The following is a 144,179-nucleotide window of genomic DNA, read 5'->3' on the forward strand; positions in this document are numbered from 1 at the left end:
TTTAATCTCCTTATGATAGGTATATATATTTGTATCAAAATTTGAAAGAACTATGGAAAAAATTGTTCATAAGGGCTACTAACCGTGCAGGCAGGTAGGGCACAGTTAAGCTGAATGCTCCTGACGCGTGCCTTAATGCATTTTATGACATTCAGCCCCAGACACGGTGACTTCTTCCACTTGCCATTGGACATCAACCAACCTAGCCAGTCAAAGCTGGATTATTTCATCGCAGCCAGTGAACCAGTAAAATGTTATACAGAATAACTGGGGATTTATTTATTCTCTCTGCTTGAATGCTTTGCTGTTAATAGCTGCAGCTGTCACAGATAGGCGTATAAATGGGCTTGGAAGTTCAGGGGCCTGCACGCTGCAATGCCTCGCGTAAGTGGGCACACGGGAACGTGAGCTGTGATCTGCTCCTGCTCATACAAACTGCAGGCAGAAAAACTTGTAAAAAATATTTTTCTCTTTTATTTCCTTTGGTGGTTTGTTAGAGTTATCCTGAGATGCCAAAGAGAACAAGGTGATGCGGGCAGCAGCAAAACAAGAGCACAGTGCAGGGGAACCTAGCCAGTGGTAAGAACAGGTGGATTTCCAAACAGTTCAGTGCCTGGTCTGCTCCATGACCTCCTAAGTCCAGGTGATCTTGCTGTTTGCACATGATACATTCTTTTTTTTAGGTGGAATGACTGCAGTTTGTGACACAAGTTTCCTGTACAGGTGACCCCGAGTAACTACAGTGTGCACGTACCACTTTGGCTGTAATCCCGCCTGAAGTACCTCAGCTATCCTTAATGGCTGTGCTGGGATTGCTTATTGGAGCCATTCCACAGTACAGAAAAAAAATGTATGGTTTGTGGGGCCAAAAGACTAAGGTGTTTAAAATAAAACTTCAAAGGCCTATGGCTGATTTCTGTGTTTAACTACCTGGTAACAAAGAATGCAAACAGCTGGCCTATTCATTAAAAAATGTGCACCTTCCTGCAAGCACTTGAACATTCAAATCCGTTCTGGTGAGTTATCTGAGAAGCACCTGCCCTCAGGGGAGGACCCTGTGCTTCGGAGTGCCACTGGATCCGGGTGTCCAGGCTCTGGGGCAAGGTGAGGTGTTGTGTTAGATCCCGTTGATCAGTTCTCAGTAGCTCCTTGCTAGAGAGTTATGTGGTCTCAGCAAGGCCACCTGGTCTTCTCTTCGTGCTCTGTAAGCAGCTACTGGGCTAACTCAGGATCGTGCTGCTCCTACGCTCTGCTACAAAACGCTCTTTTCCTGCCAGGAAGTGTGTTGCAGGTAGGACCGTGGTGACTTAATTGTGGGAAGAGTCAAGGACGACCGAAGTGTAACATGCCCTCTCATGGAGCTACGGCAGGCCTGGCTGAGCTAAGTGGACAAGCAAGCAAACAAAACCAGACCGTACAATGAACTACAGGGCTTCCATGGAGACCCGTCAGCAAATCCCCATAAAGCATTTGAGGATGATGGACAGCCCTGCACCTTACAGCTCCCTTCTCTGTGGGTCGCTGAGCCTTCTGCTGCTGGAAACGCAGATGTTTCCAGTGTCCTCTATTAAAGATGAAGAAAGACCGTGCTGTTTACCAGGACCTTGGGTGCAGGGTCAACCTACCCTACACCATTTGAATAAAAACAACTGTCCGGGTTTATTCTTGGCCAATTTAGGGTAATTTCAGTAGGTACTGCTTAACACTTGAGGAGTAGTTTCAACATTTTTTCCACTATCTGCTGTACTTTGAAAGCATGCACTTCATCAGGATAGATCAGTTAAAACGTGGTGACTTGGGTAACAGAATTTATTGAAATACTGTGATTGTAAGGGATTAAGGAGGCTGGCAGCTATGAGAGATGTCAGAAAATACCTGGATTTTAGAATACTTCAGCAAATATTTTATCAAGACTTTCAGTGCATATGTCACAAGCAAACACATAATTGCCCTACCCGTTAAGTCACGAGTGGTGTTTAGCGAAGCAGAATTGTGTGAGACCAAAGGCAGATCTTGCCCAGGAAAACCAGATTGCTTTCATGTCTGCAAAGAACAGAAATTTAAGTGTGGAAAGCTACCCGAGCCAGAAAAGGAAGCCGCCAAGATATCTATAGATGACTACACAGACCTTGCCAAATCATTAACAGACATTGGCAGGGATAGGAAATGTGAAATTGTTTTTGCATGGTGGGATTTGGTCGAGGGGGAGCAACGTAAGGCAAATTGGCCTTGAGGTTTACAAGCATGCCTTCTGTACTAGCTTAAAGGAAACTGAAATAACGGAGGAAACTGAGGCAAGGACACCACACTCAGGCCTCAGCTTGTATTAGGGGCTGCTCTTTTATCCCTTGCAGAGCCCGATACTAGCACACTGCACAGGCAGAAACCCTGTCTGGAGCGCTGTAGCTGATAAGTGTGTATGCTCAGAGGCTTGGTTTTTCTTCCCAGCTTCCTGGAAAACAGCTTCACAGCTGAGTGCTAGCCTGTCCTGCACTGCTCTTCTCACATGCCTGGGGTGCTTGGTTTAGTCATTTGTTGTATAAATGCAACTTCTGTTGGTCTAGTAACTATCTGCTGAGCCACTGTGTTTTGTAAACCTCTAGCTGGGTTTTCTAGGCATGCTTTATTTAAGAAACTTTCTCACTGAGCTGGCAGTGAAAAAAGAGCTAAAGCTTCTAAGAAAATTAGTTTTCCTCTTTTTTTCTTTTTTCCTCTTACCCATTAGTTTTTGCTGCTGCTGTTATTTTTGCTTTTGGGACAAGTCATATAACTTTGCACTGGGAAGTGTTGACTACTTTTAGAGGGGAGGGATTCTGACTCCCTTTCTGGCTCAGCTAGCATTTATTATGGTGCTTTTCAGTCTTGTACCCTGGACAAGTGCTGAAATCCTGAACACTGAACTGGTTGCAGGTCTCCTGTTACTGCTGCCAGCGCACCCGAAGTGCCAGGCCACTGCACCTTACTCAGGTTAGTACGGGATGCAGTGGGTGAGACAACACGAATTTCCTTTGAGTCAGACTCCTGAAAAAAGCGATTATTTGACTTGCTCTGACACATTAAGTCCTATCAGCTGGTCATCTCAACTACCTGGGCCCTGCCAGCTGCAGGGGATTCATGATAGTCTGGATGGACTGTTCCTTCCCAGCTGCAACGTAGCAGTTAGTTGGACTAAAGCAATTAAACACTAAGCTTCACAGCTTTTAAGGTACATTTTCCATTTTCAGCAAGATGTGCCCTAAAAAGCTGATCTCTAACATCTCATCTGTAGGTCATCATAGTATAACCCCAGTTGTGTTTCTGAAGTGCAAAGTTTTCCACCTGCAGCTTTACATGGGTAGCGTGCAGGAAGGTGACCGACCCCCTGAGCAGACAGCCCATTAGCACAGGATGCCTCAGTTTTAATAGATCAAAAATAGCTCTTGAAAGTTGTAGTGAAGGATCTTGCTCTGATGCCCCCTCAAGCATCAGATGTTACTTGGGCAACGGCCCAACTCCTATATATTTCAGGCCCTCTACCTTGTGGGAACCAATTAGGGATCAATAATGCACTCTTAAAGGGAGTGCTCACTTTAAATAGATCTTCACTTGTTGGGTTGCAACTTCAGCATAACAGCCACTAGGATGTTGTACGTATCTGACTCTTCTGCATCTCCACCACTCCACCTCCCGTAAGCTTCTCTCTTCCCAATCCCTCCCCTCCAGATAATGGGTGCATACTTGCCCTTCAAGGATTATTTTGGTTGCTTTTAGGTGACTTAGGCGTACAACAGCGCTGTTCCCCAAAGGAGATGGCAGACGTGCTGCATCAGCTTCATCAGTTCTTTTGTTCTGCTGATTCATCCTGCAATGCCCGATGCAGTGTCAGGACGCTCCAACATCCAGGTATTACTGGGCAGGCAAGCAGCAGGACCCCAGCCTTGCCGAAACTGCGATACCTTGTCTGTGCTCCTTCCGAGCTGAAAACCTAGCTCCTTGATGGGAACCATCATTTGGAACTCCTTTAGGGAACAATAAACTGACCTCTGCTATCCTTTGTACAATTCTTAGGCTGGGGAGGTAAGAGACTAAACTGTAAGGCTATCAAGCATGTTTAATAAAAATACTTCCAGCTCTGACATCGCTGGAGTTACCTGCAAGCTGTGCGGACTGTTGCTGAGTACTGCAGATAATCGGCATGCTTGTCCTAATTACCCTTTGCTAGCAGTACTCTCCCTGGACCTAACAGAGATATTAATAGCAATTCATCTCACAGAAGCCAGTGCTAATCTTAACTTGCTTTAGTGGTGAGCTTTGCCTCTGCATGAATGTACCCTTACTGGGCTTTTCATAGTAAACACAATTCTGGGAAAAGCTTCCCTATGCCCTCTGCTGGTTTTCCAAGGTACACATTTTCATCTTGGAGTTGAAACTCTTCCGATAATGGAGCAGTATGTGCCCCCACATCTCCATTTTCTTCTGATCAAGCTGCAGTAGGAAGTATAGGGCAGGAGTCACAGGTGTATGCTGTACAAATTGTCTCTGTCCCTGTGACTTGACAAATTACTACCATTTTTCACGTTGCATTTCTTCCTGAACTAGACTGAGGATGTTCAGACAATCCCTGTTTTTTGAGAAGCAGCAGGCTCCTTTCAGTGAGTCTACAGTGGTTTCATATGCAGTTTCATAGTAGTTTCTATGATTCATTTGGTTGCCCTTTCCTGTCCAGGAGGGCAGCAAACTCCATGCACCTTCACCTGGAACCTTATTGGACTCAAAGCCACTTGCTGCTCCTAGTCAGTTACCTCGTTGCATTTCTGCCAAGCTTCTTAACACCTACCTCTACGGCCTTAGCAACTATACTAGGTTATGCTCAAGGCTTTTCCAGGATAATTGTGCTATCCTTAATATAAATTCCAGATACTCCAGAAGCGTTTTCCAGCAGCTACAGTCTGAATGCTGCTCTGGTGCTGCTCACCATCGACTAATGCTGGTATTCAAAGCCTGTTCAGGAGGCTTCAAGTTAATGGCACTTCATTTTACTCTCTGTGTAGGGACAACCTAACCTGTCCATAGACATAAGACCCTTTGATAGTAACCTACAACTTTGAAGGAAAATATACAAGCAGTGTCAAGAGCCAGATGCTGATGCCTGAACAACTTAAGTAGGAAATACCCTCAGTGCCAGAAATCCGTACCATAACAGCACGTTGAGATACAGAGTAGAGCCAAGTCATGGGTATAATAAAGGAGCTGATGCCTTAAGAGCCATCCAGCTTGAGTCACATAGGAGTAAGATCCAGTCTCAGCTAACTTTGAAGTGAAGTCCAATAACCCAGAGTATGAGAAACATATTTCTGACAAGAGCAAACCCTCTAATATAAATTTAATTGTGAGCTAGATGTCACAATGGATACATAATGGCAAACTCTGCCTTGTCATGAAAAAGGAGGATGAGAAAGAAGGTGTTAATTAATGAATCCAACTTTAGTTAGGATTTTGGATGTGAAGACAGCTTATCTTTTTTTTTTTTTTTTTTAAATTATCTCTGCTTCAGTTTCCCTTCACTCATCTGTACATTTTAAGGTATTAGTCAGTTTAGAAAATGCTGTGTCAAATCTGTATCTTGCAAGAGGAATGGCAGAAAATTTCTGAGGCAACAGAACTTACTAAACAAACAAAAATCCATACAACAAAAGTACATAACACTCATCCATTGTGAAATGATTTCTTTCCTATGAGTCTATACCAAGTCCATACTAAGTATATACTTCAGAAGTGCTGCTATGCTGACAGTATTACTTTTTTTGCACTTACTTCTTACTTAGTGGATTATTTTAAGAGGTCAATGTTATTATTCCAATGTTATTGACAAAGTTCTTATAAATTTCCCCTGCTATTTCCAGTCATACAATGGACACAACATTAAAGGAAAGGAAGAAAATTTACAAAAATCATGCTAATCAAACCCACTACTAGGGAGTCCAGAGTAATCCTAAAACGTGGAAATGCGACTTGACCGTAATCAGCTGCAGCTACCTCCATGACTAGCAGGCAGGCAAGCAGCAATTTTCCTGTGGACTGTGTCCTGTTGACACTGTAAATCCAGCATAGTACAGCTCAAGAGCACAACGAGCTAGGCGACACATTTTGTCTAATTGTCTAACTCTTTACGTGAAGGTCAGAAGAACTGGTAACGCCATGGAAGCTTTTAACATCTACAACACCAGGACCAACACCAGCACTGGTGCCTGAGCTCTTTAACAAGCAAGTTTTCTCTATGTCTGCCTGTAACAGTTTGCTCAAGTGGGAGAACATGCTTTTGGCAGGAAGGACACTCTATTCCAGCTATACATGTCTCAGGTGACTCTCCTTCAGCAAGACCATAAAACACAAGTTCTCAACGGGAATAACAAAAGCTGACATCAACGGTTACTTCAGAGTTTTAATCAGGAGTTTTTTAACAAATAATCAGAAGTTTAGATGGACATTCACCTGTATGTTATGTTAATTTTGAGCAGTTTTAAGTAATGAAAATTCATGAAATGTAGTGCAGTTGGTTTATGTTGAAAGTCATTAACCCAGCCCTGACCTGGAGCATTAAGCAAGTACAGTCAACTTCAAGGGACAAAATACATCCTGGAGTTGTTTCCCATTAGTGCATTTCTTCAAACAGTTACACTTAACCTTCCCAGAATCTCTGCTTTCAAATTTCCACCTCAACAGTGCCAGCTAGAAGTCCAGAATACCCAGCTAACTTATGTCTGGCACCACGAGTAAACACCTCCAATACTCTATCTCCAGTTTAGATCTAATCTAAGCTAAGGTCGAGGATCTTCTCTTGGCCTCAGCTGATTTGCAGAATTGGGAACTGAAGATATTCAGACAAATGGCAATGACAACTGCCCCACAGAAAGGTATTGCACAAGGATGAGCAGTAAGACTATGCATCCTTACTCATGGCTGTGATTACTTCGCCGCATATTCCATTTAAGTTATTTTCATTTTTAAGTTAGGCCAACCATCATTTCAGTGGAAGAGACAAAGCTCCCTGCAAGACATCTTCTCACAGACAGGGCGGCACACCAGCATACATACCACCATTTGTTAGGTACCAAATCCATTTTAATAACACAACCCACGAGCCAGAAACCATTAAATCCCTCTTTCCAAAACCAGTTGCACGCAGCTCTCCGGGGTACTCAAAATCTGACTTGTGGCCGGAAATACTTCTGCTTTGTAGCATTGTTACTCATTCCCGTCTTGAGCATCCACTTCGACTTCATCCTCTGCAGGTACTGCATATCACGCTGCTGAGCAAAGACTGCCCCTTCAGAGAGAACGGAGGAAGGGAAAGAGGGATAAATGTTTGTGGGATCACTACTAAATTGCAAAACTGTGGGTCTAAATCAGCAATTAGCTGTATATTTTCTCTTCATACTAGCAAGCTTCTTTTCACTTTTCTCTTGGGAAAGGACAGTTTCCTCTGAACACCCACAACTGTGGTGAAGGGAAAAAGTTATTCCAGTGCGTGGTTCCTTTATTTCAAAAGTGGATGTAGAACACATCACTACTCCCCAACTCAAAAAGTGCTCCACCTGTCAAAGAATGCTTTATGCTACATATTAAATATCAGGAGTAGTGGCTTTGACAGGCAGAGGTGTGATTATTACCCTAGAAACACCAAAATATCAGGAATTCACCAAATATCACAAACGTGCTGGTGAACTGAAGGGCTAGCACAGAAGCTGCAATGGATTTTAGACAAAACGCACTTCCTTTTCTGCTTGGACAGCAGGAATGAAAGGGAATTGAGTGGAAAACAAACTAAAACCCCACAAACATGAAACAAACCCGACTCACGTAACTGTACGGTGATGGTATCCTAGAACCTTACCATCTGCCAAAACCTCAAATTGGCACCTACCTGTCTGACTTGTCCAGCCCAAAGCTTTGTACTGCTGCAACACCCGACCCACTGCTTTCTTATTTTTGGCAACAGCCACCGTTCTTGACAGACCAAACCGTTGCTTGTAGTATCTCATTAAAGAACGATGACCCACTCTGGCACCTGTTCAGAGGAGGAGACATCTTACTATGCATAATAATGCAGTTTCTGAAATATGGTAATCGAGCACATTGTGAAAACTGTGGAAAGGTAAAGTGCCAAGAAATGTTTTTAAAAGGCTAAGGCATTACAAAGAAAAAAAAAACTTTAAGACTATTACAAATTGAATGCAATTACTTAAGATTTGGTGTAATGCACTTTACCTTAAGAAAAAACACCAAACCACCTCCAAACTCTGAAGAACACTCTTCAAGAGGGCCTTAGCTCAGGTAACAAACAGGTAGTTAGCAGAAAGATTTAATTTGGGGAATAATCATAAAGGGAATGCTGTTTCAAGTAGCCACTGAAGACAACGGTGACATTCAGGAAGATCTTTCTGTAACTGCATAGCTTGCCACACTTTTCAGAATGAAAGGGCTGTGGTCCCCTCATATAAAAACACCAGAACAACAACAAAATTATGTGTAGGAGTGCCAAATTCTCAAATACTCTTACAAGGCAAGAGTAGGGTTGTTTAAAGAAATTTATTTCAATGAAGAAGTTTATGAAATCTATTACCAGTGTACCAGATACCACTCTGCAAAAAAAACTACACTAGGTAACCTAAGTTACAATGTCTCCATGTTGCACTAAAGCAAGATAAGGAAACTCTTGCAGTGTATCATGTGAATCACATGTTAATGAACAGGTCAAATAGCCAAAGGAACCCTGTGCCCCAAACCATATTTATATTAATGCTGAAGTTATATTTAAGAAATAAATGTGAAGAAAAAAAAAAAAAGAAAGAAAAAAAGGCTTCCAAGTTTGTTTAAGCTAATTATTTTCTGTGAAATGACAGACAAGTCTTTAAATTTTGTAGTGAGAATCATGGAGAGGGAAGACAAAACCCCAAATACACTTAATGCAAAATTACTTGCTCCCTTGCCAAAGGAAAATACTTATCACAATGACTTCAAGTAACAGCTACGCCTATGAGAAACCCAGAGGAAGTACATCTTAACACAGATCGCGTGCCTACCTGAAGGAAGGATCAGCTCCATGGTGTCATCATCATATTCCAAGTCCTTCTCTGCTGGGAGCTCTCCGGACACCTCCCCATCTTGCCCTTCCTTGTGATCAGGGTAACTGCTCCTAGAGAGGAGAAGCAGTGTACGTTTTACATGGGGCGAGCAGCCACAGCTATCCAGACCCATCCCACAGAAGAACCTGCGTACAGCTACAGCAACCCACAACCATCATCATGTTTCACCTACACCGGTTTAAGAGTTCTTCCCAGAAACACCTTTCCCTGAACAGCGGCTGAAGACAAGAACCACCCTTCCTCCAAGTTCTATAACCCAGTGCGGTTCTGCTGCTGCGCTCTTAACAGGTATTTATTTATTGTGAAAAGCCACCACCATCATGGTGTTATGCTAACCTAGAAAGGTGGCAAAACAGCTACACAAAATAAGCATCAAAACAGAAACAGGACCGAATTTTAAAAACTAGTAAGAGATTGTGATGTGATGTAACGTTCAACTGTTCTTTTGTCTGCCCTCAGCTGTGCTCCACTGAAAGAAAAGTGTCCTCACCTAAAATCATAGAAGTCTGCAAATTCCAATGCTGCATCTCCATCTGTGAAGAGTTTACAGTGGCTTTTGTCGTTCATGTGAGCCTGTACTGCTTCTGTGGAGTAGAAGGACTTCCCCCTTTCATTACACCAGATGCAGATCTTCCCAACACCAATTTTCTCTCCTGCAGATAAAATCGACACTTTTATTGGTCCCTACTCAATAATTAACATTTCAGTGATGTGGCCTTCCCAGCTTGAAGGCAGAGAGACTGAGGAAGAACTTTGAGTCCTTCATATCCAGTAACACCCTGCTGTTGCTATGCCTTGATCATACGGCTCTACCGGGGACAAAGTCTGTGCACTTAAAGAATTCATGTGACTAGGTATGGATCATTACATATACTCAGTAAAACATTCCAAGCTTCTGTTACAACTTTCTATCTGATACTCCCGTAGTATTTTATGTTCCTCACTATCACATTAGACAACACACTAGATGTTCTTTGCCTAGCTTTTAGCTGTCTCACCTGCTCTGTCAACAGATGAGGGAAGCACTGATGACTCATTAGGTATTCAGAACCTCCCCCAGTGTAAGATGGCTCAAAGGCACACTACAGCAGTTGAGTTTTGTCCTAAATTTTGTGTTAGCTGAAAAAATCTCTCAGCATTAAAAAAACACGCAAGATCTACAGGGTATGTGGCCACGTGTTTGTTCAGTAGGGTTTCCCTTCACTCTCCCTAGAAAACCCACAGTCCTCACCATGATCAAAATACTGAACTAGACAGCTTCCAGATCTTACACATACACAAAAAAACTCACCACCACCAAAAAAAATAAACAAACAAAAAACAAAACAAAACAAAAAAAATAAGTTGTATCTAAGTGAAAATAAGCACTAACAGTCTATAATTATCCAGGTGAAAATCAAGAGATTACAGGCATACCCAAGTACTTAATTAGTCCCCTGAGATCCACAAGGTACTCTATGTCTGGAATGAAGAAACTGTGAACTTTTGTCATATGGGCCACATTCTTCATGAGGGATCTTGAATGGTGGGAACAGAACAAGCAGTCTGTGACTGGTATGGCCCCGACAGCAGGAGCACTTTCAGCTTCTGCCTGCTCCTCCTCTTCTTCTCCCACGCTTTCCATCTCTTCATCAGAGCCAAGGTCTTCATCAGAATCCATATCTTCCCAGCCTTTTCAATGGAAAATTAAGAAAGATTTATTTACTTGATTATTTCTTCTAGTTCCCAATTAAGTTAAAAAACAGTTTTCAGAAAATATTGCATTATCTATTCTTACAGCTAAGTGCCACATGCTTATTTCCAGGTGCAAGGTTTTATCATTTCCAGTAAAACAACTTTTTTTTTGTAAAACACACAGCAAAGCTCAAGACTGGTCATAAAAAAAGCTGGCAGGTCTCATTTTTTCCCTCTCCATTTTCTCAACTATTAACACTTAATTGCAGTTTCAAAACCTTTAATTTAATTCGCTACAGCACAAGAACACATGCATGCTTCATTAAAAACAACACAATTCCGTCAGAAAAATGGAAACACTCATTTCCAGCAGTGACTTAGCAGTGAGGGAAAACACACTCCTGTTCACACATACTTCTTCAACCAAGGAGAAGAACAAGCCAGTTCTTGCAGTTACCCAAGATTTACTAACAATTTTACATGCTTGCAAGATTACTGCAGCTCTCAATGCAGACTACAAGCTACAGAGGATTCCCCACAGGTACTGACTATGGGCTTCAGGATTCATCAGGGAGGGCTTTAACTCCACAGGGAAATGCTGTTTATTAAATTTATTTTGAACTTTTGTAAATGCACAGAGCCACTACCAAATACGATAGATGTTTAAAACCAACAGACTACATACACTTCATCTACATCTTTAATCAGCTGTCAGATGCACTGTTAGCTAATTATAATTTGAAAAAAAAAAAAAAAAAAAAAAAGGCTTGTGAACCAGGAATCTGGTTATATGGGTAGAGGGATCTAGAAATGGTTTCCAAAGGGGGCAGATGCGGGACAGAGAGCATTTCCCAGTTCCCTGCTCCCACCGCCATGGCACGGTGTTTGAGAACAGGCAAAGGGACACTCCCCAGTGCTGCAGGATGCTAATTAAAGATCTTTGCTACAGGATATAGTTTAACAATTTTAATGAGACTGACTTAGCAGGACGTGTAGGGAACATGCCTGGGCACATACTTAAAAGGCAAATTAACACTGGGAAACCCACCAAGATTTAGCATCACAATTTATGACAAATACATTAATACAAAACTAGTGCAAGCTGCCTTCTTCTTTAGGTGCTAAGCTCCACGTTCAGCAGCATTCGTTCCTTCTCCTGTAGAACAGTCCTATTCCATGCACAGATTCCCCAGAGACTGCAACTGACACTTCACCAGCACAAAAATGCTGTAACAGATGCAGTAACATGCCGCAATGGTTTCAGTACTGAGGCTGGAATAGTATGTTCCCATTTCATTCGCTCCTGGCCCCCCTGCTGCCGTTTAATCACCCCATTCCAATGCTCTACTAGATGCCTTTGTGGCCTGCGCTGTAAGCCACAGCACTGAAAATGTCTGGTTTACAACTAACCCCTCCTGGGAGTCCCAAAGCTCTGATTATTTCATTTGTCCACTTCCCAGGCCAGCCCCAGCAAAGAGCTGTATCCACACAAGTGGCGAGGGTGGCGCAGCAGGAACAGGCAGGCAGGGCAGCACCTCTTTAACTATTTTTACTATAGATGCCAATGTGCTGAGGAATTATGCCACAGAGTGGTGGTCTAAAGAGCAAACTCACACATCTAGTCTTGATTGGCAATTAAAAACAAAAGCCCCACTCCCATCTCTTCTCAACAGATCAGTAAAGTGAACCATGGTACAAATAACCCTGATTGATTTTTGTTCATTTCATTTACTTTTCAGAAGTAGTTTCAGGGTAACCTTCTGTGCTGGCCCGAGAATTCCCCTAGGACTTTACGCTGGAAACAGTGCTCACAGCAGTGCTTATATCCAGCCCTCACACGTCTTAGTATCTTGCACAGCTGCCTGATCAGACACTGTAACATGGAGGCCCTAACTGCGAGCATGGACCAGCCTTAAATCCTCTGTTCAGATGGAAACTAAATCAACAGGAAGACCTTATGTAATTAAAAAAGCTGCACTAAAGAAAATAAAAAGGAGGCTTTCATACAAAACCAACTACACAGCTTATGCCCAGCTACCTGTCATCATCATATTTACTGCCTTACCTTCTTCCGTATCCTCCTCTTCCTCTGCCTGTTGCTTGGCCAGCTTCTTCGCTTGTTGTTCAAACCACTGCAGACGTGGAGGTTTTTCAGATCGTTCTCTACTCTGCGACTGACTGGTGCTTTCCATAGAAACGGGAGAGCCGCTTGCATTACTAGGGGGCAGAGGTGTCTTCTTTGGTGATGAAGATGGCTGAGCTCTGATGGCTTGCTGTATAGCTGCGTTCATTTCATCTTTGTTCACGCTCTCCAGGGCAAGCCCCTTTTCCAGGTTCTTTTCATTCAGTATTTTCACCTTCTCGCTGACAGCTTGAACAGCCTTCTTCTCCAACTCCAGGTGCTTCTTGGACTTCAGGTGATTCTCATAGGCGTTGAAGGTGGAGAACCTCTTGCTGCAAACCGTGCAGTAGGTGGCAGTGACTTTGTTCTTCTCCTCTGCTACTGCTCTCTGCGCGAGGACCCTCTCCTGGAAGTTCTCGGCGGTGACGGGCGGCATGTCGGCCACCTTGCGCTTCAGATTGTACCTGTGCCAGTCGGTTTTGTAGTGGGCACGCTGGATGTCAGCATCCTTGAAAGCCACGCGGCAAGTGATGCACGTGTAGGTTGCCATTGCTAGAAAGCGGGGAATAAATAAGTCACGCTAATAAACAACCAAAACAAAACAAACCAAACCCATCCTGACAGCACCCATGTCAGGCAGCATAGCAGCTGCAGTTCAGGCACAAAACAATGTTTGTGAGATACCAGCGTCAGCAAACGGCACGTTACCGACTGGGAGGATCACAATACAGAATCCCGGAATGGCTGGGGTTGGACAGGACCTTAAAGCCCACCTAACTGCACCCCCAAAGGCTGAGATGTGGCTGTGAGCAATGACGGGCACCACAGCAGCACCTCCGCGTCCCGGCTCCCAGGGCTCAGGCACAGACCGAGGGGGGGCTCCCCGCCTCAGTAACAGCCCTTCAGGAGCCCTGCTCCCTTTCCCCACAGACCAGAAGCCAGAGGCTCCCACCAGGCCCCGGCCTGACGCCCTCCTTCCCCAACGAGGTCGGTCCCGGTGCCGGTTGCGGCCTCGCTGCGCCACCAGGAAGGGCCGGGCCCTGTCGCCGCCTTCCTTCCGCGGGCGGGGAACGATCGGTCCCCGCCATGCCGCCCCCTGCCGCCGCGGCGGGCCCGGCCCGGGGGCTGCTGAGCAGGACCCTCACCCGCCCGCCTCGGGAACAAAACGTGGGGGGAGATACGGTGAAAGATAAAAACTAACACGTATTTTATTAAATGATTTTTTACAAACAATCGATATAGTAATTCCATGTTTACAAAATAGTAATCAAGCTAGGTAAAGTGCTGCGAAATTGTTTAAATAAAGACATTTTGTAATTTTCCAGTTTCTGGTTACCTGTCGGGGCGTTACGGGCTGTTACATTGCACTTGGACTACAGTGAGGTTGTTCTGAACGCTTAGATGAACAGTCTGGAAAAGTGCCAAACAAACAGAGAGCAAGTGAAACAAGCACTGTCTTGTATCCTGTTACTTGGGGTTAGCATTATTTCCCCTCCTCCTCTGTGTAGAATGATTTTGTTTTCAAGAATAAGACTCATGGTAAATGTCTAGCACATGCACAAGGAGAAGTGCTCTGCATTGAAAAGTGCTTTTATTCTGGACCTAATGCATGTAAGGCCACCAATTCAGTATTGGTTACTCAGATGTAATAGCGCACAGGGAAATTTTGTGAGTACGAAGGAGTGAGCTGCATCCCACAGACACTGCCCTAACACACGTAGCTTTCTCCAGGTGCAGGTACATGAAGAAGCCACTGAAAGGCAAGGAGGAACGTGAACCACACGACTGGAGGCAGAGGATGCAGAGCTGCACGCACGTAGGCAGCTCCTGCATGGCACAGATCCCACGAGATCACACTTGGCATTACCTCCTGGTCACCTGCTCACACGTCCGTGCTCTGCAATTCACAGCCTCCACACTGATTGTGCTGGTTTTTGTCTGTAAATTGTCCGAAAGCAGGCCTCCTATGTAACAAAATTATGTTCCAAAGCCATGGCCTGTCACGTACTCACTTGCCCTTTTTCCTGCCTTACTTTTTTTAATTTTGGAATATGATGACAACACTTGGTTGCAAAGACTGTGTGGACGATTGGCAGATTACATGACAAGAATTTGTATGTAACAGCTATGTCATGGCTGCTGCTAGAATACAGCAAAATGAAGGTTTCTCATATGATTTCCAACTAAACATGGTGTGGAAGGGATCTCATGAAGGAGAAATGTTTTCTTTGTGTTTTGCTTTCCAACTATTGGCAGTGAAATGTATTGTGTCTGAGCAAAGGGTTTCTTACTTGCACTTGCTTAGGAGGGAAGGGGTAACTTTCCACAAAAACTACGCATCTTTCCACTACCTTAGGAGGAATACTAAGTGGTAGAGAATTACCTCCTTCCACAGTATTTAGGGGCTTGAATAAAAAAAAATACCATGTAATCAACTACCATGAGAACAGACAAAATTCAAGACAGTCAAATAAGTAATTATGTCCCTAAGCTTTAATGATTTGCTTTCTTGAGTTTTGTTTTTTTTTAAATGGAAAGTAAAAGCAAGAGAGACACATACTTTATTGAAGAAAAATGGATCTGTTTATCTATGTCGAAACCAGAAAATGGATCATTTACAAAAAGTCTGAGAAACTCCTCCAACTGCTTATCCTTCTTGATCTAATTATTCTAGAAGAGCGCCCCTGTGTTAAGTACTTTTATAATCACAGCATTCTTCATAAAACAACAATAAAGTGCACGCTGTTGCGATGCCACCACTGACAGCTAGTTCGCATGTCTTGTCCACCCGCTTCAGCAAAACTCGCTAAGCGCTGCTGCCTCTCCAGTTCTCTCTGTCCTGGCGCCTGTTGCATCTTCTGGCACCAGCGAGTGCCCTTGTTCGGGAAGCACGCTTGGCCTAGGTACTCTGCAAAGTCCCGTCAGCAACCTGGAAGTTGTACTCTTCTCAATATATAGATTGTCCTATACATGCAGCAGGGAGACAATGTTTTTAACTCGTCTGAGAAACTTAAATGGCCTTTCAACTTATTCATTTCTCAGCAAAAGCCTCTTTTGTTTTTGTTTTTCCAAATGAGAAAGACAGACTTAGGGAAGTTGAAAATGAAACTTAACAACTAACAGTGTGAAAGCGACATGGCCACATTTTTAAAATGATTTCCAGTATCTTGTTTTTAATGTTAAGATGTTACCATTTCAAAAGCTGCATCTTCTGGGATCTACATCCGGCATCTGCTTATTTCAAAATGGATTGGATAATGAAGGCACAGGCTCACTTTTTTACTGGTAAAGGACAGCAAACACGATCAATATGCATTACTGACACAAAAGCACAAGCAACGATAAAGCCAGTGTCAAAAATTATCAGCATCTTTTCTTTAGCTACAATCTGTTTGGCCATCTGCCTACTTTGTCACCTCAGGAAAAAAGAGTTAAACACAGGTTTACCTACACATACATGTTAGTGAACATTTTTTCACTCCGTTGCTGTACTTTCTGAGGGTCCTGGATGACAGTATTCACCTCTTAAAATGCCAGCAAATGGAAAATCACTTTAGTAGTAGTAGCAGCTGACATGGTCCCTCGACTCTGCTAACTGTTTACATCACATTAGAAAAACTAGCTTTACTTCTTCCTACTTCTTTGATTACTATTGCTTGGTATTACAATTTGATTATATTAAAGGTGAACAAAAAAGCCCTACGAAAAATCAAACAAGTAACCTGCTTAAGATCCCATGCCATTCACTGAGCACACATGGGGTTTAAAATGGCAAATAATTTAAACAAGTTCATTTTTATTTTACTAGTTTAGGTGCCGAGAAGATTCTGAGTGACTTCTATAGCGAATGACCGCACTGAATACTTTAAGTGTATTAAGAGATCCAGCTTGCAACACAACTTTTGTTGCAAGTGATGGCAGCTGTTCCAGGGAAAAAAAAAAAAAAAAAGAACAGAAGAAAACAAAACAAAACAAACAAACAAAGAAAAACCCACACAGAATCTTGAATTACAGAAGTGGCAGCTAAAGAAGCCCTTCTCTTTGCCTCTAACTCTTATATCTTCCCTAATCCAAACAATAACTACCCCACCTGCTCCCCAAAAGGCTGTTCAGTTTAAATATTAACTCTTAAATATAAAAATGCGTTGGCTGACTTTACACAGGCAATACTGCCAAGGACCAGACTCTATCAAGGAACACAGCAGGTGGCCAGTCAAATAGCGTGCCACGTTACAACTCTACAAGCCTAAAACAGCAAAAAACGTGGAAATGCATCACCATATCCAAAATAATTCAAAGATTTTAAGTGTTAAATCAAGTCCACTGATGACAGTGTTGCACACAGTTAAACTAGAGTTCTGCTGGTTACCGTGTTCATAAATAGTAGATGCACTATACCTAATAATAACTGCAGGGCTCCAGACTTCTCAGTATGACTGACGGAGGCGAGACTTAGTTAATCTCACTGCAATCCTCTGATAACTCATCCTCGCAGTGTGAATCATTAAGATTGCCGGCCAAGGTTGGCAACTGAGAATAAATAAGTTGCCGATGTTGAAACTTTGGCTAAGGACCCCAAAATGTATGTTTGGCAAAAAGATGAAAAAAAAACCTCTTCCCCAAACCTTTTGAACAACTGACCTCCAACACTCATCTGCAACCAAACAGTGGATAGATAATTCATTTCCATGCTATAACATTGAGGTTTAACTACCAGAAACATTAAACTATCAGTATCAGCTGATATTTATCCAGTTAATTCACTCTGCATAAGGGAAATTATTACAACACATCTAAAGTGATAGTTAAAGCTTACAGCTCAGAATTTTCCTTTTTTTGCATTTGATTTTGTGTTTCATTTCTTCTGTGTCACCAACTGCAATTCCCAGGTTAATGATTTCCAAGCAGATTTGAAAGGAAGCCTGAAGACTTCTTTTTCTCCTGGGATTCTGCTTCTTGGCCTTGTGAAAGTCCCAATTCTTTCTCAATCTGCTCAAGCTCAGACTGGTCAAGCAGTTCAAAATCATCGGCTTCCTCTGTGTCTGTCTCTTCACTCAAACTGGGCACTGCATGCGAAGAAGCTTGCTGTACAGACTGCAACTGGTCTTTGATGGCAGCAGACACTGCAGCTGCGATGACATCCCCAGCAATTCCACTCATTAAATTAAAGGTTTGGTCACTGGTCAAAGGCAAGGAGAGCCCTGCAGTGGATGGTCTCTCTTTACTCTGTCTGGAAGAATGATCCACCTTGAAATATGTTTGTTCTTTTTTTCTTTTTTGCTGGATGGGCATACCGATGCTTGAGTCATCATCATCATTTGTTCCTGCACCATTTTCTAAGGAAGGGAATTCTGCAAGATCTCTAGCAAAAGCTTCCTCATGATCACTAGGTCGGTCAAAATCTATTACACAGGATTAACAGAAGGAAACAGCGTTAGCAAACAAGAAACGCTTCCCCAAAAAAGCAGCCAAGTGTAAAAATGCAATTAGTAAATTTTCCTTTGAATACATTTACTATTCTGTAGTCTTCTGTAATCCTAATGCAGAAGAGCATTATCTTACATTTAAAATAAAATAAAAATCTAGTACTTCAAATCAACTGTTATCAACCTGACTTTGAATTTGGGTTCATAGTGTGTGTGAAAATCATTCCAGTCCCAAAAAAGAGAAGTAAGACAAGCATTCAGTTACATTACATTTTCCATTTCAGTGACTCCACATTAAAACTTTCTACCTAAAGTCAATTTGCAGTATTTATGTAGAGATTTGGAAAAAGTGTTTGAGAACGACTCTTTTCAATAATATTTGAAGAAAAAAGGTGGTATTTAGCTATATAAAAAACAACCCATGCCAACTCTTCAGCACAGCCAGTTCTAAATACACCAATCAACTAAAGTGCTAAAATTTATAATGTGAGAAGTCTTTAAACTCCTTTTCTTCACTATATATAGATATATTACAAATACGTGTATATGAAGGTATTACAGAATTTTAATAAGCTTTTAAAAAGTTTAATAAACTTCTAATAACACATTTAAATAAAGATATAAAAACAATGTAAAGACTTAATTCATAAACTTTTGCTTTCGCATTCAGTGCTTGTACTAAATAGAAGCAAGAAAATGGGAACTCTACAGATTACTGGTATACATGTAGTTTCATGTTTCAAAAGGATAAAAAGCAGAATGTAAACAAATAAAAGACTTGATTTTAATGACTGTTTTAATAATATGTTATTAGAAATGAGGAAAACATATTGATTACAATACACGGCCTGTGGAATATGCCTTAATGAGCATAAGGAAATACTTTGGTCTAGTAGACAGTATATGAATGTAAAAATAAAACATAATCAATTTGAACTTACTTTCTATGAAAACAAGCAATATGAGCTTTCATAAGGGCTAAGGAAATGAATCCTAAAAATGTCTGACACATCAATTTCATCATTTTTCCCATTTTCTTTGGGAAAAAATAGGCTGGAAAGGTGAGGAAGAAGGGTTATGTTGTCTGCAGAGTGGTGGCTCAAATGCACAGAGCTTTGACAGGAGATAAGACAGTCCTCGGGTGCATCCCATCTGGTCTTGTACTTGTGTGCATGTCCAATTTGCTGAAGGGCTCATAGGGGAGAAGAGTGGATGTTTATTTTTAACTTAACAAGGCCTTTAATAGAATTTCACACATTATCCTTACAGCCTAATTGGTGAGTGAACTGGGTTGGCGAACTGCTTGGTGTGTGGAAAATTGGCTTGACCACCAGCTCAAGGGGCGGTGATAAGTGCTACAACATCCAACTGGGTGGTGGTGTCTCTCAAAAGTACAGACACCAATGCTGTTCAGTGTTTTTATTAATGATGTGATGACTTAATGTAGCGCACTCTCAGCAAGTTCACGGACAGCAAGGAGCCACTGTGGGGCAGGTGCATTTAATATTCTGGAGGTCAGGGCCCACAGAGGGACCTTGACAAGCTGGAGAAATGAATGGGCAGGAAGGGGATGTCATGAAGTCCATTAAAAGCAAATGTGAAATGCTGCATCTTTGATGGAATAACCCATGCAGCAGAACTAGCTGGAAATGAGACAGAAAGTGGCTTTGAAGACATTCCAATTTATCATTCCTTGATCATACGATACTATTTACAGCTTGAAATATTAAAAAAATATTTTAAATTATTAACTTGGCATTTATAATGTTGATAAGTATTACCACCCTACTAGCCATTTTCATTGAATATCTTCCTTGAATAGAACTGCAAGACCAGAAGAGAAATAAACCCACACATAAGATTGCACCAAACTACTGCTGTTCTTAATATTTATTTGGGCAAAGTACTCACTTAAACTTTGGTCTGTAAAAAGTACGAATTTCAGGATCTAGTCAAGATCAAGACAAGTGCTTGAGAATCTCTTCCTAAGTCTTAGTTTTCATGTTTCATTCAGGTTCATGGCTGGATACTACAATGCTGATGAAGTCATCCAGAGCCTAAAAATACTTTCTTTAATTGGCTGTTTAGCAATTCAAAGTATTCACTTCTTCTTCCTCAGCTTTTATTCATATTGTTTACACCGAAAAGCATTGATATGAACTTGTTTGCCTAAGAGGTCTGATGGAAGAGAGAGCTAAGTCTGGCATATATCCAGATGTGTCTGTTTTACTCACCACTAATTATGTATTTAGACACTTAGTTCACTACTTCATTATTTTTAAGATGAAGACAACTCTCATAGAAGATGTATCCAAAACAAAATAAGCACTGGAACTAATTCTAGATTCACTGTAGGAAAGAACAAACAAAACCAAAGCCAAACCCCACTTATGTCCTCAAATTCTCTAATAGTTTTCAGATAACTTACACGAGTGCAATTCATTGATGAAATAGATGAAGCCACTACATACCTTCAGATGTGTCTGTCTGTGGAGAATACCCCTCGGATAAGTTAAAGGTCCCATTATCGGTCCAAGATACTTCTGATACATCTGTGTCAGACACTGACAGCTCTTTGGCAACAACTGCAGGACTAACCTACATACAAAGAAGTCCCATACATAGCATTCTTATACTCAAAAAATTCACACAACAGGAAGCCAATGCTTAGATACTGGAAAAGAGCTCTCTTGCATGTCACAGCACTATACATTGTCTCCTATTTAAGCTTTAATTGTAGAAATGTGAAAATAACAGTATAGAATACTTAGAAGTGAAGCATCTCTCTTCTTAATTGAAGACGGTTTTAAGCTAAAGAAGTCAGAAAATTCAAATTATTCATTGTATAGGACTTAAGTAATATCCTAGTGTAACAAAAGCAGAATAGGTTTGCAAATACAAACTACGCATAAATATAAAGAAATTGTAAAAAGTTGCATTGAAACAAAATAATTATCCATAAGGCAATCAATAAATAGCTAAATCAAAAAATCATTATCCTTTATGAATTTATCCAATAACATCTGTAACAAGTTTTTATCTCCCATGACATTTTATTATTATATTTTTCTTGCATAATACAATAACACCTTCAAAGCAATCACTGTTGAAGTCAGGTTCTACACACAACTGATCTAATGCTTAAGAACTTAAGAAGACTGATCTGCTTAAGAACTTCTACAAATCCAAATTATTATTTTTTTAATCAACTGATGTTCCAATTATAAAGGAAAAATCCTTTGCCATATAGTTACTTAGAATATTAAACGAGAAAGGAGGCGTTAAATTATTCTCATATATACCTGGAAAGATATCTGTAGATAAAATACTGATTTACACTATCATTGAATATGATCTGACAAGTAATTAAAGAAGTATCTGATGAACAATGTAGGTCTTCTATGAAGATTTCCCTTTTATAATTTAATTTGATAAAAATTACCAGCAATTTTACTTTTGAAAATGAAACAAAAAAAAAAAGTGCCTTTTCTAAGAAATTCTGGTTTAATCATTCTACAGCCAATATAAACTAAACACATTTTTAGTTTAGTAGGCCAAAGAAACCATTATCTTGAAGGCCAGAAGTCACAAGCGCACCAAATTAATTAGTATAGGTTTAAAGATGGAGACTACAAATCACTTTTAAGACATACTTAGTTCAGGAACAGAGCCTCCTAGAGAGGTTAAAGTCTTCCACAGAAAACTCTCCATTATCTATATAGAGTTTAAAAAGAAGATAGGGCTGACTGAAAAAAGTCACCTTAGGACACAGGGCTGATATGTCTAATTCACTGTCATCTTCTGTGGGTTTTGTTTTTGCTGTTTCTGAAAGACAAAAAAATATTTTTTATCCTACTCGTGACAATGGACTTCCAAGTTCTGCGTGTGTGCTATCACACAGCTCGAGTACAGCAAACTGTCACCTGTTGACATTGTCTGTCATTTATGTAATTATGCTACCAAGGTGAGAAGAAAAGGCTAATCAAAAGGCTAGATATTTATCAAAAATATATTATGCAGCAGCCAAAGCAGGAGAGAGAATGTTGCTTTGAAATGCATTCCAACATATTTATTTACCTGTTTTGTACTTCCTTCTGAAGCCTCTGTTGCTCACACTAATATAACGTGCCCTGGCAATGTATCTTTTAAATATAAACTTTTAAATAAATATATACCTTTTTAATATAATCTTTTAAACTATGCTGCCGGTACAAGGCATAATTGCAACATACTGTTAAAACATAGTTATTCCAACACATTACTTTTATATGAGAACATACAGTTTTCTGGATAATTGTGTTTAGTCTTAATTCACAAAACTTTCCTTTGCACCCAGCTATACTACTTTTGTAACATTTATATGCAAATATGCATATAAAGCATCTCTGAAGTCTTGCAGGATGTTGCTCCTAACAATGAACAGAAAAGTAATTTTCACCTTATCACCTCTCTCTCTCTCTCAGAACAGTCTCGTGAATATTTTAAACTAAGGCCAGTAGCGCTGGAAAGCACAGTGACATTCTTCTTGGTTGCCAGTTTTTACAAGTTGTTGCTTCCTCTGTGGTGCAAGTACAAGGGTCTGTGAACTCAAGAGCAGACCCAAGTGGTGAAGCAAGTTAAGGAGCTTGCCTGGGTTAAGTTAAATTGGAGGGTGACAGGCAGGAAAGCATGACTTACCTGGACCATTTTCCCAGAACTGGCTTATGAAATTTATGAAACAATAGTCTGATCTCTCTCTCTCTGACAGGTTCACTTAAAACTAGAATAAGGTCGAATAGTGCATGAAAAAAAAAAACGACTAATGCATTGATTTATTTTAATTTCTAACAACTACTGTACCATACGCAAGAGATACAAAAAGGCAGATGGTTCCACTCACTGCGTGCAGGAACAGCACACTGTACTGTGAACTGCTATGAGGAATGCCCATTTTAAGATAGGAAATCTACTGATGTGAATCTAACTAAAAAAGGTTAGGCTACCTGCAAATAATCTATGTACAACTACAATTTGGTTTTACTGACCAAAACTAGCACACACAAAAAGGAAACCACAGACAACTTCATTCACATTTTTCTTAAAACAGCTTTATTACTTAAAATCTAGAACTATCTGATGTTATAAAAAATTCATGTGAGATAGGTGAGATTTTGTTTTAAACCCTTGTCTATCTAAAAACTTTCATTAATTTGTAGTTACTATCCTACTACAATTCTTAAATGTTTACTGAGTATTTGGGGAAGAAAACATCTCTTTTTTTCCTTGTTGCTGTTGGGAACAAAACAAGGCAGATTTAGATGCTAGAACAGAATTCAGGCTCTTATTGAAAATTTTGTGATTTACTACTTTTGTATCCTTGAGTGGTTCTCTATCCTGGATGAGTTTGCCTTATCTAAAGAGAAATAAGCATTTCATACTGTACATTAAGTAGCATTTTCTTTTCTATAAAGAGAACCATCGATCTTGTCTTGTTTTCTCCCATGAAATTTTTTTTTTTTTTTTTTTTTTTAACTATACCCAGATGTTTGACATACCGGCATACAGATGTTCTGAGTACAGATCATAAAGCTTATAATGGTAGCCAGGTTCAAAGCACAAAATACCTTTACATTTGATGTCAGAAGACAAGCCCAACTGTGTGCAGGGTGAATAAAAAGGTCTTTGCATACAGAAATATATTATTTGGTACTACACTTAGTTACTCACCAGATCTCTCTTTTTTCTTCTGGTTAATGTATTCCACTATTCCAAAATCTAGTTTCATCAGAACAGACTTGATTTTGTTGCACAATTTCTGTCCAAATTCATTGCACTTGAGGAAGGGACATAAAAAGGCACACAATACTGTGATAAAAATAAAGACAGAAAATTTATTGAAATATTGCTTTATAAGAAGTTAATAAATAAAAATTAATGCGTTAAGATAATTACTAATTTTACATAACACAATTAATTTTGCATAAAAGACACGGTGAAATCCCCATATCTGATGAACTGCTAACGTCAAAGCCATTTTCTAGGAGCTATTTCTACTCATCACAAAACAACACCATTGCATTCATAGCAAATTACACTTTTCTTAGTTCCAGTAAGGAACAATTTATGATCACTGTAATATTTATCATTATCTTGACTTAGTCTGATTTTGACATCTTTACCTGATATACATAGCTATACAACATTATGCCAAAATCAACAAACTGAAAATACTTGTAAGCTGACTTCCAAAGGACAAATAACATGTTAGAACCTACGTGTATGTGTATATATGTGTATACACACACACACACACATATATAAATACTACTCCCTATATATACTAATGACCACATAATGAACAAACCATGTACATAAATCATGAATAAAGAGAGACTCTACTTACACAGGACATAGGAGAGGACAACTCCAGGAATGTAACTTCCCAAGACAGTGAAAAATGTACATATACTGCAGACGAGTAGGCAAAACTGACAAAGACATTAAAATTGGCCATTAATTCAATTTTTATAAATATTTATATCATTTTGCAAAAGAATAATTCTCCAGAATGTTTGATTCTATATGTAACATAGAATGCAGTGGAAAATAATATATATGTATATATTTAATTAGAAAATTCTTTAATGCTTCTTGTAAATAAGCACCAATTGTGCATTTTGGCTCATCAGGATGTACTTTCTTTTCTTTTATAAAAATAAGCTATTTTTGTTCTTTTGTTACTGTAAAGGTTTAACAAGTTCACAGTTACCACTAAAATTGCTAGAAATTACTTTGCCTTCATTACACAAAAAGAGCTTAGCACTTAATCTGCAGGAAACAAAACAAATCACTAACTGCAATTTTACAAAATGCGTACCTGCTGCATGCTTTCAAAAACCAAGAAACCCTTCCTGTGAGTAGTACAGTTGTATTATTTTCTCTCTCAAATGAGAGTAAGCATTCTCTTGATGGCTGTTGGACACTCCATATCCCCATTAGGACAAGACTGAGCTGAATTTTAAACATAAAACCTGATATTCAACCTCTTCTGTGACTGAGACGTAAAGTGCATCTTTCTGAAATGCACAATGCTGAATACAGACCCGATCTGTTCAAAGTTTACAACGATTTTGCACACAGCACCTGTGTCTATTTTGCTCAAAATTAGAAAGCAGTCACACATGTCAGAGAATGAGTTCAGGAAAAAGAAAGGAAAATGTTGTGAAAATAAGCTTTTCTAATTCAGGATTAGATATATCTTAAAGATACAGTTACTTCGTCATGTTACTACAGGACAAAATTATAGTACAGTGTATACTGACAACACATTTCCTTACCTCAGTACATACCAACTTCTTTTAATCATAACTTTATTATCTAAGCCACATCATCACTTTCTGTGTAATTCATACATCTTTGAAATGTATTTGATCCTGTTGCTTGATCTGTACTTTCACTCTAAACTCCTAATATTTGCATGCACTACTACATAATTCTATTTTGCTAATTCTGAACGGTTGGAATTCATGAAGGATTTTGTAGCAAAGTTAATTGTGATCAAAAGAGGGAAAGATAATATTCTTATTTTACATTTTTATATTTGGCAATACGAAAGTAAAAATTAAATTTACATTTTCCAGTACTATTGCCATTACATACTGCTACATGATTTACATTTTTCTTTAAAAAAGAAAGCTGTCTCATGTTGGGCTACAACTACATAATCATCTTCTTCCTATTAGGAAAGAATAAGCCTTATTCTTGCTTGCCTCTTCATGAAATGGGGTTCTCCAGCTCAGTCTTTCCAAACTTAGAAGAAAAAAAAAAAAGCAAAAAACAACTAGAGTTGTATAGAAGAAAAAATTATCAGAATAAAATATGAAGAATTCTCTTCTATCACATAATGCATATAATACAGCTATTTCTGAAAACTACAATTATTTGGAAAAAACAGAGGCATGTTTAAGAGCTTTTTGTTTGTTTGTTTTTGTTTTGCAAGTTATTATTAAATCATGATGTTTTAAATTGCCTTTCCATGGAATGACTGGTGAGGTTTCAGCAGCTAAAAAACGAGGAACTATATTGCAATAAACTTTACTGTGGGCACTTTTTCTTGCTGTTTACCTACCAGTGATCTGCACAGGTAGCACTTAGCAGAAATTCATGACTGAATATGTGTGTTTTGCTTTTCATTGTTTTTTCTTTTTTTTTTCCACTTCTGTATCAAATGGTATCAAATTATTACTCTTACTTGGCAGTGCTTACCTTGCCAGGGTTTTGTTCCTTGAAGTGGGACATTTCTTGAAGAAATACAAATAAATTCATCAGTGTTTCTGAAATGCACTGATTTATTCTGAGTCTGTAGTCTTGCCTGGAACTGATGACTTCCCAGCTAAGTAAAACAAACACAAACACCCAACAACTTTGGTTGTAGCTCATATTAAAGTTAGAACTGGTTGAAAACATTTGAAGCCTTATCAGCTTCTAAGCCAACCATGCTATACATGTATTTTATATATTTTTTTCTTTACATGTTGTAAAAGGTATAAGAATTCACAAGCATTCTGGATTTTCTGTTGAAAGTCAGGGTTGCTTTTGTCCACCCTTTCTATTCTCAGTGCACCACACTGGGAGTTGCAATACACACCTCCCTAGCAAGAGCAACAGGGTTACTTACACAGCACAACGAGATAAAGGTTGAAAGAAAATGGGCTGGAACTCGAAGGAAAGTTACACATATAATTGCACAGACTACAAGAGATATATTGATTAATCCAAAAAAGATAATCTTCTGATTTGCTTTTCTTAGCAGGGCTGTGGTTATTTGCTACTACTTTTCACCCAGTTTTGTCAGCGTGCAGGACATACTAACCTGGCACTCACAGAAAGAACAGTTATTAAAAGGGTCAAGCGGCCTGAATTAGCAGCAGCTTTGATCAATGAATCATAATAGCACATAAAATAACGTAGTCCATGCATGGGCTACATTACAATGAGTTTATTACACTGTAATGTCAAATGTAAAGAAAGGTTTTGGATTACATTATTACCCCAGATTTCCTGTCATAGATTAATAACGAAACTAATTAATAACGAAACTATGCAAATGGTAGCTAACTATATGTAGAAATGTGTATTTCATTTTTTTCCTAACAAAAAAAAAACAAATTGCCATTTATACATTTACAGTCGATAACCCCAAAGTTATACCACTTCTATTCTGTAAAATGACAAAAGAAAAAAAAAAATGAAATTCCTCTGAATTTCAAATCCAATGTCTCAGCAAAAGGTCAGTTCTCCTTGAAACCTGTAACTATCATTTCAGCCAAAATCTGGAAAACTTATCTTTTTTTCTCTGCCTCTATTTAACTTCGCCAACAACTTGCATGCAAGCTGTGTACAGCAACCTCGCCACAAGGTGGTGATACAGCAACAGCAGCGTCCGAGTGAGGTTTAGAAGCCATTTTATACGGAACTTGAATAGCATTAAAGTGAGGGGAGGCAATATTCAAACTGTCACAATGCATAGAGAAGCACAGAACACAAAAAAAAAAAAAGAAAAAGGATGAAGGCATAAGCTACAATAATAATGCAGACTATTTTCATGTACATCAATGAGAAGGAGATACTACAAGGCACAGAGTATTAAATAATGATATGTCAAACAAGCAAATTATGCAGAAAAACAACAAGCATGGGGAAAGTTCTTTGGAGTTGCTTCTCTTGGTTGTTAATAGTACTTTCTTCTGCCAAATTGAAAGGATAATGAAGCTGCAGTGCTCAGATATAGTGTATTGCTAGATGTTTTGATTCTGTGGTCTGTGTGTTAACAAAGGAGAAACCAAGCTGGAGGACTGGACTGTACAGGTGAAGCTGGCTTCAAAGCATTACAAACCCACTATTAAGCTTGCCTCGCAAAAGAATACTTGGCAGTTTCTTGTAGCATTAAGCCACAAGAAACCACGATGCATCGTTGTCAGCTCTGCTACAGCCGCACTTTTATGTTATGAGGAACACCAGTGACAGTTTTAGGTCTTGCTCTGATCGTAGGCAACTAGAAATGTAAGAAACTTGGCTTGTGAATCCTCAGTGCAACAGCCAGATGCACACGCAGCTTCTTGTTGCTTGCATCTCCCACCAGCTGTAAGCCCTGGTAACTTCTGTCCCTCTCGTCCCTTTTCCCCAGAGCTCACTTGAGTGGCAGTGTGATGTAGAGGGCTGGAACAAGGGGGCAGCAGCAGAGATCTTGGTGAAGGGGGAGCAAGAGAGAAAGAAGGGGGTACAGTGTACACTCGTATGTATGCAAAGGTAGAGAAGTTATTGCATGCTCTTTTGGAAACAGATAGAGATTAAACTTGCATTAGATCAAATGGGCACTTAACAAAGCACACTCCAGAAAATCATGTTTTCAGTCATCAAATTTAAAGACAAAAACTAAAAAGATCCATGAAGTGTTGCAGACGTGTAACGTGAAATGCAAGACCGTGACATCAGTCAATCAAGAACATAAAGTACTTCAGCACGATGTTACTTACACTACCTTAATAAATTACTCAAACGTGAACCCTATCCTTCCTGCCAAAATAGATTTTCGAACTCCTCAAAGGGACACCTAAGTAAGTAGCCAACGGGACACAGATGTCAGTAGCCAACTCTGAACACCTTCAAAGTTTTCTGTGTACCCTTTAGAGACAGTAACATTTTATACTCTCATTACTTATACTGAGTTTTAAATGAAGTACTACACTTCCATGTTTAAGCTACTGCCAATAAAATTAAGATATTCAGAGAGAAAATTGATTACTCACATCCTTCTGACTAACTACTACATCATTTCTAAAACTGAGCAAATATGTAAACTGTTACCTAGTAGCTGTAAAAAAAACACACCTCTCTCCCCAGATGCTTCAACTCATCACAGTCACAAACGCTGGCCAGAAGAGTCACTAGCATTACATTCTCTAAAAATGACTGATGGTGTCATGCTCTCATTTTGTATCTAGACATCTGTTCAAGTAAAGCCCCATCACATTTCTCTCAGAAAGGTCAGTAGCTCTCATGTTACTGGTTTAAAGATCTCTCCGTGATGAGCTGGATTTTTTTAAATTATGTGTACATGGTTTTATATGTATCTTCACGTATATACACTACTCAGAACTGCACCAGGCACAAGTAGACATGATGTGGCAACTGAAGGATTGCACCTACATAAACAGAGGAGGCAATAATTATAGAGCTTCTAAACCTGCTTGATTTCCCAGCTGTAAACACACACGCTGCAAACCTGTGCAGAGTCTGTAATTTTAAGTGGAACTTAGAATCTATTTGTCAAGGTGGAAGAGCTCGATCTTAAATTACCAAAAATATATAGATCAAAATATAGGCAATGTGGCTATTTTGTATTTGGCATTAAAAAAAAAAAATCTAGAGCTTATAGAAATCTAATTCCAAGCAGTGTTTATTATCATTTCAGAGGATAAACATCTGATAAAATGACACAGCTGTAAGGGACATGATATCTAAGGACAAACCTCGCAGGCAATCAGGAGTTAAGTATAAAGCTTGAACAAATGAAATTGAGTATGTAAAGTACTATCAAAACCGAAACACAAAGTTTCACTTTTTCAGAGTTTCCACAATTTTCTCCTGAGAGGAAAGGAAGTTCCACAGTGCAAAAGGGAATGATTATAATGATGCAGTTACCCTTCTTTGAAGCAAACATTTTATACCTGTGCCAAAAATATATTTTAAAGATCATCTTTGAAATTATTAAGGTACAGAGTAATGGATATAAAGCAGTATTTAGATTTTAAAAAAAAGTTTGTGAATGATACCTAAATGTGCCCCTCCCACCCCTGTAATTTAAATTTCAGGTGACCACATACTCAAAATGAAAAGAACCATCCCTCTCTCTCCAAAATCTATAATAGTGTAAAAAGCACAAATTTACCATTAAGTGTAATTAAGAACAAATGACAAGATCTCTAAAATCTACCACTGAACTGTGTGGTAGAAAATAATGTAATATTGATTAGCCTTACTGTAATACAATATCCCAAATTTGTGAATGCTGTATGTACTATGTGGAAAGACATAGTAGCAAAAACCACTGAGCTCACAGCATAGTGTCTTAATAACCTATGTCTAATTTAAAAGGCAAATATGCAGAATTCTGTTTTATCCTGTGCCACTTCTGGATCCTATACAATACCTAAGTGTATGAAAGTAATTATTTTTGTGTCATGTGGTTATGAATAAAGTCAACAAAACTTGCAATTTAAATGAATCACTGGGGCACCATGTAGAATTCTACTTTCTTCAAAGAACTCCATGAAAGGATTACACATGTAATTGAAAGAATGGGGAACACAACAAGCAGCAAGGAATATACTGTTCTCAGACTTCAATGAGGATCTTCATCTAAACACTTTGTAACATAAAGTCCATTACACTTTTCTTAGAGAAATCTCTCCATCTTGTAGATAACCCATACACACTTTATTTCCCACTGCTAATCTCTCTAAGTGCTGCACAGGCTCAGTGTAATATTGGGGCAAACATATCTTTTAACCAAGCACACTCAACATCCTTTCAATGCTAAAGCTTCAGCACACTTGGTGTCTCTAAAATACACAAAGTTAATAAAACAGATTCTCCTTTTACACTGAAGCTGGAGAATGTGTTTGTCAGCCTTAGAAAGTAACTAACATGTTCCAGTCAAAAAATCTCTGTTGATTATCATCTCTCTTGTAGTTTAAATACATTATTTCTAAGACCTAAATGAATTATATAAATAATATGCAACGCGGCTGCTCAAACATTAAACTATTTTCCTTCTGATTTCATCTGTCTTCTTCGGACACTTCAGATTTGTGCTTTTTACTGTTACTTTTTTTTTTTTCAAAGGGAAGATATGCAATTAGCAGCTAGAAAATGGTCTTCTTACACTGCTTTCAGTAACATGTGTCCCTTTTTATTTCTTGACCATTAATATTTTTGGTAATATTACTGTACAATAAATATGTTTAAACGATCAGCATTTAACAAGGCTAGATGTGTTTTTTCTCAGTGGTCTGCACAGCAGACTGCTCAACACATGACTATCAACACAATAAAATATAAGCAACCTTTCATCCCTAACTATATATGCTTCCTGCACAGTGTATTACACTAAAGTCATCATGGTATTTTATTCTCTTCAACTGGTATGTGAACAACTCGTCACTGCTGTGCTGCTAAACTGTATCAATCATATAAACGAAGACCCTTTCCCCCCCTTATATGGCTAGTTCAGAAAAACTTGTCTTAAAAAAAAACTCAAGTGTTCACTCCAGGGACTTCAACTAGAGTTGAGAAACACTCAAGTGTTCTCCAGAGCGATAGGCGAACTCATCTTGTCCTATAGGCTGCCTGAGGTAAAAACAAAAACAAATGACTACTAGGATTTTATTCTGGGGAGGATGCATTTCTCTCTTATACTCAAGTATAACATCAGAGGTGTTAGGAAGTCTTGTCAAGGAGCTATATTCTTTTTAACGATTGGATGCAACCGGTTAACTTGTGTTTTTCCCCAAGGTAACTGTAGTACACAAGTTCTTCAATGCAGCATACATGTATTCTACTATGTGTCGCTTTTAGCTGAGTGCCCTGCTAAATAAACAGAAATGCACTCCTACTAAAATTTGGGGTGTTCCACTGTCCTGCTTCTCTACACAGACTTTTCTAAGCTAGCTGACAGGTCATCTCTCACAGGAAATACTTCCTTTGGTCCACACTACTCTCATCCAGCTCTCCTGAGAAGAATGCCACCTACTCCAGTTTGAGGTCATCCAAAATGTGAAATGTGATCTGACAGTCAAGTGCTTAGTCCAAAGTCATGATTTACTACATCAGCATAGATTCCTTAAACGCATCTTTGCATGAAAATGAGTCTAAATTTTAGTGTCGCACCAATACTTTTATAGACTTGTTTTCTAAATAGAAAACTCTACAATGTAATTACTATTCTATATGGGCTGTTTTACTTTTACTAAAACATCAGAAGTGCTAGGATCTTCCAGATCAGCATTTGTGACAGAAGCTGGTCATGCAGAAGAGACATTTCTATCACACTACTTTTGTTTAGAAAAGTGAAGAAGTTATGCTTCTGTCAACAGAAGCATAAAGTTGTTTAAAATAACTCTGCCCATATGCTGGAAGCTTTTACATTTTTTTTCCCCTCAAGGACAACACTTTTAACCCTTTCTCACAAACTCAACTCATTTTCTTCTTCAGCCTCCACATTCTTCAGCTGGGATACTTCTAGTTCAAGGCCTCTCAAAGTCAAACAGCTAGGAAAGATGAGCTGAGCATTCCTTGAGTTGCAGAGCAGCTGCACAAAAAAGGAAAATTGCATTTTCAAGTGCCAAACAAAGAATACTTTTAACCTGCAAGAACACCATAACTTTTTGGGGGATATTACAGTTTTAACTCTTTCTGTGAAGAATGTCATTCTGATTGTTTTCAGTGGGTTTCAATGCATACAGTATGAACTGGTGACCATTTACATTATTGCATTACTGCAACTTCCTGGCATGAGCTTGCCATCCATTGCCTACGTCTGTGCATTGAATTCGGTCATAAAAGGAAATCAAAGGCTTCCCACTTCATTAAATAACATTAGCAGCAGAAACAAGTATTCTTACGTTATTACAAATCAGTAATGAAATAACATGCAGACGACTTTAAACTGGATCTCAATTTTTCTAAGTCTAAGCATGTATTGGTTGAGGTCATGGACTGAGATTATAATTCTAAAATAACTGTTTTAAAATATAGTTAAAAATGACAGCTACCTCTCATTTTTATCCAAGTCAGAAAAGGTTCCTGGCTAACAGTTCAGTGCATCATCCTCTTCAATAAGGAGCACATGATAGCAATTAGAACAACAAAGACATTGTTCTAATACAGTTAGTTACACTTCAGTACCTCTTTTAAGCGCATACAGCCATGGGCTTCTACCACTTCAGAACTGAGCATTCACAGAAACTTTAATACATTCTTGACCATCATTAAGATTCCTCATGAATTGTCTTTTTTTTTTTTTTTTTAAATAAATTATGCTATCCTACACCAACTATTGTGTATAACTGGGAAAACATTGTCTTTATGTCCTTACTTCAATCCTTGACCTCTGACCACATCTTTTCTCGCTGTTCTTTATCTGCCTGGGATCATATGACAAAACAGTACAGAAGATACGAGTGGGTACCTGATCTTCACAACTCTTAAGCCTTTTTACTATCCTTACTATGAAGTATTTGTGCTATGTTCCTTTGGTTATTATATATTTAGATTCACAGTATGAATAACAAACTATTGACCAATGCCACAGCTTTAATGATGATGTTATAATGTTGAAATACACATCAGTGACATAGTATTATATATTTTCAAGCATGGGAGAGGAGAGGAAATATGAAGTATTTGGTTTTATCTGAGGAGTACAAGGATTGCAGCATACTGAAACCAATCAGCAAGCAAAGCTGATTCATAGAATATCCTGAGTTGGAAGGGACCCTTAAGGATCATCAAGTCCAACTCTTGACACCGCACAGGTCTACCCGAGTTCAGACCATGTGACTAAGTGCACAGTCCAATCTCTTCTTAAATTCAGACAGGCTCGGTGCAGTGACCACTTCCCTGGGGAGCCTGTTCCAGTGTGCAACCACCCTCTCTGTGAAGAACCCCCTCCCGATGTCAAGAATGTTTGTTGACAAAGATGTTTGTTGGCAAACAAACCAAAGATGTTTGTTGGCAAACACTAAAAAAAACTACCTGTTCTTATCTGGATATCTATAACTTCTACCAAAATTTTAAAAGTATATAAAACAATAGCTCTTTCATTCTCCATGCCCTCAAAATTACCCCATTATCTGTGCATTTACATTAATATATCTTCTTTTGGAACCCTAAGATGCACTGCTGTAGTACAGTTCCCATACTGCTCCAGTACAGCTCCCATAGTTCCTCCTCCTATTCCTTCCTGTTTAACTTGGACCAAAATGTTCTGACCTCTACAAAATCTCATTAGAACATCTGTAAACATGATCCTGAGCTACATCCTACTTGTTATCACAAAGACAAAAAAAAAAGACAAATTAATTCCAGAAAAATTAGAACCTTTTGATTAGACTATTTTCTCAATCCATATTTGTCAATAGCAAAGGATGAGGAACTATGGTTAATTCAAAGGTAGTTTCAGACATGATAAATGGGGAGAGCAGGCTTTATTATCATGATTTTTCAGGTCACTGCTTTAGAAATGTTTGTCCTTTTTCAGCTTTGATTCATAAAATAAGAAGTTCTTAATGGTTTTGGGCCTAGTATTATCTCATTTTTTACTGCCAAAACCTGTTACAGAGAAATAATTGTGAACAAAGGAAGTTATGTATGACAAAGTGTGTATGCTTTGCATAGAAATTGCCTCCATTTGCATACTGATAAACACTTAAAAAAAAAATCAAAATTATGATTTTGTTTTTCTCAGTTGATAAGATCTCCAATCTTGTATTTGATTCCTCTTTTTCAATATGTCATACATATTGCTGTTTTCCTGTACTGAAAAATACACAGTTTAACAAACTGGAGATCCGGCTAAACAGTTTTTAATGAATAGCAATTAACACTTCCGTGGCTATCACATAATTAGTAAACATTTCATTAAAAGGAAAAAAGAAGTGCTACCTTGTGCTACAATTACTTTGTATCTATGTCATATATAGGGCACAACGTAGATCCCTTCAAACGGAAATGCGTAGGTGACCCCACCCTTGCGAAGACCCAATTATGCTACTGGGGATCCATTCACCCACATTCATCCAGTTAGGTGACAATGCTCTTCTATCTGATCTACAACAGACACCAGAAATATTTTTTTCTGTATTTCACCCATCCTGCACCAACGCATACATATTGGAAAAACATCCACAATGTTCAAATTTAAATATAAAAAGAAGAAATCAAGTCCCAAGACATAATGGAATGCTCACTTTTAATTCTTACAATTTCTTCTATTTGCCTATATGTACTACTTTCTTTTAAATTAACCTCTAAAAAAGTCTACTTCCACATACAGGACTTTTTTTTTTCCTTCTTCCCCCAGTATCAAGCATTTATTAATGCTGTTTTGGAGTCAACATTTTAATTAGCATCAAGATAGTGAAAATCTTAACTATGGAAAGACAGTTTGGACTTTAAGAAATCTAAATTATAAACTCTGTCATAGCAAAACACCAATAACATCTGCTTTTAAAATATCTATTTTAAAATCTACTTAGCTAAATTTAATTAGCACATTTATTTCCACAGGAACATACTAGATCACATTTGAGAAAACCATATTTGTTAAATTGCTGTGAAGTTTTAGGTCCAACTACTTTCTTCTTGTCCTGGCTGTTGGTTTTATTAAGATAAAAATTAAACTTCAAAACAACAGGCATACCACAAAGGGACACAGTGCCCTATCTCCTACTAATGAGTTATGGTTCTGTCAGTATGCGGCTCCATATGAACTATTTGCCTCTCTGACATTTTGAGGCTTGTAAGCTGTCCCATGGCTGGGACAAAGTAGAAATCACCCAGTATTTTGTTCCATTTGGATTTAGCTTAAGAATTATACAAGACCTGTGCAATTTAACCTCTATGTATATGTTAAGATTCAATTATTCTCTTCTAAGAAGCCTTAGATTAGCATTAGAGGCAAAGCTCTCAAGAACTAGATGATCTGTTATAACAAATAGCAAACTGATCTTAGAACTAGTATGAAAACTTAGGACATCATACAGATTAATTACAGGAACCCTTGGTTTATTTTATGTTGTACAAAAAGGCCATCAGAATCAATTTACAGTACCTTTCATCTTGTCCCAGATCCTCACTGTCTGGCATTTCAGACGTAAAAAGAAATTACGTCTCCCACTCTCTACCAATTTAGATAATCCAGGCAAAGATCTTCTAGTCTGTTTTGTGTTTTAGAAGCACCACACCAGGAACCTGTTCTGTTTGCAGTGGAGAAAAGCTCCTCGCTCAGAGAGCAAATGTTTACAACACATCCTAAGTGTCTGCTTGTCTTGAATGAAGTTCGGAGTGTTCTGCGTTGATTGGCCAATGCTATAAATAAACAAGTCGTGACTCACCTCGCACACTATGACAGGGTGTTTAGTAGCAAGCACAGCCAAGAGCACAACATTTTTTTTTTCTTTGGGTCATGTGAGAGAGAATCATCACCCGGTTATTACATCTTATTTTTCTGCTTCCACTGGAATTCTTCCTCAGTGTCTCCCATTTGCTCAGGTGCAAGCGAGCATAAACCAAAACGATATGAAGCTAAACAGCACAGAGCTTTTAAAGTAACACATTTAGAAAACATAAGAGTGAAGAGCTTACTGTAACTGTAAAAATTTCTATTTTTACTTCCCACAAAGTGCCAGTCACGACCTGTCAGAACAAGCAAAATTTTTCTCCGCTGACTAAATTCACAGCCGAAATAAAAACTTAGCAATTCTTTTAAAATAAGGATTAGGAAGAGAAGTTCTTATTACTGATTAATTGCATTATTTTTAAGTTCTGATTCCAAACTTGTCTGCCACAAGCAGTCTCAGCTGTCATAGGTATAGTGGCAAATTATACTGGCAGTCCTCTCAGAAATGAAAGTATGCCGACAGGTGGAGGCTTTCTGCCAAAATACTTCCAAACTCTTTGTGAACAACCTAAGGTGAACTGACAAAATCACTTTCCTCATATCACTTTTTTCTGCATGCATGACAGGGATTCTGTCACTCCAGCTACACCAGATATGTTTCTATTAATTTTCAACACCCCTGCCACCTTATCTGTGCTGATGAAGCTTTGTAGTGCAGTCCAAGACTCTACGGGTCACGTATTTATGTTGTTCAGCACTGCTCCTTTGCACAGCATCTTTCTTCCATTAAACAGCCTGACCTGTTCTTTGTATAGTTTCAAACAACTATCCCATCCAAAGACCCTCACATGGATTTTTTTTTCTCTATAAGGGAGTCCACACCAAGACTTAGGCTTAGATCTGCCTGTCCAGCACGTAAGAATTGTCCTGTGAATGTCAAATCTTAAAGATAAAAAAAAATAAAGCTGGAACAAAGGCATGGCAGATTACAAATAACCACCCTGTATCCTCAATTTGGTAAGCTGTACTTGATGCATTGTGGGTCATACAGCTGGATGCTGCTTAATTTTCAAAACCACAAGCGACCATATCCTTTCTTCTTATTTCTATATAAAATGCGTCAAAACATAAAGTAAGATCTAAATAAAAATTGCAAAAATTCCCCAAACAGCATAATCAGAGATCTATTAATTTAAATTGTATGATTTATATTTACTTCGCAAGTATCTGAATTAATGACGTGATCTCAGTAAATGGGGAGTAAACAAAACAGAAAAGGAACACTGGGTGTCTGAAGAACAACTTACTTTACTATTAGCATTTACTGTTACTTTACTATGTAGCATTCTCATCAGTTCTTTTCTTAATCCCATCCAGTCTTCCTTTCCTCAACCTTTTGTATGACATGTTGTTCTTGTAATGGTTTAGTCCTACTGGACTTTAAACAGAAAAGAGGGAGACTAAAAACAGGAATAAAATCCTACTTATAAATTATTGCATGTATATATATACACGTATATATACATACATACATGTATATATATTGAAAACATTAATGATTTATTGTTTCATATATAAATAGAAGCCATGTCCTACTCAGAGACATTCCACGGCAAACTATGCCTGCTTATTTGAATATTCTTTTATTTTTTCATCTGAGTAGCTGAAATAATTAGAGTTGTGTTAGTAATTAGTTCCTTCTAGATTACCCTGAAACAATAGAACTGCTTAACTCTAAACGTTCCTTAGCAAAATTTTTATCTGTAAGTTTCATTTTTAGATCATAATTCTTAAGTCTAACAAGTATGAAAAGAATAAAAACAAATAACTGAAATCTCTAAACATGCAAAAGCAACATTCAAAATGTAAATGTAGCATCAAAAATGAAAGCAAAACTAAGCCTTCTGTAAAATTTTAATTTCTCTTGTTTCTTCATATGCATTACAATACAGTTTAACATAGCCACCTGCATTTTATTGTGGCACCAGACCCTTTTTAATGTATTTGATGGCCACATGTGTAACCTGAAGAGACTTCAGATTGTGTCTATCCCTGCGTATCAGTATTAGACCTTGCTATAATCCCTACTCTTCTAGTACTTTTTTCTAGTTCTCTTCATTCCCTTGTCATGCTTCGATAAAAATTACTATTTTTACAGAACCTTATCAGCGCTCATCACTGCAACAGAAAAATGTTTCACAATTTACAATTCCTGAGAACTCTTCCCCTATCCGGGAGAATATTATCACTCTATTTATTGGTAGATTTGGTTCCAAACTGTCTACCAAATGAGTATCTAACTGAAATGTCAAGGACCTACTACTTTGAAAGCAGAGCATTTATAAAGTACTCATGGACTACTCTACTGATTTCAGTGCTCATCATCTTTGCAAAACAGTATGAGTAAGTAGTTAACAGTATTGTAATGACAGTATTTTGCCTAGTATCTTAAAGACAACCATCTAGAAAATTCATCATATTATTTATTTATTTGTAAGTCTTACATCTTCCATACACAAGGGAATGAGAGCTTGTATTGACCAAACTGGATTTTTCCAGCAGTATGGCTCCAGGATACTTCACAGATGGATGAAATAGAATGACTTCAAATACACATGGGTGGGACATGTGCAGCAGGTGAACAAGATTACTGTACTGAATCAGGCCAAAGTGTATCTGGCACCTCCAACAGTGTCCAGAAGCACAGCCTAGGAAAAAATGCATTGCTACCTTCTCCAAATGTTCTTCCAGTGTCTAACTGGTGGCTCATGGGTTTCCAGAGCCAGCAGTGAGGTCTGTATTTTTAGCTCTCCTCAGTGGATTTTCATTCTGTGATAACATTTCATAACATCTTGCAGGAAGGACATCTGCAGATTAACTATATGCTTTTTGAAAAAAAATCACCTGATTTTGGCTCCTCTAATCTAGCCACTTCCAGCTTCGGCTGATTTCTAGGAACCAGCTGGAACTGGACCAGATAGATGACGGCTCTGTCACATTAGATTTTCACACTATTACTTTTACAGACCCTTACGATATTTTTTTTGATGGAACTGCAGAATTGTGAGGTGGAGCTGCCTAGAAAAGAGCTGGTATTAGAACTGTTAAAAATCTGTTTTAAACTTTTTCAACATGGAAAACTCAAAGTAACAAGGAATAACAGAACCTAGGAGGGAAATGCTGTTTCCCTATCTGTATTTTCACTATTCTTTTCCTAACTCTTCTCATGTATACTGTAACCAACTTAAGATGGAAAAGACCAGAAACATACATTGTTATTCCAGGTGAGGGCATGACATCTATTTACACCTCATTGTTAGGATATTTTTATTCTGTCTCTGTACCTTTCTTAGCAATTCTAATTTGTTTTTGGCAATTGCTAATTACTACACTGACATTTTTGTGGGACAATTCATTATGATCAAAGCATCTAATTTCTGAATGAGAACAGTCAGTTCAAAACTAGTAACTTTACGCAGAGCTTCAGAACTAGTTTTTCTCTTATGGCAGCCTTTTGGACTTTATTGGTCAGCTCTTCTTATAAATGTGCTGTTTTAAAACTTTAAAGAACAGAGTTGTGAAGCATGGTTCCCCTTTTCTCAGAAAAAGGTTGCCTCTCCCCAAAAGTATTCTCTTTAACCAGCAGTTTATTTTTTCGTTGTTGTTTCCTTCCATATTCCACCAGTTTGCCCAGTACAGACTACATCACCAGCCCACACCTGCCTAAGTGACCCCTATAACCTTTTTTTTTTTTTTAATAATTGTGTATTACAACTAATGTCTTGGTTATACAGTATACCATAAAGCTTGTAGTATTTCATCTTTGAATTCCTGTAGAGCCCTAACACTATTTGTTATTATTCTGTTTATCACCCTCTTCTAGTGAGGCTGCAGTTTGCTGTAGATTCTTTGAAGATTATTCTAACAGGAAAGAAATCCTAAAGATTATTGTAACAGGAACCTTCCTAACTTTTCACAGTGAACACAGAAATGGAAAATGCATTTAGTCCTTCTGCTATAGTCAGATCTCTAAATTCTTTTCTACTTTATCATCTACTGGCACTAAAAAGTGTCTCAAAGACTTCCTGCTCCTGATGTGTTAACAGGACTATCAAAGTAAATCAACTACATTTACTGATTACACTAATCGTTACATTTTTACCTTTTGAGTGAATTGCTCTTCACACTTGGTTCACCTTCATTTCCACAGTTGTATACACAACTTTCCAGAGTACACAGTCTTCTTCATTATATTTAGATAACTTTAAGAAATGATCCTTATTTCTGTTCATCTACATTACCCTCAAGTAAAAATAAATAAATAAATAAATAAATCTTCTTTAGACCTTTCACACTACTTCCTTGATTGTTGGTAACTGCTCTCTTTACACACATGAATTTAGAAACCCTCCCAAAGATGTGCTAGTGCATATATCAGATGCCATCCTGACATATTACTTGATCAGGAATTCCTACCTGTTATGTTCTCATATTTGATTTGGACTGAACATATATCACAATCATTGAGTAAATGGCCTCAAAAAACAGTGTAGACATCTGCATGAAACTTTCCTTTTATAGACAGCCACTGAAGAATTAAAAGGATGTCATCATCAAGAGAAGAAAATAAGTGTACGTTCTTGACAGAGACAAGAATGCAGCTACTGAGTAGCTGAGAGGATCAGAAATAGTGTAGATTTTACATATTCAGGTACTGAACATGCTCAGGGACTTCAGCAGGTGGGTAAAAGACAACACACCGTCCGTGTGGAGTACAAGGAGGTTAATCAGGCACTGTGTGGTAGACTGTGTATCCCACCTAGTCTGCAAACCTAGAAGTATTTTAGTTAGTCATGCTGTAACTTGTCTACCAGCTTCAGAACTAGCCACAGTCACTGCCGCCTTCTGTGTCTCTCCTCATCTAGAAAGACAGTAAGAGGGTGTTTTTAATGTATAACCCTGCTCAAATTATTCAGCTATGAGTGCATCTCACTTCTAATAACGTGAATAAAAATAACCAACATCATACTGTATACTTATAAACTATCTAAAAAAAACTCAACTGACTCACAGCATAAAATCGAAGTACAAAAATAATATATAGTTTAGATGAGATTTCCAGAAGAAATAGGAAGTCTAGCTTTTTACTTTTTGTAGATAGTTTATGCTGATATTATTTTCAGCAACTCTGTTTAAAAGTTACCATAATTTCAAAAGCATGTTTAAGATTAAACTCATTTGAAATGCACGTTACTGGTAAGAAAACTTTTCTTTTTATTAATATAAACAAAGTTCCCCAAAATACAGTATTTTTTCCCCTTTTTTCAATATAGAAAAGTGAATGGACTGGTCACATTTAAGTGTGTATGCATGCATGTACATTTATGCATTTATACACACACAAACATATGAAAAAGCGAATGTTTTACTGTATTTCATCAATTTGAAATACATACCCAATTTTCTAGTTTTTCAACATCCAAATTTGTTGAATACCTGTCCCAATTCTTTCTAAATCCAACTTCAAATTAGATATGTTTTTATTATAATTATATTATTTGTTTGTATTATTATTTTATTATTATATTAACTTAACTTTGAGATCTCATCATACACTACAAGATACACACAGGAAGCTTATTTTAGAAGAGATTAAACCTTTCATACAAGCATAAATGAACAATCATCAAGACAGACCTGCTGAATAGGTTCTTTGCTGTAGTATTATACCAGGTATGACCTCAATCTAGTAAGAGTTGTGTTAAAAAAAAAAAAAGCTTAAGACACCTACTACACACAAAGCATAGTTTTGTATTATCTGGACATGAGACTAGGAATGGAAAAAAAAAGATCTTTCAACAAAAGACCAACAAAAGTAAAGAAAATATACACTCAGGATTTTTTTTCTTTCCTCATAGAATCCTGCATATTATGCAGGACACTTTCTTCATGCCTGGATAAAATAACTATTTGTTACAGCATTTTAAAAATCACAAGCTGCATATTCAGGAAAACAAAACAAAATAAAACAAAGGCAACATTCAGATTTGACAGAAAAAAGATATGCAACATTCAGAAAGATAAACATGATATCACATGCAAGAAATATTTACCCAACAGAACAAAGCACATGAATATGCATTTTAAAAGAATCATAAAAAATGGAATAGGAAAGCAACATGACTATCAACAGACACCAAAACCTGACTTGTATCAGGAACAACGAACTGTTAGATATTAGTGTTTCAACATAAAGCACGCATAATAGTGCACCACTGTGCATGAGAGTATTTCCAAGTTTTTGAACATAAGCAGAAAGAAAAGTTAAAGGAAGTAAGAGACACTTCAACAGCATTTAAAATGCAAGTAACTGCACTTCAGTCACATCAAGATAGCAAATTTCCCTCTAGGACAAATATGATAGATCATGCTAGAGTTGTGTGACAAACAGAAGAGCTGGAGACAGGGTGGTAGAAGATCTTACCACTAAGGCTGAAAATCTCAACTGCCTTGGGGCTTTTTGGCCATGGGATCTCAAACAGCTATAAAAGAAACATATTTCGGAGAAAAAAACTTAATATGTCACCTAGCAATGATCTGAGCAATTTGTAAAGATAACTGAATATTTGTCCAGTTTTTTTGAAGAGCCTCCTTACACACCATTTCATGAAGCTGTTATTTTGTTTACTATATACCACGTTTCCAATTTCCTAAAGACTAGAAAGGTACTTATATACTAGTTCATCTACAATCATGATCTGTAATTTAGTTAAGTCACATTAAAATGCAAATTCTTTCTGAGGCACATACTCAAGATTTTGAAACCTGCATCTCCACCAGTTTCTCTTGGTTTGTAGCAATCTGAATCTGCTTATTCTCAGCAATGATTTCTTCCGCCACTGAAAAGAGGTAAACCATACTTAAGGCAGACCAAATACCAAGATATTTATACAATGAAATCAACTTGCATTGAATGAATTGGTAAAGGATAGAAAATACTTAAGAACATGTGAAGACTTTAAAATATTTTTCAAAGGTGTTGATACAAAGCGTTAAGGCACAAACCTGAGAAATTTGTTGCCTTCTAACTTAACTCTTAAACACAGCACAAAGCATTGCAAAAAAAAAAAAACAACAAAACAAACAAAAAAAACAGACTGCCATTAAGACACCAAGAAAAAGCAAATATTTGGATGATGTTTCTCTATGTAATTAACTCAAAGTAAGAAATCACTCAGCTTTGCAGAATCTCTAAGATTACTGACACTCAGACCCACATACTGAAAAATGCCCAGGTCCAAATGATTTTGCTAATATGCTAACAGTTTGCTAAGAGAACCCACCATTACTTCGATAATGACACCATCCTACGAAGAGGAGGATATGAGCCAGTTTTCCACCTTATTAAATAATTTATTCTTAGATGCAACATAAGAATATCTCAACAGAGCAGTGAGTGCAATTGCAAGCCATAACTAGATCAAAGTCCAGGTCACCAGTCCTGAATTAGACATTACAAACTTAAGGATAAATCATCACAGGACTTCATGTACATTATAATGGATTCGTAGAACATAGTTACATATTATCGATTATTTTCACTGACATCAACTTGTTGTTATGCCCCAACTCAATCAGCCAAAGTTCTTTATTAATATTCAGATTTGCTAGCCAGGTTTTTGCATTCTAAATATGACTTTATATTGGTTCTTCTGGTTGCCCTTCCAGGCTTCATCCTTTGTTAATGCCCACGTCACTTAAGAGAGACAGATTACTGAATTATACTGTTAACTTTTCTCATCAATTTATCTTTTTTTTTTTTTTTTTTGACTTACTGTGTGACAGAAGATAAAGTCTCTAAATGTTTACTATGTCTGAAGTTAAAACCAGAATAATATTCTCTCCCTACAAAAAGTTTTTTCACTAGAATCATCCTTATTTAGTCTCACTGTAGAAGCTTATAAAAGTGCACATCTGTGACACAAAGATACTAAATTATCACTGATGTGACTTGATTTAGGGCAGATTTTTCTGATGGACCAATAAGTAATTTGTACACTACTTATTACTACTTTCCAAATCTGATACATGTAACGGCACATTAGCAAACCCAATACAACAAAATCAAAATGTAAATTATATAAGCAAAGGTTGGAGTATTTATCAACTAAAACAGATCAGTGAAAATAATGCATGACATTTTAGAAGGCACATACTTGTGTATGCAGAGCAACCAAAATGTTAAAAGCAAAACAACAACAAAACCAAAACAAAACAATAATATATAGGAACTCATCATCACAGTTCAAGTTACCATTTAATCTCAATTACAGCTCTGCCAGTTGGAAGAAGAAAAAAGACATATAAGCTTCTTAAATGCTAACATCAAAACAGAGAACATACTCTTGAATAATATCAAAGACAATAGAATAGGAGGGTAAGATAGGCAATAATAATAAATAGCATCAGAAATACATTAGACATAGAAATGGTATGTTTCACATGATGGCAATACATATACATATACAATTGCTAACTGAATAGGATGATTAATTCTGAGATTCGCTGATGAAAACAAAGCAAACTTTTATCCTGGAGTGACTGGTATACCAAATTTCTTTCTGGAGCTTCTCCAAAGCAAATACTTGTCAAACCACAATCCTTCTGCTCTTTTAGCATCCAGCTCTCTGTGAAATAACTGCGAATTTAAAGCTAGGAAGGCCAATAAAACACCACAGAGCTCCACAGAGAAAGCAAGAGTGCAGCCAAGATTGCAACAGAGAAGTCAACTCTCTCCTACAATCACACCCGTAAAAATCACTCCCATAAAAAACTACAGAGCTAAACTGTTCTGGGGATAATACAAGCCAAGAGACGTTCAGATCAGGAGCAGTGATCAGTACAGAGCTGCAGCCTAGCCTGTTTGTCATCAAGCACACAGGAAGACTTATAATTTAGAGGAATGCCCTGAACTGGTTGTGTGAATGCTGCCAGAGCACTCAGCCAGAAGTGCTGAACCTGATAACCTTAGCCCTGCCTTAAAACATCATAATAGGAATGACATTTTGCCGAGAGGCTGACAATGCTATCAGAAAGACAAATTAACTTCACTTATCTAGACTTTTGTACCGAAGTATATAATAATTTAATTTCCCTATTCCTTTCCTATTTTTATTTAAGTTCAATCCATTTCACAAGGGCTTTTAGACCACATGTACAGAACATCTTATTTTGCAATGCAGAATAGCAGCCCTGTTTTAACTTCCTTCTTCCTCATTTTTCGTGGAGGCCTATACATTTCTAAAGAAATAATTTATTAAGCTGTAGGAAGTATTTTTCAATTGCACATGCTGCTATCAGTATACTAAATAATTAAGCTTTAAATTTATAAGTTACTATACATACTTGTATTTTATGTACATAAATGTGTAAGCTGCATGGTATTTTGTTACAGCTTTTGCTGTTTCCTTCAGAATCTTGTCCTCAGACATACCTCTGCGTTGAAGAACCTTCTCTATTGATATACACATGTCCTATACAGGAGGGCAATAGAAGGGTGAAAAAAATAAGTTTTACTTTAGTCCAGGGAAGTAAGCCTTTTTTAAAAAAAAAAATAAATAAATACATAAAAGGTCTTTATTTGGCAAATATTCAGAGCAGTTTAAATACACCAAATACATTGTCTTTCAACTACTTTTCAGGTGTCCTGCACTTCTCTTCAAATCACGCCAGGAACTGACAAAAGAAGCCCTAACAGACTGATTTCCATATGCTAAAGCTGTTTTTTAAAAAAAAAAAGCAAACACAAAACAAAACCTAAAAACTCTTCAGTATGCAATGTCTTTGATTAATGGTTGATGAATTAAATATTTCTTCCTAAGTACATCAGGAAAGGTGTTGAACAAAGGATTTGAAATACTTTTCAAAGTATTGAATGGAAAATTCTGCTTTTATGTCCTTTACAGAAGCTTCCTTAGAGCTCTATTTATCATCAGATTAAGGAGATTTCAGATGAGTTCCCATATTTTGAGACTTTGATTATAATACAAAATACTGAGTTCAGAAAACAAATGATAACTGAAGTTGCCAAGCTGTCCATCCTAGGAAAGCTGTGTGCTCAGCATGAACTCACAATGGAATCAGTTTTGTTCCTGTACAGCCATGATGTGAAAACTTCTTCAGACACATTTGGGGTCCTTGCAATCAATACATAAGAAAACAGTCCTACACGGTTTTGTTTCAGCTTGCGTTCTACAGAAACATACAGGTGCATTTGGCTAAATGTTCTTTAAAATGTTAAGAAATTGCTTTATGTTGGTTTTGTTTGATTTAAAAGATCACACGCAAACCTCAGGCATCACTGCTCTGACTGACGTTAGACACTGATCTCACACTCAAATGCATTAAAGCAAGTTCACTGGCACATTTTGACCTTGAATTTCCCATGAATTTGTTGGTAACAACACTCAGTGTAAAACTGGGCAATGGTTATCTAACATGCCCTTCCAGCATTTCTCAGACTTTAACATTTATTTACAATTTTTTAAAAACATATATTAAGTGCAGAAATAAATAGATGCATTTATTTCAGCCTTAAGTGACTACTTTAGTACCATGTAACTCAATGAAAAGTCCATGCTTGTAATGTGGTTAACAAGAACAGGTAAACTAAAGCCAAAGGTTTATCCAGCCCTGTATCCTGTTTTTAACAGTTGCCAAAATTGAATACCTGGGGGTGCTTAAGGAACAGACTACGATGCAGGAACACACATAATGATACCTCTATAAAATATAATACAGCCTCAAACGAACTGTAGATCAGGGACTTTCAAAGCCAGAGGAGGTGACTTCGTATTTTAATAGCCTTCAATTAATTTGCTTCAATGAACTGCCCTGTAATCTATACTTTTAATCCACATGTACTTCTAATTTTCACAACAATCCAGTGTTAAGGATTTCCAAAGCTTAATTGCATCCTTTTATTTTCTCAACCTGCTACTTGCTATTTTTATGCTTCCTCATTCCAATAATGGGAGAGAAAAGGCATGTTCCTTATGGTATCTTAGAAATAAATTTAACAGAATGGTTCCAGCACACCCTGCTGAAGGACTCCTTCCACTAATACAAAATTAGCCATTTACTCTCACCTGTTTCCCATATTCTTTCTGTTGTTTGTTTTTTTTTTTAATTATTATTTTATTTTATTACTTTTTTATTGTTTGTTTAAAGCACGAGCAAGTCTTCTCTTGAATTCCAGACTTATTTCCTTTTAGAACAAGGAAATTCAGCTAATGCCTGTTGGAAATTCTACAGGCCTACCTCAAACTCTACTCAGAGTTCTGTCACAGTTTTTTTGTCTGTGATTTTTTACCGCAGATTTTTAAATACTTCTGACATTTAAAAATACTTATTTTAACATATTTCCACTACTTTAAAAGTGGACATTTTTTGTATTCATCATGAAATTCTCTTAAAAATTATCCTGACGTTATGAACTAGCCTACATTAATGTGAATGACCACAGCTATGTCAGTGATCTCTTAATTGTACTACTAATAAAAGCACTTAATAAGTAACGGTTTAAGAAATTAAAGAGGATTGTTCTTGTTACAGAAAATCTTACCTAGGAAAAGAAGGTGTATGTCATATGGTGCTGTGAACATAACATATAGCAGGACTTGAAAGAACTTCTGTTTTTTTGTGCTACAGTAAATATTTACCTCTGGACATTTTTGTTAAATTGGACTCCTGAGTACATCTGGTCATCTCACCTATATTCCAGAAATGGGGAATCTTACCCTGAGCATGAAAAACAACACGAGTATATGCCACCCTCTATTTTCATCAGTGTAAAAAAGATGTGTAGCTTGAGAGCAGGATTTCATTGTTAGTTAGATTCTGACTACAGCATTTTGGAATATAAGCAGAGAAAGAATTTAGGCACCGAATGCACTTCAGTAGGTAAACACGCAACATATGCGACATCTCTTCTGCCAGTAAGAAGAGAAAAAAAAGCAGACTCAAGGAAGGAATATCATAACATTTGTTTCAAAAGAGCTGAGCTGTTTTATTCAACTGTATGTTGAAACACGTAAAAGAATATAACATGTTACACTGCTGATACGCTCACATGCTTTGACAAAACTGTGTGCCAGAACATTCCTTACTAAATTAGTGACTAATCAGATGTTGTGCTGGGAAACACACCCTCACGTGTTACAACAACCCAGGCGTCTGCAACACACAAAAAAAATGGGTCTACAACTAAGTTCTCATGCCCTCGGTAAATAATTTCCATCATGCGTTTTGTAATCTAATGCCTGTATTTGGCAAACCAGATGCAATTAAAGGTCAATACCCTACTGCTTTATAAACTCTTGCTATTGACTGTCACCTTTCTAAAGATTCTATACAATGAAACACTTTTGGTTACACAGCAACATCCAGTACATTCTTAAAAATGCCTTGTTTCGTTATTCATAAAGGAATTAAGAAACATTTGAGTTGTCAAATTAACCAAAGTGGATGTTTTTTGTTTGTTTTTTTTCCTTTCTTCTTATTACCCTCAAATGTCCAGTATGCTTTATAAGTTGTTTAGAATTTGAGAACTTGACATTAACTCAAGAGGCTATTGGGAAACATGCACATACTTTCTCTTTGTGCAAAGCATTCTTGCTGCATATAGGGAGTGTATTGCTTATGGTAAACTGCGTAGCACTATAGACTTTACAACCTGTGTTCTTACTGTTGAGATTTGAGACAGTACAAAATGTTACTTAAATAATACAGTTTATCAAGCCCCATGCAATGGTACACAAAAACAAGCTCCCTAAGCAGAAAAAAGAGCCACGGATTCAATGACTTGTGTCTCAGGTTCTAGAAACCTTTGTGTTGTCTGCAGAACGATGTGAACACTGGTCTGACAATACTGCAATCAATCAATGTTCAGGTACAACTGCCCTGGAACAATTCAATTTACACATATTATATACACATATTATGTACACATATATACATATGTGTACATATTTACACATATTTACACATATTATGTACACATATATATACACATATATACACACATATATATATTCTCATAATCAGTGACATGCAATCATTGAAAACGGGAGGCAAATGCCTATGATAAATAAACCTATGGCAGATTTGGGATTTGATTCAGTAACCTTTCCATGCGGGACAAATTTTAGTTTTGTCCCCAAATAGTAAAATAACAAAAGCAACACTTCTTCCTGAAGGAAACAGATAATTTAGACCAACATTAAAAGGGAAAAAATAGTCAATTGTACTTACAGCAGAAAAATGCCTCTTTCATATTTTTGTTTGGCATAACCCATAACATTTGGTTTTCATGCTGTCTTTCATTATTATATTAAAATACAGAGCACAGTTAAATTTGCTGCCTGGTTTTATGAGATTTTATTCAAATATGCTTTGACCCATTTCAGAAAAGCAACTTCAAAATGAAACAGTCATTTTTTCTTAATCTTAAAAGTAGTATCTCTATTTAAAGTAACACTGGGGGCTCCCTGAATGCTATAGTTTATAAATACCCTTTAAGATGACAAGTCAAATGACTTCAGGATTGTAAGTTATCTCCCACAGTTGTTCAACTGTTAAAATGGAAAGCGGTAAGAATAGAATAAAAATATCCATGGTGAAAATGTTACATGTGCAATGGAATAAACATAAGGAGCAGGGCACATGAGCGTCCTAACATTAATCTTTACACTTAAATTTACTCTACCCTTTAAAAAGGTCAATTTTATGAACTTCTCTGTTGATGAGCAATTTGAGGTCTGTCATACTGTTCAAAGTTCCACACTGGTCAGAAATGCAGCCTTCCTCTCTGTACTCATGGTCTGTCCCATGCTTATTGCAATAATATTCTGCTAGTTCAGGCATTTATAATAATTCCATGCAATGCTCCCTAATTATAAAGAGCTTTTTAGAAAATATACACACGGCAAAAAAAAAAATCAGCATTACATTTGTGAACAGAACAAATCCCTGAGACAATCAAATACACCAAATAACTATTTGGTAGTCAAACAGGCTGTTCCTGAACTAGACAGTAGTTCAAATGTACTGTAAGACCATACAGAGAGTTACCAAAAGAATTAGTTGACAGCATTTCAGTTTTCTGTCCTCTTCATCAGGGCTTTGTACCTTGTTACTCTAAAAAAAATACTGTTGTTTGTTAACAAATTCAAAGATAAAACATAAGCAGCTGAAGTCTCACTGTCTAGAAAAACAGCTGAAACATTTTATTAAGTCTGCCTGGGCTCTTTCATATCTTTTATGCCGAAGAAAGCCTTACTGACTCCTAGAGTTTGGAGTTGTGCTAAAAAGGGCATTCTTCACTTCATGAGAGATTGACTTTTCCAGTTTACACTGTCTACAGTCCCTTGGAATACAATACCTCAACTTGAAAATAAAAACTTAAATATTGCACACCAACCAATGACCTTGTTTTAATTTTAGTGTATTGATATACAGCTACTTCTGTATAGACACAACAATAACTTGCAAGACATTTGAAATAGATTCCCACCATAAATCAGAAAATCCCAGAATGCCAAATGCTAATTCAAATATCTTCATGGATGAAGGAATAAATATTCAGGGTGAGAGCTGACAGAGGCAGGGAATTGCAGGCTCTTCATTTCAGAATGCTGCGACTGTATCCAAGCTTTCTCTATTCCCTGTCTGAGCCTGGTAGGAAGTATCTTGCTACCCCTCAAGAGACAGTTCAGAACGTGAGGCTGAGTTCAACATACGCGCTGAAGTACACCTGTCTAAGAAAGAACATCACTTTTTGGCTGACATTTTATAAGAGTATGTTTAAACCTTTTGGATCCTCCAACTGGAAAGATATTTATCTAAGACAAAAGGGGTCTTTTCCACTTTCCCCCACATACACTTCATTCCAAGTTTTGCTTTCTTATTGAGGAAATACATGTCAATCATGTCCTTGGACAGATTTTCCTATAAAGCTATTTAGGTAAGCAGCCAAAATAAGAGTGTACTCTTCTACACCCTGCCTCTGAAGCATGCTATTCATAATAAACACTTTGTTAATATAAACGAGTCAAAAAAGTAACAAAGCAAAGGGCTTTATACTGCAAGTGCAGTACTAATCAGATTTGACAACATATACTACGGACATGCCAGAAGCTGAGAATCTCCAAGCAATTTTAAGTAGAGAACAATAGATCATATACCTTAGCAAACAGAATTCAGTATTTATGAGAAAGCTGATCTGCTCAAAAATGGTCAGTAGACACCGTCTGCTTAGATTCAGGAAGTACATGAACATTTTCTCTTTTTCTACAACTCTAGTTTCTAATTGCTTCAGAGATCCCTCAAGACATACAGAAAAAGTGAGGCAGATGATACCAGCACAATTTTCTCTTGAGTATTTTGGTTATAATTTTCCTATAGAGGTGTTCACAGGTTTAAGAAATCAACCCATGAAGGTGGGATAGATAAGTATTTTAAGAGAAGCTTGTAGCTCTCACCCTATGTCCAAAATGTGTCCCACAAACTCAGCACGGAAGAGGGTACATTCTCTTTGTCCTATAGTGAGGCTTTTAACGCTTTATCTCTCGTGCTAAAAAACACTTGTGATAATATTGCTGCATCAGTGTGAATCAAGGAAGTATTAACAAGTGAAGGACACCTTTAAACTCCCTCACTGAAAGCTGAGAAAACTTGGCAAACTACAGGCAACTAAATGTTCTTGCACTGTACAAATGAGGAAGTTCAACTGCAGGATTTACCATACTTGCTCTTACCTAAGACAGGAGAGAAGATCTAGGCACTTGTTTTTGAGATGGTACAAAGTGAAGAAAGGGACAAGTAGCACAGGAGAACTGAAGAGTAACACCAGCTATTCTTGCATTTTTCTCTGGCTCATTTCTCCACCCACCTCCTCGACTGAATTGATTGTATTCACTTTATCAATCTCCCTTCAACTCTCATCAGCTGTTTTATTTTCTTAATGCTGAAAATAAGCTGAAGGTTAAAACAAACAAATATGGAAAACAACTTTGGAGGTTACATTTTTCCTCAGTGGTGCTAATATGGGTATTATGTGACATGCCAGCAAGAATGACACAGAGCTATCAAAACTGGGTCAGCTCAGAATTAGCAGTTCTTAGGTTGTTCACAATGTAAAAATCCACCTGGTTGCACTCACAGACACCTTTAACAGAACTGCATTTTGGGCATAAACAGATACATAGACAAAACTCTTATGAATAATTGAAAGGTGACTGTAGCTCCATACTTACACAAATTAAACATGAGGTAGAGCTGGCTTTATGTTACAAATTACTGAAGAAAAGCTGACATAGGTTTATATATAAAGTGATGAACAAAGGCTGTATTTCCATCCTCCCATCATTATGAAGCTAGCATTTTTTCAACTGAGTGCAAGAGTTCATTTTTACCAATGAGTAACAAAGGAAATTAATTATTGAGTCACTTTTGCACAGGATGCAGCATACCCTGCAGTTTGCAAAGACTGTATTTATGTCAGGTATTTATTTCACACATTTAACCATGGATGCAATGACTTCACTTAAATAGAAATATTTTAAACACATATATGCCTCATTGTGCTGGTGCCCAGGTGACCTATTTTCCAACACGGAGACAAACTGAGAAAACGCTAGGTACAAGGACTTTTAGAAGCCTCCATATGAAAACTTCTATTCCGTGCTATTTCTCCTTCTGATTTATGCAAGAAATAGCATTCATTTATCCATGAGAACTAAAAAAAATGCTTCAAAATGCTTGGAAATTATTACTAAAATTTCTGTCAAATCAGACTATCCAAGTTATTCTTCCGTATCTCAAAGTTAATTAAAGATTTGCACAAAAACACTTTTGCTATCAGAACAGCAGGGAAAAAAAATCTGAAGTAAACAAGGGCAATCTCCTGAATGACTCCCTAGTACCTAGGTGCTGCAAAACCCAAGCCAAAATATACAGTAAACCTGTCAGAGCTGTCTAAATAGTTTACAAAGTTTTAAATAACTCTTGATAATTCTGACTACAACTAGTTAATGAATTAAAGAATATTATCAGAAGAAAAGACAGGAATTTAAAGACTAATCCCTTTCTCAAGGAGTCACGGTTTATTAAAGGTGGAAAAATAGAGTGATCTTCAAATCAACTGCTCTCATTTAGATACTTGGAGAGATACTAAGTTAGTAACAGCTGAGAAGCTGTTAAAGCAGTCAACAAGGATTACTCTATATACAAACAAGTAAAAAAGAAGGCGTATTTCTTTTTGAAAATAATTAACCTGCAGTAAAGAAAAAAATAGGAGCATGCTCCTATTAACTCTTATAACGCTTTTGAAACTTTCCTATATAACATTTAAAAACAAACTGCTAAAATATGGCCTATATGCAGTACCCATTAGGTAACTGCACATTTAATCAAAAAGTCACACCAAAAGGCAAATACTAGAAAAACCTCATTATATGAGACATATATATCCTTCGCACTTCCATGGAATACCTGTGCTAATCCTTCAGATGAATCAGTGAAAATACCCTAGGTATTTTCCTGGGTATATTACCTGGGTATAGCAGATGCTATAGTGGAGAGACTCAGGATTCACAGAGGAACTCAGACTGAAAAATGGTATGACACTATCAACCCAAGAGTGTTCCCATCAGAATCTAAGCAGCTAGAAGTTATTTGCAATAGTCTTAGAGAAAATAAATCTATGCCTGTGCCTGGGATGTATTTGCAAGATTCTTAAACATAGAGCACAATTAATCTCTTTTACTTAACCATAAGAAGGCCTTGGTTTGAGGTAACATTCTAAGAAATACATGGATACTAAGAGAAGAGCAACATGAATGATTAAAGTTTCAAAAAGCCTAAATGACAAGTCAGCAAGTATCAAATTGGGGTGATGGAATATATTTCAGTTAAAAACAGTTAAAGAAACCTCAGTAAAATTCCTCTGGTCCTTTGCTTCCTGCCCTTACTTCCTCAGAAGTTACTTTTTTCTTGATACCACACGAATGCTTTACTGCTATTTTTAACTGATAGGGACAGAAAACAAGTTAGGGTTACAGAAATAGATATGCAATGTTTGGTAATTGTAAAGAGGCTAGACAATTCTAGTATTTTCTCCTCTAATCTCTTCCACACAAACTCCATAACAGAAGTTGAATTGAGCTCCTGGAGCTGAAAAAGAAAATGTCACATGATAGCTCAGGAAGAATCACACTGAAGACAAATTACTAGAGAATCACGGGAAGTTGGTCTGACCTCAAAAGCTTGTAACCCACTCTTTATGTGAGAAGAAATCCATTACATGGGAGAAAAACAAAAAAGCAGAACCACAACAAACCAACCAACTGCCAAACAAACCTACCAAAGATACAGTTAAGATACAGGATACAGAGTATCTACAACAGTTATACCATGTTCTTCCTTTCCCTGCACTTAAAAAAAGCGCCAACCAACAAAGAAGCAAGCATAGGTTTATAGGAAAACATATTAAATGCTCTTCAGACTTCAAGTGTGATGCTTTTGCCTAAGTTACAGACTTTCTATTAAACTTTTATTACTTTTTGTTCCTGTAAAAAAACTAACATACCAAATGTTATCAGAGCGTTGATTTTGTAGTTTACCAAATATAAAAATAAACTCTGAAAAAGAACATGCTACCCAAGAATTAAGTTAACAATTTGGGACTGACCAACCAGTAAGCATGAAAAAGGTAACACTATTAACACTATTAAAGAAAAATAAAACAAAATACTAGTGTCAAGATGTTTGTATAACAAATATATATATGTATGTGGAGAGAGAGAGTATAATATTTAACCATGCATATTGCTATATGAATTGGGCCAACGTGTTATCTAAAACTAATAATAACTCCATATTTATATTTGAGCAGTACAGTGGCTACTTTATAAATAAAATCTAAATTCAATCTGCAAATAAAACTCACTTTTCATTTGCTAAGACTGTAGATCCACATGTACATATCTGTTTTCTGCGGGACTGCAACCACTTTTTTTATATCAAGAATACGTAGGAGAGTCGTATGTTTAAGGAGAACTACTTGAGATGTTCTATAGCTTCTATAGCTTTTACGTAGACATATATATATATATATGTCTACGTATATATATATATATATATAAAAACACAACAAACTCATAGGAACATATCAGCTAAAATGAACAGAACAGCAAACTTTATGTCAAGAGTAGATCTCTTTGGTTGCACTTGATGCCTTCAGATTACACTGAAGCAACCCAAGGCAGCAGTATTTGCATTCTGCAGTATATTTTTGCTTACTAGACTATATCCTGCCTTCTGTTTGCTGAGGCATTCAAGAGATCCATAGGCACATGTTTGTTTGTTTGTTCTAATGCCTGTTACCAGACTTCATGCAGTTGTGTATAGCCATGTGAAGAACAGATCTAATATGGATGATCAAGCCAAGACTGAGCATCTGAGCAACAGAAGCTTATAGCAATAGCTCCCATCTCAGCACCAGCCCACAGATGACTGGCTTTGGCTTACTTTAGCTTTGTTACTATGTACCACATCGAGGAGATGGGTTAACAAGCATAAAGCAGAAACATTTCTGTTACATCCGTGATTCTGTTTTGCTTTCCTAATGTAAATCTCTTATTACCTAATCTGCTCATCTTCAAACAGATCCCAGTAACAGCCTGAGGGAAAGGACATTTGTATTGAAATATGATTAAGCAGCATATCCGCAAGGTCTCAAGAGTGATCTGAAGATGCAATCATACTGTGCTGGATATTCAATTCACAAAAACTGCTTGCATACAAAGTGACAGAGGTAAATCTAGTCCCCAGGCATGTCTGTCAAACCCTGCAGTTATTACTGCCGTGTAATGGTATCCCAGCACATTGCTGCAAGAGAGAGCTTCTTAGCATAGGCATTAGCATCGTTCAATGACATCTTTACAACAGACAGGCCTTCAGAGCAACAGGAAAGAACGACGCAAGGATCTTATGTTCTTACTTATCTAACCATCATAGGTTTACAGTATATTCAAGGGAAACAGAAAGTAGGATATATCTGACCAGCCTGTAGACATCTCATTTATGACAAGATAAATCATGCTATCTCACAACTTATTTCTATTCTTTCTTAATTAATCATGAAAGAAGACTAGGCAGGCTAATCAGAAATCTTTAGTCAAATGATTAACAGACTTGTCTTAAAACAATGCAGCAGGCGAAGCATTTGCAAATCACATGTATGTAAAGCCTCAGACATAATAAATGAAGCAAATCCTTCATTTATCAAAATGGTTTTTGGTTTTCAACATTAAGTACTAAACAGCTTCAATAAAGACGGCTGCCAGTTAGAAGCTGCAACCAAGAAGAGCCTCTTTTCTTGTAACACTCCTGTTTCCTCTCACAGAAGTCTAAATCTTGACTGGTCTGGTGAAATGTAGGCAGGAATGGATAAGACATGCTGTTCAGGGTAATGGGTGTTCTTATTTTTCCCTCCTCTTGGGAATGTGAGAGTGCAAGTCTATCTGCTAGGCAAGCCCCACTCTGGGTTTCTTCCATTCAGGGTTTCTTCTCTTCAGAAAGTAGAACCAGGAGAACCCTTTTAGAATTTCCTCAGGAACAGAAGCAAATTCAGAAACAGAATGAACTGAGAAGGGTTCCGAATGAGATCTCACCTTGGTCTGGTTTGAAAATTTTTTTAACATCATGTGGTACTAAATGTCTCCATTACAAACAGAAGCCATGAGTCTTCTTACATAGACACATTTTAAACAGGAGACAATTATCATTCTCCATTTGAGGTAGGACAACGAAAAAGAAGCAAGGCCATGTTGCTCTACCTTCTTAGTGCTTGAGCAGTGCTCAATAAGGATCAACAAGGACTGAAAATAAGTGCAACAAATCAAAAATACCTTCACTGAAGGACTCCTAATGATCTTTGATGCTTAGTGTACCTGCAGCAGAAGGGATGTGCAAATGTTGGGAAAAAGTGCAAGGATCAGAACAGTGATATTTTATCACAAGGCAAACATAATAGTGCAAAGCATCAAATTTTACTCTGAAAATCCTCATAAAGCTGTGCTACCATTTATGAAACATCACAGTGAGATACTAATTTTCAAAACCATAATTGCATAACAAAGCACTTTTTTTTTCTTTATGCCTTTTTTTTTTTCCTTTCAAGAAAAAGTGGCTACAGTCAGACACAGAGGATGCATGGTAACAGCTTAAAACCATCAGGTCTAAGACATAGTGACTTCCAAGATCATATTGTAATGGTCTTGAGCATCACATGGTATCATGGATGGAAAGAAAAGTTTGGCTATCCTTTAGTAAAAGTAAAAAGGAATTAGGCTGCTGTACACAGTGCTACCAAAAGCAACATCTCCATGATTATAATGATTTCTGAACATCTAGTGTACAACTTTCAGAAATATAAAAGAAAAAATCAATCCTAAAATTGGGAATGACCATGAAACTGGGAAGCTTTAAAGGTGATGCTTTACAAAAGCTCTTCTTAAAAACAAAACACATGGAAAAAAAAAGCAGATGTTCGGAAAAAAATCATCAGCATTATTGGAGCAAAAGCTTTTTAAACAATAAAAAGTGCATTGAATTCAATGTTTTTTCCTTCATTTACTTAGTAAATTTAAAAGTCAGTAGTAGTTTCATTAGGGGAAGAACCATATAGAGAGCTTCTCACGTTTATGTGTATGTATGAAACACGTATTTCCCCCTCACTAAGCTTGTGGTCTGTGCGCACCCATGGGCACAGGTACGCCTGCATTGTTGCCACAGCGTGTGGCAACACCGGGGCTGTCCTGTGCTGGCTCCAACAACCCCACCACAGGGCACGGCTGGGCCCAGCAGCCAAGATGGTGGCGCCTCGCCTCAGGGACAGCCTGGGGAAGGCAGAGGCTGAGGGGGCTGCGAGGGCTGGCCCCAGCCCCCGCTCAGGGGCAGGAGGAAGAAGAGTGGGGAATGGAGGGGGAGATTGGGCCTCGAAAGGGAGAAGGAAAGGTGTTGTTTTAACAAAGATTACTTTGCTTTTCTCCACCCAGATCTGCTTCGCTATTATATTAGATTAACCTTCCTCAAGTTGAGTGTGTTTGCCTACCAGTTACCATCACCAGCAAATCTCCCTGCTTTATCTCATCCAGCTAAGGTTTTCCTCCTGTCTTCTCCCCTAGTGCTGCCAAGAAGGGGAGAGCACGCACACAGGCAGGTGGGTGTCTGTCTGCTAGCCCAGGTTCAGCCAGCCCAGCTCCCTAGCCCTCAGTTCAGGATAATACTTCACTGTCACGCTGCTGACCTGCATACCTGTAGCACAGGGAAGAATCTAAAGTAACTCTTCTAGTAGTTTACAAAAATACAATACAATGAAGTAACTTGTAAACAGTTATTCTCACTTTTAAAAGGCACTGAGCATTTTTTACATGTTGTTACATAAAGCAACTTGTAAGAAACAATTAAAACATCTTAATGATAAGGGTTAAAGATTTTATCTGATCCCAGTGAAGGCAAAATAAGAATTCCAATCCTTGACTAGCTGGAGATCACAACATCAGCATTTAAAAAAACATTTTGCTGTATGTAGACACTAGTACACCGAGTTCTGCAGATGTACTAATAAATAATATGAAATATCATGGACTGCAAAACTATGTGCAACTTAGAGAACTAAATATAAATTTAAGCAGTTATTGGTTAATAAATCACTTGCAATTTTATCCCCTTTGGATACACTGTAGCAAAAGATTGTTTAGTGCAATTAACTTTAATAGCTTGTCATCATTCCGTATCAGAATATCAGCCCTATTTCCCAATGAAAATGAGGACCAGTTTCAATTGTGGAAACAAACAAAGTAGGAAATGAGCCTGTTTCTATCATCTGTTACTTTCTGTCTACTTTGATAAACTAAACTGTGTGGCAATGCTGCTAGGTGCTGGGACTGGTCATTTATAAAGTTAAACCATAAATACAGCTCTTTGCAGTTTTGGCACCAGCCAACGAGCACTCTCCCAGTACTTCCTCTGAGTAGTTTTGCAGTAGGCACAGACCAAAAATCATTTCCAACCTGCATGTGGACATTCAGCCTGAACCATAGTGCAATTAAATGCTATGGACTCAGTTCTTTTGTGCCTATGAACATCAATGCCACAGAATGGTTGCGAACACAGTTGACCCATTAGAACAAGCAAAGCATTCAAAGCAGCACAGATCTATTTTTTTTTCCTCTATATGTTATTTAAGAGCATGTGATTCTCCACTGGGTAGTGTTTTTTGTTAATCAGCAGTATGGGGGTATGTTTGACACAGCTTGCTGATGTAAGATAACATGAGAACAGTCTTTCACATCCAAGACTAAGAACAACAAAAACCTTTGGAGCACCAGCCCCAATGTCTTAGAGCAGATGCTCCATTTTCAACCCAATCAATGAACACATGTGCTCAACAAAAGAATTGTAAATACCCACAGAATAAAAAAAAAAAAAAAAAAAACTTTACATGAGATTGTAAGAGTTCTAACTGAAAGTTAGAATGCAACAGTTGAAATGTCACTTATGTTAAATAACCTCTCAAAGCGCCTTAATCAGAGGACTGTTAAGTGTCTAAAGCAACATCTATTTTTAGAGGAGCTATGCCAGAGCCAGAACTGTAAATCAGTAAAGACTCATCTCTGTTCTGTGCAAATTGTCAAAAAATCTAATGACAAACGTGCATGCCTGTTCTATGGCACAATGGGAGTAAGGATGAACAATTTTTAAAGGGATATCACATCACAAACCATTTGTTCTTTCAAACTCAGTAAGACTGAAGATGACCAGTGATACTCATACAAAACTAACTGGATTTCCTACAAGGCTTTCAACAAGGTCTCTTACAAAATGCTCTTATAGAGGCTAAGAAGTCATGGAATATGAGGGGAAGTCCTTGCAAGTATGAAAATAAAAGACCGTTTTGAACTGTCTGTACAACATTCTGGAAAAAGGAGTGAACAGAAAGATGAGTCTCCTTACAATGCTAAATTATTCTGGTAAAGATGAAGACCAACTGCAAAGAACTGCAGAACTTCAACGAAGTATCAAGTAATGTACTTGCCAAAAGATGGAAGAAATGTATGTAAAAATAAAGAGATTCATCCAGTGGAAAAACAAACAAACAAACAAACAAAATTAATATCACATGGGCTTTAAAATAACATTTACTACTCAGGAACATAATCTTGAGATTATATATTCACATAAACACCAATTCAGTGCTCAACAGAGGTTTAAAAAAATCCATCATTAGGATTTATTATGAGGGCATTTTTATGCTAATGTACAGTCCGAGGTCTCCCTGAAAGCTGAACACAATTTCTAGTTCTGCCTACGAGAAGGGTAACAGAAATGGAAGAAAAGTCCAAAAAATCACAATGAAGATATCAAACCTACAGAAAGCTTCTATTTTAGAAACAATTTAGTAGCCATGGACTTAACAGGACAAGATAAAAGTTTATAAAGTCACAGCTTGCTGAAGATTAGCCAGTGTGATTGTTTACCAACTCTTCCAACCAAAAAAAAAAAAAGTAGGATAGGATTAAGAAACTATCATATAACAGTAAACAAACACAAGGCTGAGTTTTTCACAGAACGCACAGTTCAGCTATGGGTCTCTCTGCTATAGGATACCAAGAACAACAGAATTTTGTAATAAGAAAAGCAACGAGACATATTCATGGACCTTTTCTGCTCCACCGAGAACAGCTTGGAGGGGATAAGTAAAAGACACCACATCTGGAACCTAGAAGTCCTTTAACTGTAAACTGCTGGAGGCTGGGAAAGTATACCAGGAGAAGCATCTTACAAGCTCATCCTGCTCTTACACACTGCTTCGCTGGCCACCTTCCTCCTGGCTGGCCACCTTCAGAGAGAAGATACTTTGCTAGTTGGATATTTGGACTGATCTTGTGTTCCTGTTATTGCAAATTATCCAGAAGTCCAGCTAGCCCTGGTGGTCTATTTAGAAGAATAATATTTTTAATCACACAAACTTATTTTGGAAGTTGCCGGTAAAGCATTTAGAGATGCTGTATGAATCCAAAACAAATTCAATCGATTATGTACTCTACCCTACCAACATTATGAAACATTTGCCTGTAAACTGAGTCAGCCCAGTGGCAAGACAACTGAATTCACAATTATTAATTTATATTGCAACGGATATCAAGTAATTTTTATTTTAAATGAAATTTAACAGCAATTATTTGTATTGGCTACTACAAAGATAAGGGAAACCACACCAAACTTACCTGCTTTTGGACAGCACTTGTGTAAAGAAGTTCTAAAAGAAAGTTAAGCTCCTTAACCAACACAGTGTTTTTCCCTCATAACTGATTTCAAAGCAAACACTAATTCCCAGAAAACACAAAGTGTGACAATCATACTAAGAAAAAAGCATTTCTACAAGTATTTGATATATTACTCTATTCTATATTATAATTCAAATCAGAAAAAATACTTTGCAGAAAGTTATTAAAAATTAAAATTGGAACAAGCAGTAACAAATTTAGAAAAAATGTGAATTTCAAAATCATTCATGTTCTGTTTTAATTACAGGGAAAGTAGACTGTGTTTTAAACTCCAGATTCACTGTAAGAAAAGATTTCATATATCTAGAATATTAAAAATGATATACCTACTTGTCAGTGATTCTCCTCCAGAGCTGTGCACCTGCAATTGTGAGAATATAAGATGACACACAATGCACTAAAACAGAAATCACATATAGGTTTTTCTTTATTCATAAGCATTGTGCAAATTTAGGACAAAATGAATAAGGAATTCTCCCTAACATTTAAAACCAAAGTAACAGTTCTCAGAAAAAGTCTTTTCTCTAAATTTAACATACCAGTTTAAAATGTTAATGAAAAAAATACTGTATTATGTTGCTATATTTTCATGTGGAAGAAGATAATCAACATAATTTTTGCTTTACAGCTACAAACCGGAAAACAGTTTCTACACGCCTTATGACTCTGTAATAGTCTTGCCATCTAGTGGCTGGCTGGAAGTGTGAAGTAGCCCTACAGAAGTGTTATCCTGGGAAGAATTTCTTCTGCTGTTTGGAGTGACACCAATTGTCACTACAACAAGATTTTAACTGTAGTAAAATAATCATTCTCTAATCATAAAGCTGGGAACAGAGGTCTCCCTGACCTCACCTCTATAATGAACAGTTGAATAATCACATAGAAGCAAGGGTGAAAGAGAAATGAAGAGGGGATGGTAGTTTGGTCAATACTGGTACATCTTGGATTTGCTCAATACAAAAATATTAGTCAGTAATGACAGCTAAGATTTACTTGTGTAAATAACCACCTTCCAACTGGTGAGGTATTCAACGTTAGAGGTGATTTATACAATACAGCCTAAAAATCAAATTGCGCTAAGCTTTTTAAATTAGCCTCTAAATTTGCATCATTCAAGCAGGAAACAATGGTAATGGAGACTCCAGAGAAGGCAGTGACAACAAAACATTTCTCAAAAAGGTTGTGAATAACTACTGTAACTTAGCAGGGAAGAATAGGCTGTGGAGGTCAAAAATGAAATGCTAGTAATGTTGCAGAGGAATACTGTGATTCTCTGATACTTATTTCCTGCTTTCCATTGCATTTTTTTCAAACACTGCACCGTATTCAACATCAAAGAAAAATCAAAATAAGCCACTTCAAAAAATCTTCCTAGCAACAAGAAATACACATTGACGAACAACCTTTTGCCAGAGAATTTTCAAGATGGTAATGAAGTACAGGGAAAAAAAAAAAAAGTTAAAACAATACAACAACACAAAAAACATCTCCTTTTAATTTGGTAGTTCTTAGGTAAGACCGTACACACTGGAAACTGAACACTCCATAAACTAGAAAAAAATTACTGTTTCACTTATTTCAACTGTGAGGAAGACAGGTTATTTCACAATCCATTTACAAAGTTGACCAATTTATATTAGATCTCCACAACTTTTCAACAGTGATGTAATTAGAGTAATGTCAGAAGAAGTAGGAACTTTTAGGAAAACTTTGTATTTTAGCTAATAATGGATTTTGAGACCTAGTAGATAAGATACAAGAGTGACTGTTCATTGATACTGGTTAATCTAAAATATATCAGAACTTTACTACAAATGGTAGTAGATCATTGTAGAGTATGTCATTTCACTCAGAAATTAGCTAATATATTTGCAATAATCCTAGTATCATAATGTTAAAGAGGATTTAGTAAAGGAGTTGTGGGTGTTTAAGCAAGGAACTCTATCAGTATACTAACCTACCTTTTATCCTAGATAAGACCAAATCCTTTATTATCTGAAGAACTAGCACTCCAAGTATTATGAGAGAAGTCAGATGATACACTCTCCAAGGGGTCAGAGCAACAAACCTAGAATGTTAAGAAGAAATAAGCACTGAATACTTGTAAACTTATTGGAAGTATATATATAATGACACCTGTTATTAGTATAGAAAATAAAGAGAAAAAATAGACTGATATTACAGTAGTTGAATTTAGTTTGTCCCCACAACATTTTCACAGAAAGTAAACAATGAGAGCTACAAGCATGACAGTCTCATTCATAGAATTTGTTGTTGATAAAAGTGTGAACAAAAATCTAAGCACAGAGGAAGTATACAAACCTGAATATTTTCATTATTGCATAAGCATTACTATTTAAATCATTTAAGGTTTTAGTAAAAATAATTGTCTTGACATAACAGCTTTCTTTTTATTCACATGTAATGGTTAAACATTTTCTTGTGTTTTCTAGAGGACCTCAGTTCGCATCAAATTTTTATACAAATGATTCTTTCAAATGCAAAGATGAGGTAGAACTGTACAATTCAAAGCATAATACTCAAACTTCATATTGAGCTTTTGTTCTTCATTACAAAAAAAAATTACAGTGTGTCAAGTCAAAAAGCCGTAGACTCACAATGTATAATTTATAATCTCATGCTCTAGTGGCTTTACTGTCTAGGTGTGTCCGGCTTAACACTTCTGTCTAACATTGAACTAAATAAAAGAAGTAATTTATCAGTTTGTTTCAAGCACTTTAAGCCAGAGATCTGATTACAAACAATGAGCGTATTACGATCGTTTTCAAGGTAAGAGCAAAAAAGGTTAACTTCAAAACAAATAAGTAACTGAAGCTAAGGATAGTCAAAAATAAGAAGTCATCTAAGGGGCAGTGGGTCAAATAAGAATATCAACAGAAACGAAATCATATAAAGCAGAGAGGTTTCCAAGAAACTGATTAGTAAACAGGGCGTTTGGCCTCCCACCTAGTTGCTGCAGCAGTTTTCCTACAGAAAAGAGAGGAAAGGAAATGAAAAGAAGCAAGTATAGGCACTGGATGAAGCCAAGGAACACCCTTTGAGCACACCAGGACTTTTACAAAGAAAATTGCCTTCTAAGTGTTTCTACCATAAAAAGCATATTCCGGAACTTGTGAAAAACTGCTCAAGTATTCCTTGAAATCCTGAGAAAATAGGATTGCATCAAGGAAAATCTCTATGCCACTGATTTTCACACTTAATACAATTCACAGAAACTCAAAGCCCTATCACCCTGACCAGACCAGGATATGTCTTCCAATACAAACCGATAACTTATTCTGAAGGGTTTCTACATCTATACAAAGTATTAATTATTATTCTATGGGAACAATATATATGTGTATATATATATATATTTTTTTCCTCAATTCAGTACCTCTACAATTTCAGCCAGCTCAAGAAAACCAAGAGATGCTTACAGAAAAGATGTTGACAAGCTTTTTCAAAACTGCCCAAGCATAGCTCTCATTAGATCAAATAATAATCTTCAATATTAAACATCCTTGATTTTGTTTAAGGGTGAAGTTCAACTGCACTGGAGATTACATCTAATCTATTTTTTCACTTACTAACAAGTGAAAAAAGTGGAGGGGTGGAGATCAGACACCATGGAGAAAAGTAAACTGAAGTATTTTAAATGTGATTTCTAGATGCCTAAAGTTTGTAACAAATGCAGCTGCATGGCCTTAATACCATGACTATTTTACAGGTTCTTCATGGTGCTTGTACATTAAGGTTTCCTAGAATCAAACAGTATGTTCTGACTTAATAATTAACATTGGGCCATCCTCTGTGGGTGAAAGAAATACATCAGTACTGAAGTTTATGCATGTTTCCACACATGCATAAATGCATACACAGTTTACTACTTCTTAAAGTAAGATGTTTACTATCTTTCAATGAATATATAGAGTGTTTGACCTACTTTGCAGTCGCAACTAAGCCATACTCATAGTTTCACTGCAATCACAGCTGTCACCTGCTGTTAAAAACAGTTGTACTAATGTGGACGAGGATTAGTAAAAAAGGATTAGCAAGGTAGCGTGCTGTCTGAAAGACACTTCCAAGTCATGTCATTTTATGCTCATTTTATGCTCTCAATACTGCTGTTTTTCTGCTCCACAGCTTTTGGGAAAAAGAAACAACAATGTAATCTATTTGGAGCAGCTAATGTAGTAGCCAAGCAGAGGCTCTTCACTTACTTGGAAAGCTTTGAATTGTTCTGACTGGACTTCCAGTGCATTAGCGTTATTAGTTGTCACAACCCTCCCTCCATTGTTTCATTAACTTAGACTGCAGTGTTTGCAAGAAAGTCTCTCTCTCGGAAATTCATTCACAGCCACCGTGTATGAGCCCTCAGGTGCTCTACCAATACAGATTAGAAAAGCTGCAAGCCATATGTCAGACAACTCTGACACACATCCTCAAATCCATTACCAGTCAATGGCTGACAATGTCCTCCCTATTTTTTTGGTAGGTATCTACCTTCAGCTTACCAAAATGTTAGTCCGTGCTGGGTATCTATGCTTTTTGTGCAGCAATGGGGAAAGGATTTCATGCCGGGATATGAAAACCATGTATTACATGTATGCTAATGGCGTAGGGATTCAAAATTCTTGAAGGAATTATCAACATGATGCATAGCAACCAGATTAACAAAAAAGTTTCAGTCGTACTTTTGCTTATTATTAGGAATTAGGTTTGGGGTTCCCTCCCCCCCCCTTATTTTTTTAATTAGAATTTACTTGAGTATTTCTAAAACACAAGCATTCCTGACAAAACTGGAAGTCACCAGAATGACATCACCACATATTGCACAAAAATAATTTAGTAAAACAACAGCTACACTTACTTAAGAAGCTTTTATGCTTTTTCTAAATCAGTAAACAACACAGGCTGAAGTTCAATTTCTTCTACTGAAAAAATGTGCTGTTACAAGTGGCGTGGAAAATAACCATTCCCAGAGACAGATTTGTTCCCTCATGAAATTCTGCACTATTTTGATAGTGATAGCTTTTTCAGAAAGCAAAGGCTAGAACAATGCATAGAATTATGCATTTTACATAACGACTTCAGTAGTTAACAACAGGGTAGCCTGCATGTCAACGTGGCCAGGGACTGCTGCAGGCAGTGTGGGACTTCTTAAAACCAGCCACGAGGTGCCACAGGACTCAGGCCCCCACACTGGTTGAAAAAGGCATCCCTAGGACATGAGAGGCCTTCACTCTGACAGAGCTCCAGAGGCAGGAAACAGCCACCTGGTTTGGGGGCTGCAAGAAATGCCTCAAGCCTCTCCCCTGGGCAGATGGCAACAGCGGTTTCACCTGGAGATGGTCGCTGGTTGGCATACGGAGCAGCCAAATGAAAGACCTACTGGAAGCAGTAAGCAGGGACAGACCGTCAGGGAAGTATGATCTCCAGAATCTGTTTGGGTAAGCACCCGAGCGACTTGATCTAACTGGACCTACTTTGGGCAGGTTGGACCAGCTGACCTCCTGTTGTCCTTCCAATTCACATCCTTCTATGACTCTACAAACAGGTGATTTATACGGTATCTGCAGAGATCTTGCAGAGGCACCAACTCAAATCCAGCATTGCAAAGCAGGAAGGCCAAGCAGACCTTGAGCAGTGGATGAAGATCCCCATGATGGGAGAGGCTGGAAGCCTGGGACTTCTGGCAGCAGAGGAAAGGTTCCTTCTCTGCCCTTCAAGCTGAACTTGCAGAATCAGTACCATACCATGCTGTAATAGCCAATACAGGGAAAACACCTGCAGTAAAGGAGGCCTCAAAACCAGCTGGGCCTGAAGACAGCACTCAGACCAAGAGGAAGCAGAAACTAACAGTTTCTAACAGGGGTTAAAGATTATCTTCTGCAGGGAATGGAAGCAGACAGCTGCTGAAAAAACACACTGTCATGAGAGGCTCACTGCTTGCCAATGGCCTGGATTTGAGGTCTTGCTAAGGCTTACCTGGTTTGACTACTGTTTGTTGTTTTCATGCATGTGGGCACAACTGGTACTGTCAAGGAACAGCAGGAAAAAAAAAAAAAAAAACAAAGAAGGACTGCAGAGTGCTAGAGATGAATATGGGGACCCAGGTGTTGTTCCCATCAGTTCTGTAGGTTAAAAAGTTGCCCTTTGTCTGATCAAGCCTTTGGTTAGTTTATTACTAACACTACACAGGGAATGGGGTGGGTGGGGGGGGTTGGCTGAGTACACTAGAGGCAACAACTGAAAGAAAATGAAATTGATGAAATTCAAAGGCAAAAGTCCTGCACCTGGTAGAGACCAACCTCCTGCATCTGACTGGCTGAGGGGAGACTCCTTGGAAAAGGACACGCAGGTCCTGAGTGACAGTAGGTTTAGCCAGCATGAATTGTGCATGCTGGCAGTGATGAAAGCTAACAATGTATCAGGCTGCATCTGCAGGAGTTCAGGCACAGCACAGGTGGTGAGCAATTCCCCTTTACAGAGCAGTCATGAAATTACATCTAGAATACTTTGCTTGGTTTTGGGTCTCCCAAAACATGAAAGACATCAGTGATGAGGAGCAAATTTAGCAGACAACCACCAAGATGGAGTTGGGGGTGAGGGAGGGGAGGAGCTGGAGCACTGGCGTTGTGTGAAAAAAAATGAAGAACCTGGTCTTGCTCAGGCTGGAAAAAGGTGGCTTTGTAGAGGAGATGTAATAGCAGCTTTCCAGTATAGCAGCTTTTCCAGCACAAAGTCATTTTCTTAAACCCCACAGTGCAACTTCTCTGAAAGTATGACTGCTCCTGCTCTTACAGAGAACTGCCCGACACTGTTCCAGAAAGAAGCCCATAGTGATGGTATGTAGATAAGGATTATTACTTTCATATTAATCATCTGTGTTCTGGAAATAACTAAAATGCAGTATCTATAAATATTAAAATCCAAATGCACAAATATTCAACGCATTTAAAATCCAGAACTCAAGCTCAGTATTTTTCCTGATGTTCCTTTAGCGCATTTAGGTCTGAGCTGAAGTATTTCCTGATCAGGAATTATGGCGCAAAAAACCTTTCCCTATTGCTGCACAAAAAGCATAGATACCCACTTATAGTAGAAAAAGTTACTCATGCTGTTTTTGCAAAATATCCAGTCTGTATTTGCTCTTATTATATTGTACTGGGTGTGGCTGGGATGTTAACTTTCCCTGCAGCAGCCCATACAGTGCTGTGCTCTGCACTTGCAGCTAGAACAGCAGTGGTATCACACCAGTTGTGTCTGCTGCTGAGCAGTGCTGGCACAGCATCGGGACTCTCTTTAACCCTGCTAGGGGGTGGGCAAAAAAGTAAAAAAGTAAGAAAGGAAAATCACCAGGGCAGCTGACCTAAACCAACCAAAGGGATAGTCCATACCATATGATGTCCAAAGGTGGAAAAAGGAAGAAGAGGGGAGGAGTGGGCTCTCATGAAAACGTCGGTCCTCCTCCTGAACACTGGCTATGTGCGTTGAGGCCCTGCTTCAAGGACGTGGTCAAGCATCGCTCATTTGTGGGAAGTAGAGAGTAATTTGTTTCCTCTGCACTTCCACATAGCCTTTCTTTGTTGTTTTTTTCTTTTTCCTTTTTCCCTTCCCCCCTCCTTTTTCCCCTTTTCCTTTAGTTTTTCCTTTAGTTAAATTGTTCAATTAATAATAATCCTTCCTTAACAATTATTATTTTTTCCCTTTAATTAAATTATCCTTATCTCAGCCTGTGAGCTGTTCTTTACTTTACTTCTTCCCCTCCTCATCTAAGGAGGGGGTGTGAGAGAGCAGTTGTGGTGTTTAGCTGCCTGGCATGGTAAAACCACCCACATATATGTATGTGGTATTTAACTGTTAATCTGCAAGTCTGAAAGATACCACAAAAGGCTGTGGTATAGCAGGTTCCCTGCTGTAGAGAGGAAAACATATCACATATAACAAAATACATTTGAGTATATACTGCCAAAAATTTTAGAATGAACGAAGTCTTTATAAATTCTAACAACCCTCTTCACCCCTACAAAAAAGCCTAAGTTGTTGAAAAAAAATATTTCAAGAAAACACTACAAATATTTACTCCACAACTCCCTTTTTGCAAAGAAATCACAGCATATTAATCCAAATTTACAATGGCCACACTGCCACTTCCAGTGTCTGGCAGCTTGAACATAAATAGCCATGTGTCTGTTTAGCCAAAACATGTAGATTACTGTAATGGACTGTTTCTTAAAATATATACATTAAAAAGTTTTAAAATACTTTTCATTAGTGGAGAAAAGTAAAAGCCACTGTAGAGATATGAATTAAGAAGAAACACCTTTTTCTCTTTTTCTGTAAGTATGCCACTCCAGAATGTAGATATCTAAGACTTCAATAAAATATTACAACAGGAATAGAATGAAGAACTGGAAAGTAGCTGATTCATGACTTATAAACTAACCCAACTGTTTGGCACTATCCTGGGGAAAAAGACTAAAAATTCTACCATTAAACACTTAAAAAAAAAAAAAAAGTCAAAAGAAAACAACAACAAAAAATAGAAGTGGCATGACTACTATTCTAAAGCTTGCCACATTCCCTTTAATTATTTCTTTGTTAAAGACAATACAGTAATCTACCTTTTGTTCAAGAAGCTTATTTGCCAGGTTTTATTCAACAGATTAGGATTGTAATTGTTCAGCCAGAAAGCACAAATCGAATCAAACAACCTGGTAGCTCTTTCTCTAGAAAACCTTGTATAATATTAGGAATAAAGATTTGGGAATAATGAGATAACTTGTCATAAGAAATAGATTGCCACAAACTCAAGCTGTTTTAACTTTAACAGACACACTTAGAAGTGATGGTTCTCTCAGAGGTTTGTGAGCAGGTTGCACTACCAAAGGCAAAGGCTGCTGAACACTTCTGAAGAATTATGTGATTATTACCTAAAGGTTAGCAACACACAGGATAAAAATTCAAATTGCATATTCTCTCTACCCCAACTAGAAGAAACAATATTTTTAGCTTATAAATAGGTACAAATAAAAATGAAAATAGTATTCTTCTCTAAGCAAAAAATTAGAAAAAAACACACTTTAAAATGCTTTCCATTTAATCATCAAAGATAAACCTGCTTATAAGTGGTAAATTTTGGAATCATATTGGTGATTTGGGAAATATGAACAAGTCAATAATAAAGTGCCTCACTACAAAATTATCTCACACTCTTTGCAGGAAAACCTCTTGGGAAAAGCAAGTTAGAATTATGTTTGAACATTTGTAGCTTGCAGATCATATTTTCTCTAACCAATTGCATTCAGATAGGTATTTGAAATAAAAAGATTAAGAAGGTGGAAACTTAAGTGACCTAAACACCATACCTTCTGAGTCTATCAGGACATCAAATGCTACTGCTACTTCAGCAAAAATGGGCTATTTCCATTAGTTAAAATTATTCTGAATCAAACACAAAATCAAAGAGCCTGGCTTCCTTTATTTTTGTAAAAACATGCCCAGATCACTTTAATTTAACCTCTGGGAAAGCACTGAAGAAATCTTAATTCCATTTTGTCATACAGTAGCAGCAGTTTGATGTTAAAACAACCCACCTCTACCACGCTACCCTAAATGTCCTTTTCTTTAATGCTCTCGTTAGTCCTGTAACATCTACCAAGGAGCATAACATATCCCCCTAAAACTTCCATTCTTCTCTAAATTCTATGTATTATTTGGAAAGTCTCATTATTTTCAGTTAATACACACAAAAAAATATTTCTCTCACAACAACTGTGCTAGACACAGAATTTATTAGTTTCGCCAGGCCAGAAATACCCAAGCCATGTTACAATTCTGCCATTCTGCTTTGTTTGGGATTTCCATATTCTGGAAAGTCCTCATCCTGGATTTGATCCTAAATTGTTCAGTAAAACTCGCTTTCCCTCAGTGCCTCAATTATCCTATTCAATTTCTTTTCTGACAGATTCTGTTTTCTTCTGAGTGGTTGAAAAAATGCTGTGAACTGCCCAGTTTTTTATGTAATGCAGCTTGGCTCATAAACAATGTCAATTTTCATTCTTGTAAACTAACCTCTCAGCCAAAGCTATGCAAACTGTCACTAAAAAGCTGTTCAGTTAATGGCTTTATTTTTTTTCTTAACTAAATTTAATTAATTTAGCTTTCTGTTCCACTCTACCTCCAAAACCCTCAAAAGTTAATAATGTGTGTTGAAAAAGCGAACATAAGCTTAAAACTGCTTGGGTGAAAACAAGTAGCCCCTAAAACTAAATCATGACTTGTATTGCCATCGAAATTGTAACTTCACTTCTGGGAAAGTGTAAGACTGAGAGGAAAAGGGATTCTGAAACAGCTGAATTACTGTGTAAGCCGATTAAAGCAATAGGGCGTAAGCCACTGATACTTGCAATTTCAATAACTGGACTCATCAAAAATCCAGAGCCATTTATGTGAAATTAAAAGCCAAATTTAGATAGCCAATAGAGACAATACAGAGTGTCTGTGAATTTCCTGCTAATGGCAGCTGGTGGCTGTTGGTAATGAGTGGTTTGGATAGAAAAAAGCCACAGGATCCTTGTACAAGTACTAAGTGAGTCATCATTAAAGACAGCACCACACAAACTGCTGGGGAAAACAGCTGCTAACCTCACAACCCGCAGGTAGTACTGCTACACCAACTGAAAAACACCAAGGATCACCACATCGGCCTTCTAGGAACAACATCACTAGTATAAGGAGACTTCCTACAACAGATAAAACCAGGAAAATGGCATTTTGTAAGCAGTGAAATTCCTAAGGCTCAGAATGCCCTGATGCCTGAGATGTCCTGTTGCTGAGGGCTACCTCCTGAGTGGTACCTATGCTCAATTTTGAGAATAGGTAGAAATTTACAATCACCTTTCTGAGACGCTTAAAATGGAACATCATAACCTTGCTATACCAAACACACAGTTATGAATAGCCAGAAACTGGCCTATCCAGGAGCCCTTAAAAAAAAAAAATCTTATAACAAAGAATAGAAATCCAGGTGTTGAATATACCGTGTATACACACTGCTATAGACCTGTTGAAACCTTGCTTTATAGGTAGTGGCACTACAGTTTGTGTGCAAACACCTGAAAGAAATGTTTAGCCCAGCACTATCTTCCTACTTTAAAAGGATAAATTAAGAAATGAAAAAGATGTTGAGATCTCTCCATGGTAAAACATTATCGTTGCCTAGCCAGGATTCCAAGTAAGAAAAACTTTAATAGCAAGTCTTAAAGAAAATTGGATAGTTACTAAAACACAAACCAGACAATAACAACAAAACAAACCTGTGAACTTTGAATGTGTTTTGGTTACTAATACTTAAATAGCAGTTAGATTTTATACCTGGAATAACTTTACTAGCAGTCTTTATCTGAAGCAATGCAAATGGCTACTTAAGATACAAGAAATACTGCTTTGTTTCTTGATTAATTTGTTCTTCCATAAAAATCAAAACATCCATCAGGTCTAAGACCAAACCCCCCAAAATTTGCATATGGATGTCAAAAGATACTATTTTAATGGCACAATTTGGCCAGCTTTCCTGTCTTTAAACCAAGGAAGGATAGCTGTCTTTTACATAGTCAATCTAGTTGGTACATCCAGTACAAAATCATCTTATGTTGTTAATAAGAGATCTGTAGTAACATACAATTTGTATATCTGAAAGTATAGAAAAATCCTCAAAGAAAATTTGGATTTGGGCCAGCAATGAGAACAGCAAACAGGATACAGCAATACATTGCAATAAATCTTTCCACAAGGGGACAGATCTACTAGATCCTAGCCTTTTTACTGTCACTGTTCCCAAGAAACCCTATAGAAATCTGTGATTTGAGTAATCAGTGGATATACACAACTGATACATCTATGGATGGACTTGCAGAAATTAAGGTATGATGTTAAAAATGCACAAACCATCTGCAAACTACAAAAGACGTATGACAATATAGGATTACTGAAAATAAACTTGCCCCCTGGATCTCATAAAAAAATATTTGACAGACTGAGAGAATAAAAATGAAATTATTTTATCCACCACCAACCCCTCCCATACACACACAAAAAGGTAATAATTAAGCTAGGATAGTAGATTAAAATCTAACATTGACTCTTAATACTTCACTTTCAATCTCAGGTGTGATTTTAGATATCCATTGCCTAACACTTGGAATGCCTAGCCTCAGCTTCTGGCACCAGCAGTTTGCCTGCACGTGGGAAGAAGCACTCCTTTTTTTCTGTACTATATGTATAAAATAAGAAAAATGCCACATTCTCTTTTCCTCTTTTTTCTTTTATTTTCTTAGGTGGCATTTTTACCTCAGTCCATAAACTATCTACAGCAGGAACAATCCAAATCACACATCAGATAATTAGATGCTAAATAATACATATTTAACCCTTGTTCATTTTAAATATCTTCCATTGAGGGCATTTGCAGGGGAGTTTAAAGCTGTTCACAGTGAACAAATAACGGTGTGATAAGTGATGGCTTCTTTTTCAATCAGGAGATTTGTTTCTACTTCAGTTGTCAGCCTTGTTTCATTTTTTTTTAAATTTATTTTTTTTTTTTACAAAATGTTAGTTCGCTGAATATATACCAGTATATATCAAAGCTGAATTTTATTATAAATATTTGATATTTATCTATCCTTAAAAATATTAAAGTAAAGCATATTGCACTAGCTTTTGCTAGGTTAGAAGTTTTGTGCAGTCTTTTACATTAGGAATTTCCAAGGAAACTAAAAAATATTAGAATACAGTAATGCCCAGACCAAGAACCTCAACAAGTCATGCTCAAAACCACATTGCTTCATTGCTTTAAGCCTTTTAAAACAGCCCATCGTTATTTATTTGCCATGTTCAAAAATGAAGGAATTTTGGAAAACAGAATGAAATTAAATTAGTAAATTTTTTGCACCCACAAGCAAGTTATTTCAGTAGAAAACACTGAAAATGCTTTTATATAGTACCATGGTTTAAAGATTTTTCATGGGAAAGAGCTTACATTCAAATATATTAAAAAAAGATCTTGTGGCAAAACATCATAAAAATAGTTATCCCTCAGCATCTCGTACTGCAAGGGGTTTTGAATGACGTACATAGGTTCAAAACTAATCTAATGGAGGGCATTGCCCTACCAAAACTAATGGGGTTGGAGGAAGGAACTATGATCACTCTTCTGACATTTGGAAAGAAGCACAAGTAAACTTCACCTCCCCTTCCTCCCTCTCCCGCCAGTACTGCCACTGATCCAGAAGCAGCTCCCTGTCCTTCTGGCCAATCTCGTTTCTCAGCTTTGAGGAACAGAGAGATGAGAGGCCCCGCACACTGGGAACGCAACGCCCCTGCACAGGGACAGGGATGCTTCCAGGCACAGGGCACGGGTGCGTGTGGCAGTAACTGAGGGGCCCTTCTTCGGCCTCGAGGCCTGGCAGTGCAAAGCCCTGTGAGGAGAGGCTGAGTCACGGCAAATCCAGACGGCCAGCTGCATCTCCAGAGAGGAGAGCAGAAGCAGCAACCACACTGCACTGCAAATCCGTGATGCCAACACTAAAGCAGGGAAACGCGAGGCTAGCTTTAAGCGAGTGTTTCATTTTCTAAGTGTTTGATTTCACAGGCTAGCTAACAGGACCATTCCTGATGTCCTTCCGTCTCGGAACACAGAGCTTTACCAGCCGAAACGGTACTGCAGTCTTTCCTGATTCGTTCCCACCGTTCAGATCCTGTGGCACCAGGACAGAGAGCTTCCTGGTGAGCGACAACAATGCCACCAAAAAAAAGAGTCAGCACAAGGACTGCTTTTGCTTTCATTCTGACAATAAAAAAAAGTAGAGTGAGCTACACATTTTGATAAAATAACATCAAATACTGGCCACTTAGCAAGCTGCCAGCAGGACTACCACAGGAGATTTTCTGTACGTGTTATATACTACACGCAGTATACACTTTGCTTATGACCAAAGTCACACAAAAGAATGGCAAACAGGTTGCCCAGTAGCTATTATTCCTTGAGATACAGAACTGAACAAATCCTGTCAAACACTGGCTCTGATAAAATCAAGAGCAATCTCAAAGAAACATAAAGCATTATGACCTTTCCACATTGCTGAATGAGCAGATGAACTCCGAAGCCAGAAGAGCAGTACCACGTAACTTTCCCACTGAAAAAGCTTACCAAAGATACTTAAGAGCAAGACTGATAATAAAAGTCAACTTAAATTAGACATCACGTGTGCTGCTCCTGGGATTAAAGAGGATAAAATGTTTTCGAAAATATTTGCACAGAGTGACTTTCACGTGCAACACAAAGCTTCAGGAAGTTCTCTTCCCATGATCGCGTGTTTAAACATCAGGCTGTTATGGTTACAGAGAACTAAGTGGAGTTTGCCATTAATCCACCTCTTTGGTTGTTTGCCTCTCATTCATTTGAGAGGAAATGGGGCAGTTTTAGCCACAGGAGAGGACACAGTTCAGTCTCAAAGTCTCAGCTGTAACGTTAGATGGAGTCCTGGTACACAGACTGCTCCATGCAAACGGGTGGGCATACAGCAACATTTTAGATGAGAAAATTGAAGGCATCGCCAGCAGCTACAATGTGGGGAAAGTTCTGAAGCAATTTCACAATGAAAGGCAAGTGGTCTGCTACAGGCACGCACAGAAGGCTCGCTGCAAACACAACAACGACGCCCCCCCGATGCAACCCGAGCAGAAAAAGTTTGGCCAAGAGACAGAGCACAGGTGCCCTGCAGCAGGGCTCGTAGCATGGCTGGAAGGGACCTCGCAGCTCGCCCGACCCCTGCTGCACAAAGGCTCCCAAAACGCGGCCCCCACGCCCTTGGGGACCCCCCCCCGGCCAGGCACGGCCGCCTCCCCACGCACCAGAAGAGCAGGTTGGCGCAGACGAAGCCGCCCAGGCTGCGCAGGGGCCGCTCCCAGCTGAGCGCCGCCGCGATGCAGCAGCCCAGCGCCAGCCCCGTCTCACCCAGCAGCGCCGCCCCGGCCCCGCCCGGCACCTCGGCAACCGGCCCCGGCCCCGCCGCCTGCCGCCGAGCCTCCGCCCGCTGCCGCCCGCCGCCGCCGTCGCTCTCCCCGCCCGCCTCCGGCTGCCGGCGCTCCTCGCTCGCCATGGCTGAGGCTGAGGCGGCGGCGGCCGGGCTGCGGCTGCCAGGGGACGGCACCGACGGCAGCCACCGGCGGCCTGAGGGAGGGAGGGAGGGAGGCGGGGCCGGGGCGCGGCCGTTACCCGCCGCCAACCGCCGCCAACCGCCGCCGGTGACGTCACCGCGGGCACGGGAGGCGGCGGCAGGTGGAGCGCGGGGCGCGCGTGCGCGGGGCCGGGGCGTGGGGGGCGGCTCATGGGGGGCGGGACGGGACTGCAATGTAGGTGATGGATGAAGCCTGTGGAGAAAGCGTTCTAAATGGCTGTGTCAACGGAGCTTACAGCTATCAAAGCGTGCAGTCATTATTGTGACTGTTAGAATTCACACATTCAACCAGTCTGATACATTCAAAACTTTTATGACCGTCTTTTTAATGGCTTGGGTAATGGCTCCTCTTTATACAAGGTGTCGCTATGTTGTCAAATCTCACATCTGGTAGAAGATTTTAGGTGCAACTGAGGAGTATTTATGATCAAGCGGCTGGACCAGAAGGCTGTTTCCAGTCTAAAATGTTGAATACGACCACCAAGTAACTCCAGCGGTTTGTCACATACAATTATATTAATCATTTTAAAACCAATGAAAACTTGAATTAGGTTGAGGACAAAAGGAAGATAACTGCATTTAATTAAAGAACATTTATTAAATAGTGAAGGTATATTAAGCCTGCAATTTGGCAAAAGAAAAAGAAATATCGATGTTTATGTTTGCCTCTAGAGATCTCTCTCTGTTGTTTGGATTAAGGTGTGGATTCTGTTTTTCTTTATATTGCACTTCATTGATATTACCTGTTTGTGTGTGTGTATGTGTGTGTGGTAACACAAAAATCTACCAGATGTGATTTTAAGCTGTTAAATGTTCAACAATAAAGCAGATATTAAGTGTTCTAACTAAGAAGTCTGAAGATCTTTTCTGCTTCTCAGAATAGCCTTCATGCAACAGGAAAAGGAGGACTGAGGGTGGAGTGCGACTTTCAATGTGTTTTTCATTATCAGCTACAGATGTCCATAGTTTCTGAAACGGCACAAAAATCCCTGTCCTATATTTTCTGGTTTGTTTCTTTTTAGTAGTTTAAGTTAATATTTATTAGGGTGGGTTCTTCTCAGAAGTGGAGACAATAAAATTAGAAGAAGTAGACTACAGAAGAACTGAGCAAGTATATATATAATGCTTTATTCATCTTTTCAATTCTCTCCCAGCCTCCAACTGTCTTCTGGTCAGAAAATTTCTTGAGCCCAGTATGGCTTGCTTATTTAGTAATTCCCTACTGGGTTTCTCTTCCAAATGCTCCTAGAGTAGCTCCTTGAATTCATGTTCTTAGACACAACAGTATTCTTTATCAATGAGTTACACAGCTACCTGCTGTGTAGATTCACCCCACACCCCTTTTAAAAAACAAACAAACAAACAAAAAAAACCCTTGCTTCCTGTCTGTTTTATTTCATCACAGGGCCACAGAATAAGTTAGTTTGGAAGGAATGTCTGGGAGACATTTGGTCTGCATTCTTACTCAACAGTTACATCAGGTCACTCCCTGTCATGCCCAGCTTAGTTCTGAACGTCTGTGAGGATTGGAGATACTACAGCATGCTCTGGGCTGCCTGTTCCAGTGTTTGACCACCTTCATTGTGAAGAATACTTTTTTCACAAAGAATTTCCTATTCAAAATTTCTCATGCTGCAGTTTTTGTTCTCTACCTCTTTATTTGCTGTGCATCATCTAAGAGGAGGAGGACTGCTCTGTCCCATAACCATACACTACATACTTTGCGTGTAGATCATAGGATCATAGAATGGTTTGGGTTGGAAGAGACCTTGAAGATCATCATCTAGATCCCCATTCACCTTCTGTCCTCCAGAGTGAACAAGCCCAGCTCTCTCAGTCCCTCCTTCTACATCACATGCTGCAGGCCCTTGGCATTCCATGGGCCCTCTGGACTCATTACAGGATGTCAGCGGGTGTCTTGTTTTGGTAGCCTGGAACTGAACATCGTGTCCCACGTGTGGTCTCACACATGGTAGAAAGAGGAGAAGAACCACTTCCCTTGTCCTGTTTATGACCCGTAGTTAGTGCATGATTATGGACTCTGTATCCCGTCGTCACCATGCCACTTCCTACCTTGCCTCTGTTTTGAGGCTGAAGAGTCATGTTTTAGTCATTCTTCATACAGTAGCAGTTCTATGGCAGTGCTCATCCTTGTTGCCCATCTCTGAAAATTTCTCAGTTCTAGTATATTCTTCTTGTCCAGTTCTAGTCACATCATCACTGCATTCAAAGTGGTGTATTGTAGGGTAATGGATTTAGGTTTCCTAGCACTGCTCTATGGTGTGCTGATGTGCCTTTGGTAATAATTTCTAGCATCTGATTTTGTTTTTTAAAACTGGTTCCAAATACTGAGTCGGTATTTTCCAGAAACTATTACACTGTCACTATTTTATCTCTTAGTGATAACAATCAGTTCAGAACTTGTTGTTGTACAGTTGGATCTGGGATTGGGTTTCCCCCCACATCCCCTGCCTCTGCAGAACCCCTGCAGAACTTCAGTGGTGGTCTCTTCTCTATGTTGAGAGCGGACCATTTCCTCTTATTGTCTGTTCCCTATCTTACAGCCAACTATTCTTCCACATCAGAACTTCACTTCTTTTGTGGTTTCATAGCTTTCCTAAAGCCTTAGGCTTTAGGTTTTGCCAAAAGCTTTTTGGAAATCCACATGAAATAGTTTTCCCTCATGCGCAGGTCATTAAGGCCATCAAAGAACTCCAACACAGAGCTTTATTGTACAGTCTGTACTGCCTCTCCCCAGTAGATTATATTTCTCCAGGTGTCCGCTAGTTATGTTGTTTATTTTATATTCCCTAATTAACATTAAAAGCCTTTAGTTCCCTGGATCACTTGAACTCTTTTTAAAGACTGGTGTCATACATGATGTTGATATACATAGAATGCACCTTTCTTTACTTCTGTTTCTGCCTGAAGCTTCATGCATGCTTTTGTGGACTTTCTCAGTGTTTACTTACCTCTGATATCTTTTATTGTTGCAGTTTAAGAGTAGAATAAGTTCCGAATTAATAACAGCCAAACAGTTTTTCTCCTTTTATGAGCACCCTATTAGCCTTTCAGCCTCCAAAAGATCTCTCCTCTACTGTGGGGTATTGTTGAAACTACATCCCAAACTGTTTTTTTTTGTTTTTTTTTTTATTATTATTATTATTATTATTTGGCTTGAATATGTCATAATGTTAAACAGGAAAATGTTAAAATTTGTCCTACATAATGTACCACACAGTTAATGTCTGTCTCACCTTTTAAAGTATTTTACTTAGAAGTTTGTGTATCTGTTAGAGTGGCAGGCACTAACTGTCCTACTGCACCTTCATTCCCTGAGCAGTGTTTTAAATACACAGCATCCACTTCATTATTCCAGGTCTTGGGGTTCAGTACAGTGTATTTTGGTTGTTATAACTAACTAATAGCTAAAGGAAATGCAGGGAAATTCAGAGACATAATTGCTAGAGTCTGAGAGAACATCACCTTCCAGAAATGCTTTTAGAGACTGCCCTCTGCTGTTTCTATCAACTGTCAGCTTTGCTGCTTGCTTTTTTTTTTTTTTTTTTCTTCGTGAGTAAAAGTATTTTTAAGTTTTGTGTGTCAAATGCAGCATAGTATATCTTGTCCAAAACTATATTCTACCATAAGAACTTTAGTCACTAAAGTTGTTTGGTACTGTATGAAGATTGTATCTTGCTTTTTCTTACTGTCTCCTCATTTTTCCTTCTCATGTGATCTAATAAATTTGTGATTAACTTTTCTTATCTAAAGAAGGTCAATTTATGGGAGAAGTTAATTAAAACACAAACCTTAACACATTGTTATCAGCAGGATTATGGTGTTTAGAATGCTTGTGCTGCCTCCGCTGGCTTTTTCAAGTTACACTAACCTAGAAAAGATAGCATTGGCTGGGAATGAAGAGATCTTCACTCCAGTATTCCCATTGTCCTGTTGCATGAGAAGATTGTATTGCCTCCTTGTGTCTTCTTGACCTTTTTTTTGTCTTTTCTGTTTGATTGAAGTCCTTACAGATTGAAGTCTTTACTGGCCTTATAATGTGTGTTTGCACAGTGCCAAGTGTAATAAGCAGGGTGCAATGTCGAACAGATTTCCCAGGTACTTTCCCAATATAAATAACGAAAACCATGAGAACTTGTAATTTACAAATCAAAGCTGTGGTTGATTTCTAAAACAAATCTTAAGAAAAGTCTGTGCTTGCAAAAGCTTGTAAGCAGCCTTAAAATGAAATGCTTGGTTGTCTGAGGTTATGAGTCTGCTCAGGGGATACATAATTATGCTGGATTGTAGTAGATAATGTTAGTTGATAGGATGAAATGAAAACTTGATTCTTTTAACACCATGTCTGCATAGATATATATTTGTGGGAAGAAATACATTAATATGCATAGCATGCTAAGCAAAATAAAAGTTTCCCAATTCAGACTTCTCAAAAATACTCGTGTTACTCTGGAATGTTTCTGTTGGGCAGCTGGAATTCATGTGACTTACTGGCCTTGTAAGTTAAAACTACCAAGTGGTACAAGATTAAAAAAAAAAATAAATAAAAAATTGACAATATTATGATATGAGTGTTGATGCTGCTTCTTATCCAGAAATGTTAGTATTCGGTAGTGTTTTTTTCTCGCCACTAGGTTATGCTGCTTCTTAATGCTGGCGAACTCAAAGCTTTAACAGGAGAATCCAATAGTGAAGTAATATATGGAAGAACCATGCTTATTCTTCAGTTTTAGTTTTTCCTGTAATAGAGATGTTGGTCGGGATGCTCTGATAGCCCCGTGTCGTGGTTCCGCTCGAGTGGGCAGCTGAGCTCCACCACAGCTTCTCTCTCACTCCCCCTCCTCAAAAAGGAACGGGGAGAAAATACAATGAAAAGGGCTCAAAGGTTGAGATAAAGACAAGGAGATCACAGTTATTATTGTAATGGGCAAAACAGACTCGGCATAGGGAGATAGTAAGATTTATTGCTTATTACTAACAAGCTAGAGAAGTGAGAAACAAAGGAAAGAAACCAAAAGCACCTTCCCCCCCATCCACCCTCTTCCACCTCCTCCCCCTGAGCAGCGCAGGGAGACAGGGGAATGGGGGTTATGGTCAGTCTACAGCACTTCGTCTCTGCCGCTCCTTCTCGGTCACTCTCGTCCCCTGTGCTGTGGGGTCCCACCCACGGGATGCAGTCCTTGATGAACTGATCCGGCGTGGGCTTCCCACAGGCAGCAGCTCTTCCAGAACTGCTCCAGATATGGGTCCGTACCATGGGGTCCATCCCTCAGGAGCAAACTGCTCCAACCTGGCTCCCCCACAGGCAGCAGCTCCTGCCAGGCCACCTGCTCCACCGTGGTCTCCTCCATGGGCTGCAGCGTGGAACCCTGCTCCACCGTGGTACTCCATGGGCTGCAGGGGGACATCCTGCTTCACCATGGTCATCACCACAGGCTGCAGGGGACTTCTGCTCTGGCGCCTGGAGCACCTCTCCCCCTCCTTCTGCACTGACCTTGGCACCTGCAAGGCTGTTCCTCACTCCTCTCACTCTCCCAGCTGCTGTGTGGCGCAGTGTTTTTTTCCCTGTCCTAAATATGCTCTCACAGAGGCGCAAAACAACATCACTTATTGGCTCGGCTCTGGTCAACAGTGGGGCCCTTCCCAAACATGGGGCAGCTTCTAGGTCCTTCTCACAGAAACCACCCCTATGGCCCCCTGCTGCCAAAACCTTGCCACGTAAACCCACTACACCATGCAAGAGATACTCCGTTTTGCATGGTTAATAAGTGTGAGAGCAATGGTCAATGTTCCTTTCTCAAATGTAGTGTTCTCTGAATCTGGGTTTTGCAGAATTGAGCTAGTGTAATGGTGTACATTTCAACATTTTTGAGTTGTTGATGATTAGATGATTGCTTGGATAATACAAACTGATCAACTTTAAGTTAGAACGGAAGTATCTTTGATATAATAGTCTAGGACCTGAGACAAAGGAATTTCTGAAAGAAAATGCATGTTCACAGGCTCAGCAGCTATGGTCAAAGCCCATTAAGAAACCAGGTAAGACAAATGTTTTTGGCTCAGAAATTGTACTGTACAGCCTTCTCATAAAATATTCATGCAAAATTTTACAGGTGTTGTTCAACACTAAAATATGTTGCTGTTCTTGTCTGGTTAATCATGATGTGGAAGATTAATAACTTTAATCGATTTTCATAGTTCTAATTCTGGGCGTAATTACATTAACCTCTTATATAGCATTGGCTGTTTGAATGTATGTGGGAGAGAGTCAATAATGACATTATAGCTTTAACTGCACTCTTTGGTCAACTCTGCCTGAGAGCAGGCCAGGACCCTCTCTGACTCTGATAATTGTTAAGAATTTATGAAACAGGTAAGCTAATAAAAGGGGGAGTGTGCTTAGTAAGGCAGAATCAAAATCACTGGGAATCAGCAAATTGGCTTTATTTGTAAGAAGAGTGACTGAAGCAAAAATAATTAGTACCGTGGTGAAACCATACGTCTCAGACACTGGGAGAGGAAAGTAATTAGTTGAATTTGATTGTAATGTTGACTTTATTCATTAACTGACTTTTTAGACATAAGCTGTGTGTGTGAGCAGTTCTATGAAGATCAGATGTTTGACAGTGCTTGTTTAAAAAATGTAGTTCAGGAGATCAAGACTCTTATTAGGTGTTTGCTTGCATTGTGAGTTTAACTGGAATTAGTAACTCAGTAGTTTGAAAGAAGCAGGTGAAGTCCTGTCAACATACTGCAAAGGCCCGTCTCTGCAATCTCACCCACCCTGCAGCTGTGTGTTGAGGTAGTTGTGCCAACTGCACCATTGGTAGCTGTATCCCTCTGTCTGATGGAGTGAAATGCAGTGGACACCATACAGGATTAGATATAGTGAAGACAGTGCTGTCATATGTGCTTGGTACTCTTCCATATTTGCTTCACAGAGCTGTAAATGATGATTTGGGGTATAAGTGCTGTGAGAACTAGTCTGCACGCGAGAAATTCCCACTGTTCTGCCCGAGTTGCTGTAATGCAGGGCTTATGCCAGGATGACTTTCCGTTCTGTAGGCCATTTGGAGTTTGTGCTGGTGCAAACCTGCATGTACCTGCTCTTACAGCTGTATGTCTCAGAAACACGGGGATTGAAACCTAGGTTTCTGATGCAACACCTTTTGGGTGAAGCAATTTCCTGTGCCTAACTTGTATAATTAAGTTTATTAAGGCTTCTGGCACCCTTACAGATGGATGTATTTCTGTTATAAGGCTCAAGGAAAGCGCTTGTTAGACTGAAGCCTGAGGACACGGCCAGCTTTAAGGGTGTTAGGATAGGGGTGTGCTAATAGGATGATGTACGACTGTATTTCCCTTGCAGCTGCTGCCTTACCCTGCCGATTACCTGGGCGTGTTCCTAGGCTTGACCGAGCAGCTTTTGCCCTGGAGGGGTCTGGCAGCCCATCTCTCCAGTGGGGTCGTGAGCCTTTTCTCCTCGCTGCGGCCTATGTGACCAGGCAGTCAGCAGACTTGGAGGGCGACGTTTCTGCCCAAAGGGATTTTGTCAGGCTCTGTCCAGCCGTGCAGTAACTGGCTCCTTTGTGGCAGTGCTCCTGATGTGACCTGCAGCAGAGCACCCTGCAGAGGCATGGGTGCCCCATGGCCACCAGCTGGTGGGGTGCTGGCAGCAGCACTGGCCTGTCCGCTGGGGAGTGGCAGGCAGGAACTGCTCATACCTCTCCCCAGGAGCAGGATGGCTTCAAATCCTGAAGACCACAAAATACACAGTAAAGTTCCCCATCTCTCCAGAAGGACTGGACCTAGTTTGTTCTAGACTCCTTTAGCTGGTTAATAGTCAGTAGCTTGTGATGTCTGATGCATTCAACCTGGAGCAACCAGGAATGCACCGTCAGGCCTCAGAAAGTACAGGAACTTACTGGAGAGAAGAGGAGCTTTATGCAATGTTTACTTGTGCTCCACCACTGAGTTACCAAAACAGAGACTGTAAAACTGAGGATACAACTTGGCAGAGGAGAACTGCCCATACCCCTTTACTTTCTTCTTTCCTCAAGTAGTAGTCCTGTTAAAAAAAGTTAAGTGATCTTGTAACACCTAAGATAGCTTTCTTTTTTTGTATGTCTTAGTTTTCTGATGGCATGCACTGAAGGACAAAGTTTAACTGGATTTGACTTTGAACTCCAAGGTTTCAGGCAGAAGCACACGCTTAGTTCTTTAGAACCAAACATTAAGACAACACGGTGGAGCAGCTTCAATCCTATACCCTCTCCAGAAGTACAGCTCACCTCTTGGAAGTAGTGGTAGGCTTCTCCAATGTTTGTTGTGTTGGAAAAAAAAACTTTATTTCAATACAAAAATAAAAATGTAGTCTGATTTATGAGAACAGCTCCTCTTCTTTGTGCAGATAAGTTCAACTGCTACTGTAACAGAAGAAATCATAAGCAGGAGAGAATTTCTGGCTTTAGTAAGAAATTTCTTGCGTTCTTGGCATGTCTTCACTGAACGAAAATAATTTCCAAGTCTGGGTTATTGCCTAAATGCATGTTTAAGTATTTTATAATTTCAGGAACATTAAAATTTCAAACCTAGGCTTATCTATTATGTGATATTGATTTTTAATAATAATAAAACAAAACAAAACCAACCAAACAAAATTTTTTATAACTGTACATTCTTTCGGATATTAACAATTACAAAATTTTTTATTTGCCTCCACAGCAGTAACTGAGATTTGTGTGGAAGATTGGTGGAATTCGCATGAAGAGAAACTCTTAGAGGCAGTGACTGCTGCTTCTGTGTCTTGACTAAGAGTAAGTACCCCTCCTAATGGTTAATGGCATGCACAGGTCAGTTAGGAAGTAAATGAATTGGGACTGGAGAACTGGCTTTGGCTTCTCAAGGCTATAACCCTCAACAAGACTGTCACTTTATTTTTATTTTTTAACCACCTATTAATGATGATGTTGTTTGTGAACATGCTCAGAGAAGTCCCTGTCACAGCACTTGAACAAAACTAAACCCTCTTGCAACACTGGCTGAAATTTGTTTTTTATGTTATTCCAGGGACGTCTTGCTAAAATCAGCTGAGTTCTTTCTAAATAACTTGTATATGGGAAAAATCAGAATTGCTAGTCACTCGTACTGTGTGTGTGCATAATAGACACAATATTGTGTTTGTTCAGATAATATATACAGTACAATATGACTAACGATTCATATACAGACACATCCTGGAGTTACAGTTCTCTCATTTTCTTTTTTCCTTAGGTAAGTTCCTCTTTGCTAGGGGAAGAGGGGGGCATGAAATATGGGGAAAAATTTAGTAATATCATTATTAACAAGCGTGTCTCTGACAGAGTGACTGAAATTATTTGCCAGTTCAGGCACATTGGAGGGTTCCTCATAGGATTTCTCATGTCCCTGTAGCATATTGTCCTGGTTTCAGTTAGGACAGGGTTAATTTTCTTCCTAGTAGCTGGTAGGGTGCTATGTTTTGGCTTAGGATGAGAAGAGTGCTGATAACATGCTGATGTTTTAATTGTTGCAGAGCAGTGCTTACACCAAGCCAAGGACTTTTCAGTTTCTCACTCTGTCCTGCCATCGGGCAGGATGGGGGTGCAGCAGGAGCTGGGAGAGGACAGACCCAGAGCAGCTGACCCAAACTGGCCAAAGGGGTATTCCATACCATCTGGGGTCATGCTGAACAATATATAGGGGTGGCTAGCCGGGGGAGGAGGGCTGGACTGCTTGGGGTTAGGCTGGGCATCGGTCAGCAGCTGGTGAGCTACTGCATTGCGCATCACTTGTTTCATACACATTATTATTAGCAGTACTATTATCATCATTATTGTTGTTATTATTATTGATATTATTATTTTTCTGTCTTAATAAACTGTCTTTATCTCAACTCACAGGCTTCACTTTCCTGTTTCTCCCCCCCATCCCAGAGAGGGAGGGGGGGGGGTGAGCAAGCTGCCGTGTGGTGTTTAGCTGCCAGCCAGGTTAAACCACAACACATATAAAGGCTGTGTGCACTTATGAGGGAAGTGCTTGCTGCCCTAAGTACTGTAGATGGCTAGTTAAAGGCCAGCTACTTTACATCAAGGCTAAGCAAAAAGTTTTACTTGCATATTGCTTGTAGAGTGGAATTGCTCAGCAGTCTTTCCCTGGTGTTGTATTGGTGTAACTGACACGTATCATGTGATTAAGTGGGTAGTTTTGATCAGAGATGGAAACTTCCCCATCGCAACACAAAGCACATGCACCTTTCCAAGCAAACCCATTATGTGGAGTCAGCCCTGTTTTCCTGACTTCGCAGAATTAAGGGGTTTCTGTACATCCAACTCGATATAAAGTGGAAACAAAACACATTACATACATTTTCTTTATTGCTGGACATTTTTATTTATTTTTTTTGAGTAAGTAGGCGTAATTCCTTAAAGGCTGAGGTTTTTAATAACAGTAAATATTTTCTTTCCTTTTTTTTTTTTTTTTTCTCTGTGGGCTAAAAGATACCTTTGATCAAAATTTTGCCTTATATTACAGTTATTTCTGTACAAAAATAAAGGTCCAAAATCAGCTTACTTTTAGCTGATATTCCCCAATGTATTTACAGGGTACTGTCAAGAAACTTCATCAGGCAACCAAGTAAAATATAGAACTCTATATTAAAGCAGTTGCATTGTATTCAGTCAATTCTGAATGGCTCTGACCTTTGCCAGTCAGTCTGGGTTGGAGAGTCCAGCCACAATTACAAGAGTGGTGTCTTTAAAAGAAAATTTTTAATATTAAAAACTTATGCTGCCATTATGGAGTACTGGAACTGATAATTGTATTTCTGTATTAGAGCAGTCTATAAATATTCTCAGCTACATCTCTCTTTATAATACAGCAGATACAGAATGCAGACTTCTGCTACTTATAGGGTAATACATATTTGCAATAGTAAAACCAATGTATGAAAATTTTGGAATTTAGTTGTTAATAAAACTGCTTATAAAGTAACCATACAATTGTAACAACTATAACTCTGAACTATTAAAATGTACAGAAAGACTGTTTACACCATTGCACATACTTTTTCCCTTTGCTTTGAAAGACTTATGAAATACAGAATAAAATTAGTCAAATTTACTGACAGCTCAAATATGCACGTGCAATGTGCACATCCACAGAAGCAAGAAGAAGCAAAGTGTTGGCATCTGTCAGGAAGGCTGCCAGCAGCTCTCCAAAAAAATATACCTTACTCTTCTTCCCTCCCTCTTCCCACATATGTGCAGGCCAGTAGGTTAGTGCAGAATGGATGAATAAAACTTTGTTTTCAGTGTTCTGAAAGGGTGAAAAGTTTCCCCTCCACTATCATCAATTTTAGGTCAATGCAAGTTGGGTTTAATGTTGTAAGGCACTTATTACTGCTTGTATTGCAGAGTATCCAGTCCTAAGGCATTTGTTACATCAACTGAAGATAATAATGCTTTGGAAAGTTTTGAGTGAGCTAGCAGTTCCAGTATGTGACTATTTCAGCTGATTTTTCCCTCCCCACCCTCTGGTCTTTCTACAACAAGGTTGGAAGATACTTTCCTTGGAAATTCTGGTTCTTGGTTAGCTTGTCAACAGATGTGATCAGTATCATCAGGTCATTTTGAGGCCAAGCAGCGATATGTTCTATTTAGAGTGCAGTAGAACTGGTTTTGTTTTCACCTGGAGCTGCCCTGGCTTCCATGACTACTCACTGATCGAGAGGTGCTGTAGCGTTTTTTCACAATCATACTGATGTAAGCTTTCATCAGCTTTGCAATGTCAACCACCTGCCAAAAGAGAATAAAGAGCAGAAAGTCCTCAGTAAGGTAACAGTATGTGAATGAATTCCTTTATACGCTAGCAGTAAAAGAAACTGTTGAGCTTTCAGCACAAGTCTTTTGCTGTTAAATAAAAACTCAGGACTTATATCCATCTCATGATAACTTCCCTTTAGCTTTACAGGGATCTGAAAAAAAACACTGTTAACAGTCACAGCAGCTTCTTTAATTACCAAGTGCTCTGGCTATCAGAACAGAAAGACCATAGTACTGACAAAATTCCTTCTTGCTCTTACCTCACTAGTCTCAAAAAGCAATTCTCTCTCATCCACCACAATCTTGTAGGTGTTGGCAAGCGGTGCTCCGAATGACAAGATATGTTCATACTGAAACACCTCCAAAGGCCTTCCTTCCCCACGCTTGTAGACAGAAACAGCATCAGCGCTGACTCCAAGCCACAACTCTTGTGGGAAACCTCCTTCTTTGCACTAGAGGAAAGAATGTAAATTAAAAGTAACAGTAACAGAGGGAGCCACACCAGACTTACTGTTGAGATTCTTGCCTGTAGCTCTTTTTAAAAAGAAGTGTATTGCTTCTCCATCTTTGAACAACATTTTATGTTTCTCCTAAACACACTTACTTACAAACTTACAGGGTAGCATTCTGTCCCTCTGTATTTTATGGGTAAGTGGTGGATTTAAATGCCTACAGTGCATGCTAACTGCAGCATGCTTTTAATATGCAACTTTTTCTTACATCAGGTGTCTGAGCATTTGTGATATGGCATTTATGGTTTCACTAGTCTGTAATGAGATCACCAGTTATACAGCACAACCTATATTTTGAGTGGTCTGAAGGTCTTACTCACCTCTACGTCAAACAGTGTTGACCCATAGCCAGGCCATTCCTTAATCAAAGCCATATACTTTGCCATAGCCTGCTCCTGGTTCATCCTCTGCAGTTTTTTCCATTTGTCAATAATACTAGTCCTGGAAGCTGAGATTTCCTCTTTGACCCACATGTCTAACATCTGGTCCTCCTCGACCTTTTGTTTGCTGACAGAGCCACTGCGAAAGCTCCTCCGCAATGTTCCTTCAAGAAAGCTGGCTCGTTTCTTCTCAGCCTTCTCTGCTGCAGTAAATGTTTTGGTAGACTGTGTAATTCGAGACTTCAACTTTTGCAAGGGATATACTTCCTCCATTTCTGGTATGGTGGTATGTGGAGTGTAATCTCCCTGAAGGTACTGGAGACGCAAAGCTGCAAGGACCTGGAGCGTTTCTTCAGGAGCAGGATAGTGTCCTCTAATCACTGCTTCATGAGCCTAAAGAGAGGAAAAAGGTAACTTTTTATGTACAAACTAATATTTGAAAGACCTGCGAGAGAAATGGGAAACAGACTTAGCACCAAGCAAACCCAGGATCTGAAATAAATGAACCATCAAATAAAACAAATGTGGTAAATCTCATGGGAAATTTGTTAAACCGGTTAAGACAGGGTTTACCAGAAGAACTGCAAAGCAATTGATGAACTTGCTCACGGGAATTTCTCATACTAGTATAGCTCTTTGAGAATTCAATTACGTAAGGGCAACTGAACCACTGAAAGGAGAAGAAAATTTAAAGGGGAGAAAATCAGGATCTAAACATTTGCTTGGGGGAAGTCATCTATGTTCAAGAGCATTGGGAAGAAATAGTTATCTACTTCGACTCAGTGCTATTAATAATCTGTCTGTGAAACTGATGTTTCTGGAATGATGAGCAAAACCCTAAGACAGCTTTGTAACAAACTGCAATGAGGGAAAACAGTAAATCTTAAAAGGGTCCCAGACATAGTTATCAAATTAATTTAAAAAATGTAGGTTACAGAACCAAAACTTTAGACAGAAGGGATCTCTCTGAAGTTAGATGCTGAAAAACATCCGTGTCTGACACTGACAGCAAATTGAAAAAACAACAGAACTGATGAACCTCTTTCAGGTATTTTAATATTAATCATAAGTATTGAGCGTGCCATGCTTTATAACTGAAATACTACTGGTCTTAGCAAGACATAAAATATTTGGCTCAACACCAGTCAGTACTGAATGCTGCATGAAAATGATCTGTCATATAAACCAATAAAACAAATCTGATGCAGAACTCTCATGGATTTTCTTATTACAGTTTAAACTTCATCACAAAGTGGAGGCATTAACTGGCTGACTCTTCAGTATGTAAAAACAGACAGCCTTCAGACTGGCAACGCTTCTAAGCCTAACCAAGGCAAGCTTGTTGCCCAGATCCTTCAGCCAACAATGAGTGTTTCTAGATCAAGCTACAGCAGTAGGCTCTGCAAGGAGAACTCTGGTAGAATTGTGCTGTAACGTGGTGCTTTAAAACCCTAACTGTGGAAAGGAAGAAATACTCCATTACAGTGAACGCGTTCCCAATCTTGTGGGAAAAGGAAAAGGCTTCATCCATACAAAAATTAAAATATGTAAGCTCCTGATCACTTCATGCTTACCTGCCAACAGAACACTTATGTTAACCTGTTTGCATGCCAAGACACTGAAATCTTTTAAGTGCCTGGTACACACCTGAAAGAAGCTGTTCACTGTAAGACTTTTTAGCCATTTGCAGTATAGTAGAAAAGGAGGAGGTCTTTCCACAATAATATCTGTCATCAGCAAGTTTCAGAGTAATTGCAAGACTTCATAGAATAGAAATCCAACTGCTGAGGCATTTAGTTTTCATTATAAATCATTTTTGCAGTATGGCCTCACTCTTTGCTCAGCACCGTGATTAAGTGGATTTTGGCTTACCATACCTGTCTTATGGTTATGGCTGGGAGCAGACTGATTTGTTTTACTGTGGTGCCTATGAAACACCAATCAGGTTTTGAAAAGAAAAGCTGATGTCTGATTAGTTCTATTCTGTTGCCAATATGGGTATCTCAGAATTTGCTTGCCAGTTACATATTTTTACTTTATTTGTTGTTCTTTCTTAAGAAAATGGTTTTGTAAGAGCAAAATGAAATGCAGGCATTATCATTTTTCCCCCCTGTATATAAATTATCTAGCATAGGTCCAGTTATCCATTTTTTTCACCACTACACATAAAGCAATTCACAGGTAACGCAGAAGCAAGAATAGTCATAACACTAGGTGAATCACATTTGGTTAATTTATGTCAGGATAAGCTTATTTTTATCACTGAACTGCCTTTATTTTTTTCATTATTATTATTTTTACATTTGCTGCTTGAATAGTGCATTTAGTTAAACAGAAGCACAATCAAAACATTCCCCTTGTTGCCTAGATCTCGCTTTTTTCCTTCTCTTAAAATTGCCTCAGAACAAAACCTTTTTTCTTACCTGCTCAAACATAAAGGCAAATTCCACGCTATCTTTTGGGACATGTTCCGTGTCCAGGAAGCAGTAGAGCTTGAAGTAGAACTTCCAGTGCATCTCCCCAGCTTCGGCAGTGGCAGCAAGCCTACAGGTGTGTGTGGAAAGGGAGACAGAGATCAGACCTTCATAATCACACTCCTTTCTAAATTGACACATGAAAAATTTCAGCATGGCATTAGCTGAATTTTGCTTTCCTACACCTGGTAGGAATCTGGTATCATTGACAGCCGTTAGTTGTTTCCTATACCTGACTTATGTGATCTGGAGATACATATAAATATGTATTTAAAGCCCAAAACTAAATCAAGGACTTACAAATGTTGTCTCAGTCCTCAGTCAACTGTTTCTAACCCAATTTATCTTCACAATCTTTTATCTCTGGCTCAGACAAGTGTTGATAAAAGCAACATTATTAAGTTATCATGTTACAAACTGTACTTGCACATTAGACATTCTTTTTTTCCCTCATTATTATCATAGAAGCATTAGGGTTGAAAAAGCCCTCCAAGATCATCTGGTCCAACCATCCCCCTACCACCAATGTCACCCACTAAACTACGTCCCCAAGCACCACGTCCAACCTTTCCTTGAACACCCCCAGGGACGGTGATGCCACCACCTCCCTGGGCAACCAGTTTCAATACCTAACTGCTCTTTCTGAGAAGAAATTTCTCCTCATTTCCAACCTGAACCTCCCCTGGCCCAACTTGAGGCCATTCCCTCTAGTCGTATCACTAGTTACCTGCAAGAAAAGGCTGACCCCCAGTTCCCCACACCTTCCTTTCAGGCAGTTGTAGAGAGTAATAAGGTCTCCCCCATGCCTCCTCTTCTCCAGACTAAACAGTCCCAGCAGTATGTAGATAAAGGATGCTGATTGCCATGCATATAACAAAAGAAATGTATTAATTGCTATTTATTAGATTTGGCGGGAGAGAAGGAGAGGTGCACTCACTTTTCAAACTTTGCCAAGACATCAGCCACAATGGTTCTGCTTTCAATTGCTTTATCAGTAGTTCCATTGTATTCAAACAAAGCAAACATATTTCTGCTGTCCTCCATGGCCAAACCACGAATTAACTTTTCAACCACCTAATGAAAAACAGCACATCAGGAAACCATAGCACGGAAAAGTAGTACCACAGAGGCAAGACGAATAAGTAGGAGAAATTAAAAAATAGGTTTTACGTTAGGCTAAAAATGCTGCTAAGATATTCTCATCATCAGAATTAATTGTTGCCAAATTCCACTTTCATTTTTATCCTAAGTAAGGATGATTCCTTCAGAATATATATGTGCTATCACCTGCCCAGATATAAATAACCTTTGTATTTTACCAAGTAGGCTAAAGTGTTCCAGCTTAGCAAACAATTTGGCCTCATACACATCAGTATATACCTGAAGTTATTCCAATAACGCCTCTATTGAGTTGCTTAGTCTGTCCTGCATTTTTTTCCTACGAGAGAGCTATTGCTGGGTAATCCTCTGCACTGTAAAGACAGTTGTGGTAGCCGGTATTTCTACAGAACATCCTGGAGGGGTGCGGCAGAGAGACCTGTAAGCCTTCCTGCCCTGACAGCAGCGACTCTGCCCTCCCACCTGGCAGAGACACCGATGGTGCTTCCAAGGGCTAACACCACCGCTAGCTGGAACTGCCATTACAGGGAAACACTGGTTCTGTGCCAAAGCTGTCCGCCACCACTTCTCACCTCTCCAGCTGTGGTGTGCGAGTTGATCGTAATCTTACAGGAACCCCCACCATGACAATACACCGTAGATGTCATTTCCTGTCTGCTGATCAGGGCTTCTATTTCATCCCGTGATGGCACAAACTCCCTGCATTTGGTTTTTTTCAGAGATTCGTAAGTAAAAAGTGCATATTTCTCCATTTCAGTTCCTGGAAACTGGTCACGAACCCTGTAAGACAAATATTGTTTAAGTTGCCAGTCTGCAAAACAGAAAGTTTTTTTATTTGAGAACCATTGTTTCCTGAAAGTGACAAAGTACTGCTGTATTCAGTATGCTATTTAATTGGCACAGTCAAAGGTTTATCTTCACTGTCAAGGAAAGTGTTCTAACACGATTTACTGTGCGGTAACTTATGTACATACATCAATCTTGTTCTGCAAACCTAACAGAAAGCAAAAACTGAACAGCCTTTATAGCATTAACTACAGGAACACTGTAACGGCTCAGATTTGACAGCAGAATAACTGTAATAATCTCATTGCAATCAACTCCCTTTCTGGTCAATAACAGTAGTTGAATAAAGACAAACCTACACTGAGGTACTACAGAAAAAAACATTTTTGACAGCTCAGTCTTGCAGTAGTGTCACTTAGGATACTTGATTTCTATTCATGACATTCTTGAAAATTCTCTCAAACCTTACTGTTCAGCAGTTAGTACTACAAGTATTCAGCAACAACTTTAATGAACTCATTTTTGATTATACATTACAATAATATTTTATTTATAATGAATTTAATGAACTTTTAATTATTGAAAACCACTGAATTCCAGTAGCTTTTAGTACAGAGTGTTTGTGTAATATTTCCAATGACAAAATATCAGCTTCTTCAACCTAATAAGGTTTCATTTATGAGTGTATGAAAAATTACAGATTCATCATCTACAAGGCATAAAAAGATTCCTGAAGAATTACAGCAATGCTTTAAGAAGATTGTGCAGCTATAGTGTTGAAACCAACCTGCAAATATTGTGTCAGATAGCTTTATTTTTATTTTTTAAACAGGGAGACTATTTTATGAACTGAGTTAAATTAAAAAGGTGAATCAATATTGTTATATTTTTTTTAAATTCCAACATTTATGCATAGTGTTTGATGTATTTCACTAATCTCACTTTGACAGGTATGTCTTCAAGGATTTTACAAACATTTTATAAAATAACTACATTCAGCAAAGTGATTTACAGTGTCCATGTTCTAGCACAAACATAGATGTGACTTTTAAATTACTGAGAACAGTTTGTTACTATTGTACTACTTTTCCTAGGGGGACACACTTTACATTCTTCGGCTGCATCAGAGCAAGAGAAATTCCACATTCTGGTTAATGCTTAGCTGTCAAAAATGTTGTTTGTTGTTTTGTTTTGTTTTTTTTTCCCCTCAACAGTTGCTAAAGTCTTAAATTAGATTTGCAAATAGACATTTTTACTCTAGTATATCTTTAAACACTGTAATATTCTTTTATGTGCATAATACCTCAAAAAACTAAGGTAAGCATGATGAATAATTTTTAGGAACTTGATTTGGACAGTTAGGAACAGGACCTGTGCATACTTGCCGTGAGTCATTTAAGCAACTACACAAACTTATGGAAAGCCCCCCCTACCTCCTGCCTTTTGTCAACATTAATAAATTATGATTATGCATTCAGTTTCATGGGGTTTTGCTTGATTCCTTGAATAAGAATCAAGATCAGCTCAAACACTGTTTTCTTACAACCTTTTTTTTCTTTTCAGATTTACTCTTTAACATAACCAGTTCATTAAGTGAATGTATCTTCAAATCTCACTACGAGATGTCTAAACCCTGTTATATGTTATGGGGAAAAAGACAGTGAGTGAAGAAACTTCTTGCTCTTGTAGTTGAAAGCTTCTCACCTTTTGAGATGAAACTTGAGATATTTGAGGATGCTACGACTTGGCAGAAATGTGCAACTCATGCAGGTGAGTATTTGCCAACTATAAAGGTTCCCCACGCTCCCAGGGTTAGGCACTTTATTGGTCTGCTTGATGAGCTGACAGTAGAGCTCATCTCGAAGAGGTCGTAAATCATGTCCTGTTTGGAGGATACCTTGAATTATAGGGATGGGATCAGACATAGACTCCAGCTGCTGTAAAGAATTAAATATCTTGATAGCTTCATCCTGCAAAGTTGTGTAACCTTTATCTTTCAGCACTGCGAACAAAAAACAGGGAGAATGGTATTTAGACTGAGATATGAAAGAGAAAGCACTCAGGCTTACCATAGGAATTGCCCAGTGATATATTCCATGGCCCTTATTATGCAAGATATTGGAATGGGTCATTTCCATTTCCGATGTATAATGCCAACTCATTTTATGAGCTATTCTGTTATTGAGATTTGTTCTGAATGTAATAAAATACCATTTTGAAATTTCTGACAATGTAGTTTAGAATGTATATTTTGCTTGATCAGAGATTTTTGATGGAGAAGCTTCTTTGATGGAGAAAGGATCCACACTGCTGGAAGCGTATCACTTTGTCACTGTCACAAGAAAGTGGAAAGCTAGTCAGATTTTAAGCAAGGTAAAGCATGACTGGATTAAGGAAAGTGACAAGTTCATGACATCGCTTTTGTCTACAGCAGTAGAAGTTCAATTAAACTCAAACAATATGAATAAAACAAAATCTCTGCCATGAAACTGCAACTTTCTTTTGAAGTGCTGGAAAAGAAGGTGATTTGATTGATTTTCACAATACAAGTTTTTCAGCATGGGCTAAGAACTTGCACAATATTCTTAAAAGCACCATGGTGCTTGGGTTGAAGGAATGAGAGATTGCTCCGGTGTCTGAATCAGCTAGGCCATCAAAGCAGGAAGTAGTACAGGCATATATTACAAATACTAAATTTCTAACCTAACATTATACTATTAGAGAAAGTAACTAGAACTCAGCTGCAAGTCATGGCAATAACCGAACATCAGCCCATCTGTAGAGAGCCATTTAATATGGGAAGATTTTGGAAAGACTTCTACCTCAGAGAGAGCTAGCCTTTTCTGTCTATAGGGATTAGAAAGCAATCATGCTGCGTTTTGTGCATGGGACAACCAGCTAAAGTGACCAGCTCAAGATCAGAATTGTGGCTTGCCAATGGACAGGAGGAGGAAGAAAAAGAGAAAGGAGAGGTTTCCCTAGGATTTTATTTTTCATTTTCATCCATGCAGCAGGATATCATGTGATTTATCAGGAAGCATTATCAGAAATACCTTAGCTTTTGATCAACTGTCACCTTCCACCCTCCTCCCAGAGATGAAACTTCTGATCTGAGACAAATCTTGTTTACTACGCAGTTGCAAAATAACATAAGCAAATCCATTTACAGGCATCATATTCATAACCATCAATAACTGTGAACTCTTCATTTAAAACAGACTTCTGAGTTAGTGATTGAACAAATATTGTTAAAAGACATGATTACACCTGCTTCAGGCATAAATGAACCATTACTTTTTCAAAGCATGCCACTCACAACTTGTTTCATGTAAGTAATACTTCACCACAACTTGTTCACCACAACTGATGAACCTTACACTTGTGAATTGAAGTTGTGCAGCTGCAGCTCCCCTCATGGGGTATGAAAAAGCAATAATTTGAGAAGGAGTGTGTGATTCAAGGAGACTGAATGAATTGGCTTTTTTTCCTGATTTCAGTGCCAGGCTTTTCAAACTTTGTCGTCTTAGCTGGGTTGGTGAGGGTAACAAATTTGTCTTAAAGCAGCAATAGCAATTTTCCTTCCTGTAACACTCCTGTAGGAGCACCACAAACACGTGGTTCTATGCTAGGTAAACTGCTGTTCTCTACCTTTTGCAAGAGAACAGGGAAACTTCTTTATTTGCATTACAAAAATAATTTTTCCACTACACCCATGGACTGAAAACTCCCATCCCAGAGTTTAGTTTTTCATACAGAAAAGTGTTTCTATGGCTGAAAAACTTACAGTTTAGATTGATGTCCCCATATGGCAGCGGCAATAATGGCGAGTGCAACGGATGATGAGTGTAACGGAGAATAGGGTTTCTCTTATAGATCTGCTCAACCACGTCAGCATTCAGGCAGTTTTCCTATTGGGGTAAGAAAAAAGCAGGATTTGGGGTTCAGCACTAACAGTGATGCAATGCTTTGTGACTGACTTTAGGTTGGCTATGAAAAGGTCAGTCATCAGTGTTACTGATACTATCTGGTGCTAAATCCACTGGCAGGTACTGTGGCTGTCATGGCTTTCTGCAGGCTATGAATGCTTAGTGCCTGCTAACCTCAGTAGTTGGATAAGCTTTCTTTATCTATGCAGTAAAAAAACTAACCATAGCAGTGCTGCAGGAGACACAAATGAAGTTTCATAAAGTTTTTTGGAAGTGTGTTTTCATTGTACAATTATTTTATTCCAGCATTTCATGGCGGAAATTATATCAAGATATTGTTAAGTTTAGAATGATTTTTCCAGCATACCTAATTGGCCTTTTCGGTTGTAATCTGCTGGAACTATCATCAGCAAAACAGTCCAGAAAAATAGCTGCTGTAAACCTGATGCACCCACTCTGATGTCTAAATACTGTTCTTTCTTAGCTCATGTCTGACAAATGTGTGATTATTGTCTTCTGTCAATCCTGAACTTCCACATATTTCTACTGCTCTGAAGAAAGGCTCTCAACAGCCTTTGGAGTTTTGAAATTTAGAACTTAGGACCTGATAATTTTTCTCCATGACAGAGGCTTCCACTAAGAAAAAAGGTTGGTAGTTCTCCCCCTTGATTCTTAGAAGATACTAAAAAAAAAAAAAAAAGCATTATCCCCTCTCCTGAAAGCAGATCAACAAAAATCTCTAGACCTTCTTTGGGCATGCATGCAATGTCCTCAGCAGGATCATAAAGCAGTAAACATTCATAGAGTATGTTTCTTGCCATGCAGAGACATGATTAACCAATGCTATCATAAAACAAGAAATGAAAGACATTGGGGGTGAGGGGAGAATTAAAAAAATAAAAATAAAAGTCATAGGAGCTGTCTAATCCACATCCTGGCACGCTGCTCACTGTGGACATAGCCAGACAGGTCTGCTAACTCATGAACTCACACACTACAGCTCTACTGCCTGATACAGCAACGTCTGTTAAGTTGCCCAAAACAGTACAGCTTATTACTGTTTTAATGAAAAAATTTTTCCTCTTTCCCCTCAATTTGCATTTCATACTTTGTTCTTATACTGTTTAAATAAAAATTCCTTTAGCAGGTGAGTGAATACATGAGATTCCACAATTTCAGTCCATGTCACTGCATGACTAAAATTCATGTTTTCTGCTTTATTACTACATACTGCAAAGGCAACATAAAAAAAAAAAAAAGAAAAGACCGATTTCAAATATTTATTTAAACAACTCTTCTTTCCCAGTCCCACCTGTTTGTTCCTACCTTAATATCCTGAATAAGCTGCTGAGTTGGGGTATCAATGGGTGCTTTTGTGTCAATCACATTCTGGATGGCACTTGACCAGCGGGTCGCTTCATTAAGCAATTTTGTATAGAGACGGTAGCAATGTTTGCGTCCATACACAGTTACATTCCAATAGCCTACCACAACAATAAAAATTGTTAACCATGGAAGCAGCGTCTATAAATATACCACAACTTCTCTCTGAAAACAGATAGTCCCATGAGACCCTGAGTGCTGAATTCTGGATTGGGCTGGCAGTTTTTCAGGGACTAAGAAGTTGTACTGGCAATTCAGTAACATAGTCTGGACAGTATGGTTTTAAAGGAGTTTCTCTCGATTAAAAAAGCATAAGAATAATCTTAGAACGCAACCACCACCATGCTGCCTTCCATTTCACCCAGTAATCTTAGTACAAGTGATCACAGAACATCATTGTGGAATACTGAGAGTGATAGATGGCTTGCAGGCCCTGCTTCTCCAGTCCTGTCTGTAGAAGAAAAATCTAAGTCTTGTTTTGTATATGAGTCTTTCATCATCTATGGCACACATGCTAACAGGTATAAAGCACGAGCTGCTACTGCTTTTTTAAAACAGTCATTAATTTCACACAAATGAAGTGGCAAAGATGACAGAAGAGCATTTCAATTCAAATTCACTCTCTGCATCATTGTATAGGCTTTTTATGAAGCAGATTCAATTAAATAAAATCTATTTAATCTCTCACTAGCAAAAGCCTCTTTGAAGTGTCAGTGACCCCAGTGAGATTACATAGGGCTGTGAACGCTTCTCATTTGCAAACAGCCATGTCTGAGCTGAAAACCAGCATGGAAATGTGCTCTGGAGCTGACTCAGACGTAGTATGTAGGTTAGCACTGAGGACTTTTACTCTAGATCTCCTTATACTTGCTCCACGAATGTTTGCCCTCACAATTGCTACCCATGTGTCTTTAACGTGAAAGCATACGTGTTCAAGCTAATTTAGCAGCAGTGTTGGTCAGTAATTTGAATGCTGGTGAGAACAATTTTTACTGTTGTGTACATAATTACCTGTCTTCTGCCCAGTAAGTCCATGTAAAACACCTCAGTGACTTAGGGACCTGATTTGGTTATCAAACAGCAACTCTAACAATCTATTTAAAATATTCTTATGCAGTGTTTGTTGCATTACTAGGTAGGTAGGCCAGAAGGTAACTGAAAGGAGACTTGAACCCTGAGCAGACAATTACCTGTCTCTTTGAAGATTTTTTCATCAGGAGGGACCACTGAACAGAGGCTGTTTAGGACCAGTGTACCCAATTTCAAAGCATTTTTCTCAGAACTCTTGTAATAGTCCAAAGAATTGTGTGTCAAAACAAACCAACGCTTCTTGAGTTTTAATGAAGACATCTTTGGGTTGTTTTTTACTTCCTTATGTAGCCATCCTATTAAAGACACAATTTAAATCACATTTATTTATTTATTTATTTTTAACAGTTGGACAAAATTAAGTTGCTACAAGTTAGTTGCATACTTCTAACAACAAAAACACAATGTAAATTATTTAGCTCGCATATTAAACAACTTTGAGTAAAATTTTCAAGCAATGAAATGATGAAAATACCATATAAAATGTATATGAAAATTTTTCAACTTTGGTGTTTACATAGAGAAATTCTTTTGTCAACTTACAAAGTTGCTTTTGTCCGTATTAGTGTCTTCTAACCCTGGAGTTATCTGCCTCTGCTCCCTCCCCATAATCTCTAACCAGTACCCCTTTCTTCTCATTTACTGCATGTTAGTTTGCACTGCAGGTTGTAACAGAACTTATTTTCAAGTACGGGCACTTATAAAGCAGCAGGGATTATCCAGGGTTCAGGCTGTCTATGAAAAAATATGGTATTTCATTAAATGGGCTGAGATTTTAAATTTTAGATTTTCATTCCTTTCTGTTTATAAATACCTGATGTTTGGCAAAAATTAGGAGAAATTTCTTCTCAGAAAGAGTAGTCAGGCATTGGAATGGGTTGCCCAGGGAGGTGGTAGAGTCACTGTCCGTGGGGGTGTTCAAGGAAAGGTTGGACCTGCCACTTGGGGATGTGGTTTAGTGGGTGACGTTGGTAGTAGGGGGCTGGTTGGGCCAAATGATCTTGGAGGGCTTTCCTCACCATAATGAATCTATGAGAGTGAGATAATTTCAGCTGTTTTCATTTGTGAGTTAGTTATACTGTACAAAGATGAGGCTCCAACACTGCCATACTATGCTAGCATATTACACAGATTGTATTGAGGTACCATCTCTTTTGAGGTTAATGGATATTGTTTACTTTATTCAACTTGTTTCTTACCCCTCACAATGAATTCTTGTCCTTCCACTCTAGTGTCCCCCTTTGACCTCTGAAGCAGGGTTATCCAGTGATGCATCTCTTCAGGAGTGTCAGCATTACAGTGAAGAACACGATTAGCAGTGATGATCACAAAGGAATTGGGTCTATGAAAATAAAGATCGAAAAAGCCTTTGCAGTCAACATGCTGCTTAAGTCATTCACCATAAACACCATCCATTGTTTGCATTTTTGTATTCAGATAAATATTGTCCACCTCTACAGCATTTATTTCAACACCACTAGATCTAAAAAATATTAGGCATTTTAAAAGACACGACTGTGTTGGATTCACACTGAAATGGTCAGGCTCTGAATAGTAGAAGGGTTCAATTTAAATTGCAACTTGTCCTATTCTCAAAATAAATCTATCGTGAGAAAAAAATCAAATCTTTAATCAGCTTTCAATCTTAATCACAACTTTATTTCAGGGTTGGATCTATTTAGACTGTCTGCTTCAGTAGTTACATTAGCTAAAATCAACAATTTACAATGGTCTGCAGTGAAGCAGCACGTGAACACATTCTTTTATTTTTAATGCAGTGCATCCCAATTTGCAGACAGTACAATCTATTTATAATGACACTCTGGCTTTTATCCAATCCTACACCAGGATTCACTGAAGCATAAAGAACTAGCCTGAGTGAACTGTTCTGATGGCTCTCTGGATTAGAGGCGTAGGTTTTTCAGCCTATAAACACTTGTTTCAAGCCTTTACCATTAATTCTTTTCATCCTGTAACACAGAATCACAGACTGGTTGAGGTTGGAAGGGACCTCTGTAGGCCATCTGGTCCAGCCCTGCTTCTCAAGCAGGGACACCTAGAGGAGGTTGCCCAGGACCATGTCCACCCACTTGCTAAGACCTGTATCAGGTGTAGAAAAAAGGAATGATGCAGTCTGGGCTACCCCATGCATAAGAAGGGCATAGGCTTTCGTTATATGGTTCTAGCAAGAAGGTAACTGGGTAGAATTTAGAACCAATTAAAATTGTTTATGGCAATGGTTCACCCAAATATGACCCAATATGTCCAATGTGTGTATGTGTTGTTTAAAGCTTGATAGAGGTCAGCATAAAGAAAAAGTAATAAAAATGATTAGGAGATAAATCTGTAATACTTGGTGAAGGGAGGTTACAGTAAATCAAGTAACATGAAAAGAACAGAGCTAAGGTATAAACTACAGTAGAGCAAGCTATCAAACAAGAGGTTCTGACCAACAGTAGCCAACTTTACAGGCTCCCCTTCTCCCCAGTTTAGGGAAACAGCAGGAACTCCATTCTTGGGATTCCATCTGAAAACAAATTTAAGGGGCTCTCTGCTTAGCTCCTCTCTTTTAAGCTTGCAATAGTGGTCTCATATGTGTAAAGATAAAATTATTCTATCACCTACATGGGTCAAATTAATTTCCTAACTTTAAACCCTTCCATCCCTGATTTGCATTCCTAGACTCAGAGAACTAAAAAAAAAAAAAAAAAAAAAAAATACAAGAAAGAAATCTGTGTGAAAAAAATGCTTACAGGAGAAATGCCTCTCTAACATTTTGAAAGCTTTGGACTTTCTTGCATTATTTAGAAAACCTGAGCTTACAATCACAGCTACTTGCAGTATCAGGATTGTGGTAGGCCAAGGAGAAACCAGTAACTTAAACCCAGATGTTTCACACATTTGCAACGAGGAGCCTGTAATGAACTGTTCCAGTATGAATAATACCTCAAAGCCAGAGCCATAGTCTGAACTCAGATAATTTTTTATCCCTTAGTACGCTGTTGCTAGTTCAAGAGCTAAGAATACCCTGACTGTTTTCTGTTTATTTTTAAAATGCTGCATTATTTTGTTTGTTATAAAAGATATTTTTATTTTAGGAAATAAGTATCATCCATCTAGAACACAACATTCTTGCAAGAGAAGATGAATGGCAAAATATTAAGAAGATTTTTTCTCTCTACCATATTGCTAAGGGACTCAAAAATAGGCTTCTCTTTTTCAGGAGTATTACTTGTGTAAGTGAAAGAAACATTTAATCTTCTGCTTTTGGATCACCATACTAGTAAAACAGCTGAATGGTTCACATACGGAGCAATGTCAGGGAAGTTAGTGAAGTCCTCACATAAAACATCACTCTACTTACCTTCCCTCTTTCAATGTGGCGTTTGATATTATGAAAAGGGAGACAAAAATAATGCCTGGCTGGCCAGCAGAATATAGGGACTAAAATAAAAAGCATCTGATTTTGACTAGAGAAATGAGAAGAAGAAAGTCACCAGTCATGGTTCTGACTTACCTATCTGGATTGTCAGCAGCACAGACAGAATCAATTAGTCCTACATCGAGTGTACCCTATAAACAAATGTCCAAGCAGAAAAGGAGGAAGATATTTACTATTACATTACTCACAGTGCTTTACTCAGAGACAGGTGATAGAAGCTGCAGCTTTGATCAAGCAAAATGAACTGCAGATTTGGGCAGTGGTTTCTCCTAACCAGGAAAAACTAAGAGACTCAGATAAACATATTCAGTAAAAGTTTATCTCTAGTTAAGTTGGAGACAGCTCAGAAGCTGCTATAATTTTTCTATGCTCCCAAACCTGTTTAAGTTTTGTCCTAAAAGTGCCATCCCACTATAAATGGCATTCTCTGAGGGCAAACATTTGAAGTTTGTGTTTCCCTTTGCCTGATTGTAGGTTCCAAATTTATCACGTTAATCCCAGTGAAAGCTGTAAAGAATGACAAATGCAGGACAAGGGAAATCTCAAATTTTCTACTTGTGCTTTTAATTTACTCATTAACTGTATCATTGCAAAGCTTCGAACTCAGATGTACACTGTGGCGTGGCAGGGAACTGGACCAAACAAAGAAAAAAACACAACAGTGCTCGCTTTTCACTGAGGCAAATGATGGGGATGGGGAGAGAAGCCAGCCTTGTACAGAAGCCACTCTTGTACAGGTACAGGGCCTAGGACCTGGAGCCTCTAGCCAGTGTCACAGCTATCACTGTCAGAAGCTGCAGCCACCATAGTGTCCCTTTTTTTCTAAAAATCTTTGCTTTGAAAAGTTCTTCAGATTTTGACTTACCACAGCATTTTGTGGATTTGCCTGCTCATCATGCATCTCTCGGATCTCTTGCTCTGTGGACGCATGGACTTGACTCAGAACACTAAACCACTGGCTGTGGAGAGAAAGGCAGCAGTGTAAGTGAAATGTTGCTTGTGCACAAGCCTTTTGTCACCTTTGTTCTGCAGAGATCTAGCAGGTTCTGCTGGTTTTTGAAATTGCTTAAGATTCCTTTTGTCAACATGCATAAATGCAGCAAAGCTTTATGTCAGTTCAAGTAATACAGGATACAAACAAGCCCCTCCAGGTCTCCCATCCAAGTTCATGTCATACCCTTCTTCCTGAAGACAAATACCATGTATAAAAAGTGGCACCTCTAAAAAAAACTGGCAATAAGCACACTGAAACATCTGAGTGTTTAGAAAGTATTTGTAACACATTCCACACATTTCATCTGGAAAAAAAAAATAGGTTACTATCTATGTACAAAGCCTTTATTGGGAAATCCAACCTTCAGATAATAAATTTTGCTACACTGATAACATGACCAGTAATAGTTTCTTACAATGATACTTCTCCAAAGGCTGAGAGGACATAAGTCCTTTGTAGAAACACAATTGAGAGGGGGGAAAAGAATAAAACCCTCAAGCAACTACCTCTACATTTTTTGTTCCCTGTGGAGCACTGGAAAATCCAGCTGCTGGACGGACTAGGGATGTTGAACCAGAGCCAATTCACACCACTCCATTGGCCTTGTACTTCCACAGTAGGGAAACTGGCAGAGAGGTTTCCAGTACTCCTGCCCCAGTGCTGAGCAGCAATTGCAAAAGGATTTAATTCCAACCACACCTTCTGCTTCTGGGAAATCTCTACCCTCCTGGCATTTGTATATGATAAAGCTCAACTACTCTAAGCAATTCCTCTGAAAGAAATTTGAGGGCAGAGCTTGGCCTGTTCGGCAAGTTCCTGAATGCCATTCTTTGAGATACGAATTTGCCATTCTAATGAAAACTACCTGGGGCTGAGTTTTCAAAGGGCTCAAAAACCCAGCCTTTAAAACTGAGTCCTCACTTCTCTACAGAGGGTTCTCAGTCACCACCAGGTTGACAAAACAAATGCAGGATTAATGGCTTTCAATTTAAAGCTATTTTTTCTACAATTACATTCAAAGTATTTATGTCTATGAAACTGGAGTGCTGTCTCCATAACTGGTCACTGAAACCCCCTGAAATGAGGGTTGCCCAGAGAGAATGAACCATCATCTGAAGAAACCTAAAACTTACCTACCTGAAGATTCCCACAAATTCTGCTTTTTTTGGAGGCTTAGGAATTGCAAATGTATTTAAATGTTAACCTTTTATTTAAAGACAAAAAAAAGACTTCATAGCACTGTATGCACAGTTAGTAATAATTTGTTATTGGACTAAAGAACAATTCAAAAGTTTCCTAATTTCACCGTGCAATCTTGGTGTAAACAATGAAAAAGAAATCCATCATTCACTCTGCAAAAATGACAAGGGCAGATTTTACTCTCCTTTTGTTTTCTCCCTCTTGGGACGTCCCTTGGTTTTCAGCTGAGTCCTCAAATACACTTCCATGAGCAAAAATAGTTTTTTGTTTTTTTTTTTTTTGGGAGGGGGGACACTCAGGTTTCTTTCCCCACCCTCCCCTTCATTTGAACAAAAAGCAACCTCAGTTGATCGTCTAGCTCATGTGAAAAATAATTTTTCAATAGCCAGAACCAACATAGTACAATGATTTTGTACTTCTCTTTTAGCAATGCCAAACATTAACAAGGCTTTGACTTAAGCCCATCCAGAAATCCTTACACATGTCCCTCATTAAGGTTTTCTAAGATGAATGTGAAAAAAGAAAACTTGAAACATATTGGAAAAAAAAATAAGCTGGAGGGTATGTTATGTATACTATATACAACAACGCTGTGTAGTGCCTCCTCTTCTACGTTAAAGAAAAAAATTAAAAAAGATGCATGGCAACAGACAAATTTTTATGCTGGCAATTCATTATTGATCCCTGTGGAACCTTTATCAGGGCATGTACACAAGTCTAATAGAAAAGGCTTTAGCTAAGCCTTCATTTTAAAAATTACATCAAACAAGAATCTTAACAATGATTGCTGAAAAATTTATACATAAGTGTAGTTTTAAGGATGCCTAAAAATGAATCAATGACTGCATTGTAAGCATTGCTGAATTTATATTCAGGGTCATGTGATACAGGAAAGTATTATAAATTCAAAACAAACAAACAAACAGACAAAAAACAAAGCAACTTTCAAGGCTTCAGAGCAAGGCTAGCTCAAGTAATGTTGACATAAGCATCTTGCGCTCTGGCCTTGGGGCAGCAATGCAATGGGTAGTAGTATTTGATTACTAAGTTTGCTTTATTTAAATGCTTGATTTTTAGAGGCAAGCATATTATTATCTCACACAAACGGTAGTGTGGGGTTTATTTTATTATTTATTATTATTATTATTTTTAAAGATACACTACACCTGATCTGACAAGTTAAGCTTGCTGTTCACATACCAGCATGCTCCTACAGCCTGATACGGATCCTTCAGCAACAAATGTTAAGACCTTATTTTAAATCAGTAGTAGGGCCAACACTGTTGCATGCTCCTCTTGTTCATGAACACACATTCACTCTAAAATCCAATGATCCCACTGCAACTTGAAAAGAATTAGGCTCTGCTTAGGCAAAAAGATCCCAACCCTAAACAGTACTTTATATTCAACAGGTAGGAGGGATCTTACTGATCTATTCTGCGCAGCTAAATGCAGCAGGGTAATGCAAAAGAAAAGCATCAAGAGCCAATTACATCGGCAGGCCTTCGGAAAAAGTGCTAAATGCAACATGTTTAACACAGCCTGACTATTTGGTGATAGTGGGTAAATAAATAAATGATATACACAAGTCAGAATGGCAGGGAGGTTAAAAAGAAAAAAAAAAAAAGCCTGATGATTTTCATACCTTGCATCCTCAGGAGATTCAGCGATCAAGTGGTAGGTCCTATCACCCATTATTAGATCAATACCGTTTTCTTTGCCTGTATTATCAACAATCTCTCTGAAAAGAAGAAAATGCCAAGACTGAGCATTAGATTGTCACTATATTTTGAAAATGGCTATTTTCCTGAGAGAATCACAAACTACTGACATTCAGAGTAACAGCAATCAGCATTGTTGAACCTGACTAGTGTTTTATCTCAGACAGTACTAATACACCAAATGATAGTTGCCATGTTTTCTACCTAGAAACAGTACATCCATGTACAGTACATCTACAGTACATCCATGCTACTTTATGAATGTCACTATACAAAGTTGACTACTCAAATGTTTTAACACGAACTAAAGGAAAAGCATTATCAAACCCTGAGAGAGGCAAGGACAACTGAATTTAGAAATGGAAACATTTCTGAACTGATTGTGTACCAATAGATTTTGAAGTGGTAAAAGGAAAGCCCTTGAAGAATAAAAATAAAACAAAACCAAACCTTTATTAGTGATTCTGTGTAGCTGTAAGTCAGTATAAAGATGATTAAAAAAACATAACTTCCCAAAAAAGCTGATCGCTCATCTTCTGAAAAATTACATCTTTCTAATTTGCAGTTTGGATACCTAAGTATCGATACACTAAAAAATCATGGACCACAAAGCACAAGATTTTTAAGGGGTAACTGAAATAATGTATTAACTTTTGGAAGTTTTTGGTGGAAGATCAAGACATTCCTGAAGCTTAAGAAATAAATCAACTTTATTTCCTTTTCACTGTTTTACTGTATTTGTCTGAAGCTTATTATTTCTTTCTTAATGATCTATGCTTCCTTATCAGCTCTACAGTTCTCATAAATCTCTCTCCTACACACAACATGTGGTCTCTCCTTATCAGCCTTGACAATTTGTTTATCTTCTGTAAAAACATAATGCTATCATTCTGTATTGTTTTCTTTCATTTGGACAATGTTACTGGGAGGAAGGAAGATTCGACCTACAGTTCAGGTTAGGTTCAGCAACCTTTACCTGACAATTTTAAAGGTATGTTCAGCAAAGAACTTCTTCAGGGATCAGTCAATGAAACAACATAGTGACAACAAAAAGAAGGTTTAAATGTATTAGAAAAAGGACTAAATAAATGCTATGGCACACAAGACAGAGTTGAATTCAGTTTCAACACAAAAATCGTGATAGGAAATTTAGTATATGGAGTTTTATTTAACAGCCAGCAGCCCATTGGTTTTACAAGGGCATGTCAGGATGCTCAACAAAACTATTTGCTTTGTCCTGTCTGAATCCAAAGCTCAACCAAGGCTTCCAAAGAAAAGCTTAAACTAAGCTTTTAGTTTAGTTCAAGTACTCTGTTAAATGAACAAAACAAAACGGACAATTGCAGTTTACAAGATTCTCAGTGAAATCAAGTGTTACAGCTGTTTTTCTCTACCTTGGAGTAAAGCTTAGGTACGTTTACACAGAAATAAGACTACCAATATTAGTAAACTGTAATTTTTATATTACCTAATCTATGCTCATAAAACATGTTGACTGTTTAGAATGAAAAATGCTATCCCTTAGAAAACTTTTTTTGATGCATGCTTTATAAAACACAGAAATTTAAGGCATAAGGAACTTGTGTTAGCAAGACAAATTGTTAAGTTGGGTTTAGTAATTGTAGAGTTTTTAAATGAATATATCCATTTTAAGACTTTTTTTTTTTTTTGTGGAACTACCATAATTATTTCAAACACGTAAAAACAAACATAAATGTACACCAAGGATACAGTTTTGACCCATGCTAACTTAATTATATTCATCACCTATTAATTCCACCCTCTCCATTCTGTGTTTGCCTGCGGCAACAGACTTGGCAACATGCCCTGAATTTCCTTGGGAATCATTACAGACTAAGTAGGGCCTCCAGTCTGGGAGAAAGCATAGATGGGTTCATCATAGCAGCAGCTTTCTGAAGTATTTGGCTCTAGCTTTGCTCTGGATCAGACTTAAGAGAGAGCCAAGCGAGGACAATACTTGCTTTCAAGATCATCAAACACACGCTCGTGCTTGCATTTGTACAAGTTGAGGGCAGAGCACTCAGTATTTTCCCAGAATAAGTCCCAAGAAGTATTTAGGAGGAACTACAGCTAGCATATGAACACACGTAAACCTACTTGGCCGTTCGGACATCAATGGAACCCTTCAGCTTTTCTTCACTGTCATTTTCAAAGTACATCAACCTGGACTGCCTGAGAACAAACCATCGTTTCTTCCAGTTCCTTCTGGAAAGCGTGGATGATCCACCCCCCTTTTTATGAAGCCATCCCTGCTTAAGCGCTTCCTGCTTGGAACGAAACCACAGGAAGGTCTCATCTTTCAGGACACACCAGCGTCGCTTCCATGTGTTTATTAAGCCACCTGGCAAAAGAGACAGATGTAGGCTTATAGGTAGTCAAGACACACCATTATATTATAAATCAGAAGCTGTGACCAAACCAATGCTGGAAGATGCTGACCAACAATGTGCAGTTCAGCTGAGTCTCTGCTGTAAGCCATGAAACCAAAGACCTCATTTTTACATATCCTTAAGGCCACCATACAGTTGGCAACCTAAAACCCTGGAACTATAAATTATAATAAATAAATAAATGTAAACAAAACCAATATATGTAAACACATACTATATATTTGCTATACACATATACAAAAATTATTTAAAATGAATTATTTTGAGGTCTTATTGTATGTGAGAAACAGATCTCCAACACTGTTTTCAGTGCATTTTGATGATAACCTAAGGAAGTTTAATAAGCGTTAAACCCTTTCCTCTCTCCAGTTTTCTTCAATACTTTTGGCTATGAGGAGGTAGCAATGTTCATCTCAAAACTATAAAAGCTTGAAAAAGCATACTTAAAGTGTGCTTTATGTGCATACCAGTGTGAGTTCAGTCATACCAAAGCGTAGCTATACTGTGTAAACTTCACAAGAGTTTTGCTATGGTAGACAATACAGCTTGAACTGTTGTTATGTAGGTACTAAAACCTCAACCAAACCAATCTTCTATCATTTCTTCTTGCTAACTATGTCAGAGGGTAAAAATCCATGCTAATGGTGACTGCATACATTATTTTTCATGCAAATGTACTCATGTGCCTGTTCATCCCTATTCTTATTGCGAGACATTTATAGTGATTGTTATGATAGAAGAATTCTAGATTATAATTTAGTGTCAATCATTAGAAGGTAAACCCAAGAATCTTAACCAGAGAATTGCTGTGTATATTCTTTCAGTCTCTCATGCCCCTTTGCTATGCATACCCTTCCTTTCAGTCTATTAGATCCCAAATGAAAGTTGACTGAGGTCAGTAAAACTGGTCTGCAATGTAGAATGCTGTCTGTTATAAGGTTTTGGGAGAAGGAATTGGCTTTCTTCAAAATTTGGTACAATTGGACTTTGCGAATTATTTTGTTATGCCTATATTGGATATTCCATTGTTATGAGCTGGCAAATATGTAAAATGAAACAGAGGCAGCCTAAAATTTTTAATGTTTCTTTGCAGAGGGGAAAAACACTGCCAGATGTAAACCACTGCAAGTAACTTAAATTGAGAGCAGCTCTCTCCAAACTTTTGCATCAATCTTTGAATATTTGAAAATAGCTTAACCCCACAAGAACTGGAGCGCAAGGTTTAGTAAACATTTCTGTTTAGCTTGTACATTTAGCAATATCTGATTCATGCAGTACCTTTCATGTACAGAAAGCTGTGAAAGTAGGGCAGGCTGACACAGCTGTAGACTGAATCCCTTCGGTAGGAAAGTTCATCATCTGTATCAAACCTGGAATCAAAATCTTCTTCACTGTCTTCAAACTAGGAAAGAAAAAGGAATGAAGGTGGAATAATCTCTCAGGAAAGAGTTTAGAGAGAATAGCTTTAGAATTCTTCAACTAAAATGTTTTATGATGTACTGAAAGGACATGATTCCTTGGTGCTTCTTTTCCAGCTCACAAGGGGGAGTACACAGTAGTAAGCTGCAGCTTGTCCTATATGATTACACAGTAGCCCTAATTTCACGTAACAAATTTACAGAACTGCTTTGTAGGTGCTCAGGGAAGTTGTCCCTTTGCAAGAGCATGATGAGGACATGCTGTTGTCTTCAATCCCCCTCCATCACCAAAGTGTTGTGGGTAACTGCTTAGAGAAGCTCTGAAAAAGAACCTATTCCACAAGCTGTGGTGATGGCTTTCCTCCATGCCCAGTTATCAGAATTTCTTTTCCATATCTGACACCCACCCACAGCCACGCAACGGGAAGGAGTCTTCAGTGTAGATAGACAAATAGGCAGTTAAAAGCATTTTCCTCTTGGGCAAGAACTGTTGGCTTATCCCAATGGCCATGCTGATCACGTTCTTTGGCTTTCATTACCTCCACTGCCATAGGTATTTTAGTGCTAACATTTTCCTTCTAAATAAGTCATTATTGTTGCTGTAATACTTTTTCACTTTCCCAGTCACACAGTTTCACAGAAGTATTCTGTGAGTGGTGGATGAAATCATATTCTTCCAAAAATATTTTTTGGAAGAGTAAACGCTACAGTAAATTCAGTAAACAGCACAGAAAAAGAACTCTTCAATGTCAGCATCTGCCTTAGTAATTCTACCATTTGCCATCATATGAAATTTACTCTGAAAGTAATTTCAAATACACCTGGCATATCGGGGATTTCTGCAAGCAGTTTATTCACACTGTTCCAACTTGCATGCATAACTGAACCTGTATTTTCTGAAATCAATTACCCACCACACTACCCCATGCCAAATGTGCACGCACACAGGTATTTTGCTTATGAATTGCATCCATGCCCGTGCACCGAGCTCCTCACAAAATAGTGCGCAGTTCTGCATTAAAACAGACAGAACCATATCCTTGCATAACCTAGGACTGCAATCGTGGCTGGAGCTGCCTCTGACTCTAATGTGCTCACCCCAGTGGCACTGAGATTGCAACAGAAAACTATGTCCATATGCAGTGTAAATAAGTCAAACTATACGATACAGACATATGTACAGCTGTACAATGGAAAAAATATCGGAAATCGTAAATCAATTATTAGATAACACAAAGATCGATACTTACAGAAGACTGAGCTCCTTCAGAACTGAATCTGTATGCTCCAGAGCTGTTGTATGTCCCCACTGAACATCGGTAGTCCGGTGACCACTGGCTACTGTGCGAATTAGAGAAGGTCACGCTGCTACCAGAAGTAATAGCACCATCCTCGTAATCATCTTGGTCATAATCATAGTCTCCATCGGGAGAAATAAGTTCCACAGAGTCTGGGGGTCTACAGGATACGTTTTCTGGCATGCAGTATGTAGACTCACCACTGGAAGAGTTGTGGAGACTGACTGTGTCATGGGCTGGAGGTATAAGCATGGTGTTGCTAGCAGCAGGAATTGTCGGCACCACAGTATCATTCATATACGGATCCTCTTCTGAGGAATCATCACTTGTTCTGATGCCACTGGTCCTTTGATCAGAATGGCCGTGCTCACTTGGATTGGGTGAATCCTTAAATGCATCATCATCAGCTTCAAAGCCCTCATCTACCTCCTCCTCGGGATATGGCTGGCTGAAGTTAAAATTGGGCTTTTCACTGCAGGCATTTCCAGTCTGTTCAGTGAGCTCAGCAGGATACCCACCACCCACAGAGAGTGACCTCTCAATGTTTCGGACACATTCGTCTATCTCAGCAAAATTCAGAGATTCTAGGAACTCCTGGGCTGCTCGACAAGCTTCGTCCTCGAGCCGCCTGAGTTCCTCATCTCGGAGCTGCTGCAGCCTCTGTAATGAAGCCTCTGTCAAAGACAGCTCCTGCTGCTTCTTCACGCGCTGCAGGTCTTCAATTTCTCTTTCCAGACGCAAGATTTCTTCCACCTGCCTGCTTTCTTTCTGCCTCTCCACCTCTTTCTTCAGCTCTGCCTCCTTCTGGGCTTTCTGAATGGCAGCCAGTTCCTGCTTCTTTCTCTCCTCTTCAGCCTGCGTTCAAAATAAAATAAAATAAAATAGTACCCCCCCAACACTAGATTTTGTTGCTGTTGTTCTAAAATACTATACTCCCACCATGCTGTTCATTTAGAAGGACCTTTGTCCCTACATCAGAAAGAAAATGAAAGAAAAAGAGAAATTAAATCATGATTATATTTACTCAGAGATACTGAAAAGCTCAAGTACATGCAGAAAATCTAGTCTTTGCCAAAAATTAAATGAAGCATGAGGTGAAAGAAATTTCCATGCAAACAACTGTATCAAGTTTCCTTTAGCTTTATCTGCCAAATCCTGTAATAAGTTTAGTTTAAATGCCACAGATGCCTTTTATTTTTTTTAATGGTTGGGTTGAGATATTCAAATAAACAGGATGGCTAAAGGCATTAGGAATATCATTTACCTGCTGGGCAAGACGCTCTGCTTCTTGCCTTTGTCTTTCCCTAAAAGTGGGGGAAGAAAAGAAGTTAGCAAATCAAGCTCTACATAAGCTCATCAAATGCCTTTGCTAGGGCAATAGCTCAATTTTCGAATCATCTGCCAGATGCAAGAGAGAGCCAAAAATAAGGTCACCGAGGATACGTTTGTGAATATGTAACTACCATGATAGCTACGTGCATCTTCTAGGCAAAGAAGCAAAGACTTACAAAATCACTTGAATTTACCTCCCACCCCAAAAAAGGCTTTTCAAAGCAAAATCTAATGTGGCACAGAGAGAACAAAATCTAACATGGCACAGGGTGTGATGCAAGAGAGCATACTGCACCTTTCTTCTTCCTCTTTTCTCCTTTCTTCCTCTTGTCTCCGCTTCTCCTCTAGTCTTTCCTTGTAAACACGTCTAGCAAGCTGGCCTCGCCGCTGCTTCTGAAGGACTATGGCTGCTTTCTTCAGGCAAAGAAACTTTTTCCTACTACAGAATGCTCTGTAGTTCTTCTGTATCACAACCACATAGTAAAGAACTTTTCTATACCGCTTTCTGGAGAGAGGAAAAAAAAAAGGGGGGGGGGAGTCACAAAATAAAGCACATTTCTAAGGAAACAAGGGACTAATGAACAGTCATGAGAGGTCCTGCCATAGTGACATGCAATAATAAGCCACAATAGTGAAGCAATTTATTATGTCTAGCTCTGTGATGGTTTCCCCATTCTTGTTCACATTCTCTTCCCCATGAGAGGAAAGAGATTCTCTTATTACCATGACAGAGCTGTGTTTTCATTAAGAAAACACACAGTATCAATCTGGGACGTTCTTGTTCCCTTGAGAAGAAGATGCTACCAAGTTTGGCTTGCATATGTGCACACATGTGGAGAAAGAAGACACATAAGTATCCATCCAACACCTCCGAAAAGAAAGATAATGCACAGGAAGCTCTGCCATTAAAAATGGAATACATTTTTTGAGCAACATACTGGTCAGAATATAAGGGCAGGATTAATTCTACACGAGGAGAAAATACCTCATTATGTAAACAAGGTTCCTTAAACTATCCTCAACTGATTTGTAGAAAAAGCAGAGGAATAAACAGATGGGATCAGGAACTCCAACTAATACATAATGCAGGACGCCAAGTAAACAAATGAAACATTAATCAGTTACCTAATGTCATGGTTCTTTAAGAACCAAACTGACTAGTTTTATTTGCCCTCTCTTTTCTCAACATGAAAAAGCAAAGATAAATCTGCATCTCATCTGGTAATTTAATTTGGGGCAGCCCCATTAGGTACCATCCTGCTAGATTTCCTACTATGTATCTCATACCACGATGCCATTACATGGATGGCTGACCTCCAACCTTCCATTCTGTCCTATTCATTACATCAAGATGACTCAAACACCTTTTTGTTTTATTCACGGGTCTGGTAAAGATACCAGATGGTGTTTTCAAAAGCCACTTACAGGATTTGGATGCCAGGTCTCTGTAAAAGGTTAAGAGTTGTACACAAGGTATTTATTTATCTACTTCCTCCCCCACTCATACCAAGGTTCAATTATTGATATTCTCATCAAGTCACTTACCGGGCTGTGTAACCCAAGATGTGTGCTCGGATAATCATTGCTGCCTTGGTGACTTCCACCTCTCTCTGTTTCTCTAACTTGTGTTCCAAGGACTCACGGAGAAAAACCTACAAAAGAAAACTTCTGGCTTAACTTGCTGATAATTTCACATTTAGAGGACAGCCAGGGTGCTGCCAGCATTATTCTGAGCAGCAGGCCTGAGCTTTGTATTTGGAGTCAAACGATACATTTCCTTAACAGAAAATAAAAGAAAAAGAAAAACAAAACAAAACATATTTCTCTTAAAATACCTGCAGATGATCTTCTGACTATGGATTTCAGTAGGAAAGGCCTGAGCACCGTAAGAGGCATTTTAATCAGGAGCAGGGATTTTCCAAAAACAATCTAATTACTGGATTCATTGATGGGCTTTCCCACCAAAGAGTAACACGGGCAAAGAGTTGTACGACTTAGTGTGAACTTCCTGATTTTGCAGTACCACAGAATGGCTGAGGTAGGAAGGGATCTCTGGAGGTCACCAGCTCCAATGCCCCTGCTCTAGCAGGGCCACGCACAGCAGTTTGTTTGTGGGGCAGAAATACTTTCCCTAGGAATTCAGCTGTTTTACTATAACATTGAGCTTCTTATAATCCTCATTCCTTTAAGTGTTAGCGGTATAAACCTGCAGAAATACACTGAAGTGAGTGTGGTTCCATATTCAGGTTAACTCAACTGCCTGTTCTTGTCCTTTACGTGTGGAGACATGCTACGATGGGTATCCGCTGGGGCCAGATATCCATCACAGCCATCCAGCGTCCTGCAGACTGACAGCTCCCCAAGCTCTCAGCTGAGCTTCATAAGCAGCTCAGGAAACACCAGCCCATCCCCAGCACAGGATCACTGCAGTTCCTCCAGCAGATACACCACCTCTTCTCTAACTAAAGCCCGGAATTAAAGTGTACGGAGGCATGGATTCCTCAGTTAAGTGTTATGGCAGATTATCTGTGCACATAGATCTGGGAAGAAATTCTGCTAAGCTCTCCTACAGGGTACCACCTGTCCATTCCACAAGCCATCCTCTCTCTGGCAAGGCTGAGAAACCTGAATCATTCACCTGGACTGCTCAGTGCTAATGCACAGGTAACTGTGAGCAGAGGCTAGAAAGGATGAAGGAAAGTCTGCCTCTATGGCATGGGCTCTTAGAGGCAGCGTTAACATACATCATTTTAATGCATTTAGCTAATCCAGCTAATTTTGCCTTAAATGAAATGAACTGCTTCTCCAGCAAAGCAGAGGCATTGGGGATGTGGTTACCTCTTCCATACACCTTGATGTCTGTCCTTTACTGTACACTCAACAAGTGGTGAGCTAACTGCTGCCAGTACTTCTTCTAGGTCTTGTCAGCTTTTACATGATGAAGGATAAATCTTCTGATATCACCTATAGTGGCAACAGCCTGGCATTTTGTGGGGTAAGACGTGAGTAGCTGGGATACTTTGCTCAGTGATACTTTGGTTACTTAGGATCGGAGCCAAGCTACACATCAACATGGCGACAAGGAAATTGCATGGACTCTGCTACAAGAGAGCTAAAAGCAAGACTACTTCCTTGAAGCGTTTTTCTTCTTTCTTGGAAGAAAAAAAAAAAAAAAGTATGAGCTTTTGGGGGTGTTCAAGTGGGAAAAAAGTAGTTTAGGGAGACAAAAGCCCATCATTGATGCAAAAGCAGCAGAAATACTGATGAAAAGCACAATTCTGCGTTTTGAATGCTGTTAAATTTTGCCACAAATTAACCAACACTAATAATGTAACAAGTCCCATAGAAAGTCCCAAAGTTCCACTATCTGAGCTGCGCTGGGCAGCTCTTTATATATAAGGTTTTTGCTCATATATTAAATAGGCTGTGACATAAAAAGCCTTTTCTTTTACTCAGTGGGCAATCTTTCCTTTGCTTTGCACACACTGCCTTTAAAAATGTACTGAAATTCAAATTCAGAAAGGCATTCAGCTACTTCCTGAACCAAAATAGACATTAAGCACATATTATGCACAGGCTAATGCATTTTCCTGAGCAGGTGCACTGCAGCTTGAGATGTAAAAAACAAGAAAATTTCACACTGGAGCTGAATCATTGCAATGTTGTTACTACTCCTTTTAAATAACATAGTGCCCCATACTATACTGAGTCTGAAACCAATGCCCCCTTGTTCTCTTCTACAATAAGCTATTTATGAAGACTCTTAAAAATGCACATGCAGCTCTTGGGGGCAATTATCCCAGGCCCCACGAAGGGAGGTTACAACAGAGCCCTGGTTCCTGCTGAGCAATTGGTGAAAACAATTTGGGGTTCTTATAAATGTTATTTTGCTAAGACGTTAATCTGTGTCCAGGGTCTGTGAATAAAAACTACTAGTATACTACATTTGAAAGAATAAGGGGAACCAACACCTAGCTCTGTGTCTGATCATCATCCCTGTATTATTTGCAAGCCATGGTCTACAAAAATGTCATGAAAAATGACTGCAGTTGCAATCAGAATAGCTCAGATTTGATGTCTCATTTCTGTTTTAACTTTAAAATGATTTAATCAAATTTTCCAATATCATCTCTGAGATACCTTTGGAACACAGGAAACCCTTCAAAGCTATGCAGTTCTGGGGAGAAGAGTATGAGGAGAAATGGCACTTCACACAGAAATCATTTGAATTTCATAAAATATTTTTTCTACCTCATGGTAATGAGAAAACTTTTTCACAATTGCATTTAACAATTGACAGGAAAACTGCAGGAGTAATATATAATTCAGCTAACTTTATTTATTGATCTGTATCCTTTCTCTCAGCTATGGAAGTCCTTGGAGACCTGATGGGAGTTACTCAGAGAAAAAGAAAGCACGCGATCTGCAGAGGCCTGGCAGGGAGGATCCTTGGCAGTGATGGCCTGAGATTTGTAATCCACTCTGTAGTCATTTGCACAATGCAATCTTAGTATTTAGGAAATCTCAGATCTTGCAGTGGGGAACCTTCTCCTGATCATGCAATGCTTTTACAACATTTGTTAAGTCCAAGAGTACTAATTTGCAAGACAGGTGGAAGTTCTGCACATAGCTGTTGTCCAAGATCAAGCTTGCAAAATGAGTGTGCAGAATTGCCTGCACTGTTTTTTCACTCAAAGTAAAATTCCACTCTTTTAATAAACACCATTTGAAATTCTTTTGGAAGAAAAAAAATGGTGCAAAGTTCAGGTTGTCTGGAAGGGCACATATTGAGGTCTCATGTACCTCTGAAAAGGACTCTTAGACTGGGATGGCAAATGCATGTAGAGCTCAACTCTGCCACACCAACGCTGGCTACAATTAATTTCTCTCTGTGATTTCCCCAACTGAGCACGTGCCAGGCTGGTGGATTTACTGTAACGAACAGAGAAATGCCTTGCAGAACAGAGTACTGCCTCACAGGGTGGGTACTTCTGCGAATGACTAAGTCCAGCAACCACGTTTTCTGCCCTGATCCTCCCCAGTGCTCATGCTCTTGAGCATTGGTGTAAAATCCAAGTGGACTCTTCCTCCGTCAGTGAAATCAGCAGTCTGTTTAAGTGCTTCAGACAGCAAATTCCCTAGCACAACTCTGAGTTGTTACTATAGGGGTTTCAAGAGCATCAACAAACATGCTCAGCTTCCTCTAAGCCCAAAGGTAATTAACATTACAACTACACCTCTGTAGCTGTGCAGTCTAAATCCCATCCCCTCAACTTTGTAAAAGCAGAAGCCAATGCAGCAGTCAGATTACTTTACCTTATTTTTTCCAAGCTGCCATTCAGTACTTGTGTTGTCATACAGACGAAGTAGGACAGCACATTTCTCATTTAAATCTTCAGGCAGAGTTAAGTTTCTCATGAGGACTTTATACCTGGCAATCAAAAAGTATTTATTACTTTATTTAAGAGAAAAGTTCTATTTTTACATTTTCTAATATTAGATTTTCACTTTATTCCCCATCATGACTCACATCTGAAGTGCACAAGTCATTGTGTTTACCTTTTATAAAAGTCTTGAAAGGGCCTTCGGACTGGGAAGCCAGCCCTCCGAATCCTGACGGTCTCCAACATCCCAGAATAACGCAGCTGGTTAAGCACCACAGTCTGATCAAACTGGTCTGGCATCTAAAACAAGCAAGTTCAAAATAAGGATTTTAATAGCAATGGTTAGAGATGTTAGGGGAAATAAACGCAGGGAAAAATATATGAATGTAACACGTACAAAGGCTAAAAACTGGCTACACAATGTCTTAAACACAGTAACGGCTCAGAACATATGAAAATATATCTGAAAATAAAACGGTAAATTCATAATATAACTTCCATAGATAAAACATTTACATCCCTATAATCCAATCAGCCATCTCTTTCCATTTCTCATATGAAACTAACCAATACAATGCAGGACAAAATGACGGTAAAAACCACAGACCAGCTGACAGTGCAAAGCTCAATTATTTTGTTTCTTTAGCAACTGAACTTACAGTCCCTATAGACAATTCCAAATATTGAAGATATACTATTATAGTGCTGTGATAGTTTTAGAAAAAAAAGCAAAACAAAATCAGAAAAGATTTAGTTTTTAATGTAGTGACACTTCATCTACTGTTGACAATAACATCTCAAGTCTTAAACATGTTGTATGTCAAGGAGTTTCTATTCTGAACATCAGAGATGTTTTCATCTGTAAATATAAAAAAAATTTCTCCAGGTTTCTGTTAGTTTGCATGCCATTTAGAATCATTTTTTCATTTAGAAAATATATAAACCTAGCCACCCCATCATGAAAACCTGTGAATACTGGTCAGTTGTGTTTCTGCTCCTAGGAGTCCTCCCGTGTCATCTCTGAAGCCTCCAAGTCACCTATGCTTCTACTAGGTCTTGTGTCAGCCAATGCCAAACAAAGCTACACAGGACAGTGCTAATCACCACCCAGCAAAATGCTGACAGTCCTGGCACTGAAATAACACCACATGTAAATACACTCTCTAATTCACCAGCTGGAAGTCCACTTAAACACACCAGTTTACCCTACCGCAGTCATTTGCAGAATTAGAGTGCAGCCTTTGGTATTTTGCAAGTGAAAGTTTGGAAGGCAGGATCTCATAGCTATACTTACTGGTTTATATAAAAACGGAAGTAGCTCACACTCAGCCTAAGTTCTTCAGCTGACAGAAATGAGAGCAAGACCAAGCCCCGAGCAACCGTAACTCAGAGGACTCTCCTGTCATTTATAAAGTTGCTTTAATCGTGCTTCTTGTTCAATTTGGCAAATAAATGACTCCCCCAAATTTGAACTTATCAGAAGTAATTTCATGAAAGAACAGACTCAAAAGTTAATTAAAAACAGCTGTCTACACTTTTTTATCTGTTAATGAATAAAACAAAATACTCTGTGCAAGTGATGGTAACTCATTTGCTAGCTTCAAAAAATATTGATACATTAGCTTCTAAACCCCTCCTTTAAAAGGCAGAATGTCTAAAATAAATTACAATTCTTCCTTTCATTAGTTTCTTCTCTGGAGCAGCGAGAGGCGACTTCTCTGTATGTGCAGCAGCCCTTCTGCACAGAGCTGCCACAGAGCCACGAGGGCGAACACTTCCTCAGCCCTCACCATTCCACCCACCCCAAAATTTTTTGACCCCTTCATTTGATTCAGGGACTGAAATTCATATAGAAAAATACTACAGCCTGACCCCTCCCCTACAGTCAATAGCACTGAAAAAAAAATGAAAACAATTTGTGTTTTCCTTTTTTTTTTTTTTTTTTTTTTCCTTCAAGTGTCTGGTCCCAGTGGTGAGCCCTGCCCTGCTTGGGGTTATCAGCGCTGTGTGGCTGCAGGACCTGATCTGGCCTCAGCTGGTGGATGGGGACTATGGAGAAATTCAGCCACCAACACTGCTGCTGCCCACTGAGATGGGCACGTGGCATCCCAGGGAGGCTCAGGAGCTGCATCCACTGCACCACAGCGGCTGCTGTTGGGGGTTCAGGGTTCTGTCACAGAACCATAGAATATCCCGAGTTGGAAGGGACCCCCAAGGATCATCGAGTCCAACTCCTGGCACCGCACAGCTCTACCCAAAAGTTTATACCACATGACTACATGTAAGTGCACAGTGCAAACACTTCCTGAACTCCGACAGGCTCGGTGCAGTGACTGCTTCCCTGGGGAGCCCATTCGAGTGCATAACCACCCTGTCGGTGAAGATCTTCTTCCTGATATCCAGCCTGAACCTCCCCTGTCACAGGTTGACACCATTCCTTCAGGTCCTATCACTGGTCACTAAAGAGAACAGATTGACTCCTGCCCCTCCGCTCCCCCTCGTGAGGAAGTTGTAGGCCATGATGAGGTCCTTCTACCCCTACACGTGTTGGCTTAAAGGGCAGCATTCCCCACCAGACTTGTGGTCAGGACAGCATGTTCAGATGTGAGAATGGGAGCGGATACACTAAAGCCCGTCAGCAACACTGTGGATGGACAGATGGACATCTCTCCCTCCCTGAAGGAGGGCCTCCTGCTCAGAGCCAGCTGGCTGCTCAACTACCTAATCCTTTTAACACCAGCCCCAGGCACTTAACGAGTCAGAAGTCAGCCACAAGGCTGGTTTGAATGATCATTACTTTTTTTTTTTTTTTTAAGAATAAAAAACCTTTTCATTTCAATCCATGTTTCGATTCACAAGGGAAGAAACATTTTCAAGACTTTTTTTCCTGCAACTGTAGAAGTTAGAAACAGCCTTGTTTTGTCACCAACAGCTGAGATTGTCAGTGTCACTCAACTACAGAAGCTTGGATTTTTAAGCCAAAACTCAACAAACTTCAAGAGATGTTAATTTGAAAAGCAACACAAAGACCAATGCATTTTTTTTTTACATCAGGGAATTTCCTTCACTTTCCATTACTAATTATTTTTAATTACTCCAAGACACATGAGACTGTTAAATTGGAGGGTCAAATCCTACCCTGGTTTATTTGTTACACCAGTAACAAATCTGGCTGCTCTGAGTAACCCTGGGGGCAGTGGTAAGAGATTTGATGGACTCTATCCTACCCTTCTCAATATGAAGAACCAGAAGGCACAGAGCTCCCATCACCTGGGGGTTTTTAACAGGGCCATCCCAGAAACTTTTCAGACCTGAGCAACAAGGAGAGCTGCAGCCAGGCAGGGAGGGAGCCAAAACCCAAAACGATTAAATGCATCCATGGTTTCCCATGTCTTATGAAAACAACCAGAAGAAATAAGAAATGCAGTCCTGTGCACCGTATCTCAGCATTCAGCACCTTATGACTTGGTGATACATTTCACATCAGGTAGTTTTCCATTATGGACACAGGGGGTTTCAGCCTCAGTCACATAAATGCTTACAGGCAGGGATAACCTTAAGCACAACTTCCAGTCCTCCTCGCACTTACGAATCAATTGCAGAAGCATTTACTGAAGCAGGGCACAAGGACTATACACGTGCCACTGCAGACAACTTCTAAGATGGAGAACAATGACCATCTCCACTTGCACTACGCTCAACAGCCACAGCGGTGTTAAGTGTAGAACAGCATAAAATATCCATGCAAAGGATATTTCACCTATCTTTGGGGAGACATTACAGTAGCCTTTCAGTACCTAAAGGGGGCCTACAGGACAGCTGGGGAAGGACTCTTTGTCAGGGAGTGTAGCAACAAGGAATAATTAATGGTTTTGAACTGAAAAAGGGTATGTTTAGATTGGATATCAGAAAGAATTTAGGAGGATATTCTTCACTCAGAGGTGGTAAGGCGCTACAAAAGGTTGCCCAGAGAAGCTGCAGATGTCCCATCCCTGGAAATATTCAAGGCCATGTCTGGTGGGAGGTGTCCCTGCCCATGGGAGGAACACAAACACTTTTACCACTAAGTCCCTCCAAAACCCCTCCAATGCACAAAATTGCAAAAGGCTATGGACTCACATGGGTCACAGCCACATTCAGGTACTGAGCAACATCTACGTGGAATTTCTTACACTTTGATAGCTACGAGTCAGGACTGTTCTATTTGATAAAGGTGTTTTGGGTTTTGGTTTTTTTTTTTTTTCAGTGCACTCTTTCACAGTACAACTTGTAATGTATCATTTCCAGAATTCAAAAGTTTCCCCTGAGTTTGGGCCAGACAGCACTAATGCCAAGGCTTTAATGTGACCTGGAGTCTGTGCTGGCGAGACTGTGGCTCCTTAAACTGCTAAATGATTGCTCTGATATGCTGTGAGCCTCCTAAAGGGCAAAGCTTCTGCCTAAAATCGCAATTAAAAGAAGCCATTAGGATAGACATCTAACACCTACGCATAATTTTCATTATAAAATCGTTCCTTAGATTACAGTCTGACTGAGGTTGGGAAGAACAACATCCCTTTTCCCTGGACAGCACCATAAGTGGAGGCCCCAAGCAAATACCACACACACAAAAGTTTTGTGTTGTTGTTCTGCAGATCATTTGCTCCATTCAGACAATGAGGATAATTGACTTTCACCAGTCAGACATCCTTCTTCATCCCAGAACTACTAGCTGCCTCAGAAAAGCACAGCCACAATAATGACAGATTACATACAGTCTCACAGATTTTATTTAGGCAGGAGGAACTTCACAGAGAGATGAGGAGGGAAAAAAAATACCAGCGCCTTGCTTATAGATCGTGCTGTGACAATTTGAGTAGGATGATATGTACAGAGATGGAAAAGTTGAACAACAGACACAAGGATATGAAAAAGTAACTTTTTGTTTAAAAAATGGTAACTTTTCTCACTATCATAGTACTTTAAATCTATTCCATAGTACTTTAAATCTATTCTTCTTCACTCCTAGAACAAAGTCTTGGCAATTTAACTCTGGAAAAAAGTAGCATGAATTAAAAAGAGGTCAGTCTTCCCCTGCCTTGTAGTGGGTTTTTGCATCCCAAGGTGCACTGGTATCTTTTTTTATTTATTATTTTTTCCAGAAATAAAATAACCCCTGCTTGCACAGGGGACTTACTAAACCAGATCTTTCTGAAACAGTTCCCCATGGTCCACTGATCTCCATCAGCAACTCCTTGAGTCAAAACTAATGCCAGGCTTTTCTCCTAGACAGATTTGAAACGTGAATAAAATAACTTGTAATACCTAGTCTAGCTGAACTGATAGGAAAATCTCTGCATTCCCGTTGTTTGTCTTTATTAAACCACGTGACACTCAGTGATTCTTATCCACGCACACTACTTGGCAGCCTCTACTCGTGCCAAGGATTCAGTCCAGCAAACTGAAAGAAGTGAAAAGGAAATGGCTGCAGTCTCAATAGGAAGATACATTGCAAAGATAGGATATGGGCAGGGTCTAGGGCACTCTCGCTGTCATTCAAGGGCCCTGAACTGCAGTGCCGTCCACGTTGGTCACTGTCCTACCCTGAACAAACCATCTTACCTCTCTACCCCTGTTCCTCCAGCCACCCACTGTTCAGCTCCTTGCACCACCAACTTTGATGGTGTCTGCTCCTTCAATAGGGTTTCAACCCCAGAACTGCTACACTTAGAGCAGAAAGAGCACGAAAATCTGCATGTCCTCTCCAAAGAAGTAAAGCATCAATTCCATGTATCTAAGACCATGCAGAGAAAGATTAAGAAAATAAAGCCTCTATGGTCTTGTCAAGTATGCAACGAAATGTAACTGGAAGAGATTTGGGTCAAAAAAAGCAGCAAGTTTGATGCTGGCTTTGTTTTTGAAGATGTTTCCTCATTATCCCAGAGTATGTATATGTCTACACAGACAAATACTATGAAAGTACAGGAGGATAAAAACAAAGAATAAGTCACAGCTAAAAGGTTTATTTCATATTTCCACTTCATGGCAGCAGAAAGTCAAGCACTGTTTGAATAAACATAAAATAACAGTATTTTGCATTTTTGCATGTCCAAATTCTCTTGGGTTTCCACACAACCCCCTTCCCCACCCCCCCCCCCCCCCCCCGAAAAAAAAAAAAAAAAAATCCTTTAAAAAGTACTAACACTGCTGGTGGTAACTTGACAGAAAAAGAGCATACATATATTAAATCAACACTTATGCCTCAAAAAAAATCTCTGGCAAACTCCAGGTCAGATTTCACTGCAAACTCAATAATGATATGCTGTCTCATTTATATAATCTCTACAGGTCTGAACATGAAAGTACTACATTTACCAGCAGCAAGCATTTACACGATTAACTGATCTTCTCTGCAATTCCAAATACCGCATCTGACCCGCATGATTTATCTCCCAACCCTAAACAGCTCAGGTAAGTGACAAACTTCAGAATTTTGTCACACTCATGCTGCATGTTAGAGATGCCAGTGTTAAAAATAATACTGCATAGAAAGAACATGGTAATTTTAGAGTTCTTCCATTGTACCAAAACAGTCAAAGGAGGAGACTTAATAAATTAATGTAAAAATGGTTTTGTATTTATCCTCTGCCTGTCATTCAGCTTACTTAACAAGTAAGGACGTCTCAAGGATATTTTAAAGAAAGCAGCCATTTAAGAGCTATGCAGCAGTTGCTATTTCCACACTGACCCTTTGCACTGAAGTTTAACGATTTCAACTGGGTCAGGAACACTACTGAGCTAGGTCCATTGACAAAGATGTCACATTTCAGGTCTTGCTTGTCTGTAGCAAAGATAAGAATTCAGACTAGCTTCATAACTGGGGGAAGGATGCTGAAATGATTCTGACTGGCTTGCTGTGATTTTTTACTTTCATCAACAACAAACTAACAATCCTGGAGCTATTTAAATGAGTTTGCTAGTCAGTGTCCCTGTAGTCGTGCATTTCAGATAAATTTTATTTTTGGGTGTTTCGTATGAACTAAATGCTACCCTGAGAAAACACAACAGCCTCTTTGTGAACCTTCCTTTCTAAAGGTGTCTGAAGACAGGATTTGTCTACTTCTCTCACTAGTGGTGATTTAAAAACCTAGAGGAATGCAACCTCCTCAAAATGACAGTGTATAATTTCTTACACACTAATTAAAACTTCATGGAACAGGAACGGATTGTTAAAGGCACAGAAATCTCCAGTATTTAAGCCTAAATTATCTGAGTATGTTTAGAGCCTTCTCTGCTCAAGCTAAGTTTTTTGCTGAAGTGAGCCTTTGCTACTTGAATACATTATTTAGCGAGTCCATTGAAATGCACAGCAGGTCTCACAGCCATTTGTCCCCAAACAGTGGCTGCAGGACCATCCATGTGAGACAGCCGATTAAGAGCATTTGGAAAAAGCAGGATTTAAGATTTGGAGCAGCTCTGGCAGGGCCCCAGGGCAGCACCAGAAGGTGCAACTCACAGCAGAGACCCCAGCTGGAACTTTTTATGGACCCTCCTTCTCCACCTGTGAGTAATCCATTGCCATTTCATCTGAGGTCCTCCTAATTAAAACCTCCAAACCGTGCAGACTAAACCCTGATCTGGCCTCATTCTCCCCACATTGTGATCGGTCAGCAGGCCTCTTCTGAAGAGAATCAATCAGATCGATCAGGCTGCCTGATAGCTACAGACATACCATGAAGAAACACACTGTGAGGTACTAATTGCAAGGACAGCTGTCCTCCCTTACCAACCCCGTGTCAGGACAGCCAACACCAGTGTCACCATTGTTCATTACAATGGTCAAGAGAACAATGCCACATGCCTGTGCCATACATACACTGCTCCATGTCTGCTGAGCCTGCACACAAACCAACTGCACATGGTGAAATCCTGACCCTCCAGGTCAGCGGTGACTCTAGATAACTTACACAGACCAGGACTCCACCCGTGTTGTGTTTTCATTTTTTTTCACCATACTTTTAGTTGTTTACAGCAGACTTTTCAACTTTTTTTTTTTTTTTTTTTTTTTTTTTTTTTTTTTAATTTGACAGTTTATTGGAAGGCTGGCCATAAGTCCGTTTCTGTATCTAAAAGCAGTAAATCCCATTTTAGGATGGTTACTATAATGTTTGTTTTTTTTTCTTGCCTGCGTGGCACAGATAATGGTGTTTTGTATCATGCTTTTATTCTTGAAAGATCCAAAGGTTTATTGGGGGTAGAAAATTAGGACAAAAATACTTGAGAACCTGTTACTAAGATTAATTTCATCTTACATGGCTGAAGCCTGACATAGGTGTAAAACCATTTCTTCTAACTATCACTGTAAGAACCTAATCCTGTCTACTTTTTTATGTCTACTGTAGCATTACTACAAGTAATCTCACACTTTAGTCTGTGAAATCCTCTAAATAGCGAGTTCTCACTAAAATGCTAACAGTATTACTTCAGCAGTGGTACTGTGTTAAGCATCCTGAAATAGTACTGCAGATGACTTTTGTCACCACTGTTGCAATTCTCCTTGCTTTCCCAGGGTGACACAAAACTAAGCAAGCCTTTTGGAGGCTTATGGAGTCTGCAGCTCCATAGGAAGGGAGAAGATACAGGGATATCATCTCTTCTTCCCTATTGCAAGTAGAAATAAAGAGGTAGAAATGGCTGGGAATAACCTCAATTCCAGTCACAAGACCTTACTGGCTACACGTGGGTGGAAGGAGCTAACATTGCACTCACAGGAGGACAAAGACACCAGTTCATGAAGCACAAGGAGAGCGGCAGATAAACAGTAAATCCAAATCGCACTGACCTGAGTTTCAGTCCCAGGACACCAACCTGCCACTTCCTCTTGATCTGGGCACAGTCTCTTCCTTTAGGACTGCACACCTGAATGCCATTTAGGACTTGAGTCTTCTCTTTTGGGGCATTGCTCTTAAGAAAATGCTAAAAATTCTCTGGTATTTAAGAAGTTGGTTTAGTGATTTGTGGGCTATCCTGTGTTCCTCAGCTGTGTGACTGCTACTGAAATATTGCATCCAAATTGAAGTGCAATAAAGGAAGATGCTAAACTGGAAAGCATTTAGAAAAGAGTCATGAGAATAAAGATCAGACTGAAGAAAAGCAGCAAGGGACTTCAATAAGAGCCTTGAGAAGCTCATCAGTGAGAAACCTGCAAGGCCTTGATGATAATCTGTAAGTAGCTAAACTAAGAGTTTACCTTCAACAACAGTTTCTAAAATGTAGCAGATAAACACATGAAGAGCATGAAAATCAACAGAAGACATATTTAAACTAGAAGGCATGACTTTTCTCCACTCCCCTCAAATGTGTTAACTGGAATTGCTTACTCCTGATGGTGGGACCCTCTAAAACCACTACACCCTTCAAGAAAATGCCGGACTTCCTTCTTCCAGCAGGTGTTATTTTCCCTACAGTTTGCCATGCAGGTGGTTCAACTAAATGATCTCAGCGATCCCCTTTCAGCACTCTATTTCTGGAAAAAATGCTAATTTATTTATTTATAAAGCTCAGTGCTGGCTTCTATAACCTTTGGTATGGGAATTCCCAAACACGGACTTTGTGTCGAGGATAGGAAGGAGACGCCCAGCTCCTGACCCACAGTACTCATTGTAATCCAAAACTGCACTTCCCAGACACAAGCTTCATCTTGGCATGGAGCAGGTTCATTTCTTATGCAAGTATTTGACAGTCCAGCAAGGGAAGTTTGGCTGACTTTCTAAGACACAGGCTGCAGCACTGTGGACTAGATTAGATTAAGTCATTACAAACCCTTCACACGTTTGGCATCAAGTAACAAAAACATCCTTCACATCATCAACTCCAACCTTTAAAAAAAGGAAAAATCTTACAACAATCAGGAATCACACCTCTGAAAAACATACAGTTTAAAAGTAATAAACAAGTTTGAGTTATTTTTAATTAGATGTGGAGCGTATGTGCTTGTTGCATGTCCACGAAGGCCAGCAACTTTCTAGTTGAAAATCAAAAAATGGACTCAAGCAACATTAGGAAGTAGCACTTGATTGCACCCTTTTTCAGTAATGCAGTCACAAGTGGTTTTCTTTTTCTCTGATGCATTTCGCTCCTACACAAAGTTTGTTCTCTCACCAGACCAACAGAGAAGCCTACAGAATAAAGAGCCAACGTAACACACAGATGTGCTGCTTTTGCAAGGAAGTCAACTTTCCAGTGCAATTCCTGCATCGAGGAAAAGATCTGAATTAAAAGAGTTATCTCCTAAGGAGTCCTCTCTCTTCTTCTTCATGTATCAAGCCTTTTGTCAGAAAGTCGTAATGGGAAATTAGCCAGGTTTCAATCCCAGCCAATATCTGATATGTGTAAATTAGGAACTCTGCAAAATATTCTGCCATGCAGCTTTGAGTTGCTGGGAAACCAGAGGTCGGGCTGCACTGAAAGGGCAGATTATTCCCATCCCAGCAAAGGCACAGGGCTCCATTCACTGCATGGCCCCCGGCTCTCACTGCTGGGTCATGGCACTGCTGCAGCCACCGCTCCCGAGGCACAAGCGCTCCTCGGGCCCCCGGGACTCCTGTGCTCAGCCTGCAGGAGCTGCAGGCTTGCACAGCTCTCCATGCCGAAGTCACCCCTTCCACTGCCACATAAAACTTGCTATTTCACATCACTACCAAGGACCTCCTTCAGTCTAGGGGTGTCCAGGACATCCAGGGGCTGCTTTAAGTTTTAAAACCTGTAAGAGTGTATTTCAGATCCTTCAGATTCTTACATTCAGATACGGTGTTAGCGTGCAGAAGGACTATCAAGCTTACAGAAGAAAGTCAGGAGGATCCCCATGATCAGCACAGACATCTATCTGGCTGACTAGAGTTGCGTGATGGCCTGGATAAATGACCCAGCTTAATCCCGTATAATCAGTACATTAATTACACCTGCTTCTTTTATCTCAGTACGTCTCAGATAGCATCAGTCTAACTTTGGCATTTTTTTTTTTAGGATTTGGTCCTTCATTCTTGCTGCTCTTCTATCTCTACACATTCTTACATTATGCATTCAGGGCTTGCTCTGCAAATCTACACCCAGCTAGAACACCAGATACCAAGGCCAACTGAAATGCGCACACATCTGTGCGTGTGTTTGCAGGGGAAGAACAGAAAATGAAGGCAGTTGTTTGTTCTTCTGTATGTGCATATCACAGAAAAAGGCAATGCATTTGTTCTCCTAGGACTCCTTTGTTGAAATGCAACAGATCCCCCCTCTTTAATTAAGAGTTGGAAAGTCTCCTACATGAGTTCTTTGATGTTTGAGAGTACCACATCAAAATCAAATTATTTTTTTTTTCTGTTAATTCTGAAATTTCCACCTTAAGCCAAACAAAAAACCTCTTTAGTGATTTCTTGATATACTATCTAAACAAAGGGTGGAGGACCTCTTTCCCCCTATATTCCCTGCCGTGCTGCTGCAGCGACCAGGCTGACTGAACAGATGAGTCAACATCAGCAGCAGAAGGTTGGCTAGAGCAGCAGCTAGCTACCCACGCTTCCTACCAGCACTGCTAACAATTTCACATGGCAGACCAAAAACAAACAAAAAGGACACTGTGATTTCATTGCTATAGATAATATATTGGCAAACGCTAACGCTTGCAAACAAAGTCACTGTATACTTTTCTCTCACAAAAAAAGTTGCACCAACTTAGATGTACTTGTTTGTTCCAGTTCCCGTGTAGCTTGTGAAATAAGAGCTACCTACAGAGTCAACTGACTTTGCAGTATTTGCATGATTCAGAGTTACCCAAAACAGATGGCAAGAATTCTCCCTTAACACCAATATGCCATTTTAAAAAAACAATTAGTACAGCTATTAAGTGATCTAACTGCATGTGTGTATCTATATGAATACGTGGCTATTTATATATAGTATAAGTATCTGTATAAATATATAGATACACATTCAAGTAGAGAATGAATTATAATAGATGATAAAATGACATCAGTGCCTAATTAATTTAACCTTCAACCACCACCTCAGTGATTTAACTGGGATGTCACTGTTCATCTCCATGAAGCATGCAGAATTTACATTCAGGGACGCTGATCAATGGCCCTTTGTTTCCCTAAGGCAAGTTCCATCTTTTCTTAGTTACATGAAGCACATGCTTAGTTAACTCTATTTCTTTTTTTTTTTTAATTAAAAAAAAAAAAAATCCTGTGGAAAAAAGCTCTGCCTTACTTATGGTTTTACAATCTGCTGTGTCACATTTAAATAAGAACATGGCTCTTTCGGCCCCCCAGAAATGTATTTTTCTCTATCCCTCTTCACCATGATCAGAAAATCTGGAAAATATAATCATGAGACTCCATGACTGGTAAGATGCATTTTCACTGCTGGCATACTCAGCCTAGGTTTTCCTGGGACTGAAGAGCACTGTGGACTGCACTTCACTGGAGCAACAGGTGTGAAGCGTCTTCCTTCTTTGCACAGATGACTTGCAACTTCAGTCTGGGTACACAGTTGTAAGAGTGCTGCACATATGCCTCGCTTTCTTCCTTTTTTTTTTTTTTTTTTTTTTCCAAAGTTGTGTGACAAGAGGCATTGTGGCTCCAGGTACTCTATTATGTGCTGACCAGCACACCCAAAGCAGCATGAATAACTTAAACCATTCAAACATGCTCACTGAAGCCAATAAGATGTATATGCCCTTTAAGAACTTGGCTGATCTTGAGATGCTCTAGGTTGAGCATGCCAGTGGTCACAGGGAAACAGCAATTTTGGATGGCTGAACAGCAATTTCTTCTCCGAGAAATTTATACACTGGCACTCAGTATACAACAAAACAGAACCCTTACATGTTTAAGTCAGAAAGAGACACTGAAGATAGAATCAGCTTTCCTAAACAGGATTTTGTTTGCTCTGTGAACGATTTGATTACATTAACAACTTCTGTGATGCTAACTTAAGTGCTAGCCCACTTTTAGCAAACGTCACCATTTCTGCCTTTGAAAGACTACTTAGTTAATGATAGTGTAGCTCTGAGGCTGGACACCATCTCTTCTTGGCTAAATATGCACAAGTTGTGTGGCTGGCAAACTGTAGGTAGACATACTGGTCCTTTTCATGCTGAATCTGGGGCAGCCATTCATTTGAGAAAGCCAGTGTCACAAAAGGTTTGGCATTTATCTGGCTTTCTGGAAGTATATATATTCTCTCAATTCATCTACTTTATCTTTGCTTGATTATAAAAAGTTTGAGACCACCCAAATCCCCTAGTTACTATATACCTAATGTTTAAGATTTCCAGGTCCACAGAGAATAAGTTTTGAAAATGCCATTATAGATCTCATCATGTCAGCTCTGAAAATACAGCACAGCATTAGTTCGGCAACAAACTTGCCTTTTCTACACCAAACACTGTGTAATGCTCACAGGTGTGTGAGACAATCCAAGGTGGCAGCCAAAACTAGAAACTTCTCAGTGGCCTGAATGATTTACACAGTGCAAAGTGCTTCTTGGCTCATGTGCAGAAAACCAGGAACTCTGCAGACCGGATGCCTGAAGTGTACACTTACCCCGTGCTTGGGACCAAACAACAAAATTAATGCTGTCCACAGAGCCTGCAGAGTTCTGCTTTCTACCACCTCCACAGCAAAGCTCCAGGGAGCTGAGTCCTGCCGTCCAGCTTCTTATTGCTGGAGCAGGGAGCACACATCAGGAGCTTAGGGGAGACAGACCAACAACAGCAACCTCAAACTCTTCCTGTAGATCAGGCTAATTGCCATCATGCAGGTAGGACTCAGCTGTTGTCCTGCAACATGGATTTTACAACTAAATTCTACTTCATACAACTAAAAATGCAATCTCATTTCTCTAACATTGACATAACAACAGTGTTAAGAATGGACATGCCTTGCTTCTTAGATGTATCAACTTCCTAAAAACACTAGAAAACAATTTGAGTGTTTTCAACAAAATTAAGATGCATTGATGACATTTCAGCCAATGTTTCATGTCTGAAGTATGTTACAAGGTAACTGCAGTTGTACTTAGTCCTTATGAATTTATCACAGTGAGTTTTTCTCCCATGAAGTCTTTGCTTATTTGCAGTACACTCTGATTAAACTAACAAAAGCCACACACACATTCACAGGTACAGTTAAATATGAAAACAAAGTTTAAGAACTGACCCAAGTCTACTCTTCAACATTACCATTCGCTCTTAACATAACTTTTATATTCTGAGGGTGCCGCTGATAAAGATTTGTGAATAGCTGGGACAGTACTACAACTTCCAGATAATTCCTATCAGCAATCTAGCTGTATTGAAAAAAATCAATGTTATTATGCTTCTATTTATATTGCAAGGTACACAGCTCATAAGTACTTTTTTTTTTTTTGAATAAGCAAATAACAAATGAGAAACAAAATGAACGCTCCCCTTTTTGAAGCTAAGCAGTTTCAGCAAAAGAAATACCGAATACCTTTAATTCATGTTCCACACAACAAAAATACCACCTACTTTTTGACCTACCGCCACTGTTACCACTTGGGGTTTAAAAGGACGTATCTTAACATCAGTGCGAGAAGAACAATCAGGAGTTATGAGAATCCCCTTTCCCAGTCCCATACGCACTTTATCAGATCATATCACCTCCATCTAGATTTGCAAGGCAAATCTAGGGTTGCTCGTCTTGAGACCAGAATAAAACTCCCATAGACTTCAATGACACAGGATCAAACCCATTCCCTTCACAACAGGTTCTCTCAAGCAATTTTAGACTAATTTTCTACCCTGTGGCTGAATTCTAATGTTCGCAGAGGCAAGCTCTTTAAGTGGGAAAGCAAGAACAAAATGAAGATCCCAGAACAGAGCTGTTCTACTTGCTGGGCTGTGGGGTTTGTTTCATGGGGGGCAGAAGGGGGCAAATGACGCAGAGCAAGACAAAATACAATGCTGTCATAATATCCTTTATGTTATTAATATATATACAGGCACATTCAGTTTCCTGTGTTTCTGCAGTGAAAGAATTACTGTCTCAAATGCATCCCATCAAGTTTCACCAGAACTAAAAGAGCAGTTTAAACCTCTGGGTACTGCAGATATCTCACTGGACTCTCCCACCCCCGAATGCATTCATCCCCACTGACACTTTTCTGCAATGTAATCAAAGCCAAACTACAGCCGTGCCTTATGCTGTAATAAAGTGCAGGGATACTACATTCCTAAACTTTACATAGCTGGTTCTCCTGAATCTATGCCACGAATTGCTAAACAACAGAAAAGATCTTTCTCCACAAAGCAGACCATCGCCGCAGCTCAGATCTTCCCCCCTCTGCACACACAGCTCCAGCTCTGCTGACTTTTTTCCTGCTCTGCGAACAATCACTCCTTTAACTTTCAAACAGAGCATGATTTAGTAAAGCAGACCGCTTGGAAGGAAAGTTCTCCTGGCGTTCAAAAATATGATTAGACCCGTAATTTAGTCATTTGTTCATAAACCTGATTCTGCACACATTTAACCTCTTTAAAAGAAAATTCAAGACCAGAAACATTTCCAATACAGCTTGCTCTGACAAACTCCAGGCATTTTCTTTTCTCTTCCTACAAGTCCACTGCAGCTCCAAGCATGCAAGATTAAAATTATTAGAAGAAAAAGAAAAAAAAAACCACACACACAAAAAACAACTGCATGAATTAGACCCTTACCTTTTAAGGCTTTTTCACCCTTCAGCGTTCACCCATTGTGAAAAACTGAATCTTTAGCAGTTGCAGCTATGCACACACACAGACCAGGGCTTTCTTCAGCTCACTGGTATTTCAAGTCTTTCATGTGATATCTTTGGCTGTACTTGCTTAATTCATTCCTGCTGCACTCAAAGGAAGTCAAGCCTAGCGAGGGCTGGCTCTACAGCAATTGCTGTAGATATTCCTGACTAACAGGACAGCAGGGCTAATCTCACTTTATAAGCATCAAGAATGTAAATATATTTCACAGCCAACAAATTCCTAAATCTTAAGAGATAAAACGCACAAAATGCCCTGAGACACAGTTCAGCAAGGGAGTTACGAATGCTGAAGTTTTTGCTAAAGAACAATACTCTCTGCCCCAGCTACGCTTTTGGAGTTTTAACGATGGCTATTTATCATGGACTCTGCATATTCCCTTGTAGTAGTTACCATGAGAACACAGCAAACAGGATTTGAATTTAAATTGCCACCTAGAGATGCGGGAGGACTTTTTTGTTGTTGTTGTTGCAGTTAGAAAAGGAAAACTCCAAAAGCTTGATGAAGTACACACTTTTTCCACACACGCATTTGCATGACAATGCTTGCAATTCAAATACTTGGTGCCAATGCACCAGAAGGAAGAAAAGCCAAGTTCTTTGCTTGGTATATATAAAAAGAAACTACTTCAGATTTGTGATCAGCAGTTGCAGTTCTGCAAATGCCTGTCCATGCCACCTAACCACATACAAAGGAATTCAGAAAACACGCAAAGAAGCCAGCAGGTAGTGCAAAATGCAGAGTAAGACCGGTAAGACCCTCTGCTGCTGGCAGAACAACTGCTGCAGCAGTCCAAGTTCTTCTCACTTTTAACTACTACAAGTATCAGCTCAGAAAGAATAACTACACAGCAAGCATTGCACTTGAAAAACACTCCAACCCGAGGCTTTTCTTTTTCCCCCCACAGAATTGGTCTGGAGCTTGCTGCTTGGGCCACCTCCTCCCAAAGCAGCATCTGCTCTCCACACAGCCTCCCAGCCTGCTCCTGCATGGACACCACCACATTTACCATCAGAGATCTGACAACGACCTGTGGACAGACTCCCACCAAATGCTCTTTCTGGAGAGCATGGCAACCGGGCACTTTCACAAAACACTCAAAAAAGTCTGTTTGCCTGCACTGCCTGGGATTTGATGCCATCTTTGCAACACAGCACCTGCTCCCTCCCCGGTAGCACCCATCCCAGCTCTCGAGCTTTAAACACCTCCCTTTTTACAGTCCTTACACGTGGTCACTGGAAAAAACTCTTAACACACTTAAGCAAAGGGATGCCTTGTCAGCCCTGCTTAGTTAGCAACAAACCTTGATGAAGAAGAAGGACATGCCTGTCTGGGCAGCTGCCTGGAGAGAGGAACGACCTGCTTCAGCCCAGCAAGCAGCTGTGCTCTGAGACAGGGATAAAGGGGCACCCCGGGCAGCATTACTGGCACGCTGCGTGAAGACAGCACAGAAGCTGGGCAGTGCCTGTGCAGCGCAAGACTCGCTGCAGGAACCGTCTTGTTCCATGGGTTCAGATCCACACGTAACGTTACTGCTGGCACTGCGCAAGCAAGGATTGCTTTCCTTACACCCACTCCCTTCATCACTTTTACCTGAGGAGTCTTCTAGTGCCTGACCTAATTAATTACTTAAGTGATGTGCCAGAAAATGATGCAGCTGGGACATAATCCACAAGTCTTGATTTGAAGCTATGTAATTCTGCAAAACCCAAGGCGACAAGATCCAGGTAGCTGAATTAAGCCGTGTCAGCTGGGCACGGTGCCACACCTTATGACTGTGCCATCCTGATGAAGAATAAAGCCTTATGAGAGCTAGTTAAAGCAATAAGGACAAATAGTTCATAGTTGGCCCTGTGTACTTGTGGCAAGAGATGTGAGAGCAGGGAAACATGCTCTGCTTTGGGGAAATGGCTGGTCTCTCCAGGAGCATGAGCCCGAAGAGCAGTGCTCTGAGCCATACCCGGACTGCCTCAGCAAGTCTGATCCATGCTCAGAGCCTGCGGCTCTGCTTCCTCCAGCAGCAATGACAGCAGTAATTGGCAGCCAGAGAGCCTTCTTAAGACAAATATTTATTGAGAACAACTGAGATTAAAGACAAATTTTTAAAATAGGCAGGAAGGATCTCTAATACACGAGCAATTACACACCTATAAATGAATACTGCCAGACCATAACTTTCTACAGACAGTACCACACACCCCCTGCAGTTGTAGCTGGGCCTTTACTTTCAAAGTATTACAACAGGGAAGTTGTACGGACAATGATCAGGCTTTCTGTTCCCTCCTTATGGACATCCAAATTTACCTCATAATGTGCCAGCTCCCAGCACCAGCAACCATAGCAGCTTCACTGCAGAAGGGCTACCCCAAGGCTCTACAACTGGGTCAGTAAACCATAAAGATGCCTCCATTTGGAACCTAATGTTTTTTAGGTTTTAATTGCTGGGCTCAGCCTCTTGATGAAAAAAAATAAAAATAAAAATAAATAAATAAATTTAAAAAAAAAGAAAAACAAAACAAAACAACCCCCCCCCCCCCAAAAAAAAAAAAAAAAAACAAAAAAAAACACAACCAAACAACAAAAAACACAAAGACATCTACATGCCAGTCTGCTGACAGACTGAGGCTGGTGTATAAAGTATATGCTTGAGATACAACTGCAGTAGGATGTGCATAAAAATTTGAAGCCAGACCACTGTATTAAGGATTTTTTTTAAATGAAGATTTCTAAAAATAAGTATTTTATCCTGATGGCTAACAATCCTGTGCTGAAGGTTTAGCCTTGAAGTTCAGAGCCTCCCATCCTGCATCATTCAGGTTTTATGTCAGGGCTGTTTCTTGCTGCATTGGCATTACAGTTGCTCTGTTTCATGCATATTTCTGCAAAAAAAAAACTCTCTACAAGGTAAACTCAGTAATTCATGGAGTCAAGGTTCAATACGACAATACTGTAATTCCAGCCTGACCACCAGTACACATACTGCTGAACTTGTACCTGCTCTACACCCTGTGTACAATCATCGTCGCAGATGGGACCAAGCTGTTCTTCCATTGTTCCTTTGTACCACGTTCCTGAGCTGTACTTCTAATTGGTGTTTAGGTTGCTATCATGCCATACTTATGTCTGTAATGATTCAGAGCTATTTTAAGAGTACAATTTTCATTCAGACGCCAAGTGAAATAGGTTTGCATCTTATTTGGTATTAGGGGACATGCTACTTGCTATTCCACAGTGTCTCATGGCTATTAATGACCCATGCCTCAAAGCACACTGCAGGTGCCAATAGCCTTACCTTGATCCCTTTAAGTGGCTCTGTCCCCAGAAACGCTGTTAGCAATCTTACTGCCTTGATACTAATTTTCCCAGAATGAATATGCACATGATGACAGGACTCCTAAGTAGCAGTAACCCTCACAGAATCTATTACAGACCTTTTTGTACCAGCCTTTCTTTGAATTGCAAAGCTATTAATGGTTTTCCTGTTTCTCCCTGTAACCCCTAGCTTTGCAGTAGAGGTTTACAATACAGGTTTAATTTTGTCTCATTTCTTTACCTCATCTAGTTAAATTTAAAGATTAAATATATATAAAATAACTGCAGAGAAAAAAAATGCCCTGTCAGAGATCAAACGCTTCAGAGAAGAAGGCTTTCATCTTGCCAGTAGCTAGACTATCACTGCAACACAGGAATAAGACCAACAATAAACGAACAGAAAGCAAAGTCACTAGAGGCTCAGCACTCAGAAAAAAAAAAAACAAAAAAAACAAAAAAAAAAACAAAACCACATCTGGTCTACATCAAGAATTTCATGCCAACTCTAGTGAAACCAGGATTTTGCCCATCAGGATCAAACTGGATTAAGCCCTGAGCCTGCTTACCTATGTGCATGAGAGAACAGCAGTGGCTGAACCTGTCTCAAGAGCAGGGAATTACAGGAGCAAGCTGTACTAACCAAAGTTTTAAAATAGATCAGCACAGATGAGGCCGTTTCAGAGAAGAACACCAACACTAGAGGTAGGGGCCACCCACAGGGATTATACCAACATTAAGACTCTGAAGAAAAGTTCTGAATGGAGGGGAACTCGAGAAGTCACTTGAGCCAACTGTCTGAGGCTGGCTCCTTCTGGCCAATGGGAGAATTTCTGTCCCTGGAAGAGATCGCATAGACAGTTCAGAACTTAGATTTACCCAAACTGACTCCTGTTGTTAAGCACAAAGGCTTAACAACTTTTTATTAGTAAAAGCAAACCTTGAAGAAACATGCAGCTAAGTTGCTGTAGAAGTAGATGTAGTTTGTTTTTAAAACACTTCTGAAAAACAAACAAATAATATGCACAGAAAGGATGGATGAAGAACAGAAAAGGCAAGGTTGCCAGTATGAATCATTATCAGATAGAAAAGGAGGCAGGAAAAGAAACATGAGGGGAAAAAAAAAAAAAAAAGAGAGAGAAACTTGTGTGAAATTTCAGAAGGATGAAATGATATGTAGCTCTGAATGCTGCATTGAAGTTGAAGGGAATGAAGGAGAAAGACCCTTCATTAGCAGAAAACACTCATTAAGCATTCCAAGTGGAAAAGTTTCCACGTTATGGCTAGTCAGAAGAGACTGGAAACTGTGAAGACAGATAGACTGATTGTTTAGGGGTCTCCCAAAGATTAATGGGTCCTCTGTTCTTCTGTCTGAGGCCTGCTTGCTGAAATGTCTTGTGACAAAAGGTCATGTACTCTATGTGCTCCCTTTAGGAAATTGCTCTAATGAGTGTAGATCCCGCTTTGATATGTAAATGTTTAGTATTTTATTGCATGTGCTGAATTGTTTTTGCTTGCCACTGTAACATATTTGAAAATTAAACTTTTGATCAATTAAAAATCAAATAATTACTGTAAATTATCATCTCTCTTATCCAACATGAATAAACTTTAATGACTAGAAGAGCGGAGGAAGTCCTGTCTGCTGCATGTTCTGCTTTTCAAAGCTTTGAATGTCTTCCATCTGCTCAACCTCATTCACCTACAGAATTCAAACATGCTTCTATGGTAAAATAGCTCTCAGGCACCACCTCCTCCTCTCCAGAATTTCAGAGGATGCTCGTTGATAGATGTATTACCTATTCGTACCCAGTCACGAGAGTAACGAGTAGTTTGAGAGGCTTTGCTCTTGACAACACAACTTCTGCTCTTTCCTTTCAGAGCCCTTCTGGTCCAGCTCTCCTTTACTGCTGCATATTTCAAAAAAGCAATTAAAATGTCTTTCTTTCAAATCATTTGTTAATTCTCAAGCACCATTTAAATTAAATACCTTTTGAAGGGTGGCATTTTAGCATTCCATGTCACTGCCACCACAGAGTAAAACCTACAGACAGAAAACATACTGAAAGCATCCTAATTTCTCCATTTTAGCATCTCATCTGAATGTTTCTGGCATTTATGTTTCTATCCAGCCCTTCACAGTGAGGCATATATGTGGTAATCCCTGACAGTTCATGTGTTGCTAACGTCCCTCTGAGCTGTGCCAGTTCACAGCTATGCAAACCAACCCACCCTGTGTTCCTTTGTCTTGCTGAAAAAAAGCAACATGTCATACGGCAGGACGAACTATGAAAGACAACTCTAACATGATGCACATCCACAGAATCCAGCCAAGCTACAGAAGAGCTAGATGTCATCCACAGGCCTGCCTCTGCAGAGGTGTTGCAGCAGGAGGAATACTAAAAACTACACAAGACTGGCACTAAAAATCACCATGTCTGTGAGATGGAAGAAACAGACAGCAGTGCCCAGCAGACAAAACTTAAAATATTGAATTCCAGAAATGCATTCTGAGAATACCTTCCTGAGTGCAAAATGTCATTCACAAGTATTATGTACTATTTTCCTCCTTGTTTCCCATCAGGTCTTCTACTGCGCCAGCTCCAAGTAAAGTGCATGATCCTTTCCCTACTACAACATCAATCTAGTTCTTCAAATAGGATTTCTTTAATTTGATTCAACAGCTTCACCAGGTAACTTGCAATGAAATTAAAGCAAATGGAAAACAAGGACAAACACTTTTGTGTGAGTTTTCATTGATATTTTTGTGCACACTTTGAAAGGGACTGTCTACAGGAATTTCCAAATCTCTTTTTCTGCACAGAAACCTACAATTAGATGTGGTTTCCTGAGACTGAAGCTGTCTCAAGATTCTCTAAAGCTTCTGCTTTCATAGATGCTAATTCTGTGAGAACTTTAATTTTAGTAAAATGTATGTGCAGATACAGTAGCATATGCCAAATTCACCAGGGATGGAGCATTCCAGTGGGAAAAGACTGTGAGAACAACAAGGACTATTGGAGTGGGAACTCAGTGGTTTTCTTGCAATGGAAACACAACAAGCACCCAGTCCTTGCATCAACCATGGCAAATCCTTGTGACTTTGGCACTATAGAGATGAGCTTTACTTGGATGCAAATGGACAAACAAGAAAAAACACTAGAGTTACGGAAATTCGTCTTATATTCTAGTGGCAGCAGGTGGGCTTTATGAGGGCTGTGGGGCTGCCAGAAATAAATGGGAGCAGGGAAAACAGGCTTTTCAAAACTGCACTCCCTCAGTGATCAGGAACGTTGCTACACACACGTGCTCATCGAACCCAGCTGCCAGCAAAGACTCTGTCATCCATGGGGTTTTGGCTGCCTTGTGGCTGCAAATCAAAGCATACTCAGAGCATGAAAGACTTCAGAACACAGAAAACAGGTCCCATTTGCTTACTGGCTAGTTCCTCTTGCTAAGGTGCCCACAATCTGCATGTTATTTCACATACTACGAGCAACAGTGCGAAAGCGTAGTTAAAAACAGTTAGCAGCTGAAAGCATGTAAGGTCAGAGACATACCATACAGACAATCCAAAAAAGCTGGGAAATCTGGAAATCTGCCTGGTTTGATGTTTCATTGTCCTGATTAACTACATAACTCATATAAATGTAGTATCTAAAACCAGATTTATAGCAAAGTCAGCTATTTGCATTGTGAAAACCATAAAGCATTTTTCCTAGTACCTCTACTTGTCGCATTTTTACATATACAGACCATACCAAACAATGGTCTATAAAGCCAGAAAATGACACACAAAATCCCACAATATCAGGACCAGCTAACAATATTAACTTCAGCAATTACTATACTGTTACCTTCATCTTCTACAGAGCCCTCAAACATATCTAATTAAGTCTTGATATCTTCTTTCATTATCTGCAACTCAAAGACGAATTGATACAGTAAGCCTTAGTTTCCAAGTCTCTTTTAAAAACCTATTTTGTAACAGAACTTAACAGCCAGCATGATTATGCCTAGTATTGCACATAAATTGGAAGAAAAGTATTTGTTACATGCACCACCATTCACTTCCTCTACTGATTTAAAACTAGCTTTGTAGTTTTGACATCTTTTTCCTAAAAAGGCTCTCACAGGTTATAAAATTGGCAACTCTTCCCTTTATAACCATCCTTAGAGCCCACACAGAAAGTTTTGAACACTGGCTATTAAAAAGGTGCCCAGAGACCAAGTCTGCCTGAAAAAAAAAAACAATCAAAAACCTTTCCCAGTACCTTTACTTTGCAGATTCTTTTACAAAGCTGGTGAAGAACGCTACTGTCTACATCACACATCTGTAAATAACCAACCAAGCAGTGAAAGATTAAGCCTGGGATACACAGAAAAGACAGAAGCAATTTTAAATCTTACCTTCTGCACATTGGGTTTGATGCACCGAATGAAAAAAGGATTTGAAGAACTCAGTGTTGCCATTAAAGAATGAAGTGATTCCTAAAATACAGGTGGAAAGAAGACAGCACTTCACAAGTGGACTTTTTGTACAAGCAAAATACCCCAGAAAAAGCTCTTACAGCTTAGTACTGCAGACAGTATCTACTGCAACACCTAGCGGTTCACACCAGAAAATACAACATTATGTAAACTTATAACACTGTGAGCATACAGAATAAACATATGCATGCTTGTTTCTTCCACTAGCCCCTCTGATCAAAACTTTCATTGTTCTTCTACAGTGAACAAGATGTACAGGTTGATAATGAGGGAAACCGTTCATATGGAAACAACAAATTAGAAAATTTCTGTTTCAAGTATCTTTGAATGAGTGTTTTAAGACTTAGGATCCACATTTTGCAAACTGTTATACTCAATCAAGCCACAAAGCAAGGTGGAGGTCTAAGGTGAAACTAAAATAACTGCAAAAACTAGATTTCCTCTTTTTATTTCAACCACCCAATATCCATTCATTTTCCAATTTCCCTGCAATCAGCAGCATTTTGTTCAGAGTTCCCCTTTCCTACATGGTTTCTCCCTTTCTTGCTATAAAAGAACACTGTAGTAGTAAATATAAATCAACATGAAGGCAGAAAAAATGTAAAACATTTCTGAAAAAAAAAAAAAAGTACTTTAGAATATAGTACCTACTGTTTTGTCAGGAATAGATTTTCAAACAAATCCCCCTATCTGAC

At 38.9% G+C, this 144,179-nt stretch overlaps 3 protein-coding genes across 9 annotated transcripts in view; all 3 read right to left on the reverse strand.

Annotated features, from left to right (window-relative positions):
* Positions 1-6,407: 6,407 nt before the first annotated feature.
* Positions 6,408-14,023, reverse strand: ZNF622 (zinc finger protein 622). Of its 4 annotated transcripts, none has more exons than XM_068670833.1 (7): positions 13,874-14,023; positions 12,865-13,473; positions 10,542-10,796; positions 9,616-9,778; positions 9,063-9,175; positions 7,904-8,047; positions 6,408-7,306 (listed from the first exon to the last, which is right to left on the reverse strand). In XM_068670833.1, exons 1-7 carry the CDS (start codon positions 14,007-14,009, stop codon positions 7,179-7,181), a joined length of 1,548 nt encoding a protein of 515 aa, XP_068526934.1. In that variant the 5' UTR covers positions 14,010-14,023; the 3' UTR covers positions 6,408-7,178. The 4 variants fall into 4 exon arrangements, with proteins under 4 accessions (XP_068526934.1, XP_068526933.1, XP_068526936.1 ...); XM_068670832.1 differs by having other exon boundaries at positions 13,854-13,989; XM_068670835.1 differs by lacking the exon at positions 13,874-14,023 and adding an exon at positions 13,700-13,847.
* An 81-nt stretch (positions 14,024-14,104) lies between these two features.
* On the reverse strand, positions 14,105-77,179 carry RETREG1 (reticulophagy regulator 1). Of its 4 annotated transcripts, XM_068670837.1 has the most exons (11): positions 76,839-77,179; positions 63,881-63,987; positions 62,250-62,280; positions 42,992-43,049; positions 32,585-32,697; positions 26,592-26,718; positions 24,730-24,814; positions 24,054-24,191; positions 22,108-22,172; positions 20,819-20,945; positions 14,105-18,323 (listed from the first exon to the last, which is right to left on the reverse strand). In XM_068670837.1, the coding sequence occupies exons 1-11, from the start codon at positions 77,084-77,086 to the stop codon at positions 17,812-17,814; spliced, it is 1,611 nt and encodes a 536-aa protein (XP_068526938.1). In that variant the 5' UTR covers positions 77,087-77,179; the 3' UTR covers positions 14,105-17,811. The 4 variants fall into 4 exon arrangements, with proteins under 4 accessions (XP_068526938.1, XP_068526939.1, XP_068526940.1 ...); XM_068670838.1 differs by lacking the exons at positions 32,585-32,697; positions 42,992-43,049 and having other exon boundaries at positions 76,839-77,176; XM_068670839.1 differs by lacking the exons at positions 42,992-43,049; positions 62,250-62,280; positions 63,881-63,987; positions 76,839-77,179 and adding an exon at positions 37,815-37,868.
* Positions 77,180-87,561: 10,382 nt separating this feature from the next.
* Positions 87,562-144,179, reverse strand: part of MYO10 (myosin X) — a 162,486-nt gene continuing 105,868 nt past the window's right edge. The window contains exons 19-41 of the mRNA XM_068670841.1: positions 143,404-143,484; positions 120,070-120,194; positions 119,827-119,941; positions 116,056-116,162; positions 114,806-115,015; positions 114,443-114,482; positions 113,131-114,033; positions 111,741-111,864; positions 110,170-110,413; positions 107,976-108,071; positions 105,002-105,095; positions 104,212-104,267; positions 101,894-102,036; positions 100,796-100,990; positions 99,549-99,706; positions 98,081-98,204; positions 96,001-96,298; positions 94,083-94,290; positions 93,329-93,465; positions 92,341-92,461; positions 89,858-90,310; positions 89,286-89,477; positions 87,562-88,998 (exon numbers count right to left, since the gene is read on the reverse strand). Of these exons, the coding sequence (XP_068526942.1) occupies positions 88,888-88,998; positions 89,286-89,477; positions 89,858-90,310; positions 92,341-92,461; positions 93,329-93,465; positions 94,083-94,290; positions 96,001-96,298; positions 98,081-98,204; positions 99,549-99,706; positions 100,796-100,990; positions 101,894-102,036; positions 104,212-104,267; positions 105,002-105,095; positions 107,976-108,071; positions 110,170-110,413; positions 111,741-111,864; positions 113,131-114,033; positions 114,443-114,482; positions 114,806-115,015; positions 116,056-116,162; positions 119,827-119,941; positions 120,070-120,194; positions 143,404-143,484 (4,335 nt within the window). The 3' untranslated portion in view covers positions 87,562-88,887. The remainder of the gene's footprint in view (positions 88,999-89,285; positions 89,478-89,857; positions 90,311-92,340; positions 92,462-93,328; positions 93,466-94,082; positions 94,291-96,000; positions 96,299-98,080; positions 98,205-99,548; positions 99,707-100,795; positions 100,991-101,893; positions 102,037-104,211; positions 104,268-105,001; positions 105,096-107,975; positions 108,072-110,169; positions 110,414-111,740; positions 111,865-113,130; positions 114,034-114,442; positions 114,483-114,805; positions 115,016-116,055; positions 116,163-119,826; positions 119,942-120,069; positions 120,195-143,403; positions 143,485-144,179) is intronic.

The sequence above is a fragment of the Anas acuta genome, chromosome 2, assembly GCF_963932015.1.
Source record: "Anas acuta chromosome 2, bAnaAcu1.1, whole genome shotgun sequence".
Lineage (NCBI taxonomy): Eukaryota > Metazoa > Chordata > Aves > Anseriformes > Anatidae > Anas > Anas acuta.

Coding starts and splice junctions, on each gene's coding strand:
- ZNF622 (XM_068670833.1), bottom strand. CDS start 14,009: ATGGCGGGGACCGATCGTTCCCCGCCCGCGGAAGGAAGGCGGCGACAG. Junction 13,474..13,873: donor GGGCGTCAGGCCGGGGCCTG/GTGGGAGCCTCT, acceptor CCCGCTTTCTAG/CAATGGCAACCTACACGTGC. Junction 9,779..10,541: donor GGGACTAATTAAGTACTTGG/GTATGCCTGTAA, acceptor TTTTATCTGCAG/GAGAGAAAATTGGTGTTGGG.
- RETREG1 (XM_068670837.1), bottom strand. CDS start 77,086: ATGGCGAGCGAGGAGCGCCGGCAGCCGGAGGCGGGCGGGGAGAGCGAC. Junction 63,988..76,838: donor TGCGCCAACCTGCTCTTCTG/GTGCGTGGGGAG, acceptor TTAACATTCTAG/GTTTGTTGCTCTGACCCCTT. Junction 43,050..62,249: donor TGGAGGAGAATCACTGACAA/GTAGGTATATCA, acceptor TTTCTTTTATAG/CTGTTTGAGATCCCATGGCC.